We start from the raw sequence: 124,047 nt of genomic DNA on the forward strand, positions 1-124,047 counted from the left end.
ATGCCATAGAATGCGCACTAAATTTAGTGTGACTATTAATTTAATGCACATGATAATGTCCGAGACTACTTGTGACCACCTTCATATAAAAAGCCCCAGCAGTCCAGGCATATCTTTTGGTCAGTAGCTTAATGTGAAAGGTGGAGGTGGCTTCCAGTGACCAAACATGAGCGATCAACAGGCACAGCACAGGGGACAGGCAGAGGCAACGTAAAGTGAAACTGCACTGCTTACATTTTAATTTGAACATGTATTCCTTGTCTGATGTAAAAAAAAAATGTCTTTTTCCTTTCTCCTTGAATGCAAATACAGGAAGTCAGCTGTATTATACGCATGGGTAAATACGGTTTTTAATGGGGAGCCTGTGAATCCAACCAAACATAGGCTGGGAGAAATTCTACTGCACTGGACAAATGTGACAATGTTCTTATTTTACTTAGGGACACAAACCTAAAAAACATTACGATATGCAAACACACAGAGAAGATATGAAACAAGGTAGTATTGAAACAATGTATCAGAACCCTGGAAATCTTCCTTGCTCCTGCAACAGACACATAAAAAAGATCTTTACATACTTAATTGCAACTGGCAGAATAAATAACACATATTGCTATATGTGCGATCCTCTCTGTATAATCCTGTATAAAAAGGAAAGTAAGAAATCGACTATTCTTAATTTAATACACTATAACTGTTACTTTTTTAAATAGGTTGCAGTTAAAGTTGAATGACATAGTTTAAAATAAACAGTCAATACTCAAGGATATTTACTAAAATTTAGTGTTTTTAATTTTATTTTAACTATACCATTTCATATGTAAGCACAACTACCTTGACAATCAATGATCATTTCTGGACTTTTCCTGTTTGAACAAATTATCATAACCACGTAATTCAGCAAGATGAATTGATTCACTAAACTGAATGAATCAAACGAATCGAGTCAGTAAAAAGAATCAAACTAGAATCACTAGTTTTCAGGCTAGAAAAGTAGGTTTAAAGCCTGGTTTCCGTGCCCCTAATTAATGATCACTTTAATGTACGTACTAAAATGAACACCATTTAGTCAATACCATGTGAATACAGCTCATCTCATTATTCAAGCTGGATGCTCATTTAAATAAATCAGGATTCATTGCCATAAAAACTCAGATATTCATTCTGATTACCATAGTGTGAAGCATTACATTTAGTAAGCATTACATTAACACACATCATGAACGTGCACACAAATTTCAATTATCTCACTATAAAGGTCAGTGCTTTTTAGTAAATGAGACCCTATGAAGGTTAAACTAACATACTGGATCTTAAAACTAAAGAAAACAGAAAGTAGACATGAGCTCAGTAACAGATCACAGAGACTGGGTAATAAATCTGGTCATTTGTGTTGTACTTTATTTATTCCCTAGGGCTAACCTGCAGTTATTTTCCAGTTTATTGTACTGTAAATGTTCCCAACTGAATTATTATACTCCTCCTTTGTAAAACAAATATGTACGATACATTAATTTGCACTTCACTCTTAAAATGCAATATAATTACATATGAACTATTTAATAAATACAATTATTGAAGTAAAATATATTTTAGAACCCCAAACCAACTGACCATGAACAGGACATTACTTTACACGATGTTACATATTCTTGTTTTTAATTAATTAGAAAAGCATGTGATAGTTCATATGTAATTACATTGTCATTATTAAACTTAATTAAAACATTATATTTCCAATATCTCAACCTCAGCAAATAGCTTTCCTTGTACCTGCACTGTTCTTGGTGCACTGTACCTAATATATCCTTAAATATTTCAAGTATTAATGCTAATTGGGGAATGTGAAACCAGCCAAAAACTGGCTAAGACTCTTAGGCTAAGGAAAAACACTAATAAGAAACATAAAGGAAAAAATGTAGTCATTTTCTGTGAATACTGCTGTCTTACTACCTCTTTCCATTGGTCATCTTAAAAACTGGTATTTCTGATAGTCAAAAGTCAAAGCATGTGTATGACAAATAGGACAGGAGTGATGACATGAATCCCCCACTGAGTTTCTGCTTTGATCATGTTAATGTATAGGTCTGTTAGATTAGTGAAGAAGACTGACTTGGGGTTGTCTTTATGAGGGAAGGTTCTTACCAGACCATCAAGTAGACATATGTTGCAGCAAATATTGTTAGCACTCTCCAGGATCCATGGGTCACACATTAGCCTACTCAATGCACACACTTACTTCATGCACACATAACCATTCACAGTACACATTCCTGTAACCCTTTTCTTTGGCTCTGTGGCTCCTTCACCTAAGCCCTATTCCTCCCTTTCCCTGTCCTGCTCTTTCTACCACTCCAGCTCAACTTCTACAGCTACAGACGAATGCTTTGCATCAATTAAAACACAAAAAAGACAATTCCTGCTTTTACTACATAAGATGGTTAGAATTCGCCAGAGAATTTTGCATTATTTCACTAGTTTCATTCATCTTTTTAACCCTTTGTGAAATAAAAAATGTATTACTGTAATTTGAATTGCTGGGTATTCCTTTTTTTTTTTTTTAAATTTGTGATTTTCAAAACTGTTTGAATACTGTGAAAAGAAGTTTGTTAGTCTGACAATTAATGAGGGGCTGAACGTGGTCACACTAAAACAAAACCTCCTTGTGCTGTCCCCAGACAGTACACTTGACACCTCGCTGTACAAAGTGTATTAATTATGTTACAGTAAAGGATTACCAAATTATTAAAATAATGAAACTGTATCGCTATAGCCAAAGGGTTTGCATAAAGTCAAATGAAACCTGCTGAGTAGTGTTACGTTAACATATTGAATTACACACTGCTTTGTAGTTTTCCAGATACTTTACCATATAACAAACTTTTTTCTTTTTTTTTTAAATGTGACATTTCAAAATCTAACATGAAATACTGCACTACTATTATGGCTTCCGGTAGTATAATTTAGTTGTTCATTTGATTACATAATGTGTGTGTGTGTGTGTGTGTGTGTGTGTGTGTGTGTGTGTGTGTGTGTGTGTGTGTGTGTGTGTGTGTGTATTTGTTTTTATTAAGTCTAAATTTTAAAATTCTAGGTGATGCAAAACCTTTGACTACAGCTGTATGCAAAATGAAGTGCTAAATTCAAATGGTGGAAAGTGTTTATTGGCTTACACACGGAACAGAAATGTAAACATGAAGCCTTATTTCGACAAGGGGCAAACTTCCAGGCCTTTGGACATATGCTAGCAGCCCTTGATGTAGCTCCCTGTCTATTCCTCTTTTACTGCCAAAAACTCTACCTGAGTCTCGGAGTAAACGTGACACAGGGAAGCCCGTGTGAATGGCGGTTGGAATAATCCCTCGGGCATTGTCAGTGCTGCAATCATTTACATAATAAAAGTTGCTTCCTTTGTTCTTTCACACTAACTGCTGCCTATTAAAACCAGCTCATGTACTTCTTGCAGGCTGGCCCAGGCTTGCCTCCCTACACCCTTAGCCAGCATATTCTAGGATGTGTTCTGGCACGGATTTGCTATTGACCGCAAATCACTCAGAGATGAGTCATCTCTCCTTTCAAGTGAAATTCCTTGACCAGCATTCGTCGGTGTGCAGTTCAGTGCAGAAGCGCGGCTTGTTCTGGTATTCTGGTTATGACTCATTTGCAGATCAGTCAGTCTGGGGATTCACAGGGGTTTTGATGGTTTGTTTTTTAAGACTTTTAAGTCTTATTCACAAACTGGAACTCATTTCAAGTTTATTCCTGTTTGTTTTAATGAATTATCTAAAGCTGGATATAAATGAAATGGATCTAGACTTTTGGAGACTGTCAATTTCAGCATTACAGTTTTATGAACACAGCCCTCTTATATGTAAATAGAATCTGCACTCCACGTGGCAACAAAAAACTTTTCATAAAGGATAAGTATATCACAATTACATTATAGTATATATGTTTTTACAGAAGCTGTTTTGGTAAATGTTTATTTCAAGGCCATTAAATATCTTTTGTAGTATTGCACACTATAACCATTGTTTATGTTCATCTGTACTTCGCAGTCATTCACATTTCTGTTCAGTACAAGCGGATACAGTGGCACCTCCAATAAACAGCCCTATACGTTCTTTATGAACTGGCTAAAACTGTTTTAACTGTATTACAAATGTGAAGTTCATAAATGTTATCAAGTGTCAATATCATTGAGTTCAAAAAGAGTTTAACATTGTGCCAGGGCGAAGTTGCTGTGCTCAACTAAAGTTCACCAAATAATTTGAAGGTTTGAATTGTCAGTTATGCAGTTCTGACAATACAATTGATAAAAGTGTTATTAATGTTGTTTAATTATTTTTTGTTAGCATTTTAAAAATGAAGAAATGCCTCGACTTCTGACTGTGCTTTCAGATCCTCTTGTGATCCACTGTTATTGTTTGTTCAGTATGTTTGTACAGTCATATCTCTTTCACAGTCTGCAGATACAGATACAGATATACCAATCCCACAGTATACAGGCAATACATTGTTTCTTATACAAAACAGAACCCCAGAATCTTAGTTACAATACATGCAAGACCTTTTAAACAGTCTAAATAATTTAAGTTTGAGACCCACTTTATAACTGTTCCTATGTCTTGACATGTAAGAAAAAACCTTCTTTATTTAAATGATCAGATTTCATGTCTTGGGCACAGTGAGACTGGCACATTTTCAAAACGCCAGTTATACTTTGAGTCACTAAACAAAAATCCTGTCACTACCAACTGAGGAGCTCATTTAAGACGAGATAGATCATTTCCTCTTTAAACTCATAGCAACCAGTTTAGTTCTATATCTATCTGTCTCAGTACAAGTCTTTCATTTGAGTACATGTGAGTTAATCTGGCATGGTCTATCTGAATTACTCTTTCTGTTTCAGATATGTAGCTTGTTAATACTATGGAAAACATTATGCTTGTTGCTGACATCTAGTGGGATAAATTGTGTTACATGGTACGGTTCATTGATGATACAAAACAACCAATAAAAAAATCATGCTCACTACCGTAGCAACTCAATGGTCGTGTTTTTGTAAATGTACTACTACTGTCACTGCCACATATTCAACAGCTCATGAATGCAGTCTTCATATTTACAATGTTTCCAGAAGATAACGACCAAGCCGTTTAAGGTAATGGCTTCACATTCAGTTTACATGTGTTCTATGAATCCCTACAGTAGGTCAAGTTTGATTGTGGGTATTGTGCAAGAAAAATGGTACCTTCAATTCTTCCTATCCTAGATAATTATCCATACCCCACCATATTCTCTGGGTCTGTGAACAGGAACATGTTCTCAGTTCATCCTCCCTGGTTAAATAGGGAGTTTATATTAGTCCATGTCAGAAACCCACCACATTCAGCACAGCTGGCTGTCTCTGGTGAGGAGGCCCAGGACTGGCTGGATGAGAGGAGTCTTTCTTGGCTCTTGTTGGCATTGTGCCTTCCTGTAGCCAGAGCCATTATCCTTTTCAAACTAAGAGGAACCAGCTTCCAAAGATAAGAATGTGAAATTGAAACAAGCTCAAAGGTTGCAGCCATGTCAGTGGAAAGCCACTGCAGCAATGAAAGACTGCATCATCACGGTCACTGACCTCTCAAAGTTTAATTCTAAATATAATCTAACAAGGTGAAGCATCTGGGAAGGGCACAGTACAATAGCACCTGTTGCTGGGAATAGTGATACTGTAAAACTTCCTAGAAGTAAACTGCAATTAAATTCTGAAGCAAAACCTAAACCAAGAAAGATGACTCCCTTTGTCACTGGTATACTGGAGTACACGCTAGGGTAGGTTTGAGCTTCAAGCAGTACTTTATTGAAATATTCAAATTCAGAATGAAATATTAAAACGTCCTAGAGGTTTACACAGGGACAAATATGAGTGAACTAGCAGATTTGACAGATTCGCTTTGCATAGTAAGTGTGCATATTTTCAGAAAATGCTTCTTGCCTGATTTGCTCACTTCTATTATTCATTTTAAAGAGAACGTGACATGGGCCCTATTTTGAAGCAAGTGGAAGGGCAAATTTTCTGCAAATGATAGAAAACATTGTAAAACCAGCACGAAACAGTTCAGCTGTGGTTCTGAGTAGTTTCTTTCTAATGTGCCTTGCTTCACAATAAAGCCACAAGTGTATGTACATGTACATCCCACAGTAGTGTTTATCAGAAAGGAGACCTTTCTCTTGTATAAACGGTGGTGCTTGTGGGAGAAGCTGCAGGTTACTTCATAGTGTCATGAGTTTGCTGGCTTAATTTCCAGGTTCATGGAACTGTATGTGTATTGGAAATGTGAGCAGAGTCAGATCTCACTTGAGACACTCCCAGAGTGAGACCTGACGGCTCTATGGTGGCCTGGCAATTTATAATTCAATTCACACTCCCTGAGGTGGACATTCTGCAGCAGAAATTTAAAGGATGCTGGGGAGGCTCGTCTTTTGTATCCTTTGTGGATGGATAAGCTACTAAGAACAGCAGCCGAATATTTCCTGTAATAAGTTGTTTCTTGCTAGTTTTGCTCTGTTACAATTGTTTAATTTCTGGATGAACATTTCCCTCAACGGTAGCTTAAAACTAAGGGTCCTTTGAGTCTGATACGGTATTGAAAAACTAAAATAATACATGCTCCATCTGAATTACTCATGCATTTTACAAATAATTATCCGTTAAGATTAAAATATGTACAGTAGTTGCTGGAAGGGCATTATGTGAGTTATTTTGAGCTCATTTTAGATAATAAGCATGGGTATCTGGCCTTGACATTAACAACATTGCAAGGACCACCCCTCAACTTAATATAACCAACTTGATTGATTCATCTCTGGTCCACCTAGCCTAAGGGCTTTAAACGACAAGCCGAGGAGTTTAAAAACATTCAAAAATCTCAGAAAATGTAGCCAATCACAGCAGCCCCTCGGTTGAAACCACACCTTCGTCCCTCCCCTAGGTCCTTTTGCTCTTATGACACACATACGCGAATCACTTTCTTTGGTATCTAAATGTGGTACGATATTCTGACAAAAGGCCTGCTTTTTCGCCCATAATTACTGTTTGTAGATATACTTTTAGTACATCCACACTGTATTAATCCGATTCATAAGTCATGAATTAATTTAAAACAAATACGTAAGTAAATAAATAAGTATTCGTTAGGCATTCTATAGCACTTTGGAAAGAAAATGTTGGATGTTGTATATTACACGTAATCTGCAAGACACATTTACTGTACTTTAGAAGTGCCAAAAACCTTTGCAGTTTGTTGTTATTATTATTATTATTTTCTTAGTGCTCTGCACAGTTTTATAAGTCATGGCGCGAGCACTGACATAGAAACTATCCCGCCGCGTGCGCAGACGGGTTGCGCGCTGCGCGTGCTAGCTAGGGCAATTCACGAAAAGAGCTGCGGACGATTCTTTGAGTAGGCGCCCAAACCGCCTGCGGCACCAACGCAATCTGTAGCGCGTATTGTTGTGAATGAGGGGGTGATGACGTCAACGTTCGAATGTCAACAATGCAGCGATTGAGAGTAGGCGTTCCATTAGAAAGTAACAAACAGGAGAGAAGGATCTGCACGCTGCACACTGCTATTCACCCAACAAAAACAACGCGAATAACAACAACCAGGCGCCCCTTTACTCACCCCTGAACATTTCACCTTGTCCACAAAATACCTGCAGCTCGGGGGCTTTGAGAAACTCCACAAGGAAGTCACCATGTGAAAAAAATCTTACTTGGTGAACAGACAAAAAGGCTGGATTGCAAGAAAAAAAAAAATCGAAAGTTAAAAGGTGAGCAGCTGTATAAGCATTGTACTTCTTTGCTGTTGGCATTGCACAACGGGTATACGGTTACAAAACGTGTGTGTGTGGGGGGGGGTGTGGGTGGTAATGCTGGCGTATTAGGGGCGCTGAACGCGAAAAACAAATGCTGTAATGCGAAGAAAGAAAACGCATGTGTTCTGAATGCAGTCCAGAAGCGTGTATTGTTGTCAGCTCTGCATTTCATTTCAGCTAAAGTTAGATTAACCAGATAGCTAGATTATTTTTTATTTGTTTTTATTTTTTTCATTTTACGTCTTGCACATCCTGTCCGGTAGTCAGCTGGTCATTATTCTTTTAGTTTGTGTGTGTGTTGGATGCAGTCGGAGCCGGGTGGGGATGGCTCTGCAGTGTTAGAGACAGAGCTGTCAGTTTCGAAGGCTTTGACCGATCACACGGCCATGGCAAAGGGGCAGACACGATGTTACGATTTAAAAAAATACAAATAAAAAACATAGTGTGTTTTTTACTCCGTATCGTCGGATTAAAATAGAATCTACTGTACCGGTATCGCAAATTGTTCTTGACCTCATATATTAATACAGTGATCAATGAAGGAAAACAAAATTGCATAATAATAATAATAATAATAATAATAATAATAATGTATTTTAAAACAAACCGTTTTGTGTGAAAACGCGAGTAACGCTGTGGTATTCATTCATTGGTTAACAAAGTATGCGGCTAAAAGCAAGAATTACACTACCGTCTCATTTATCCGCATACAATCAGCGAAATATTTGCTGTGTAAGGCAGGCGCCGCTGTCCTTATTTGGTTCAACAGCAAATGAAAACTGCACTTGTGACCCCAGGCGTCTGCAGAGATATCGACGGTTTTATTTATTTATTGATTTTGCTATGGGATATTTACTTTGCCGGATTATAATAGCATTACACAAATAGTATATTTATGTAACGTTTGCTGAAAATATGGTTCCGAATATTGTAGTGTATTTCCCTTTAACTTCACCTCAAATACATTCTGGCTGTACCCGTGTAGCATTGTCCTGGCGGATATTCATAGACGCATGTTTGGGTATAAATGACCCCGTTTTAAAATAGAAGCAGCTCGTGTGACATGCTGTCTTATATATATATATAGTTGTGAGACTGAAGTAAACTAATTTCTTGTAGCACTGTACAATGTGAATGGCAGTATTTCCGCGCACAAAACGACAATGCAGCCCTTGTGAATCGCATTGGTTTCTTTGTCCCAAACTCTTGAACATGTCAACTTGATATGATGCGGTGCCACATCGAGAAAATGCGCTTTTAGCAATGCTTTAGAACGCACCACGTTTTACTGTGCCTGTTAAAAGTGTAAAATCAAAGCTCGGTGTTGGTGTTGAACTATTTGCGCTACTGTAATAATGAAAGTCACTCCTTTGTCTAGTAGTAATGTTAAAGAGGTCAAAGTAAAATGATTGAATTTGCAGGGATTTCAATTATTTATATTCAGAGCATCCAGCATTTCTTTGAGTAAAGCAGGAAAGTAGAAGCTCAGATTATTTTTTCCTCCCTCATTACAATGCATTGTAAGGAAATGAAATGTTATTCCTTTGGGTAAAGATCTGGCTGTCATGAACGAAGCTGAGTGTGAACTCGTGCCCTCCCTTTTTGCACACCCGCTATTTTTAAATTATAGTGACATGCTTCTAAAAATAATAGCCATTGAAAGCTCTGCTTGATTGCAATAACAGAACTGGCTGGCTCTAATGACATGCAGCGCGTATTTAGGGTGAATGCATTAGCTTTGTCTGGCTTCTTAAACAGATAATACTTATTTTTTTTGCAGTGCTTAATTTTGTGCTTTATATGCTATACAGCTATGTGTAGTGTTTTAATTCACTGTTTAAGTAGCAAATATACTGTGATTATGAATCCATATTAATTGTTAATTGTAAGGGGGGGGGGTATTAAACCATGCACAAATGCTTTACCTAATTGAAGAATTAACATGCACACCTTGTTTTATATTGATGTTATTAAGTAAGAAATGTGCGTTTTGAACTGGAAAAGGAATTGAATAATTTCACCAGAAGTGTTTATAACTACATACTATTGATGCACAGTACAGTTCAACTATTACATATTCCTATATTTAGCATGCTGCGTGTGTTGCAAAGAAATATGTATTGTAAAATTAGCAAAAAAATACAGAGTAATACAACAAATGGCAAACCAGTTTAGACATACACTTTTAAACATGCATTAGTTTTGTTAGCTGATTGCAGTAATAGTATAGGCTTCTAGATAATTCCACAATAAACACGTAAATAGTGACTCACCAAATACAAAGTATCCTTTTAAATATGTTCAGGGCCTCTTTGCCATCCACATGTACATCACTTGAGGTGATGTATTTCTTTACCTCTTTTTGCTATGTGCTGTCTTTTTTATTCCTTTCAACTTAAAAAACTTCCTTGCCATTCATTATATTTAAATCCATGCAGAAGTTTACAAACTGTGGCACAGTCTGCATCTTTGAGTTTTTTTAAGCAAAATAAGTTTAACTGTGACAGTTTCACTGGCCATGTCATTTTTGTCAACAACTGCTATCACCTGACGAGGCCCTAGCATGGTATAAATGTACTGGATTGGGGTAGGGGGTACTGCTCTGTCTAGAATGTTTAACAGGTCTCTTTAATGTCAGACTACAGTCAAATTTAGCAGTGCTTCCAGAGTCTGAATGCCCTAGTTTGGGAAGCACTACAGAATCAGCCAGCTGCTTACTCATGGTTCTCTGTCTTTGTAGGATGCACTAACAGAGCACAGATCAACAGACTGTGATTGAAGAACAGCATTTGCTGGCTTTAAAATACTAAAAATATGGATTAGGAACTTTCCAAGAACAAAGATTGCCTGTCTCTTAAGCTGAGAAAAGAGTCCACATGCTTCTGTACATAAGTGTATGGAAGCAATATCATACTCTGAGACTTCTGACAGTATATCAAGAATAAGATCCTGATTATCAACAACACATTTGGTCACTTCAAAATGGCTTGTCCAGCAAATTTCCAGCAATCTCTTTAGTGTAGGGCCTTTGTACTTTTGAGTAAGTTAGTGGTGATGAAAGAATGCATACAGAGAATTACAAAGATCAAAAAATCTCTTTGCACATGGTTCACTTTGAAATGCATGCACCTAAGTGCAGCTGATGGTTGTAACAATGTATCTACGGTATGTGCCTTCCTAGTGGTCTTTGCAGCAAAGCCTGCACACCTCCATTAACTCCACTCATTGATGCACCATCATAGCATTGGCTGATGATGTTGTCTGCTTTAATGCCTATTCAGAGAGGTGTTTTAGTATCTGAGCTGTATTGTATTCTGCATCCAACTGACGTAATTCAAGTAAGCCAATCAGATGTTCCTCAGGTATAGAATCACTAACAAATCTCACAGTGATGGGCATGTTTTCTACATTGAACCCACTAGATGCAGAATGCATATATTTGTTTTTAAGTACCATTTTTCTTAATGTCTCTATCACCTCGAAGGGGGAGTTTATTGAAAACAAGAAAACGCACTCTCCAATGCTGTTTTTCTCCCCTTGTTTTGGGCCTAACAGAGAACCAATGGTCTCTCCTGTTGCCTGTCTCTGTTTAAACTCACTCCGGGTATGGTATAGTTAACTCACACACTCAGAAACACAAAATTCTACCAATCTTCTATTCTGTCTCATCCTTGACCTTTATTATATTAATATAAAGAGAACAAATTCTAAACTTATTTATAAAAATACAGTAAAACAAAATACAGCTGTACCATTAAAAGACATACAACTACAGCTCTTCTTGCGTTTGCGCAGCTTATTTTTTTAATCGCCCCCCCCCCCAAAAAAAAACAACTAGAAAAAAAAAAAAAAAATTATCCTTAAAACGGGATGTCTTTGGCAAATCCTATTTTTAAAAGCTTCTTTTTCCCTCAATATTTATGATGCAAGATGCAGTCGTAGATTGGCTGAAAAAGTACCGCAGTATCCAGTACTGAAAACTGTAGCTTAGGCTATACTGATTAAGTCTTTTATGTTTCACCATCCCAAGCAAAATAAAAACCAAACAAACAAACGCTCACTCCAAAAGTCAGTATAGCTATCCAATTTAAGTTTTCCTGGTTTGCTGCTTTTAGCCAGAACACTCCAGCGAGCTTGTCTCCATGTTGTAACGACACAAGAAAAATGAAAAATATGTAGCCAAAGAAAATTATAGTATCTCTGAGCAGCGCACCAATATATCATAGCAAAAAAAACATACAAAATAATCATCAGTCAAACACGTTCGATAATTGCTCTAACTTGAAGAAGTTCAGCTGACCGTCCAGTTAAGTCAGTGAAGAAATAATCCATTCTATCTGTATTTATTTAGCAAAATTAAACATTTTACATTTTATCATTTACCTTAAACATTTTTTTCCACTGTATATATTTGACTAGGCTACTTTGTTACTTTGAGATATACCTTTACTTTTTTTTAAACGAAATAAACAACTCACTGTGCACTCTGCTCTTGCCACCATACAGTTTGTATTTTCTTTCCCCCTCTTTATAGTGTGGCAGGTAGAGGGACAGCACTTAAAGAAACACACCTCCACTGAGCCAGTACGGCACACTACCCCCCCCCCCCCCCCCCCCCCAGTAAAAGCTAACACTTCCAGGGGTTGCTTGATCTTGGTCTAGCTCATCCTGTGTACACCCTAGAAATTCGTCAGTGCTGTCTACTTCATTAAAAATTCTCACCTTACATCTATAATGAGGGATAAAACGGTTTCAGGTTAACAATATGAGCAATTCTCAAATATTCACCATTATTTTCCCTAACAACTTGGTAATTAACAGATCCAAGTGTTTTAACAGACATGTAAGGACCCCTCCACTGTGGAGATAGTTTGGCAAGATAAAATTCAAAAGTCTTGGACTGAGGATGAGTGCATGTCCACACTCTATCTTTGAGTTCATGACTTGTCTCGTCTATTCTTGTTATAATTTCTCTTCTGTCGAGACTGTGCTTTTAGAAGATTTTCTTGAACTCTTTTGTGCATCTCTGCTAATTTAGAAAAAAACGTCAAAAGGAAATTCATCAGGCCGAACATCACACTGAAAGATGTTCTCCAACGGGCCTTTGAGAGTTCATCCTAAATTAATTTTCACAGGAGAATATCTAGTTGATTTGTGAATGTCGGAATTCATAGCAAAACTCAACTCTGACAGGTATTGATCTGCTACGTAAGAAGCAAGCATTGGTTTCAGGGTTTTGTTGACTCTTTCTGTTAAGTTTGTTTGTGGGTGATATGAAGTTGTCAATTTTTTAACACCCAGCCATTGATCACAGACGTCCTTTAAAACTTGAGACACAAACTGTGATCCACAATCAGACAAGGAAAAGTGAGGCGTTCCCCACCTGGGGAATACTTCCTTGTAGTTTCCTGCCAACTACTATGCCTGTGGCATTCCATAAGGGAAATAATTCAACCCACTTTGAATAGTACTCTAACACAAGAAGTAACTGAGTATTTCCTTTAGTACTGTGTGGCAAAGGATCCATCAAGTCTAGGCCAAGGATAATGAACTTCTGTTTGTTGGATTTTCCCAGCTGATAGTCGGTTTTCCAGTTTATAAGCCTGACAGACTTGAGAATCTCATACATAATTTGCATCATCGTTCCACAGTTTAGGTCAGACATACCACATGCAATTTTTATTTTCAAGTCTCCACTCAAAGGATTGTTGTGGTAAGCATACAGAACTGGAGTGTGCAATGCTTGTAGGATATATACTTGATAAAGATATCCCTGTTTTGGCTGTTTCACTTTTCTATAGACTTTCTCTTCCACTAACTCATAGCAGTTATTGCGTTCTGAATTTGTGGAAGCTTCCTCAGCAAGCAGAAGTGTTTGATACTTCTTGGTCATTTCATCGTGCATTCCAGATATCCTCATCACTCAGTGGAAAAAGGTTCAAACCTCTCTTTCTGTATGCAGCGTGTCTGCACACTCAGAAATGTTTTCAAGAATGGAAGAAGAAATTCTTGAAAGAGCATCTGCAGCACAATTCAGTTTTCCCTTTTTATTTTCAATGGAGAAATAAATTCTTGCATGCGCAACACCCACCGAATTAGAGGAGAGTTGGGTTTACTAGTGTTAAAAACAGTGAAGCGTGATTAGTCACTACTGTAAAATGTTTCCCTTCTAAGTAGTGTCGCCACTTTTCTAGAGCCAAAATTACTGTCAAGCACTCACATTTGGTGGTTGAGTAATTTCTTTCTGGTGATGTTAAAGATCTATTGGCATAAGCAAGAACTTTTTCTGAGGATGGAGAGGTATGTTGTCCTAGACCACAGGCACTTGCATCAGTATACATAATGAGTGACAGTTGCAAATTTGGATGTTTCAGAATTGGAGGTGAAATCAGACAATTTTTTTAAAGACTGGAATGCAGTTTGGCACACAGTAGTCCATTTTAACTTGGCACCTTTCTTCTTCAGTGCATTCAATGGTTCAGCAATTTGTGAAAGGTTGGAAACAAACCTTTAATATCACCCTGCAATGCCCAAAAATCTTTGAATTTCCTTGATGGTTTTAGGCTCAGGAAAACAGTTGATGGCTTCAGTTTTCTCAGGATCAGCCTGAATCCCTTGGTTGGTTACCACATGTTCCAGAAAGTTAATTTGCTGTCTGCAAAATTGACACTTCTTTAAATTCAAAGTGAATCCAGCCCTTTCAAGTTTGCTTAAAGCTGCTTGAATATCCCGAAAATGTTGCTCCACACTAAAAGAATGATGATGTCATCCAGATATACAAACCAGATATTCCATAACTCTCTGGTTGGTTGCAGGAGCATGTGTTAATCCAAATGGCATTACACAAAATTCATATAAGCCAAAAGGTGAACCAAAGGCAGTTTTCGTTTTACTATCACTGGCCATTTCAACATGCCAGTATCCGCTATTTAAATCCAAGGTGGTAAAAATAGATGGCACAGGTGTCATTGTCCATCAAATCAACAGTACGAAGGTCACTCTTGAAATTAGGACTTAAAGGATGTGCTGAAGTAAGAATATCTCTGTTACTAAAGGGGAACAAGGCTAAAATATGCACAAGAACACAGAAATTGGACTATGGAACAATAGGATGGACAGTGTAAATGGATGGACAACGACACCTGTGCCTTCTGCCAGTTGTGCTGTCAATTCAACGCTTGTCTTCTTTCTATTCCTTAAGGATATTATCTTCAAGTAACATCCTTGTTAGACAGCTTTTTGGGTCTTCCAGTCCTGGGTTTGTAAATTATAGATGATGTTTCTCTGTACTTGTTGATTATACATAGGATACCACACCTTGATGCAAGCTATTTCACTCAATGTTTTAACTTCTTTATGCAAGTCAAGGTTGTTATAATAGTAGAATACACTAGTGGAGGCTTTGCGTACATTGTTGATGCACATGATCATCAGAGTAGAAAAATGCAACATGTCTAAGGCTTTTGCACAGCAGTGTACTTTAGATAGTTGATTGTTTCCTGCAGTATTTCCAGCTCTTCTCACTGTCTTCACAGATAGATAAGGATTTTTGCATGGAACGCAATTGGATAATAAAGTCAGGTGATGATTTCGATCTCTCGTTCCTGACTTCACATTACTAACACTGCCTTAGGGCATAATGACGAGAGAGAAGGAATCTGAGTTGCAAATCTCAGTACAAAGGGGACGCAGCCGGAGCACTGTGTTTTTGTTTGTTTATTTGTGTAACAGGACTAGCAAGTTGGAAAGCTGCAGCCACAAAACCAGCACAGACCCCACAGCACGACTAGCACTGCAGAGCACAGATAACCCAGCACAACAGAGCAGCACTGTACCACAACCGCAGCACTTTCCCGTGCACTTGTGGATTACTGTACTGTGTTATTATTTTGTGAAACCTTTTTGTTTAGGATTTAAAACCCGCCGTTTACTGGTATAGGGGTGAAACGGGGGGGGGGGGGGGGGGTTTCAATCCCAAATAAAAAGATTTCACAAAATAACAACACAGTACAGTGATTATTATTAATTAAAAACAGGCTGTTTGGACATTGTCTTTGTCACCCACACCACTCATCTCCTGACAGGCATGTATGCAAAGAGATCAGATTGAAAAAAAACATAGAATAGACGGCAAACCTTGACGTACGCAGCCACGGCACAGTACTGCAAGTGCTCTTTCATTTGACGTACATGCGAATGTACATGCGTCCTGGAGCTGAAGTGGTTATCAGTAAAATGTTTGGTATAGGGCGAATCATTACCTTCAGAAGAAGTCCAAGACATCACTTGCACATTTCCTGGTTGAAATAGACATTTTCTGTGTTTTGTCCTTTGGAAAACTGTATTCTTGATTCCAGACATCAATATGCAATCCACTTTGAGTGATGAAATCCAAACCAAGAACCAAGGCATATGCTAATTTATCACAAGGTATTAGATGGATCTGGACTATTAGATAGATATGACACTTATTGAACATTAGCCACTCTTCCAGTTACCGTGGAAACAGGATTCTCCTTTCACATTTTGAGTTTTATCACCCGATGTTAAGCTTCTTGATTCAGGTGGCCTGGCTTGCTTATACCAGAGACAATTTGCAGGTGAATGCAGTACATTACATCATCAGCATAGTGATGTGACTTAGAGATAAAAGAAGACTTTCTCATAGATCTATAGACCTTCTATAGATCTCCCAGCAGTTTTCCCTTTGTTGACTAAAGCTTTATGCTGTTCATATTCTTGCTGATGTTGCTAATCTCGCTCCAACTGACCTCACAGTATCGGTTCTCTTCTTCTTTCTGAATTCCTGTTCTTATTCGCTCTACCAGCTTGTCTTCTGATAAGAAAGCAGCCATGAAACATTCCTTAAACTGACCAGGTTCTCACATAGTTCCATGTGGTCTCCCACCAATCTCGTGCAGTACCGTGCAGCACGCTTCTTAATGTTGCCAGGAATTCCTCATTAGACATAGGTTGAAGAGCAAGAAAGCCTTGACATTTTTCTAAATACAGAATAGGATCTGCATCATCTTCAGTTCTGTCAAGTCTTGGAAACATCAATTTAATGGGTAGCTTTACATTCAAACATCTTGAACCTGCACCCTTTTCTGGTTGTATATGTTTCTTGAAGTAATTAATTCATTCACATTAGGTTCCAAAGTAACCGCTTGGTTTTTCAATTGCATAACCCAGTTAGACAATATCTCCATTTACTTACACATGCTGTCCTGTAAGTTTTTAACATCTAAACACATCTGAGATTGAAGCTATTTAACATCATTATATATCTGTTGTACTAAGCTCTGCACAGTTTGAGATCTGGAATGCAATTCTTGACGCAATTCTACTGCTAACTTTAATATTCCATTTGACTTCCTCTTTAATCTTAAAAGATTCTCCCACAATTTTTTCTACAATTAAATCTAGATTTTATTTTTTTTTTATCTGTAGTGGAAGGAGTGATCATAGTATCGCTCAAATGCTTCTCCATATACTTATCAAAACATGGGTCCAACACTTCACTTGACATTTTGCCCTAATATTTATACAACTCTTCCTGCCATGACATCCATTGTGCCTGGAACAACTCTTGTGTCTCTTACAGATTATTTGACTGATTCTATATTCTGAAGCAAAACATTGAATTCAGATCTGTGAATGCTTCCCGTAGGTCTAGGTGAAGGTTAAGGTAATAAAGATGGGTCAGCCGTTGCATTATCAACATGTAAATTTAACAACAAAACTTTGTGAGGCCACTGGAGAACTAAGAAACAGGTACAGCTTCTAATAATTTTTCTTTGCCTATCAAAACAAGCTCAACCAAATTAACCTTTCCATAATGCCCTTCTACCATTGCAAAATAAATAACAAAACACCTATCAGTATCTTTAACAAAGTTCGTCCCATCTGGGGTGCCACATTTTGTGACGGAATTTGTCCAGGATGCCAGGTAGTCATTCATTTCTGACCTACCATTTAATAATATCAACTAAATCGTCACTATTTAGCTGAGCAAAGGTTAGTGTGACAGCGGAGGTCCGTGCTGGCTATCGGACGCATGCGTGATTCTGTGGTTGGGGGGTGGGTTTGGGGGGTGGTCAGCCCTGCTGGACCCGCCTGCCAATCATGGCGCTGATACAAAGAGGTTGAGCGAGGGTGTGTTGCTGTGACCTCTTTAACTGGTTGGGGGCCGGTCTTGGGAGGACGGCCGATCCCATAAGAATTACGCTGACCTATTCCTTGTAGAGCAAACAGATAACATTTAATACACACAAGAAAATGATCGCCGGTCATCATTTGAAAATACTGTATCCCAGTTAAACAAGTCACGTCACATTTAAGCATAAATCCCAATTATCAGGATCCCGATTAAACGGTGCCGACTATTATTTCAACACCATTTGTTTTGCACCCTCTAGCGGCTACTACATCCAACGGTCACGGTCTGAACTAAAAGGTAATACACAGTAATATTTTGACCTATATTTCATAAATACATTCAGAATTTCTGTATTTTCCTCACCTTTATTTTTCTTAAAACGACCCATTAAAGCTTAACGATAAAAAAAAAATTGGCAGAATTGTCAATTGTAAATGAGCACGACTCATGGCCTGTGTGTGACAACCCGTTTTGCGTACAATTGCTGATTTCCAATTATTGTAAACACCGTATCCCTGTCATGTGTTACCCTGAAAATGCAACTAGGAGAACAAAAGCAGGCATCTCTTGTTACGGAATACTGAAGCCAGAGATGTGTTTTAATCTTAATTTACTAACCTATTCACTCTCTGCTAACTTTCCTTAACTACAGTACTTCTCTCTGACGGCTTCCTAATGCGAGCTTTTCAGTTGGTCAAATTGAAATTGATGTAGCTTAAAAAAAAGGGTGGTGAGTAAGTAGATTCAAGAAAATGCTCAAGTCTTTTTCTTCAATCAGTTGTTAGGTTTATTGAAATATACATGGAGTCTGGTCCCAGGTACAGGACAAACAGATTACTCGTTCTTACAATTTTTGCATGACATTAAGTACCCCTCTGTATAGATGGTCCACCTCCTCTTTCTCTGACATTTAACCAATAGCAAAGGTACAACACATTAATTCTGTTACCATATACTATTTAATTTAGTGTGCGTGTCTGTCTGTGTAGTCTAGTGTGATGACTTCTGAAATCAGTGCATTCCTCTTCAGATCCCTGGTGCCCCAAAAGGACCATACATCTGGTTTTTGTCATCTTCCTTGTTCCTATTTCTCCGTATTGCTTGAAACCCTTAGAGTCCAGTGGCATTATCTCTTATTCTCCCTGAGAACCTTTGGGTCCAATGGCAATCCCTGCTTGGCATTCCAAAAGTCTGGCCTGGCCTCTTCTGGTCCACAGCGCTGTTATAGGTTACAGTCAATGCTGGGCAAGAAGCTTGAACACGCAAGGGCTCTATCAATTGTTAGCAGTACATGCAATTTGAACCAAACAGTCTGCTATCTGCAATATTAGTCTCTTTTCAGAAAAGAACACCAGTATAGCTCTGCCAGTCCACATGCATAGCAAACTGCTCATCAATTGTTGATTAGCAGTTTTCCAACAGAAATAGAGTAGGCGGGTATTTTTGGAATAATTTATTGTGATTTGCAAGTATCTACATTCAGGCTTGTCAGTCAGAAGAGCTGTTTGATAATACTGGTGACAGATTGAACAATGTACAGGATAAAATTAAAAAAAGGATAATATACATTTTTGGCCAACCCAAGTTCACGCTCCTTAGCAGTGTGCAATGTTTTTTTTAAACTGCTAAGGAGAGTGAACTTTGATGGGCCAAGGGGACAGCGCATGCACTGATTTCTTAAATAATGTGTGCATTCACCAACTTGCTGGGTAATAGCATGCAGTGTTAACTCCATGAATGCAGATTACACTGGCTTTGTTCCAGTACCTTCAAATTGCACACCTCACAGTGCAGGCTATTGAGTACATTTACAGACCTTTAGCAATGCGTTTAAACTGTCATATACAGTACTGTATCTGATGAAATGATTAACTGGGATTCAGAAGCTGTTTCATCACTCTGTTTTATACACATTGGGGCTATTCACTCATACATGTTTCTTTAAATGAGTTTAGTGAATTGGGCCCATTGTTTTAGTTTTATGACCATTAAAGACTTAACGGTAATGTAAACAACAAATCATTAACACATTTTCTTCTAACAGATGTTTAATATAATTTTTCCTTTAAAGGTGCTGTATTTTTAGTGTGCATTTTGTTACAATTTTAAGCTTTCCCATCTGGTGCAAGGAATAATAAATTGAGGAAAATCCAGCAATCCTGAATCTTTGAATACTGCTCTAGTGTGTATATGATTGTGACCAATGTCTATTTGTATCTCGATTTAGACAAGTAGTGATGTTTCGAATACCTAGTAAACAAACTCAGAAACTATGTATATCATGACCGGTAAACATCATATTGCATATAGGGATTGCGTGGAGCCTTTGCTTTTCAGGTCAAGGTTACAGAATACTAAACCAATCTGCTTGCAGTATAAGAGTAACAATGATGATCCAACGTGGAGACTCTTTGGTACAAATTTGAGTCCTATTTATTTTCAACAAGACACAGTGCAGTTGGTACTACTGTACAGTAGGAGGAGTTCTGTGTGCAAGGCAATGATGGCAGACACCAGAATACACCTGATTCTAGCTTGAAATGTTTTTAAAAAGATTGTAAAAGGGTTTAAGGGCAGCATGTCCTTCCAAGTGGTTTTCACACCAGCTTGTTTAACATAAAGCTGCTGCCAATGAGAATGGTTTCAGGACCGAGCCTCTGCCATAGCTCTCCAGCAGCAGAACAGCAGACTAGCTTGTGGAATGTGAATGAGAGTAGATTGTAGTGTACCTAAAGCATCCATTATAGATGGAGCAGGACGTGCTTCATTAGAGGCTGCTGTTTGTTAGGTCATCTCATGTATATAAAGATGCTGATTGTTTTAAGAGTGTTCCTGGTCTTCACAGGGAACTGTTGTTTCTTTTGTTTTTTGTGTATGTCACGTCCACTTTTGTGTTTTCAGACTCTTTTCTACTTCTGCTTTTTGCAATTTGAATAACGGAAGGGAGCTGATACTAAATTAATAATATTCCCTTGTTCATTCCCTTTGACTTTAAAGATTTCAAAGCCTGAAAACATGTACATATAATCATATTATTTAATCCAATTGTTAATTCTGAAAGGTCATTGAGTGTGAATCGCACGGCTGTCTGCATATCTTGGGTGCTGGTTACAGTATAGCCCTTTGCTTCCCAGGCTGAGCAGCTGCTAGCAAGGGTCAAGAGGAAGACAATGCAGGACCTCTGCACAGAGAACAAGTGTCTCGTTAAAGGGTGTGGGGCTGTTATTATCCGAAAAAAACATGATTTAATACTGTCTCAATGCTGTGCAATTGTATTTTTATGTTGCTTTTTGTGAGAATCACCTTTCAGTGTTTTGCAATCCAATAAAGCATTTGCAAACAAATAGGCTTTAAAGACTGGGTTTAAAAACTGTCAATGATTGACTGTCCTTAACGGATCCCAACCCTGAAACTAAGAGTAGGGAATCATGTGTTAGATGAGCACAGGCATGTGTCAGCACATTCAGACGTCAAATCTGAGTCAACGCTATATTCTTAAAAATCAATTATATGGCGTTTTATAAAGATAGGTGCTATGTGTTCAAAGAGGTTGAGTCAGTGCTCCGTAATAACATCATTCAAAACATATTTATTTAATTCTTAAAATGGTAGCAGAAGAGAATAAGAAAGATGTATTAAGAAATAAAAACAATATATCTTTGTCTAGGCTGCTGAAAGATTTCTTAGCACATGTAATGTATTATTTTACTAGGCTATTTAAAGACGCCCGTCCTGTTTGTTTTGAAAGCGAGCCTCCGTAAACAGGAAGTATATGGAGGTGTTTCTCTTGCTGCTCTGTATACAGTGTACCCTGTTTGTGTTTAGCAGGTCGGTGTGAGTGCACTGCTGTTCAGATGAGAGCAATACTGCCTGTCAGCATTTTCCTACAGAGCTGCTGGTTTGCGTGTAGCCACTATTACCAGAACCTGCCCTTTAACTGCTGTCGGTTTGCTGTCTGCGTTTTGTCTTTAGGCACACTATTAAAGCCTCTATTCTACAGGCTAAAGATTGTGTGCCTGACATTTATATCCTGGTTTAGCACAAACCGTAATGTTTGTTTGCAGAAATATTTTGCTATTGGTAGTGTTTCCATACATATCCACAGCACACCTCTCCCTGTTCTGTAGGGATTCACTGCCGTTTGCCACAAACACTGAGGAAGCTGATAATCTTGCCTGTCTCAGTCTTCTTAACAGATCCCTGTGATTGAGGGATTCAGTGTAAACCTGACATGATTGACTTTGTCTGGAGACAGAGCTGGCAGCTGGGAACGAGCGAGTGGGATGGTTATTGCAAGGGATGGATGCTTTCTACTTTTGTCGTCATATAGAATGTAGCCCTTGAATATCTCATAGCAGTCTGAAAAACTAGAACTTGTGAGGGAGGACAGGTTAATGTTGTGCATGCTATTAATACAACATGCAGAGTTTGTGGTTACAGAAGCAGTTTACCTACCAAGCAATGGAAAAGATGAGATGTTCTTGTGCTGGGTTGTTTGATTAATTAATTTTCATGTTGCTGTTATTTTTGTTGTAATGTTTTATTATATTTGCATACTCTTAAACGCGCCTTTCTTTTCCTATAAACAATGTGAAATGGTGATCCAACACATTTTTGTTTTGTTACAGTATTGTAGTGTCTGAAATACAAAATGTATAAAAGTTAGAAAGAAAAAAAAAGTAAAAAAAATAAGCTTCAAGCTGTCTGTAGAGCAAATGACTGCTTAAAAACAAACAAACAAACAAACAAACAAACAAACAAACAGGTCAAATTTATGGCAGCGTGGTTTCCATTTCACACGCTTTGTATTTTGTCTGTTTGTGTTATACAGTGACATCAGCACTAATACGATTGACAGTAGCAACTTAAACATCTTAAAACAAACTTGAAAAAAAAAGATTAAATGCTTCAAAAACGTTTGTTCACTAGTACAGAGCAATGTGTATGCAAACTTTCACAACAAAATGGACAAAATAACTTCCCCATTTTTTTTTTGGCACCTTTTGTCCTTTAAACTAGAACAACAGTGTTGTACACATCCCTGAATCCTTTCTTACTAAGAATCCTTGAAAGGATATTTGTATCTTCTTTGAGTACTTGCTAAATGTTTTTAATGCGGGGTGAAACCCCCAAAACATTATTTCTAGTAATACAGAAAGACATTGGATCGTTTCCTGCTAATTTGAACCAATTCATACCCCTTGGTCACTTGCCATGACTGGTACTGTCTCAATACCAGCTGGAGGTTAATGTGATAAACGCCACCCTTCAACATGGTCCGCTCCAAGATCTGTTTTCACTTTTTAACAAAGACCCAGAAGAAAGGATTTGCTCAGGTCCTCAGTGTTCCAACACATTTTGACAACCAGATCCATCAACAGATTCCTTATCCTGCAGCTAACAGTAGCTCATAAGAAAAGAGTTTATTTCCAAGTGTCCTGGCTTATTGAATTACGATCACTTTATTGGGTATCCACAGTAAACACCATTGGTTAAAAGCACTATTGAATTCCTTTCTGGTTTCAGGCATGTCATTTCCTGCCATGGTCTTGTTTTTTTTAAGACAGGCCGGTCACTCAAGCACATGAAACTATACAGGATATATAAAACAATCAGCACATTCCTGGGAAGGAGAGTGAGGTCATTGTTGTGAAATGCAAGGGGAAAAAACGGGAGGACCTTGAAGTTGAGCTGTTGTCGGTCCTCCAGGGTAGTCATTTGAACACTGTGAATTCACTGACTTAGATGGGATTCCTGAGGCGTAGATGGGATTCCTGAGGTAGCATGGGTATTGGCAAAGGTCAAAATACTTTATGCCGTTTTTCTACAGTGTACTACAGCAGCTAATCTACAAAATACTGTACACTCTGTTTGCTGAGTTAAAAAAGCAGCTGCTTATATCTATGGTGAGGGTGGCATTTTTTTAAAGATCTAAAACAAAACCCTAATTTATTGTAAGTACAATTATTCTAATTTTATTTTAAGTATAATTATTCAGGCGAAGATGGATTTTAACAGTGCTGACCCTTCCATCATTACAACCAGCTTCTGAGTTCCACCAGCAGTAAAACAGCAAGTTGTATAGTGGAACTATATGCACTGCGATGATTGTAATGTGGAAGTGAGAATATTTAGGTGTCTGGGTAATGTTACTGTACATGATTGAGTAATTAAAGCAGCAAGGGTTTTGATTGTGGACTTTAAGCAATCTGAAAGAAAGTGTTTTTGTCACAAGGCCACAGATGAGTGATCGGTTTCACGGTATCCCACAAACAAACAACTGTGAGTCAGAGGTGAAGTGCTGCATGAGCGTGGAGCCCCCCCCTCCCCCCCGCTGTTAAAGGCACTTGACATCAGTGCATTTATTTCTAGCTGACACCTTTCCTTTTAAATAACATTTTAAAAAACAACACGTTTTTTTAAAGGGTAGGTTAGTCATCACAAACAAACGAAGCGTGAAAGTTCTTGTCTTTTTTCAGTGCGCGCATCTCTGTGGTTTCAGCAACGAAGCTGGAAATTGTGTATGTGAGCGGGTGGGAGGCGGGGGGAGGTTGGGGGGGGTGCATCCTGTGAGACATGTACAGGTGGTTGGGGGGGGGGGCATCCCACACGCAAAGTGGCGTTGTGCTCACTTCCTGTGCCGTATATTGCGATGTACTGTAACCTGATGCCCTGTTACCAGACGTTAAGATCAACAGGATTAACCTGTGGTGGGTTTCACTGCCTCTGATTTCACTGTCATAGAAGTGACTAAACTTGCGGTTGAAGATACCCTGTTTCATGAGTTGTTTCCTTTCTTTCTGTTTTATCTCTTTTATCTCAAGTGGCGTATTTGTTTTACTCCTGCGCTGTTATTCATCCTTCACAAGTTTCCTTCTTTTTTTTTTTTTCTGGCCCGTAGAACCCCAAATTATTTCTCTTAAAGTTATATTTAAGGTCACCTCACCACATTTCTATGTGCTATCTGCCACATATCAGTTCTCCAGCCCTCATGGCACAACAAAGCAAACTTTTTTTAACGGAAAGAAAAGGTGGTAAAGCTAATCTTGTTAGAATGGAAAATATGCTAAATATGTTCTGATTAGATTTTATTTTGTTTTATAGGGTGACATTCTCAGGAATTCTCAGAAGGCTTACATGTAGTATTTCCTTTGTTAAGATATCATTTTCATTGTGAACAAAGTTTTATGCTGCACTGATAATGTAAGATTATAATAGATATAGACAAGAGGCTATATGTAAGACAAGTTTCAGGTACTGTATAATCTCTGTACTATGTATTAGGTAATTGAAGCGATTTAATTAACTTTTAGCATGTATGCATGAATTCAATTCTCTGCTTTTAGGTGTAGAAGCAGTAATTGACAGTTTGGTGCAAAGTTTACACCACTTTTTATTTGAAAAAATTATAAATCACTTATAAGATATTAATCAATTGCAGTTACTGATTTGTCAAAACACTGGTTATGTGTTTGAATAAACTAAGTTTAGTCTAATTGAAGTCTGTAACAGTTTATAAATAGTGTATCAAAATGTATCAAGCCATTTAAGATATTAAATCAGAATGGAAGCCCTTGCTTAATACATTTGTTATTATTATGACCTCCTTTGGCATCTTAAACAGTGCCTAGATTATTTAGCAAGGAGTAGCCAAGCTCAGGAGTAGCTTCTTCCATTCTTTACCTTGTTTCACCTTGCCTGTTAACTAACTGATATACAGTCGCTGATATTGGGAGTTAACTTTATCTTTAAGGTAATTCCAAAGAAACTCAGTGACTGGGTAGCCTTTAAAGAACGAACTTTTTTTTTTTTTTTTTTTTTTTAAGCCCTTCACATACATTATATCAATGTTTTAAAAAATGTATAGGCTTACAAATGCCCTTGCTGGTGGAATCATGTCTTTGTAAACATCTCTACAGAATCCAATGCATTTTAGTCTATAATACACACACACACACACACACATATTCATTTTTATGTATCCCAGAAAGGCTCTGGCTTGTCTCTATTCCCTTTAGCAAAGTGAATCTTCTTCCTCCTGGTGTACATACTAATCGGTGGGTTTTTTTGTTGCAAGCCTGCCTTTCAGTCCAGATCCAGGGAGCCTGTTTCTGATTGTGTGGGGATGGATAACTCTCTGACCAGTCTATTCCAGCCTTGTTTCTCACCATCCTTTTCTGTCTGGTATTCCTAGACCTCACCTTGACTTCATTATTCTGTACCTGTCCTCTGTCTTTGTGCCTTTGAATAGAAGTCTGACTTGTGTACGTTTAAAAGCCTACCAAACTAATCACTCCAATTCCAAAGGCTTGGCTGTGCTCTTAGTCTTGTGTTCCTCAGCTATAAATAAATTACGGTAAATATTACCTTTTTTATTATTATTATTAATATATAATAATACATTTGACCACTGACACAGACGAGCAGAAGAAACAGTACCCCACTGAAAATAACAGAATCAAGCTCAAATGTTTTAAGGAAAGGAGATTAACAGGTGGCTCTGTTATAATTATAGTGAGCAAGTTGGTAAAAGGTGTAGCCATATGGAAGGAAATGCTTGGATCGTTGCTTATTAGTTTCATGGGCCAGTACTAAAATGAGAAATGACATAACATTTCTAAATAAGTCTAAAGTCAATGTTTATTTTTATAATGTTTTAAAATACCAACTGTGTGGGTGTTTTGTGTTTTTTTTTTTTTTTTTTTTTTTTTTTTTTTTTTTTATGTAGGGATAGAAAGCATTTTAAATAATAGTGGTTGGATATTGTTAAGCCTTAGAGACAATAAGCAAAAAATCTGCTTAATATTTTCAAGTAGAGAAATGTATTTGCATTAACATTAGGATAGCATTAACATTGTCATGCTTGTGTCAACCACCAATTGCAGTGTAAAGAGGAAACTTTAACAGGTTTTATCTCACATTATGTGCAAAGCAGATTTTCCATGAGGAAAGTAGGGGGTGGGAAGGGGGTTGTGGTGCAAAAGGAAACAGTCGTCTACAGTTACGTAATAAATTGTACCATAGCTGATCAACATTCCTTTGCTAAAGATACTGTTCCTTTTTATATGTTAATATGTACTTTTTAATGTGTTCCTTTTTAAAGTGCATGAATTCCAGAACTGCCATAACACAGTTCAGTAAATGAATAGGTTTTGTGTGGGGTGTCTCTTATTGTACTGTGCAGAATGATTTCTGGTCTAATAAAGACAGCATGCACACAATGTGCATTCATCTCAGAAACAAAGAGTGATTTACTTTCTTCAAAGCATAAGATGGCATTTATACACAAGTTCAGCTGTATTGCAATTTTTTTTTTTACAAATCCTCAACAGTGACTGGTTGATTTCTCATACTGTATGTGATTTATAATTTAATATAGCACACAAAATCAACTAATGCAGACCTAACTGATTCCACTTCACATGTTATCAAATGAATGCCTCACACATGAATACTGCTTTCATTGCATTTATGGGAATTTACTGTATTTAATTTAAGTATTTTACTGATTTCTATTTCAGGGTTATCTCAGCATTTAAACATTGCCTTAAAAAGTAAATCACTCCATCTCTTTAGATTTGATGAAGTCTTTTGCTGAATCTTTCTAAAATATAAACTTTCTTTCATCAAATTAAAACATTACCAGTAAAGTGCTATAAAATGTTTATTGCGTGATACAAATACCTTAACACTGTTTACAATGGTAAAGAATTACAACAGCACCATTGCTGGGAATATACTGTATGAACTACATGCCTTATCAAAAAGTAAATAGTTACATTGCACCAGTAACCCCTTGGAGGTTTTTTTTTTTTTTTTTAGTTAATTTAATCTTGCTCTTCTTATAGCACATCTAGCCAAAACACACACACACACACACACACACACAGAAGACTGTACTGTATTCATAAACAGTATGAAATTAGTAGTGGTTGGAGGCGAATCTACCACGGTTCATTTTTATAGCTTGCTTATATTTCACATTTAGTGGTGTACTCTATGGTGCTGTTTTAAAACAGTACATTGTAAGTGTATCTCGTGGTTTTAGTGCAAACACACTTAACATTGCAATAATAATGGAAGCATGTAGTAGATGCAGTCATTTTACTAGAGTTCTTTGCGTTTCCTCTTAACGGTTTAATACGAAACATCAAACCATAACAGTACTGTATATAAAAATGTATTGTACTTGATATTATAAACAGAGTCTAGATGCAAGACTTGTTTTATGAGTTAAATATTAACACATTGAGTTTACAACTGGTAACAGGAAGGTTCTTAAGCACACACTCTGCTAACTGATAATGTGATTTGCAGCTGTTGCCAATATTTGCATTTCAAATGATTTCACAAATGCACTCCATTGAATCACAGTAAATATAGTAAATTGGCAATTGTTTTTTGACTCTTTAGGTTTGTTTGCAATATCTGTAGCTATCTGACAACACTTTGTGTCAGTAATTAAAATGTAAAAAATATATAAACACAAAATGTCTTTTTGTGGGAACAAATTAATTTTGGATACCGACTGATTAAACTTAAATTTACAAGGGGGAAACATTTAAATATGGTTTAATTGTCAATAGGCTATCCATATGTTCCTTGACAGTTATGATTTACAACTACTGGTATAGAAGTAAAGTAGACAAGCACTTGGTAACATTGGTGAAGGCATCACCCTAAAAGTGTGTCTTAAACTAATGTACTTAATAGAGGATTCAATTAAAACGGTTTCAGCTGAGCTAGAATTGGGAAAGAAATGCAGGCTCCTGTATACGGTACTGAATACAATAATGTGCAATACAAAGTGGAAACCACAGAAAGTGTTAAAACAAAGGGTGGTGATACAGGGCTGGCTAAGACAGGGTTTCCCCTAAACTTGTCTGCAATCAATGCTAATTAGCAAAGTGATGGGTGTAAGTGGGCAGTGGGGGAAGTTGCATGTTCTCTTGTACAGTAAGCAAGGGGCCCACACTGCTCTGTTGCACGTGTTGGTGGGCATGCTGTTCTCTTGTGCCACTCCTTCCAGATCACATGAAAAAGGAGTATTATAATGTACCTATTCACATGGGCATTTACATTTAACATTCAAAGTGGCTGCATTTAATCTTTTTTTTTTTTAAATAGTCTTATTGTATGAAAAAAGAAGAGCTAATTTTTTTTACTGCAGTGGTTCAAAGCAGTAAGTACAATATTTATTCACTTGTTTAATGATAGATTGATTGATTGTTGTTGTTGTTACCTTTCCAATTGTGAAACTGGATATTAATGTATTTATTTATTTATTATAGTCTGCACAGTGCAGTTTTGTGTTCGATCAGATTCTGCAAACAAAACACAAAAAAATACATAAGGCTGAATAATAGACCAGAAAAGGCAGCTCTGAAATATGCTGAGCTTTATTATACAGTAGTTAGAGGTGTGTCTCTGTTCTTCCATCTGCATTGATTCTTTCTAGTCTCTAATGCATCAGCAGTCTAATTGGGTTGCTAATAATTGACTATTTGTGTAAATATGTAGTAAAATGTTAGGGATTATTATTATTATTATTATTATTATTATTATTATTATTATTATTATTATAATAATAATAATAATAATAATAATAATAATAATAATATTATAAAATAATATACTTTTGGTAAAAAGATTAGCAAAGTGTAGTAAAGCTTAATGAAAGCATAGGTATTGTAAGAATTGTAAAGCTCAACATGAGTATCTAAAAAATTACTGTACAAAATACAGTGGATTGTTCAAAATACAGTGGATTGTAATGGTATTCAATAATAATAATAATAATAATAATAATAATAATAATCATCATCATCAAGGTGGCTTGTCTGAGTACTCTCTCTTTTGTTTCATAAAAAATCATTGTTTTTGTTTGATGGATGTTCGTTATTATTTCTTTCTTCTCCAAATATGTTGATTTCCTTTTCTTAAATGGGTACAGTGTCTTCAATTATAGGGTCTGAATTGCTGAAGGAAATAATGCTTCCCTAGCTACTTCCTGTGCAGATGTCAGAATAAATAACTTTATTGTATTTTTTTTTTATCGTTTGATGTATCCTGATATTTAATTTAAAGAGGTTAAAGCATATACAATCTACAGTCAGTACAATTAAACAAATACTACTATTACAACTAATAATAATCTATTAACTCTGTCTTTTAGTAGATTATCTTAGTTGTTATTTGCACAGACGGACTGATAACAGCCTGTTCAACTGCAGTGAAAATGCCATATTGAAGAATTTTATTTCAGTTAATTAAACTTACCAGTCTAAATATGAGATGAATTCATCGCATATTTTATGACTAAGTGTGCTGCTGATGTAATTTGTGTGTGACATACAGTAACACCCATTCCTATGTTTATTTATTAATAAAATGGGACTCATTATCTAAGGCTACCCTTTAGCAGCCAGCTGTTTCTGTTAATGTGTAATTTGGAAAGAGCAAGCTTTGTGTGGTCTTCCCCTGCTGGACAGTATCCTAGTGCTGAGCTGCGCAGTACTTTATCTGAACACAATGAATTGCACTGTTCTGTGTCATTAGCATACAGCACTTAAATACAGCTCCTGTGTGATTGGGTCACTGAGATATCAGCACATGCGTGGCTTTCAAAGTGGCATCCCTTCAACTGATCTCCAGTTTTAGGCTAAGTGTGTCCCGTATAAACACACATTGTTTTATGCAGGTTGTTGGGTAACATGACAAGAGAAAGAGTGTTTTTTGTGATAAACCTTTTATTTCCAATATGCAGGCTTATCCAGACTCAAATGTTTTTGTTTTTTCTTCAAATGAACAAAGGCATGTGTCTTTGTGCAAACTATGTTATTAAACTATTATTAAAATCAGATTTAAATAATTAAGGCTGGTATTACCTTACATGAAAATATTGGTTACGATATTTATGTTTCTCTGTAAAATGTCAACAAAAAGACCAAAATACTGTTTGGGGGAAAGAAAGAAAAAAAGGCTCAATCCCTTTCTTTCTTCCTGAGCGTCTGATAATGTTTGTTACTGTGCAAACGGTTTCTGCAGACAATCTCTTTTAGAATCCCCTGTGGAGCACTGAGCCAGCACGGAGCAGTGCTGTTTTGTGTTTTTTGTTACTATGTTAGTCTTATTTCCCGTATAGGAAAGTTGAAATGTAAGAAGGTATATCAAAGTACAGTAAAGGGAAACAAAAGCATGGTGAAATAATGGTGCCGTACAGGCTAGTAAATCACATACAGTATATGTGTGTAATCATAAGAGCATGGTTCACCGTGGTAAATTGCAAAATTAAAATCCTTTTTTTTTAATTATTCAGTCAATTTCGTTATTGTGTATTATTATTACATTTTTAACCTTGATGAGAACCTATTGAGATTTACTGTATATCTCCTTTACAAGGGCACACAATAGAGTCGCCACCTTTTCCACAGACCAAACCCGGACGTATTTCTCAGTCAGCCTTAGTCTTTCAAAACTGCAGTATACTGTAATACAGTATAATACAGTACCACCAGATCTCTGTACAAATCAATAATCATGCAGCATATACAGTATTGTGCTCTTGCTGTTTCCAACAACTCAAACTTGCAATCAAACTTGATAACAATTTCTGTTCAGTTTTCAAATAGCCTAAAATTACATGTAGATGAGTGCAGTTTCATTACTGTGCATTTAAATATGCTATAAACTGATGGTTTCATGGCTTCATGAGTTCATATATATATAATATATATATATATATATATTATATATATATATATATATATATATATATATATATTTATTATATATATAAATATATTTTAACGTGTGTTTATACAATTAAGCATGTTAGTATAATAACAATAATAATGATATACGATTTTTCATTAATATATATATATATATATATCTGAAAAACGTGTATTATACAATTAAGCATGTTAGTAATAATAACAACAATAATGATAACCGATTTTTCAGAAATATTTACACACTTAAACAGAGATTACACTTAAGCGGGTTGGTGATTCCCAGTCCTTACATACAATGTTCATCTATCTGTAATTTTAGGCTACTTGAAAACTGAACAGAAATCATTCTGCACGTACCTTACATGTTGTTAATGTAGTGCTCCTTTTTGCACAGCATAGTCCTTTTAGTACAGTCTCATAGCTGAACCTTTTGGCTCTCACTGAAGTTGATTTTACAGGAAATCTACAGATTCCAGTTACTGACTCTTTGTAGAACAAAGATAAAAAGTTATGATACTCTTCTATACCAAATATGTCATATACATTGTTTTAACTGAGAGTCTATTTAACACAAGGTGTTAAATGTTTATATACAACATAGAAATACATAATTCCTATTAGTACTGTATTTTGAAAAAAACTATTGAAAATGTATATTTTCTTAATTGGTAATGTGAGTTTTCTTAAAAGGAAAAAAAATGTATTTGGTCAAATCACCTCAAAGTGGGCTTGCTCACCAGGGGTGCACAGTAGGGGTCACAAATTCCAAGGATCTGGCACTTAGCATTATATCTTTCTAATTCTTGTGACCTGGAGGTGAGAAGTGTGCTCTGTGGTTGCAAATACATTGCATTTTGCCTTGGAAGATACCGTTTCTGCATTAGCCTCCATTGTCCGCTAGTATGGATGCTTTTGGAGAGAAATGTCAGTTCATGATATAATGTTTTTGATGATCCCTTGGGACTTTTTTTAAAGAACTGTTCCACATCTGCCTTTACTGGAACTTCAACTGTGAGAACAAAATGCCAGCTGCAGCCGAGATAAAAGTGCAGTAGCTATTTTTAAAAGACAGCGGGAGCCCCCCCCCCCACGTTGCACAGTAAGGGAATTGGGACGTGGGAGACACCTTATAATTTAGCTTGGAGCACAAAGGTCTCACAACAAAGTCACACATGGTACAGGTTTTTTTTGTTTGTTTTGTTTTTAATCTGAAATCCTTAATGCAAAACACACCAGACTTGTAGATGAAGTTGTGCTGCCTGTCAATATGCAAGGTCATCACTGCTGTGACATTTAACAAGCTGCCAGCTGGCTTAATAATACGCTTTTTATTTGCTGATTTTTAGGCTCTATTCCAGTGCCAGGACAGGCATCTCACTTAGCCATATTTTCTTCCTCGTAAATTAAGAGTGTGTAATTACATATGATAAATAGCTAAAGTGCAATTTTTGAATTAACTGCAAATGAATAAAACAGGATTTCCACAAGTGCAAGTTCCACTGAGACTTTTGCAAGCCAGTATTTTAATCAGTGTCTATGGAATGCACATGGTGCTAAATGTGTATGTGATCACACATGCTGTGGTACGGTATTTAATTAATTCAGTAACCAAAATAATTAAAAGTTAGTAGAACAGTATTCAGTTGTTTCAGGCTAACTTCTCTATAGTTTAAATTGAGTCGAGGGAAGGCCATAATAAATCTGCTGTACCTGGCAGGAAGCTGGTTATTTTTGACATGCAATATCATGTAACAGCATTTGTCTCTTTTATCTGTTGTTGAGTGTAGAGGTAGTTGTGTTTGGATGTGTCTGGAAATGCAGCTTGTTGTGTTATCAGCCACACTTTGTCCTATTCACAACAGCGTTCTGCATTCCTGAATAATTATAGTAAATGCCTAGAGAGACATGCAAAGTAAGGTTTGCTTTGAAAGTGGTGAATGAAAGTGGGGACCCACTGCCGGTGGCTTAAAGAGTAGCCCACTGCAGCGGTGGCAAGCTTTGTCACTATTGCTACAACTACTGAACAGATAGGAACCAGATGGCAGACTGGAACACCCGCACAGACCTCTGAGGAGAGAAACATACGGTAACAGCTAAGAATTAAAGAAAAATAACCCTGCGAGCCTACCAGGGCATTGCTTAATGCATTTACATACTTTACAAAAATCTGTGCCAAGATTAGTGTTTACTACACACCAACTAGAGAGCTGAGCTGTCACTGATAGAAATTACTTGGCAGAAAACAGGAAGCTGGTGGATTTTTTCTGTTTCTTTCTATGTTTGTTTTTTTCTGCAATGTATTTTGCTTCGGGAAACACTGTGGAGGTTGTGTTGGAGAAAGGAGGTCCCGCAATCTCGGCTAGGCTTTGTGGAGATTGTTTTGGAAAAAGGAGGTCCCATGAACTCGGCTAGGCTGTGTGGAGGTTGTGTTGGAGAAAGGAGGTCTCACGAACTCGGCAAGGCTTTGTGGAGGTTGTGTTGGAGAAAGGAGGTTCTGCGATCTCTGCTAGGCTTTGTGGAGGTTGTGTTGGAGAAAGGAGGTCCCACGATCTTGGCTAGGCTTTGTGGAGGTTGTGTTGGAGAAAGGAGGTCCCACGCTGTTGGCTAGGCTTTGTGGAGATTGTTTTGGAAAAAGGAGGTCCCACGAACTCGGCTAGGCTTTGTGGAGGTTGTGTTGGAGAAAGGAGGTCCCACGAACTCGGCTAGGCTTTGTGGAGGTTGTGTTGGAGAAAGGAGGTCCCATGATCTCAGCTAGGCTTTGTGGAGGTTGTGTTGGAGAAAGGATGTCCCACGAACTCGGCTAGGCTTTGTGGAGGTTGTGTTGGAGAAAGGAGGTTCCACGAACTCGGCTAGGCTTTGTGGAGGTTGTGTTGGAGAAAGGAAGTCCCATGATCTCGGTTAGATTTTCTCTCTTTCGTCATGCATTCCTTCTTGGTTTTTCTTGTTTTTTCTGCAGTTGGGAAAGTTGGGGAGGGAGGCTTGTTTGTGACAGAGTGCTCAAACAGTGCCCAGCATTAAAACTACTTTGTTCAGGATCTCGAAGCAATACCAGCTTTTGTTATTGAGGGAACTGCTGAGCTCATTCATCTGCTTTTCATGGACCGCTTTCTTTTATTTTTAGCCAAATCCGTCAAGCCTGACAAGCGGGTAATTTGAGCCAGCGAAAGGGCAGCGCTCCAGGTCCCTTCCACAAAGTAATTCTTCTACTCCCTCCTGGGAAGGCTCCGAACTTAGCCTACTCCAGGCAGATGGATTTGTTGAGTCATGTGAGATCATGTACACAAAAACACAGCAAGACTGAAAAGGGGGCTGCGAAGGGGAGGGGGGAGGGGCTGTGTGTAGGAAATCTGGTCACAAGCAACTAGACATAGGAATGCACTAGACTCATTCTTGTATAAGGTAATGTCTAGTGAACACTGGAGGGTGGATCCTGTGCACAGATTTATTTTAACACATTGCTGGCAAAGTGGAAAGCAGGCCTCCATGCAGGACAGATATGGACACATTGCATCTTTGCATATATTAATTGAGCCAGTCTTTATTCATTTCTGTATTTTATTGCCACCTACAAAAATCCACATTACAGTACAGCCTCGTACAAAGATCTGCATTACAGTACACAGCCTCGTACAAAGATCTGCATTACAGTACACAGCCTTGTACAAAGATCTACATTACAGTACACAGCCTTGTACAAAGATCTGCATTACATTACAGCCTTGTACAAAGATCAGCATTACAGTACAGCCTCGTACAAAGATCTGCATTACAGTACAGCCTCGTACAAAGATCTGTATTACAGTACACAGCCTCGTACAAAGATCTGCATTACAGTACAGCCTCGTACAAAGATCTGCATTACGGTACAGCCTCGTACAAAGATCTGCATTACAGTACACAGCCTCGTACAAAGAACTGCATTACAGTACACAGCCTCGTACAAAGATCTGCATTACAGTACACAGCCTCGTACAAAGATCTGCATTACAGTACAGCCTCGTACAAAGATCTGCATTACAGTACACAGCCTCGTACAAAGAACTGCATTACAGTACAGCCTCGTATAAAGATCTGCATTACAGTACAGCCTCATACAATGATCTGCATTACAGTACGCAGCCTCGTACAAAGAACTGCATTACAGTACAGCCTCGTATAAAGATCTGCATTACAGTACAGCCTCATACAATGATCTGCATTACAGTACGCAGCCTCGTACAAAGATCTGCATTACAGTACACAGCCTCGTACAAAGAACTGCATTACAGTACAGCCTCGTACAAAGATCTGCATTACAGTACAGCCTCATACAATGATCTGCATTACAGTACGCAGCCTCGTACAAAGATCTGCATTACAGTACACAACCTCGTACAAAGATCTGAACTTTCAAAGATTAAACTATCAGGCCTTGTTTGTGACACTGCTAATCTATGCACACAGCTTTGAATGAGGTGATACCACTCTGTGTGTGGTCCAGCAGAGATCAGCTGTTTGGCTTCTTTAGCTGTGAGCTATTGTGGATAAACTGGAGGATATTGTTTCAGGTGGCCAGTTTTTTTTTTTTTTTTTTTTTTTTTTATAGTGAGCCATGACATGCAGTTTCTGTCAGTGCTCTGGTCAAAAATGAAGCAAGAGTTATGACAGAATGCTTTGAGTGCATTCTTGATGATCTGTTGAAAGGGTTTGTGACTCCAATAATGTCTGGACCATTGTGTAGCTGAGTAATAAATCAACTCAGCATTATGGGCTCAGTAACTACATAAGCAGTTCAATGTGTTGCAGAATAATTGCAGCAGGAGCGTTCTGGTTTGCTTTGATTCACATAGCATTACTATGCCTAAGTTACAGATTCAGTTTCCATAGAGAAAGAATACTGTATATGATGTAATACTTCACAGATAGTTACTGTGCACTGAAAGATGATTTATTACAGAAATAACTTCACATTATTATTATTATTATTATTGCGGTGGTGATTTTTCTGTAAAGTTTAACAGTCTTATTGTTAAATCCGTCTGTGCTTTTAAAAACTAGAACAAGTACAAACATAAGAAACGTGAACGACGGATAAACGTTAGTATTCATTACTTGGCCCTCCCAGTAACACCCTTTAACATGTTTTAGGTCATTACTGTAGTGAGACAACTGTTACAAACAAATCATTATTATTCATGATGTAATAACAATACAGTAAGTTAACAACTTTTGAATATTTTTTTTTTTTGTAAAAATTTCAAGTTCCTGTTTTTCATCCTGTTGTAATAGCTGACAACATACAGTATTACTTTCTAAGGCAGTTATTTGTAAGCTTCAATTAAGATAAACACTAGGACATGACTAGGTACTGATAGATGCTACAGTTGAAAGCAAAGTTAAGAAGCCTAGTCTGGGCTGGTTTTGGATTCAGTTCCTTAGATTGGGAACAGGGACCAGATTTATTCTGTGAAGTATGAAATAGCATTGCCACTTAATTTGCTAGCATACAGCAAAGGGAATTGCGCGTGTGCGTGTGCGTGTGCGTGTGTGTGTGTGTGTGTGTGTGTCTGTGTGCAAAAGATCAGTGTTCCATTGAGTACTTTTGTAGTTTGAAGTCTTACTGTGTGGCTGAAAGGTTATAAATAGGTCTTTTGAATTATAATGTATCTGCTCTAAATTTGATCTTGTGTGGTGAACAGAACAGAAGCCTTAGCAGTGTCAGGATGAAGTGTAAGGTAATTTATAGTTATCATTGCTTATTGACAGAATTAGTGAAAGAGAGCAGCAGCAGTTACATTGCTGTGAAGTCGTTTCCTAGTCGGCTTAGGAACATCAAGCTTAACTCAATAGGCAGTCTTACAGTAGCTACAATAGACTGCACTATACAGATAGACCTGCCCATACCTGACTTGATTTCATAAAAAAAAAAAAAAAAAGTGGAAGGCTTGATAATAAATTCTGCTTGTTAATTACTGTTGTCCGTGAATAATCAGCACACGGCAAAGCAAAATAAACAGCGAAAAAGCAATTACAGTGCAGTGTTTAGAACATGAACTGAGGTGGTCCTGACAGGTGCTCCCACAGAAGATAGCATTATTCAGGGTTAGATTTAACAGTTTTAAATTGCTGAGGATTTACAGCTATGATCTACAGACGCACACACTCTCACACACACACTCTCACACACACACTCCCACACTCACACTCCCACACACACACCTCTACAGTTTTCTAAGCCCCTGAACACTTCCAGACTCCGCGGTTTCATCAGGGGATGTGTTTGTGTTGCTTCCAGACTCCGCGGTTTCATCAGGGGGATGTGTTTGGGTTGCTTCCAGACTCCGCGGTTTCATCAGGGGATGTGTTTGAGTTGCTTCCAGACTCCGCGGTTTCATCAGGGGATGTGTTTGAGTTGCTTCCAAACTCCGTGGTTTCATCAGGGGGATGTGTTTGGGTTGCTTCCAGACTCCGCGGTTTCATCAGGGGGATGTGTTTGGGTTGCTTCCAGACTCCGCGGTTTCATCAGGGGGATGTGTTTGGGTTGCTTCCAGACTCCGCGGTTTCATCAGGGGATGTGTTTGGGTTGCTTCCAGACTCCGCGGTTTCATCAGGGGGATGTGTTTGGGTTGCTTCCAGACTCCGCGGTTTCATCAGGGGATGTGTTTGGGTTGCTTCCAGACTCCGCGGTTTCATCAGGGGGATGTGTTTGGGTTGCTTCCAGACTCCGCGGTTTCATCAGGGGATGTGTTTGAGTTGCTTCCAGACTCCGCGGTTTCATCAGGGGATGTGTTTGAGTTGCTTCCAGACTCCGTGGTTTCATGAGGGGATGTGTTTGGGTTGCTTCCAGACTCCGCGGTTTCATCAGGGGATGTGTTTGGGTTGCTTCCAGACTTCGCGGTTTCATCAGGGGATGTGTTTGAGTTGCTTCCAGACTCCGTGGTTTCATCAGGGGATGTGTTTGAGTTGCTTCCAGACTCCACAGTTTCATCAGGGGATGTGTTTGAGTTGCTTGCTCGTTGCTTTGCTACGCCCTTAAGGTGGGGTGACTGATTTGATTTTAACTGAGCATTTCCACACCTACAGTAAGACCTCTGGGCACACTGTTACCCTATAGAATTAACTCATTTTGCTTCATAAAGTCAAGTGAAACCTGCTGAATAATGTTTTGTAGTTTTTCATATACTAAATGAAAAACTGACAAATTTGAAAATGTGATATTTCGAAATACTGTACTACTACAGTAGTCTGCAGCTAAGAGAACGCTCCTCAGGAAGCAAACAAAGTGTTCTTGAACACGGAGTTAGCCACCAGACACAACATGAATCAATAAATAAATACATTTGTATTACTTATCATGATATTATTAAAAATAAAGATTATTGTTATTATTTTGAAGTGATGAGTTGCACTTGTGGAAATCAGAATACAGCAGCAGCTTGTACTTCACATGTACCGCTCACATCTCTGTAATGTGTAGCAGCAGCTTGTTTTTCACATGCACCTCTTATGTCTCTGTAATGTGTAGCATTAGCGTGTCCTTCACATGCACCTCTCATGTCTGTAATGTGTAGCCTCAGCTTGTTCTTCACGTGCACCACTCGTGTCTCTGTTATGTGTAGCAGTTGGCTGCACTTGTCCATGTGTTCATGCTCTAGTCAGTTTGTTAAACCAACCACTGGAAAATCATGTTCAGGGTCTGACATCAGTTTTCCACTGAGTGCTTGAAAATCTGTCACTTTCTTTTACATATGCAGTTCTTAAAAGTTGCATTTAAATGTCAGCCTGACTGTCTCCACACTGTAACTAAAAACATTAGTAAATGAGTAAGAGCATCTGCAATTGCTTTTCCAGGACGGGTAATTTGTTTACACCAAAACTGGAGCCGTATCAATACTGCAAGCCAAATGAACTCCTGGCTAAGAGCCTGACGTAATCCTCTGTTATTGACAGAATCAAGTGCACGATGATAGGGTGCTGATACAACTTCATGTGCTGTGACCAAAAACATATGAATTTATACAGAAGCATCACTTTTTTGGTTAAAATATGAACAATTTGTGTTTCACAGAAGATAAAAGTTGAAGGAATGTTTACATTTACAAGGTTACTATACCGAAAACTGTAACAGTACCTTAAATTACTGTAGTTGTAAAAGGTCAACATGGAACTGCATTTGTACTTTAATGGGAAGGAATGTGTTTGATAGTGTTATTTTCTTCATTGTTATGTCATAGATATTTACACTGGTAGTTCTTGAAGTATTTCCAAACTGGTTCTAAATAGTCTTAGGGGTAACACTTTAATCACTTTACCGCATGTATAAGGCATGCATTCATACCCTCTTACTTGCTCACTAGGGGATTATGAGAAGTGTTCATTCATGCTTGAATGCATGCCTTATACATGCGATCAACATCATGTGTTACAAAGGAACATGGAATAAATATGGGTAATGAAGTGAACACGGCTGCATTCAAAATGATTTACTTCAGAACTCACAGGAAGTGCATAAGATATCCATGTGTTATTCCTGAGGGTGACGGTATTAGGTTTGTCCATGTGTTTAAATATTCATGATGGATACTGAGGCATTGCTTTCTCAGGATAGTTCAACTGAATACAGCATTATTGTTCCAGGTGGGCAGGGCTACCCAATTCTGAAGCTGAGCGGAAACCAGCAGACAGGTCCAGTGAGTCACAGGTTCACACTATGCGACCATGACTAAGATGAGTTTCCAACCCGGCCCAGGTCCTTCGATGTAGCCACTAGAACTAAACTGTCTTGTAACACTAAAATATGAAAGGTTAGGAATTATTCGTGATATTAAATTTAGAAATCCAAAGCATGTCTAATAATGTAATATTTGAACCATACAATATTTACAGCTAGTCTTAAAAAGCCAACCTTTTTAGAGATCTGCTGGACTGGATACCCGTCTGACAGAGGTGATAAGCAGCAGTCACTTCAGACGGTGTAATGCTAGTCTTTTTTAGGTTGGGGATCATAGTTATTTGCTTACGGAAAAGCCAGTTGAGTTTAATTTGTACTACATTAAAAAAAAACTAATTTGATTTATACATTTATATCAAGACGAAAATACTGTTATGTGACTCCAAAGAGGACATTCAGACATCTGTATAACATGGAAAAGCAGCTTATTTTTTCCCCTGTTCAAAATGGTAGTATAAATTAATAAAGGAGTAATCATTTGCAGTACCTCAAGGTTTGAAAGCATATTGCAGTTCGGAGCCGCAGAGAAACTCAGGAATCCCCAGTGGAGTCCTGAGCTTGCTTAATTGGTGTGTGGATGGCGAGTCTCGGAATGCAGTGAGTCTGGCAATCAGTTATTAACAGGCTGAACCCATTGAACCTGCTCTCCAAACAGTACTGAGTCAGCGACTCTAGATCATCGGGAGGTGATGGAGTTCTCAGACAGCTCAATGAGGCTGTCTGTTCCACAGACTGTGCGCACTAGTAGCACTCATTTCCCAGTCCACTTACCCTCTAGCAGTGCTTCTGGGGTCAAGGTAAACATGTGTTAGAGATGAATGATAAAATATTGATACTGAATCTCAAATGGCTTGGAAGATATTACAGTAAAGAACCAGATTTTGTGTGTGTGTGTGTGTGTGTGTGTGTGTGTGTGTGTGTGTGTGTGTGTGTGTGTGTGTGTGTGTGTGTGTGTGTGTGTGTGTGTGTGTGTGTGTGTGTGTGTGTGTGTGTGTGTGTGTGTGTGTGTGTGTGTGTGTGTGTGTGTGTGTGTGTGTGATGGAGGGACGGACAGACGGATGGATGGACGGTTGCCGAAATTGGACATTTGCCGTAATGCCCAGGCAGTTGGCGAAGGGCCCAGCTGCAGCGGGCAGATGCTGAATCAGCTTTGAATTTTGTGTCATTTTGGCATCTGCCCAGGCAGTTCATCAGCTAGTTCATCATCTGCCCACAGCCACCCTGGCTAATGGCAAAGAAAGACTTAACTGTGATTATTAGTCTCTTGCTGATAATGAATGATCTCTGATTCAAACAACATTTGTATTGTATTACTGCAATAAGAATAAAATAAAACATTGTTGCATTTTATTCTGCACTCCCCCCATCCCCACTTACTCTTACCTCTATACCTAACCCATGATGAAAATATACTAGTTCTGTTGCTATAGCGTTTTTAGAAAGTGTTTAAGTTATTTAAATAAACATCGCAACGGGTGGCTTGGTGGCAGTGCGCTTTTGCTGTTAAAGGCAACAAAGGTAATTCACTCTCTATTTGTATTATACTGTATCTGTTAAAAATCCTTCTTCGCCCGTGTGGCTGTGGGCAGTTGACCAGCCAGGGCAGATGCCGAAATTACTTTGAAGCGAATTCGGCAACTGCCCACCGTAGCTGGGCACTTCGCCAACTGCCCGGGCATTACGGCAAGTTAAGAGTCTTTCTTCGCCATCAGCCCGGGTGGCTGTGGGCAGCTGACGAACTGCCCGGGAAAATGCCGAAATGACATAAAATATAATGCTAATTCGGCCCCCTGCAGCCCAGGAATTACAGCAACTGCCCGAATTCGGCAATGGTCCATTACAGACATATGTTTATTACACACACACACACACACACACACACACACAAACACAATTACTCCAGAGTGCATTTCATGAATCCCATTATCTTTGTACAGTGTTATTTCAGTTTGTGAGAGTCTTCAGTGTACGGGCAGCTATATTTGGGATTGCTTTCAACATACTGAGGAGCTAGAAGATTTTGCTTTGATAATTGGCCATTGGAACACCTACAGCTAAGGCCAAAAGTTTTGCATCACCCTATAGAATTAACATATTTTGCTTAATAAAATTGAATGAAACCTGCTGAATAATGTTTTGTTAACATGTTGAATTACGTACTGCTTTGAAGCTTTCCATATACGTAATGAAAAACTGACAAATCAAACATGAACTACTGTACAACTATTATGGCTTCTGTTAAACTTTTGTGATATTATTTTTTTAGTTCCTTTGATTATATGATGTTAAACGAAAGATCTGAATTATGTTCATATAGGTTTTTTTTTTTTATTTTATTTAGTCTCAATCCTAAAATTCTAGGTGTTGGAAAGCTTTTGGCCATAGTTGTAGAGTGAGAGCCAGCTTTAAGATCTTACTTTGGCTTATGCAGTTGTGGAGATTATCTGTAATGCACTTTATGTAGCTTGGTAGGTGTCCATTAGTTTCAAACCCTTTTCTTCAAGAAGACGATCTCATTTTGCTGCCCATCAGCACAGTATTCAAGCACCTATTTCATTGCCAAGCACCAAGTAGAAAGACGATTACAGCATTTGAATTTTATAAAATGGAACATAATCTTTAAAATGTCTTGAGTTTGCAGTTTTAAAGGAAGAGATGGATTTGCAGCTGCAGTGATAGTCTGATACTGTAGGCCTGCAAATGGTCAGAAGATGAACTGATAAACAAACTAACAGGTTTTCTTTAAGCACACAGTACACCTGCTGCAAAGTTCCTTCCTTTAAAGAACTGATGTATGATTGCCGGGGATACTGTTGGATGGTGCAGTCCGTCTGATCTGTGTTCATATTTCAGCACACTATCAGTGCAAGATTACAAGGTTGTTCTGGTGATTTTGCTGTACTTTTGTTGCTGTGGGTTTCCAAAATAGATTTAGTTATTTTTCTGTTTTTACATTTAAACACATCGTTCTTAAAACCATGCATATGTGCTGGCAACGCTCCATCATAAGATTGCAAGTGTGGAGACAATTAGATTTCACTTTTTTATAATGTAGGTTAAAACTAATGTAAAACTTATTTTAGTAATAGGTTTGTGCATTAAAAACAAGTCTATATTCAGTAGTTCCATGATTAGTAAAACAATTATATTACTACAAAAAATAATATTTAAACATTAAAAGGTATTGTCTAAATCCAGCAAAAATTCACCCAGGTGATTTTGTTTTCTCTGGGAGCAACTGAAATATAAAATAGGGCAATGACATTTATAGCAGCCAAGTGAACAAGTCTGTTAGTGTTTCCTCAAGGTCAGTCTAACACAACGGGAAAGGCATAATTCCTTTATTTTATTTTACAGCGTTATGGAGGGTTATGGCGTGCTGGCAAACTAAGAGCATTTAGCCTATTGTGCCATCATCATTTGGAAAGGAAGGAGAGGGATATTTAGGTGGTGTTCTTTAAAATCATTTTCATATTTATTAAAAAACTTAAAAACACTCAAAGATATAATGTAAAATGTTTCAGTTACTTTCACCTTATTTTCAGTCTAAAGTGTGTGTATTTAAACACACATATCTGAGCATGTAATCTAAAGTTATATGTTTGAGTGGACCTGACCTTCTCATTTACAATGAGGCAGCCAGGCCTGTTCCTTGTCCTGCTCTCCACATTGTTAAACATTGACAACACATGGTTAACCATATTGAGCCGTTTTCCTGTTTCTGTTCTTCCCCTCATACTGTGATTGTAGCCATTTCAAACACACTGCAAGTAATGAAAGCTCTGAACTAGAATAGAACCTCAACCCAAGTGGCATACAATAGCAGGGACCAGTATGCTTTTTTAGATGTGCTGCATTTTAATTTTTGGCTGAAAACAGCTCATTTTACTGTGTTTATAAGTGCTACCCTACCTGACCACTGCAGATTAACCACACAGCTTACAAATATATGCAGCCTTTTCCATCATAGCAAACGAACAATGTATTTCCATAGATGTGTAATAATGGAAAATACTTCAATTTATCTGATGGTTCTCTTTCAAGAACGAAATGTAACCGTTACCGTTTGGGTGTTTACCTCCTTAAGACGGGTATCCTCAGCATGATATCCCAGAGCTGCTGTCTGAGCCTGTGACGCAGTCATGGCCTGTCCCCGAGGGCCATTATTCAAGACTGACTTGATCGGATAGCCTTGTTCAGAGAAGTACATAGGTGTTTCTGTCTGTATATTGTGCTTTTACAAAAATTATAGTAATATTTTAACTAATCGTTGTAATAGTTTTTACTAATTACGTGTATTGTGTGCATTACAGCCTGTTGCTTGTTATTGTTGTTCCCATTGCGGCCTTGTGCCCCGTGTGAAGCCAGCGGCTTCCCAGGGATCGGTTGACTTTGTGCTCCCCCCAAGGCTGCATAACTCCGACTGGAGGTTATTTGAAATCTTGTTTTTTGCTTTTTAACACCATACGAGACGTTTCATATTATATATGTAGTTGTTGAATTACTATTTTTTGTCTGCTATAGAGCTGTCCCAAGGTCAAGCCCTGTATAAGCAGAGGCTGTCCAAATGGACAGGGTCAGGACTGCCTATGAGCTGGCCAACTTGCCCCCTCCACAAAAGCTCACTGCCCATTCCGCCATGGCAACTTTGTGGGCTTTATTCCAAGTTGCATCTGTCATAGACATTTGCAATGCAGGTTGTGGGCTACTCCTTATACCTTTTCAAGCATTGAACAGTAAGGCTCCAACTCCAGACCAGGTTTGCATACATTTCTTTCTTTTCTTTTTGTTAATTAATGCTCTCGCTTCTCCTGTACCTGTCTGTTTTCACCTCCCTCTCAACACCACCCTCTACCGTAGCCATTTCTACTCATTCTCCTCTACTCTTCCCTACCACGACTAACTTTAATACCCCTGTAAACCCCTCCTCTCATTCCTTTCCTCTCCCTGCTGCTACAAATCTAACTCCTCTAACCTGCTTTCCCTGCCTCTCCGCCCCCTCACTCTCTCTGATGCCCTCTGGAATTGTCGCTCGGCTTCCAACAAAGCTGACTTTATGTCTGCCTTTGCCTCTCCCCTCTCTCTTGGCTTCCTAGTCCTCACAGATACATGGATCTCCCCTGGTAACACTACCACTCTAGCCGCCCATGTACATTTCGTACTTGAAAGGGAACTTTAGGTTATTATCATAACCCTGGTTCCATGAAATAGAAATGTAACCTTAAATCCATACTGTAATAGTTACATTTCTATTTCAGGGAACCCGGGTTATGATAATTGCCTAGCATTTTCTTTAGCTCAAAAAGACAGCAACATGTTGTGTAGACCTATAGTTTATATTAATCTGTTAATGTATGTTATTAGAGCAAGCAGCACAAAATGACCTTGTATCTCCTTTTTATTTTTTTTTGTAAATGTTTTTTGTACAAATGTCTGGCTCTTTAAACAACTTTATGTTTAAGCATTCAAATGTTTCTCTGTTTGTTTTCGAATTTAAAATACTATCGACAAGCTACAGTATGTTTTATAGTTACTATCCAGAATCCCTATAAATACCAGCTGAATACTCCATGTGAACGTGGAAATTGATCTCCAAAAAAAAAAAGCACAATCTGTCGATACTAATGCTGTACTGAAGTGTCACATCTCAGTTTGTTTAGTGCACAGTCTTGTAAAATGGACACTTCTAATTTAAACAGTTGATAGAGTACAGTGCACCTACAGCACCGGTAGTGCAGTTTCAATGACAATCACACTTACAACCATCTGCAGACAACACAAGGGCTTTATCCCATTGGAATTAGTAAATAATAAATTACAGGTAGGTTGCATGAAAATATGGTCTCACTGAGTGAATTCAGAATATGGTGCTGCATTGTGCCTGCATTAATTGTGGTAAATAAAAAAAGGCAGACGGCTATTGAAAAACAGATTTTTTTTCTCCCAGTGCTGTATGAAGTCTGACATAGCAGTATGGAATGTATTTTTATTACTTGGAAAATTATTTCTTGACTGTAGTTGCATTGTTTACAGCAGATTAAGCTTGCATTCTCTGTCCATTATTGGCAGTAGTATTTCTTATTTTTGGCTACATTTCTGTAGCTTTGGCAGGAACAGAGGGCTGCGGACAAGTTAGTAGTTCAGAACTCAGGGTTTCCTTGTTAAACCTGCTTTGGGTTGATTTATTTTTAAGTTTCAGTGTCAAGGTGTTTGGTTTAATGATGAGCTATGACTGAAGGGTTGCTAGTCTGATCTTTAATCAATAAAAGACCCTGAAAGACCTCTAGAAAGGACATCACCTAAAGCATTTATTATTTATTATTGAGACAGTGCTATTGGATTGCATTACAGTAAGCGGCACACTGCATTCTTTAGTTGAACAGAAAGTGGCATTGTTTGCACAGCTAGATTATTTACTGTTTGTAATTGTGTTATAGATATACACTGAGTGTACAAAACATCAGGAACACCTTCCTAATATTGAGTTTCACCCCCTTTTGCCCTCATAACAGCCTCAATTCATCAGGGCATGGATTCTACAAGGTGTCGAAAGCGTTCCACAGGGATGCTGGCCCATGTTGACTCCAATGCTTCCCACAGTTGTGTCAAGTTGTCTGGTAGTGGATCTCTACTTCGAATAGCTTGTTCCATCTCATCCCACAGATGCTCAATTGGATTGAGATCTGGTGACTGGGCAGGCCACTGCAGTAAGCTGAATTCACTGTCATGTTCGTGAAACCATTCCTGGGCAATCCTAGCCTTGTGGCATGGGGCATTATCCTGCTGAAAAAAATCCATTAGCAGATTACATGAAGGGATGCACCTGATTGACAGTGATGTTCAGATATCCTGTGGCATTCAAACGTTGCTCCACGTTTATCAAGGGGCCCAATATGTGCCATGAAAACACACCCCACACCATCACACCACCACCACCAGCCTGCAATGTTGACACGCGGCATGAATGATGCATGTACTCATGTGGTTTTCTCCATACCCTAGTCCTCCCATTAGCGTGAAACAGCAGGAACCGGGATTCATCAGACCAGGGAATGTTTTTCCAATTCTCCAGTGTCCAGTGTTTTCGTTCCTTAGTCCACTGCAACCGCAGTTTCTTGTGTTTTGCTGAAAGAAGTGAAACTCTGTTAGGTCGTCGACTGCCATACCCCATTCGTGTCAAGGTAAGACGAGTTGTGCATTCTTTTATGGGTCTTTTGGCACCAATGTTGTACTGGACTGTCAGTTGACTAACTGTAGCCAGTCTGTTGCTTTGCACAATTCATGTCAGCCTCCTTTGGCCTCTTTCATCAATAAGCTGTTTTCGACCACTGGCCTGCCGTTGGCTGGATGTCCTTTGGGTGGTGGACCATCCTTGATACACACGGGAAACTGCTGAGCATGAAAAACCCAGCAGCGTTGCAGTTCTTGACACACTCAAACCGGTGCACCTGGCACCTACTACCATACCCCGTTCAAAGGCACTTAAATCTTTTGTCTTGCCCATTTACCCTCTGAATGGCACACATACACAATCCATGTCTCAGTTGTGTCAAGGCTTAAAAATCCTTCTTTAACCTGTCTTCCCTTCATCTACACTGATTGAAGTGGATTTAACAGGTTACATCAATAAGGGATCATAGCTTTCACCTGGATTCACCTCATCAGTCTATTTCATGGAAAGAGCAGGTGTTCCTAATGTTATGTACACTCAGTGTATATAATGCAGTATACTGTATACAGTAACATTTTACATTTGTTTGGCTGCCAAAGTAAACTACTTAACTCTAGACTTGTTCAATATAATGTAGACTAAAATTGAGTTTGTGTTAAAACTGTCTGTAACACTTTAAAATAATTGTGGCAAATTCATATGTGGGTCAAAGCGTCGTTGTGATGTTGTGTACATCACCAGTGGGATATAAGTAGAGCAAATACAGAATAATTGCTGATTGGGAATTGGCTGTTACTGTGCTTAGGCAGCAACCTGGCCTCATTTGGGTGAGTGAAGTTTAGTAGAAAAGAGACAGTGTGGCGAGGGTCAGATGTAAATCTGAGTCAGTAGAGAAGTCTTCAGATATCAGTGTTCTGTGATACTACTGTGCATACCTCATTTTCAGTTTGCAGCACCTAAAAGATACAAATTAAAAGCAGAACTATAGACAAACTGATTGAAACTTGCATTGTGGAAAATAATCTTCAGATTCTGCAAAATGATGTGACATGTGCTGTCTTCCTGACGTTCCTTGTATGACCTACTTGTGTCAGTACTTTTTTTTTTTTTTTTTTTTTTTTTTTTAAAGATGTACTCTCTGTAAAATGCTTTTCAGCACTTTGAAACAGCATTTAGAGTGTCTCCTTGAAAATATAATTGTATAGGTGACAGGAATAAGCCTGCCATGAAAAAAAGGTGTTGTCAAAGAAAGTAAATTTGATATATATTTTTCAGACAGCAGCTTTCTAAAATTCACCATGCCATAGAAATAGAGTCTGAGAGGCAGAGTGGTGAAGAGGTGTTCAGAAAAGCAGAAAAACACATGTTCTTTGATTTGTACTGCAAGTCACTTCTGGGAGGTTGAGATTTGCACAGCACAATGACACTGTGATTCTGAAGAGAGCTGTGTCTGTAAAGAGAGCTGGTGCTGTACATTTTCTCTGGTTTTTTTTTTGTTTGTTTGGAAAGTAGGTCATCTGCTGACCTCAGTGTAGTATGAGGCAGCAGTTTACAGCATAACCAACAACTCGGCAGCAAAGACTAACTGACTCCAGGAAACCTGTCGCACAAACAGTGTAAAAACAGAGTTCCTGTTTTACTTCTGTTTCTACAAAACAAAACCAGTCGGGTTTCACTGAAAAGAAGGGTGACCACCATATTCTCCTAGAAAGAATTGTCTACACTGAACAGGATTTGCTCAGATTCTTCACTTATACTGTAGGTCATCCTTTACATTTGCTACAAGAAAGCAACATTTAACCTCGGTGCACAGAACAGGCTCCTTTAGACATTTTAGCCTGCTAAAACCAGCCCTTAAGCAATGCACATCTTACTATGTGCCCGATAAGGATGTTAGGCAGCAGATACCTGTCAGTTGTTGATTCTAAAAGACCAGAAATAGATATAAATATGCATTGCACTGTTCCCTGCTTCGTGGAGTCTCAGAGTTGCAATGCAGGTGACTACACCACATGGTAGAGTAACAAGAATGATGGGCTTGCTAAGAATGAAAAGGTCAAAGCCTCCAGATTGATGTCAGCGGCAGCAGAGAAAGCATTCTGCAGAGTCTACATTAGATGACACAGTTTGGGATGCTGGCCAAAAACGAAAGGAGTAGGTGGTGCAGGATTAAGACTGGGGGAGCTCAAGGGTAGTTTACTTTACATTCTGTTACAACATGTCTGAAGGACCTCAAGTGCTGCAGAACTGATTGGATAGCATATCCTGGACCCGCTGAGAAGAGGTAGGTCAGTTGTGCTTTCTTGAAAAGGACGGCTGGTTTGTCTCTATGTGCTAAATGAGGAATGCTATTTAAATGTTTAGTTAGAGTAGAAACATATTGAAGGACTCAATTATTGTGGTCCAGAGAACCAGACAAGTGTGAGTACTTAAGTACTCGTCAGGCTGAGCTTGTCGTGTCGTGGAAAATGACCTGTGGCAGGATTTGGCTAATGCTGTCTCAGGGCTAGTGTTGCTCTGCTGTTATCCACAGGTCTGGCATTGCAGCATACTGTAGCTTACCGGTATTGGAAATGGACTAATTGTATCCCATGCAGTTCTCTATAGTTGGGAGGCATTTTGAGTCGACTGATAAGAGCAAAGTAAGATCTTGAGCAGCAGCAGAAATAAGGTATTGCCTAAGAAAGTAAGTTGCAGAGCTCTGCGCTAGAACAACAGAAAAACATCCGCTCTGCCTTTTAAAGACCTGGAGTGTATAAAAGAATGAGTACTTCCTGATATCTGTGGATTGAATGTATTGTGCTTTAAAACAACTTCATTATCAGTCTCCCTCAACCAGCTGGCAACAAAAATGGATCTAACAAATACAATACAAACTCAGATATCTTCAGGTTTCACCACAGTGGCTGAGTTAGTGCAACATTTGCAATAATAATTTGTCATTTAAAGATATGCATGAGTCCTGCTTCAGTTGCTTGACAGTCATGACCCTTGATGTCCCTACTAGTAAGACATTGCTGGAGTTTATGACATACAGTGCAGTGCTTGTACTCTAGAATGAGTAGGATGATAGGTTAAACAGAGTAGCCTTTTGGTCCTTATTACAATATAAATGCATGCAAACAATTCCCAATGGAAAAGATGAATAACTGGTACTAATGTCCCACATAATAAACTGATTTAGCAATGCCACTGTGCATATTGTCTGTGACTAATTTGTAAAAAAAAAAAAAAAAAAAAAAAGTATGATGACACCATCCTTTTCTAAGTGATTTTGATATTCTGATGATTGCAATGGGAAACCATGTTACTGCAGGAGACATTGTGTGCAATCTGGGGATTAGTTTATTATGCCATGCTGAGTTGAACCAGACGTTTATTTAAACAGAGAGCGCATGTACAGTATATACAGTGGAACAGGTACTTACTGTACATCCCTACTGGGATAGGGTAGGATAGGGTACCCTAAGGGATAGGGTAGCCATTGCCAAGTCCCACCACCTTTAGGATTGTTAATTCTATGCTAGTTGGCTGGGTAAACCAGCTTCTCTGGAATGTCTGAGCTGTGGCACAAATAAGTGACCTAATGCAATACGCCCCAGTGCTTTAAACCTGGGACTTGTTGCACACCCAACCCAGGAGCTTACTGGATATACCAGCACTGTGCTTTTTAAAGCTTTAATAAACCTCATGAGCTACAGAAATACATTAAAAACAAACTACGTACTAAAAAGTAGCAAAGAGGTTATGAATGGCTTGTGAGCCGGTAGGGTTACTGAATATTTTTTTCCCAGATCGAAAAGATGCATTTTGCATTGAAAATGGTCTCTAAAAATGCACTTCACCATCATTCTGTCAGTTCTGTAGTCTCCGAGGTGCACGATCTCAGCTGCTTACTGTTTTATCCTCTTCATTAGAAAATGCTAAATGTTTAGCTGCCAAGGACAGAGCAAGAAAGAGGCTGAAGTTGCTGTATAGTGTACTGGCCTTGAAGCGGAGGCTGTTGGCAGTACCAATAAAAGCATTGCTTGTTTTTTTTTTTTTTTTTTTTTTAACTCTTTCCATTCAATGATCTGTTTTAAGCTTTATTTCATACCTACTGTAATACTGGCCATATCTAATCAACCAAACTAAAATTGTTTTTGAAAAATAAATATAGCCGTTATTAGGAGGAATGTGTTACGAAACTGTAATACCCTCAGAAAGTAAAAATAATATGATTTTGTTTTTTCAGGTTGTAAACACAGTGATGAGTGTTTGTAGAATGTATTCAAAGGCAGCATTTGTTTCACAGCGCTAATAGCTGTCGATTTGTATTCTGCATTTGTAAAAATGAGTTGGATACTGTTGAGCAGTGTGATCTGGAGCAATTGCACTGCAGAGTAAGATCATTTCAATCAATAGGATAGATAATGTCTAGCAGGATTGTATGACATCAATACCTGGCGCGGAGTGCCAAACATTTCATTGTCTCGGAGTTAAAACTGGCACATGCTGGAAAAGAAAGGCTGTACTGGTTAGCTTGTATCTGCAGGGCACTGTTTATTGTACATGGTAATAATAATCTTTTCAGAAAAGTTTCCAATTAACACGTATTCCCTTATATAAAAAAATAAACTGGAGGTAAAAAAAAAAGTAGTGCTTTATTATAACACATGCAAAAGCATAGTCAGGTTTTAGGAGATGAAAATTGTAAAACTGTATAGAACTACCAAGAAACAACATAGTTGTTTGTATGACGTGCAGAATTAATTATACATGTAGAGCGTTTGATAGAATTCTAGGCACAGGGAACTTTCATTTTGGTGTATGAGAGCGGCTTAAGTTTTGATATCGATTCATATATAGTTAATGAACACGCATGCCTCTCAAACAACTCTAAAATGTATTTATATCTGAATTATAAAACCTTACTTACCTAAACCCTTTCTACTCTTGGGATAGGAATAACAGGTTTGCTGGAGAATCCAGAGATTCCAGTGGGAAAACAAGGGGCCAAAATAAAGTGACGGGAGGATGCCTGTGATGTTTAGGAAACTGAAAATCCCTTTATCATGAATAGTCTCATTTCACAGGAGTGATTACCAGCTGGGAATCCTAATTCAACCTCTCGTGATGCCTTAATCATTATCAGAAGGGTTAGCATGGACTGGAAACAGTGAAGTTGCAAGTGTAAATGTTTTTGTGTGGCTTGCATTCTATTCAGTAAAGCGACCCATAGGTAATATACAGTACATCTCTGTACAATATACTGTTGCTAATTCAGCACACTAAAATGCTATAGAATCAATTTGTGGTTCTAGTATGGTATTCTGAGAGTATTCTCATAAATCTTCTATGAGAAAAATGTAGGTGAAAGCACTAAGAGGTAATTCAGAGTTCGAATCTTATTATATATATATATAGACTGTGAAGAAAGAAGCGAATACAATTCAATTGCAAGGTGATTTTTTTTTTTTCTTTTTTTAACCGAGTACCCTTAATTACTTTGCCAGTCTCGCAATTTACATTTGAAAAAAGTGTACTTTTTATTAATCACCCTGGTCACATCAATAGAAAAACAACAGTGTGCTAAAACCTAACCTTTAGAACAAGGTTTCTCCATTTGAAAGCTGTCCTGTCAAGAGCTCTCGTTGTCCTGTGTATTAGTTTAGTTCTATTATGTCACGAGAACCAAGTATTTCACCTACTACAGTTGGTTATTCGTGTTATTCGTTCCCATGGTATAAAATTAAGCACATTTTTGTTCTGTACATTTCCACTAGCCCGATTCACAACAGATAAACCCCTAGTTAGTGCAAGAATGAGTCATCAGTGCGCAGGTGTAGAGGTGATGCAGTGCTCAAGTAATGACAAACCGTGATGTTCACAGTGCAATGGTGGTTTATTTACAATTCAAAGTCACTTGACAACTGTAAACAATAATAACTGGCAATACACAGCAATGTGTAATGCTCAGAAACCCCACTGAGGTTCAGTCCCAAAACAATATGTTTGTAAACACACACAGAGCACACAGTCACAGGCACATTTCCAAAGGGAGTGCTTTTCAAGCGTGAGTGGTGAAATACGTTTATTAGTGAACAGTAGTGCAGTGTGGTCGAGGTTGGTGCTAGCCTTTAGCGACAGCTCCTGGTATGTGTTAGCTGTCTAAAAAAAAGAAACGTTTACAATTTGCGTGACAGAACAAACAAACACTGAACACTAATCATACTTTTACAGTCCTGCAGCGTTTTGTCCGTAACCATTGGAGCAGTTCGCTCAGCCACTTCCCCTTTAGTCCCTTCAGCCACGCCCCCTTGGTTAGTGAGTGCAATCGTTTTTCCTCCAATCCGCAATTGCCACATTGCTTCCTGTCTGGCTAAGTGTACTGTTGCTCCGCCCCCTTCTTGGATGGTTGACTTCCGACTGACCCTGGAATAAACTGTCAAACCATCCAGTCCGGGGCACACTGTTCCCTTTACTCTGCGTCCTCACAGATCGGGAGGGAGATGTATAACCAAGATTCAGTCACTCTCTGTCACAATCACTTATAGAATGGTAAGCTCACAGATCAGCAATTTTCTCATACATACCGGTACTCCTGTGTTGTTACTTCCTTTAATTAGATAGATGTATTAAATTATTCTCATAATATAAGTTATATCTTATTATATAACTATATTATGAATAGGGCCTCTGATGTTTGGTTTTAACCAATAAAAAATTATAAAACACCCAGACACAAAAAAAAAAAAATGAAATCGGTGTATGGCCAGTAAACACTGGAATTAAAACTCTGAAAAAAAAAAAAAAAAAAAAAGCTACTACAAAAAAACAAAAACAAACTACCTTTCCCAGTGCAGTTGTGCAATGTTCCTCCTTCCTGACTTGTATCTGTAACTCATTCTGAATACTTTAAACCTGTCCCATCTACTGAGTGGCAGAAAATTCCTACATTTCTATTGGAGACTCCGCTTGCAAGATTAAAAACGAGATCACATTTTAAAGGAGAATTGCAAATTTAAAACAGAATTGCTAATTGTGGCAAAATGTAAAAATACCTAGACACCCAAAAACCCCAAAAGAATGTTCCCGTGACCATAAGGATTTCATTGTAGAAGACAGCAAAGGAAAGACGGTACTGTCTGTTACTGTAAATATTGTGACAGAAAAAATGTTAGGTTATTATCATAACCCTGGTTCCCTGAAATAGAAATGTAACCATTACCGTTTGGGACTCGAAACCTGAATATTATATACCAGAGCTGCTCCGTGAGCCTGTGACACAGTCTTGGCCCTGCTCCCGGGAACACAAAGGACTGTGCTCACTTCAAGCCTGCTGCAATCATGGTAGCAGTAACTTTGAAGGTTAATGGTTACATTTCTGTTTCAGGGAACCAGGGTTATGGTAATAACCTAACATTCCCTCTGAATTACAAAATGTAACCATTACCGTATGGGTGAGTCTACCAAAGCTGTCGCAAGGGTAAGATTGCAGAACGACTGGAATGCTACGAGGCTAAGCTGAGAGGCTGCCTTGTGCTTTACCATACAGAACACCAGTAACAGGCAGCTAGGGTGAAAAAATTGAGGGAGAAAGTCAACTCTCTGCCTGTGTTAAGGGTTAACTGGGAAGCCGCCCTTAATACTCTAGTTCCAAAATAAGGGTTTTGAGGATTCATGACATTCAGTCTGGAGAACCTAGTGAAGGTATGGGGAGTAGCCCACACCGCTGTATTGCATATGTTCTTGACAGATGCACCCTGCTTAAAGCCCACGAAGTTGCCATGTCCCTGGTGAAATGAGCAGTAAGCTTTTCTGGACGGGGCAAGTTGACCAGCTCATAGGCAGTCCTGACTGTGTTTTCAACAAAAAGGCAGGATTTGTACAGAGCGTGACCTTTGTCCTGGCCTCTGTAAAAATTAAGCAGGCTTTTGCAATAGAGAATGCCTGTATCTCATTCACCTGCTTTGCAGAGGTGATAGAAAGCAAGAAAGCCACTTTAAGCGATACAAATTTCAGTTCAGCTGAATACATGGGCTCAAATGGAGGCTTCATGATTGCATTAAGCACCACATTTAGCCTCCAGTGAGGAATAATGTCCATCACAGGCGGCCAAAGCCACTGAGCACCTTTCAAAAATTGTCTCACCAGGAAGTGGCTGCCAGATAGACCTTTAACGAGGAGGGGTATTTCCCTTCATCGAAAAGGTTCTGCAAAAATTGAAGTATAACTACCATGGGATAGGTCGTGGGGTTGAGCCCACGAGGCAGACACCAGGTGCCCTGGCATTCTGCAGGGTGTCAATTGCCCTATTAGGAAACCCCAGACAGCTGAAATGCAGCCGATCAGCGGCCAGACCCAGAGCTGCAGGCTCAATGTGTCGGGATGCCATTTACCCCATGCCTGACTGAGCAGGTCGCAGCGCTTTGGCAGTCTCCATGGCTGGCCGCACAGGAGCTGCGTCAGAGTTGAAAACTAGAGTCTCCTGGGCCAAAATGGGGCTACTAGGAGCACCTTGGACAGTCCTGTCTGATTTTCTCCAGACACAGCGGGAGCAAGGCAAGCAGTGGGAAGGCATATATCAGTTGTGCGAAGGCATCTATTGCCAGCGGGTCCCCGTCTCCTATTATGGAGAACCAGAGGGGACAGTGGGTTTATTCCTGGAATGCAAAGAGAACTATCTCTTCTCTCCCAAACCTCTCTCCAGTGAGGCTCACCACCTTGGGGTGAAGCCTCCACTCTGAGCTGCTGGAGATTCTCCTTCAGAGGAGGTCCACTTCCCAGTTGGTCACCCCAAGCAGATGTGCTGTCCGAAGTGAGAGGAGGTTTTCATGTGCCCAGAGCAAAAGCATGGTGGTTGATGTAAGCCACCACTGTTGTATTGTCTGTACGGACAAGCACATGTGTCCCTCGAACCTCCTGCAAAAAATTCTGTAAGACCAGATAAACTGCCTGCAGTTCTAAAACATTGATGTGGAGACCATGCCAACGGGGCTTCCACACACCTTGCACACCCTGGCCATTCCACACAGCACCCCAGCCCAGGCTGGACGCCTCCGTGGTGACAACCTCTCTTCTGGTGACACTGCCCAGCACTACGCAGAGGTGTAGATGGGCCGGCTGTTTCCACCAAGAGAGTGCCTTTAGACAGTGATGAGACACTGTCAATAGGCAGTCGTGGTTCAACTCAGGCTGAAAAACCCTGCTGTGAACCATACCATCAAACCTTGAAACGTCACTATTGTGAGCACTCTGTTGAGTTTAAAGAGCTCCAAACAGGCGGCTGTTCTTTGCACTCTGCCATCTGATAGAGTGGACAGCATGGTCTTGAAGTCCAAGCACACTCCTAAAGAAGGAGTGAGCTGGTTGTTCACATGATTCAGTGTAAGGCCCAACCGTTGAAGGTGGCCGGTGACAAGTACTGTGTGGGCCTCTGTCTGTGCTGGAGACTGAGCACAAATAAGCACAAATAAGACTGCAGCAGGTGCAGTTTTTGAGGCTGTGGCTTAGGGTGCCAGTTTGTCGCTGGTTTACACACTGGTGGTTGTTTGGGAAGCATGCGAATTGCCTCCTTCATGGATTCCCACACGCTGTGATAGTGCTGCAGCATCTCATCCACAGCAGGACCAAACGTGTGCCCTGGTGTAATCGGAGCGTCTAACAGTGGTGTCTGGGAAAGCCAAAGCTGTCTGCGTGCATCTACCAGCGCAGCCAGGTTCTTACCCACAGTCTTGGGTACTCGGTGCAGGTTCATGTTAACCAGGCCAGCTCATCCTACTGTTGTGGTGAGGGCCTGTGGCTCTTGAATGCTTGTTAGAATGGAACTTGTAGCCTTCGTAATGGTGATGCTAAAGCTGTCACCAAAAACTGTATTAAGATACTGTGGAAGAGATTACAAGCAACCACAACCGAATCAAGGGAAGGAGCAACTCAAGCCGCTGGCTTCTTGCGGGGCACAAGGCCACAGCGCGACGTAGCAAGCAACAGGCTGTAGAGCACACAATACACGTAATTAGTAAATACTATTACAGCAGTTAGTTAAATATCACATATATTTTGTGTAAAAAGACAATAAATGCGAAATACATATATACAGATAAAAGCAACAATGTACAGGTCAGTCTTCACCGGAAAAATGGCACAGAGATCTGTGAGCGCAGTGCCTTTGTGCCCTCGGGGGCGGGGCCACCACTGTGTCACAGACTCACGCTGCTGCTCGGGTACACAGTATTCAGGATTCGGGTCTTCAGGAGCTAAATACCCAAAGGGTAATGGGTACATTTCTTACTTCTAAGGGAACCACCCAGGCACTTTGAAAAGTAACCGAAAACAATCATTTCGAAAGCCCCGAAAAAATCAATTTACACGAAACTCGAAAATAGCTCAAAATTACCACCAAAAAATGTAACTAATAAAAACTGAAAAACAGAAGTCCTAATTATGGATTTTGATGTCATTGTATATACACCTGGAAAAACTTCCATGTTCTATAAAATTCTCTGCTGTATCTAGAGAAGTGCTTATCCAATTCTGATTAAACTTGCTTAGGACATTATTGAGTGTGTCAGAATAATGGTGTTTATGGTGGCTGTATTGTCTATATATCAAACCTACAGTAACTAGAGAACCGCTTCTGCAATGAAACTTGCAAAGGACATTCTTCAACTCAACCTATTGAGAATATCCAGTATCTGGGAGTATATGGTTTCAGCCTGCCTTGCCGGTATGCCTGTCCGTCTGTCGTTATTACTTCTAGAGAAGCACATGTAAGAAATTTAGTTAGGACAAACTTTCACATGATATTTAGAGTGTCAGAATCTGGAGGTATATGGAGGCATCCGTCTATCTGTCAACGTCAAATTTCTATGTAAACAGTGTACTGATTTATCAGAACATCAGCCTGTGGGGATTTCTAGAAAACTATGACCGGTTGTCTTGACTGCTATGCAATGGGAGTGTTATTTCCATCCCTGCATGTAAGGCTGGTAAAACACACTGTATTTAACACCGTTTCCTCTGATTGTCCATTGAAAACAATGTTTTGTGCAAAGTTTAAACAGTAAGCAGCTAATAGCAGTTACTTTGGAATACATTCAAAAGAATGAAATCAGTCTTGATTCGTGTACGTTGTACATCTTTACGGGGATGCTAATATTGGTATTGCGGAATGTTTTTTCTGAGTCATCTTTAGTACTACGTCTGTGAAATGGTGACTCAGAAAGAGACCTGTTAACTATAGGTACCGCGGCCAGGCAGGAAATGATAAGTTTCAGAAAGAAAAGCCACAATGCAATCACTGTGTATACCATCGCTCTCTTCTGCATTCAATAGTAAGCTCCCCTTTGAACGCAGGCTGTGGTCCTCGCATTGTGTCAGCGTAGTCCCCAGCCTCTAATTTTTGGAATCAAAAGGGAATTCCATGGCTGTGATTGCAGCGCCTCCAGTGATGTCTGCTGTTGTAATGATGTTTGACCTGACTTGTTTTATAATCATTCAGTCAGGCAGGGTGTTGACTGTTGAGCAAAAAAAAAAATAACGTTAGATTTCAGTACTGGAAATGCCTGTAGCTGTTTTCTTTGTTACTTGCGTAATGACTGGCCCCATAGTTGCGAAATATTGATTCAAGTGAGTTCAAATTAATTCATTAAAGTTAAGACAAATCATTTTGGTAGATATTCTTCCTCCGTTTCAGTGGATGGGGACAAGAATTACTACTGCACATACCTATTGATTATTTTTCAAACTATGGTACACCAGCAATTAATTTTTACAAGCAGACACAGTTGTGGAAAAGGGTCGTTTTGACCGGAATATGACGTAAGCAGAAACTACAGCCGAGAAATGACAGAGAACACACATCATAGGATAACAGGTAGGAAAATAAATAGTGTGGAAATGTAGGTTATATAAATGATCGCTTTCACGTGGCTAAATTGTCAAATAATTGATTCTAGGTTGTGAATTCTTTAGTGAAGTAATTCCCTTCACAAGGCTGTATAAAAATGTGTTAATGCAAATTCACATGTGCAAGCCGCACTCTGTAGAACAGTGCCAGTGTAAATGCAAACAAAGGTTTTGTGATCCAATGCTTCGATCCCTTCGTTACTGTCATTGTGACTCTGATGCTCAGGAATTGAAAAGAATCAGCAGCTTAGCATGTGACCCCAGGCCACTTTGTTTTGTTTATTTTGTTAACATAAAAGTTTTAAAGTCATTTTCTTGTCCTCGCTTGTGGCTAAAGGTAGGTTTTTGTGGTAAGCCATTAATTATCCATGACATTGCTGTAGACTGTGTAGACTCTGTAATTGTCAGTCATGGAAACTGCCCAGCTATCAGATAACTGTGTTTCTTTCTTTTCGTAATTATGTCTTTTAGGAATACTTACTTGATATCTAGCTACTTAATTGACTGAAATGTTAGTTCCTTTTACTAGTTTTTGTTATGGGAACACATTAACCTTTTACAGGGAGTGTTCATTTGAACAATGTCCACATAGGCTGGGTCTCTAGTCATCTATATGATCCAGTTTAAAAAATGTGGTTTATTCAAAATATTCGACATGCTAGAACTACTGTGCCTTTTATAAGGTGAGGGTAAGAAATTGCCTCTATAGAGCAAACATGATCAGATTTCAATGAAGAGTTTGGTACTCTGACCAAAGTGAAGAAAACAATGAGAAACTCCTTGCCGGAATAAAAACCAAAAATACAAGAGTTACCGTGGTGCATCATGCAGGGGTTGTTGCAGCAACCTTTTAAAACATGTGCACAACACTTTTAAAAGTTACTGCTTGAGGAGTTTGGGCTGTAGGCAAACTGGAGGTCTTAGGTCATTAAAAATCTCCCTTCAGGATAAAACACAGCTATGCTGTAGGGTGCATCATCTAATATTCAAGGGCTGCCCTGTCTAAGCTCAGAAACACGATCTTCCATTTTGCTCATAGCATACCACAGCTGGTGCCATTGAAACAACCTTTACTGTCAGCGAAGATGCTTTCCCAAGTGGACAACATAAAAATAATCTCCTTTTCCACTCCCCCTAGACCTCCCAGTAACGTAATTATACACCAGTGTGCATCCCACATACTGTAAGTCCTGTTTAAATTGGGGTTTATGGATATGGTATGGTCTAATAGCATTGTGACATGATGAGACACCTATAGCAAGGAAACTGCTTGCAGACCTAATTGACAAGCAGCAGGAAAAACATGAACATTTAATCTTTTTTTACATATAGTTCTGTTTTATATCACCAGTTTTTTCATGCACTAATGTATTCCTTATGGTGTTAGTGACAGGAAGCAAATATTCATTGGGAAAATCAATACAATAACACAGCATACAGCCCATTGAGTCCAGTATAATGTAGACCTACAGTGCATCTTTCATCACTAGTGAACAGCAGTAGAAAACTTTGAAAGTGTGGTCTCCAAAGAAGTCTAGGAGGGTGGTAGAAAAGTAGACCTTTTGGGTGGAGGGCATCATGTTATTGAGAGCCAATAAACTATCTCTGATTTGAATTCTTTCAGGCTCTTTGCACTTCTCTTAACAAGCGGAATGCATTCTGTAATAGTTTATTGCATTTTGGCCTTGGTCTGAAAATAAACAAAAATCACTGTCATTCAGAAACTGCTGTAAGGCTCATCCAGTTTCCAGTAGTCATATCAGGGGGATAGAGAGACCTAATCTGCAGAGGGGAATAACGTGCTTTTGGATTCAGGACCATACATCGCCAGCAGTGAGCATCAATCATGCCTTCCAAGAAGTGAGCCGTGCTGTAAAAGGAACTGGTCTGTGTGCAGATGTCCTACATGGAACTGCAGCCAGCTTTGTGCTGCAAATAGCACAGCCTGCCCTCCCCTTCATTTCTTTCCTTCTTCATTTCTTTTCAGAGAGGAATAAAATAATGTTAACAGTGTAAAACTGCTGCAACTGTTTAATTTGTGTAGGAGTATCTAAGTGAAAGTAAAAAAAAAATCTATACTGCACAGGTTTTGTTTGGTTGGGCATTACCGTTGTGGTCTTGGCAGAAGCTGTGAAAATATTTTTAGATTATAAATAAAAAGAGCTGCATTCATCTGGTTGGTTTGGTTTTTTTCTACTACAATGAAAGAAAAAGCATGTTTTACAATAAATTAAAGTTTTCTTTATATTATGACTGAAAAAAAAACCATGAGAAAGTATTGTCATTTAAAATAGTCTCTATTGACTTATTGCTGCCAGCATCGGCATGCTTGGGAGCGTCAGCAAAGACATGCTTGGGAGCGTCAGCATAGGTATGCTTGCGAGCCTGTTCATTTGTGGCATGTGATGTGTTTTATTACAAGATGCAAGCCTTGCACACGCAAGTAGCTGTGATCATGCTGGACCTGTGTTTCAATGAACTACAGCATAGCACCCTCAACCCCACACACACATTTACCTATACTGTAAATAGTATAGCAAATATAGATGGTCCACGTTTTCCCACGTGCAGTTAATAAAAGTGATCATTTGGCATAACGTCTTTATGTTGATAGATTGTTTCAGGTTATAAACACAGCCCCCCCCCGATGTCCTTCATGAGCTACCGTTCCTAGAATATATATAGGTCTAAATTATAAATCTTACTAGAAGTATTTCTAATGATAACAAACCGTTATTTTGAGGTGCTATGAAAAATGAAACAGGTGACATCAACTATATAGATAGTGAGTATGAAGTATGGTACAAATTCAATGGTTTAAATGGTTCGAGATTAATCTGAATGAACATCCCTGAGTTTATTGGTTTAAGTGGTTCGAGATTAATCTGAATGTAACATTCCAAGTTTATTGATAACATCCTGTACTCTAGATAAGTCAGTGGAGCAGAAGAAGTTTATGATACATACAATAAAGTTTATACAGACATGGTGGCGAAACATTTTAAATTGCTGGTTTATGACACTACAGTATATACAAATACATGTTCCTTTGTTGAAATATGAAAAAACTGAAATCATTTTAGCACCTGGATATTAAACCACAAAGTGTAGTGCATTATTTAAAGCAGAAATGAAAGCAGTTTCATGGAGTGTAATTATAGTAATGAATGGGAGGCTAACACTCTTTCAGTGTGCAGTTTGTTACTGACTCACAAAAAATTCCAGACTGTAATTTGTCTATTATTCATGCTTTGTAGGCTTGGTTTTTAGTTCCAGAATGAATTAGTAAATTAGTATCAGTTATATATATATATATATATATATATATATATATATATATATATATATATATATATGCTCAGCATTCCAATTCTCCAAACATACATTTTTTCTTGTAGAGGTGTACAGTTAACAGCTGTTAGACAAATGGGAAAACTTAGATATTATTACCCCATGGATTTTACCTGGAAGACAACACATGTCTATAACTTATTTTAGGATTTCTACCTCAGAACTGTCTGTGTCACAGTGTTCTTGAGGAAAATCACTATCATCTAAACTTCATTAGAAGTAAGAAAACATTCAAGAATTTCCTAGCAAACATGTATTTAAGGGTCTTTTTGGTGATGAAATAGACCCTTAAGGAAACACATTGAAAATATTACATTTGATTAAATATCATTATTGTTTGTTCCCCCAGTCAATTATTACAGTCCTTTTTCTGAGTTTTTCTTTTGCTTCATTCATGAACTCAGAAACGAAGCCAAGACTACAAACACCGCAACAGAATGTCTTTCTTTTTCTCTACATGTATTTTTTCCATTTAATGTTTACTACAATTTTTGGTGAATGTTGTGCTTTGCGAAGGAGCCAAGTTAACTGGACACCAAGGTTCTGTATTTAATCACGGAGTATGTATAGCACAGGCAGCCACAGTGCAAGCGTTCCCCTCTCCACATACCTCAACCCTATACTGCAAGCATTCCCCTCTCCTCACACCTCAACCCTATACTGCAAGCATTCCCCTCTCCTCACACCTCAACCCTATACTGCAAGCATTCCCCTCTCCTCACACCTCAACCCTATACTGCAAGCATTCACCTCTCCTCACACCTCAACCCTATACTACAAGCATTCCCCTCTCCTCACACCTCAACCCTATACTGCAAGCATTCCCCTCTCCACACACCTCAACCCTATACTGCAAGCATTCCCCTCTCCACACACCTCAACCCTATACTGCAAGTGTTCTCCTCTCCACATGCCTCAACCCTACACTGCAAGTGTTCCCCTCTCCACATGCCTCAACCCTATACTGCAAGCGTTCCCCTCTCCACATGCCTCAACCCTATTCTGCAAGTGTTCCCCTCTCCACATGCCTCAGCCCTATACTGCAAGCATTCCCCTTTCTACATGCCTCAACCCTATACTGCAAGTGTTCTCCTCTCCACATGCCTCAACCCTATACTGCAAGCATTCCCCTTTCTACATGCCTCAACCCTATACTGCAAGTGTTCTCCTCTCCACATGCCTCAACCCTATACTGCAAGTGTTCCCCTTTCTACATGCCTCAATCCTATACTGCAAGTGTTCCCCTCTCCACATGCCTCAACCCTATACTGCAAGTGTTCCCCTCTCCACATGCCTCAACCCTATACTGCAAGCGTTCCCCTCTCCACATGCCTCAACCCTATACTGCAAGTGTTCCCCTCTCCACATGCCTCAACCCTGTACTGCAAGTGTTCCCCTTTCTACATGCCTCAATCCTATACTGCAAGTGTTCTCCTCCACATGCCTCAACCCTATACTGCAAGTGTTCCCCTCTCCACATGCCTCAACCCTATACTGCAAGTGTTCTCCTCCACATGCCTCAACCCTATACTGCAAGTGTTCCCCTCTCCACATGCCTCAATCCTATACTCCAAGCATTTCCCTCTCCACATGCCTCAACCCTATGCTGTAAGCATTCCCCTTTCTACATGCCTCAACCCTATACTGCAAGTGTTCTCCTCTCCACATGCCTCAACCCTATACTGCAAGTGTTCCCCTCTCCACATGCCTCAACCCTATACTGCAAGTGTTCCCCTCTCCACACGCCTCAATCCTATATGGAAGAGACCTGTCTGGAGGAGAGGAGAAGACAGTTTGGTCTCCACAGCCATCTAATCCTAGTTCTCAACAAAAGTGCTTATTAGAGCCAACTGTGATTGGATATTTACAATGTGAGTGCTACCCAATAAGAACAGACCTAGACCACTGGGTTCTTTTCCCACAACAACCAGTAGAAAGCAATGACGTGCTGGCCTCACATCTCATCTAATCCCCTGAGGAATCCTGTGCAACAGATTTATGGATTTCAGCAGCAGCATCAGAACTAAGTTAGTGAGTCACCTTTTAACACACTCCAGAGCTGTCCCTCTGCGTTGAGAATTAAGTGACCAGCAGTACTCTAGATATCATAGAAATAGGGCATGTAAATTTGAAGGGGAGCTAAAAACAAACCTGATTGGTGGCACATGCCAGACTGTAGGCAGATGAAAGGTCAAACCGTCTGTGTTCAGGATGCTATTAGTAGTCATGGAAATGTCACAGCACCATTGTGTTAAACTTGTTTTTTTTTTGTTAATGCAAGATACAATATATTAGAATGAAGCTCAGTGCCTTAAGAAACAGCTGTGTTTTTATTTTATTTTTTAAATCTTAGCCCTATGCAAACTGATGTTGATACAGCAGTGTGACAAAACGGCTATTTCCATACTGTACAAAAAACAACCATTTAAATCAGTGATGAAGTTCAGATACTTGCTTAATAAAAATATATATTTTTTTCGTTTTGGAAAATAATCCACAGACTAGGCAGGTGTATAAATGTAGATGTCTGCATTCACGCGACAGGGTTAAGTATTGGTCTAAATCAATTGTAAGAAGTTTTCAATTTTCTCAGCTAAATTCTAACCTCTCATTTAACCCAAGTGAAGCCCGATGTGACTTCACCACATTAAAAAAAAAAAAAAAGGTTTTACTTTCACCACGCTCTCATTCCTGTCTCCAGCACAGGGCTCAGACTCGTCTTCACTCCATTTGGGGGCGCTTGCGGTTTTTTATTTTCTTGCTGCATGACACGCGATTTAGATGTCTTTCTTTTTTTTGTTTTACTGTTTCATTTAGATATTCTGATAATGTGAAATGTGAACAAATCGAGGATCCAGTGATCTGGATTTCTGAATACTTCAGAAGAGAGAAGCTGGTGAGGACTGTCACTCACAGAGGCAGACAACAGTTTTTGTTACACCCTTCTCTTATGTTATCTTGTTTACATGTAGCTGAAAGCTAAAAATGCTGGGGACTCCCACGAAATATTGCCATTAAGGTTAGCACTGGAATCCCTGTTCTCTGCAAAGGTGTGAATGGGACGTATGAATACTAGCTTTAAATAGACACAGAACCACACAAAACAAAACATTGATATTTGCATCAGATTTGATGCTGGAGCCACAGGGAGTTTAAAAGGTTTTTTTTTTTTTTGTTTTTTTTAAGATAACATTTGCCCTACCCTGCAGTTCTGTTCAGTGGTATGGACCCCATAGCACACAGCAATCATTTCAAAGTCAATTTTCATGATAAAGCATTTTGTTAAGTATTGTGTTTTGTTTTCTTCTTCTTTTTTCTCTATTTATTCTTCAGTAAGAAAGGCAGTATTATTAAGTAAAACTATCCCATTTAAAGTCCTGGATTTTATTTTATTTTTCATTTGATCTTAATTCTGCCTACTGAGCCATTTTTAACGACTCACTCAGAAGTGAAAAAGCTATGTGGCACACATTCATATAGTTTTGCTTTTATCATACCGTATATTTATTTATTTATACTTTTTAAGTTAATATAATTTGTCAGCTGTGATATTTACTATAAGAGATAGCATTTTAACGGCAGTTACCTCCCACATAGGTTTCCGTTGAGAGCTAAACTGAAGAGTCACAGACCAGTTTAAAACGTCTCATTGTCTCGGTAGAATGCGTGAGTGGCTTTTACAGTGGGCACATGCCTCGAATGTGGAAGGATCAGACTGAACACGAGCGTAAGAATACATTCATGTTACTGCTTGCAATATCTCCTCACTATCTAACCCTATATTTCTCATTTGCTTTAAATTTAAAATGTCATTTGTGTGGGATTGTTGTGTACAGTTACTTATTGTTTTAGTATACAGTATAATTGTAAATCTCGAAAAACTACTCACTTCTAAATCTTTTGTAGTCATTTTTGTATTACTTTAGTATAAATACATGTTAATTTGGATTCATATGTTGATTTTTTCTGACTTTATGTGAACGAAAAGACACACATTTGCCCGTTTTCCCATTGGAAATAGTGATATTTTGAAATATCACTGTCCTAGTCACAAAAGCAAAGTTTTGTGGGGAATAATAGCCATTTTCTATACTTTTGAGGCATAAGCAATTAGGAAATAACACTTACTACCCAGGAACAAAAATTGTGTTGCATAGTGTAATTTATAAACTGTCACAGAAACCCAAGCTGGAATTGTTTTCCTGTAACTCACTGAAGAGACCCGTCTATTATTTTTTTTTATAATACACGGATACCCTTGTGATGCTAGTATTAAAGAAGACGAGGTTCAGCAGTATAGTAGTTTTTTTTTTTTTTTTTGTTTAGTAGTGTGCAGTTATTTCTGTTTAGCTCAGCTCACCGCTGCCACCCCTGTGCTTGACTCAGAAGGTGGTAGCTGGTGCACGCTGGGCAGAGCCTCAGTTGTTTTTTTTAAACGTAGTATTTCAGTGCTGTACAGATATTCTATGCCGTTATCTGTTAGCGCTTCAGCTTTATTTGGATGATTGCCTTTACCTTGCTTTAAATCCCCGTTCCTCTCCAGTTTCTCTGAGATGTGAATGTACCAGCTTCACTTCGCTTTTTTTTTTTTTTTTTTTTTTTTTTTTTTTTTACTATTCTCATTTTGTTGATCATTAATTAACATTTCTGTACTGTACGGTCGAGCGATTGAAAACGAGACATATTGTGTTTGAATTGAAAGTGATGGTCTCAAGGAGTCGTATGGGTCAAAGTTCGGGTATATTTTTCTCTAGAGGAAATATCACTTTTTGATGTTACTGCTGTGCAATTATGCCTTTTTTTTAATGGCTCAGAATGCAAATATGACACATTATATATAATATCTCATTATATATATATATATATATATATATATATATATATATATATATATATATATATATATAATGACCAGCATTGCAGTAACTCGCTAATAATTACCATACAATACCACTTTGTACTGTAGTGACAAAATGATGTTTATGTTAGTTGAGTTGGGACTCAAGATTCAATATTCTATATTTACAGACTCTTGGTTCATATTCTCAGGGTTTTGCTTTTGTGTTGCTGCTGCACTCCATCTTACAGTACTGTGTTCTATATTTAGCAGCATAAGGTTTGCTGTTGTGTGTTAGTAAGAGTGTTTGTATAGGTGCTTTTCCATTTCTTGCCCTTTTGATAATTTTAAAAGGCAGAATTGTGTATGTATTTGTTAAGCAATACATTTTCAGCACTGTAGTCAGTTGGATGACAGAGCTGCATTCTAGCTTATATCCTCTGCAAGAGAAGAGCCATTGGAAAGGGCAAGTTTAACATCATTGTCAAGCAGTCTTTTATATTCTCCCTTCTTTGTTATTGAAATAAGTTTTTTACTAATACCACAGAGTCCTGTCAACAGGACCAGCAATAGCTTAGAGGCTTATCTATAAATGTGCAATGACTTGCTGGAGGCCCACAGACTTGCCTCAGATTTGCTTAGAGTTACATTAGACTGTGTTGTTATAGCTTAAGATGTTATCAGCAATTGCTTTGAAAAAGAGCAAAGATACTAAAGAAGGTTAATAATGCACACAATGTTATTTAGAGAGTTTTCATTATATATGCTACCTTTTAGGTGACATTATCCACAGACAGAGTGAACTTCCATTGCTATGCTGATGATACCCAGCTATATTTGTTCTAAAGCCAGGAATTTCTTCTGCCTGGGTGTTATTAGCTACTTGCCTTACAGGCATCAAGCATTGGATGTCACATAATTTTCTAATGTTGAATTCAGATAAAAGAGCTTATGCTAGTGGGCTCACAGAACCAACTAAAAGGAAATGTGAAATTAAAACCTAAATTATAAATTAAGAGTTTGGGGGTCATCTTTGATCCTGATCTATCATTTCAGACTCATATTAGGGACGTTGCTAAAGTATCTTTTTACCCTTTTAGAAGTCTAGCCAAACTTAGACCAATTATTTCCGTATCTGATGCCGAGAGACTAATGCATGCCTTTGTTTCATCTAGAATTGATTATTGTAATGGACTTTTTTTTCTGGTTTCCCAAAACATGTGGTATCCCGCTTGCAGCTTGTTCAGAATACAACCGCTAGAATTCTAACTAAAACCTGGAAAAGTGAACATATTACCCCTGTTTTGGCTTCTTTACACTGGCTCCCTGTGCAGTATAGAATTGATTTATAAGATTTTTCTGTTAACTTACAAGGCCCTGTAGATTAGCACCTAGTTTTTTGCAGAAGTTACTGACCCCGTATCTTCCAAACCGCACTGTAAGATCACAGGATGCGGGGCTGCTGGTAATTCCTAGTGTAATCTATACCCGACACAGTTCAGAGCCAGCTTGGGGAGAAGGCTGGTGTTAATAGCTTCTATCTGTAAGTTCAGATGAGGACCTGATTGTGTCTTGTATGTCATTGTTTTTGAATCAGTGTGCTAAAATGTACAGCATGATTGTATTATTTGTTCATGAAGGTACAATATTATTGTGGCAATAGTAGCTAAATAGCCAACCCATTTCTGCCAGTTTTATTAATGCTGTATATTGCCTCTGGTGCCTTGGGTTTCTGTTTCAGATCTCCGGAGAGATGATGTTCTCTTTCTGCCTACATGTTGGATCATTGTCACAATTCATTTTGTACTGTGCATTGCTAAAATTGTAAATAGCGGTTTGCTGTTTTGTACTGAATGTTATAGATTTACAAGCCTAGACTTTTTTTTTTTTTTTAATGGTTTAACATGTTTAGTATTCGAGCCATAAAGTACAAATTTTATTAAATAAAAACAAAAACAGCATGTGCCTCTGAAGTTTAGTCCCTGCAGCACAGAGCACGGCTTCCCAACCCTGGTTCTGCACACCCCCTCCTGCGTCTGCTGCTTTTCATTCCAGCTAAGCTCTCAATTACTTAATTAAACCTTTATTTAACAAATGATTGGCTTAATTAGACCTTTTTTTTTTAACTTATTTTCAGCTCTAAACAATTTCAGATTTCAAGTTAGCTATAACATTTTATAAGTAACTTGAACTCTGAAACATTTTAGGAGCTGAGAGCAATTTAAAAAATCTAATTAAGCAAATTATTAATTCAATGAAGGGTTTGGTTAAGTAATTAAGAGCTCAGTTGGGATGAAAACCAGCAGACACAGGGGGTCCCCAGGACCAGGTTTGGGAAGCCTTACTCTACGCTGCGTGGACTGAAAGAGGATCTTTGATGACTGGTTGTTGATAATCATTTAGAAGTCAAGTCTGCTGGAACACATTAATGCAATATAAGGGCACCGCTGTATGCTTTATCAGGAAACAGACAGGTTTTTGTTGTTGTTGTTGTTTTGTTTTTCAATTAAAAAGAACCTGCATTGCTTGATTATTTGTTGACAAATTATAAACCCCTGATAAGTGATACCAGTTTGTAAAGCACAGTTATTGTGGGTAGAAATTATTCATCCAAGGTGCATGTATTAATCCTAGGGTGTAAATGAGAGCCTGTTGTCTTTCTTTATGAGAGACAAGAATTCTTTAAGTTTCTAAGAGTTATTTTTTTCTGAATTCACCGTTTTAACAGAAACATAGTTCTGTGTGGATTTAAATTCTTAAGTGGAAGAAGCGTCGCAGGGTGGGAAACTTCAAGTCGCTACCGTACTGCTCAGGTAGTCTTTTGTTTTATAACACTAAACATAAACACAATAAGGTGTGTGCCAGTGGAAAGGAAGTGGTTGTAGAAGTACTCTTGTTGCTGTTTTCTTTTTTAATTTTAACCAAGGTGTTTGAATCAGCATGTGACGTTCCCTTGCATAGTGTTAAATAGCTGTTCCACTTGTGAAGCTTCCTGGGATCAGTGCAGTGGGGTTTACAGGCCCGCTCCACTTTGTGTTCACACCCTTTCCTGTAGCAGCACTGCTATAGAAGTATGACCTCTTTGGATAAACCAGCCTCCGTCACGCCTTTACTTTTGCAGGCTTTTCTACGTCATTCATTCTATAGCACGCTTTTTGGCTGTGGGAAAATTTAAGGAGTGTGCTTCTGAATTAGTATTTACCCTGTATTTATTCAGCCTCTCTTGTGACAATGCATGTTCAGAAAACAGGTTCATTAGAAATTGACAGATTTCCCAAGGGTGTTATATCCACAGAACTCTTGACTTTCTCAATACTCTACTATACATACTGTGTAGTCCTCTAAACTCAGCTTTAGTTCCTGGGGCAAGGATAGTGTCACAGCCCAGGCTGGTGAATGTCAGGAAGGAGACCCAGAGACAGAAGCTGTAAGTTTAAGCACTACTGCGCATGTTTAATACGAAGACAGTACAGTAATCCGTTGCATATCTAATCCTAATATACTCATATCGATTGATCCAATGTGATGGAAGCAGGGATGTTCTTTACATGTTAAAGGGATATATGCTCTTGTAGCTATCAGGAATTCACAAAGCAAGGATGCTAATCAATTACTAGCATGTGTGCATTACAGCATGTCAGTTGCCATGACATATTGTATACTGAACAAAAATATAAATGTAACATGCAACAATTTCAAAGATTTTACTGAGTTACAGTTCATATAAGGAAATCAGTCAATTGAAATAAATTCATTAGGCCCTAATCTATGGATTTCACATGACTGGGAATACAGATATGCATCTGTTGGTCACAGATACCTTAAAAAAAAAGATAGGGGCGTGGATCAGAAAACCAGTCAGTATCTGGTGTGACCACCATTTGCCTCATGCAGCGCGACACATCTCCTTCGCATAGAGTTGATCAGGCTGTTGATTGTAGTGTGGAATGTTGTCCCACTCCTCTTCAATGGCTGTGCGAAGTTGCTGGATATTGGCAGGAACTGGAACACGCTGTCGTACACGTCGATCCAGAGCATCCCAAACATGCTCAATGAGTGACACGTCTGGTGAGTATGCAGGCTATGGAAGAACTGGGACATTTTCAGCTTCCAGGAATTGTGTACAGATCCTTGCAACATGGGGCTGTGTATTATCATGCTGAAACATGAGGTGATGGCGACAGATGAATGGCACGACAATGGGCCTCAGGATCTCGTCACGGTATCTGTGTGCACTCAATTAGCTTCTTGATATGCCACACCTGTCAGGTGGATGGATTATCTTGGCAAAGGAGTAATGCTCACTAACAGTGATGTAAACAAATTTGTGATCTTTTATTTCAGCTCATGAAACATGGGACTAACACTTTACATGTTGCGTTTATATTTTTGTTCAGTGTAGAAAACAATGATAGCTAGCTATTAAGATTGCAAAGTGAACAGTGTTTAGATTTGGGAGAAAAAAAACTAATTAATTTTCTTGGTTCTTGTTGTTAAAAAAACAGGGTACTCAAAATGCAGAATTCTATAGAAAGTGTCATATCTGATCCTGCAAGATGTAATCCCCTCTGTTAACCGATGGACCTCCGGCATGTGTCATTTACACACGCTGCTGCCAACTGATGGAAAATGATCAATGCATATTTTTTGGGTCCAAAACAGCTCTTAGCAGGTCAGCTCTTTGCATGACAGAATGGATTCAGTTGCAGACAAAAAGAAAAGAGAAGGTGGTGTGTTTGGGAATTCAGTTTCACTTTTTTCCTGCTGTCACTTCATGTAACTGCCGCATATAACCATGTTCAATAAAATAAACCAGGAAGCAGGGGATTCATGTAATTACTGTACCATTAAACAGCTGAAAGAGGATTTATTCACAGGTAGGTTTGAATTCTTCGTATTGCTGAAAAGCTTCATTCTGCAGTTGCATTGGACATAGGGATTGTCAAATAGAGGCAAATGAGTTTATCAACTTGTGCAAGGAGTTGGCGTGCCCCCTCATCAGCTATAAGTATTTTCATGACAGTAGACAGCTTCATCACTTTGTTTATCCTGGGTGTCATCTTCTGACATTGATTGAATGTTTTCAGCAGATCTTTAAGCACGTGGACACAATCAAAATCAAAGTCATCAGCATATAAATTGCAGATTTTATTCAGAATTTCAACAGTATCTCCATTGGCTGCTGAAATCACAAGATTCTCGATTTGTTTTGTTTAAGATTTGTTTCCTGATTAAACCTCTGATCCAGTTCACAGGTAAGAATGTTGAAAAATATGTTGGTGAAAATATCCTTCAGGAGTTGTAGCATGCATGCGGTGCACTTCCATCACCAGTGCACCTTGGTAGCATGCATGCGGTGCACTTCCATCACCAGTGCACCTTGGTAGCATGCATGCAGTGCACTTCATGCATGCACTTCCATCACCAATGCACCTTGGTAGCATGCATGCGGTGCACTTCCATCACCAGTGCACCTTGGTAGCATGCATGCGGTGCACTTCCATCACCAGTGCACCTTGGTAGCATGCATGCGGTGCACTTCCATCACCAGTGCACCTTGGTAGCATGCATGCGGTGCACTTCCATCACCAGTGCACCTTGGTAGCATGCATGCAGTGTGCACTTCCATCACTTCAGTGCACCTTGGTAGCATGCATGCGGTGCACTTCCATCACCAGTGCACCTTGGTAGCATGCATGCGGTGCACTTCCATCACCAGTGCACCTTGGTAGCATGCATGCGGTGCACTTCCATCACCAGTGCACCTTGGTAGCATGCATGCAGTGCACTTCCATCACCAGTGCACCTTGGTAGCATGCATGCGGTGCACTTCCATCACCAGTGCACCTTGGTAGCATGCATGCGGTGCACTTCCATCACCAGTGCACCTGGGTAGCTGCCAGATCTGTTTTGCAGTATCGCCTTTCCATTGTCGTAATCATGAACATGGCAACAAACGTTATGCGGAAGTTAGAACTGATTAAAAACCAGACTCTCTCTGTAACTTGCAGCCAGTCGTAGTATCAGTGCCCTTTTATTTAAATTTGAACTTCTGCATAGCGTTTGTCAACTTTGTGTATATTGATTGTAAAGCTCATATTTTGTTCCACATCAGGCTGTTAAAGTGGGTTGGCATTAGACACCTGTCTCTGGCGTCTACGCCTCTGAGACAATATTTTTACATATGCGATGGACTCCTGAAACCAATTAAATTGGATATAGCAGGTTCTACTGTAATCTTGTCTTTTTCATAAGGTTATCAATATTTTAGGTACAATCAAATCATATTAGTGAACCTATATTTTCCTATAACCCCTCAAGAGTTTGTTGAGTTTCTTGTTTATGGCTTTATTTCTTGCCGGCTGCAGGAGGATTTGGCAGTTCCTATAACAGTAATGATTACACAGCCAGACATATAGAATACACACCCTGGATTAGATTGAGGCTCCAGTTGCTTTGTATTCTATACCGTTACAGCAATCCATTTTATTGTGCAGTGTACAAAAGATTTGCAATAGATTCTTTCAGACACTGGTCCTCCTTATTTTGCTTGCTGCCCTTTTTCTACATCGCTGTGCTTTTACAAACCAGTTTCCAAGGTCACGAAATCACAGTGTTTACCAGCACAGATGATTTGCATAGTGCTGCAAGCAGTAATGGGAATCGCAGAAGAGTAATCCTGTTGGTCTGCAGTCAAGGTTATTAATTGAGGAGAGGGGTAGATCTGAACAAGCGTAAAACAGAAGGGCAGATTGGAAGGTGAAATCCCATTCCAGTGCAAATGAAGGGAGAATACCTATGTATCAGTGTCATGGCATGTACAAGTGATCCTGCCGTTGAGTGCTGCAGCAGGTATCATGGGAATTCATCCTTCTGGTTCTTTATATTACTCTGCCAGACTGGAGGAATGATGTTTGAATGGAGTAAAGCTGTGCAAAGCCAGAGGTATTACTAGTCGCTGCAGGCTTTGAAATCTACACTTTCATGCACACTTCATGCAAAGCCATGTTTCATCCACGCATTTTCAATTATGAATGTGTCACATGTGCAACGTGAATGAAACCAAAGGATGAATATTTAAACCTTGCGAAGAAAACGTCAGGAATGGGTAATGTGCTGGTTGAATTCTACGCAGGCAATTTTGTCAGAACCGAAGAAGACACCCTTGTGTTAAATGTCTTTGTGTGCACCTTCCTGGTGTTCAGTGCTTCCTTGAGAAGCCTAGAAAAAATATAGATTTTTGTAGGCTGTAGTCATTATCATTAAGAAAGTCAGTTATGTGTGGATTGTTCCACCTTTTGTGTGACATGCATGAAGGGAATTTATGGTGCTGAATTTCATCAGTTTGTAGCAGTTGCTGTAAATATGATAAGATTTGTTTAGTTTGTTGGTTGTAAAATAATTCAAACTTAATAGACCTTTTAAGTACTGCAGGGAAGACTTTGTTCTTTCAATACAAATGATGTATTAATTCTAATGATGGGGATCAAATCAGTCTAATCAGAATAAACCATTCAATCTACTTCAATTCAAAAGTATTCCATATTAAATTAATGCAAGGTTGGAAATTAATTGAAACATTGAAAGCAACACAGTTTTCCGTTCTTTCTTGCAAGCTTATCATGTTTGGTAATGGTCTTGACATTGTTTTATATCTGCAGATTTATTTTCCACTCATGGATCTGCAGTTAAAATACTTCTTTCACACAACAAACACTGCTACTCTTTTGCATTAGGCCTAGTTTATGAAAAGGAAAGCTGAAGTGGTGTACAGTATAATAATGTGATTCATCATCCAGTTCTGTCACAGTATATTTTCTTTTAAGCCAATTGGTAGCATTTTTGTAACGTTAATGCATCTATTATTGTAGACTGATTGATAGTTTGTAAGTGCTGTGTAACAGTGATATCATGTTTACATTGGCTCTGTTGTTTTTTGTTTGCGCTGGTAATTTGGTGGTAACGCAAATGAGTTGGATGGAAAACATATCTGTCAACTTTCCAGATTTACCCTTGCCTATTCTTTTAATATCATTTTTCAGCTGTATGTTTAACTTTTATGACAAGTCTAAACTTCAGCAGTGTATTACAAATACAGTACTGCGTTATATTTCTGCACAGTTTTCCAATAAGCAGCTTGGAAGCTTTGTGTCTCTTTCTGATTTGCTGCAAGTCTGACAAGGCGGGTGTTAGACATTATCCACACAGTCTCCTCCCCTTTACACTCAAGTGAGGCCGCAGTCCAGCTGGTCAGAAGCAGTAAATGCATGGAATGTTACCACATGAAGCCTCAAAGCCATCGCTGCCTTTACAGCAAACCTGTTGCACAATTATTAGGTTTTAGTGAAGCTTCAATGAAGACTAATTCAAGTGTGGAAATGTCCTCAATAATAAACACCCAAAAAGTATAACTTATGGCAAAAGAATAAGTGGACTGTAATGAAGCAATTACTACCCTACACAGAGGGAATGAATAGAGTTTACAGTCAGGGAATGAATAGAGTTTACAGTTAGAGAATGAGTAGAGTTTATAGTCAGGGAATGAGTAGAGTTTATAGTCAGGGAATGAGTAGAGTTTACAGTCAGAATGAACAGAGTTTACAATAGGAATGAATAGAGTTTACAATCAAGGAATGAATAGAGTTTACAGTTAGAGAATGAGTAGAGTTTATAGTCAGGGAATGAGTAGAGTTTACAGTTAGAGAATGAGTAGAGTTTACAGTCAGGAAATGAATAGAGCTAACAGTCAGAGAATGAGTAGAGTTTACAGTCAGGAAATGAATAGAGCTAACAGTCAAAGAATGAGTAGAGTTTACAGTCAGGGAATGAGTAGAGTTTACAGTCAGAGAATGAGTAGATCTTACAGTCAGAGAATGAGTGTAGTTTACAGTCAAAGAATGAGTAGAGTTTATAAGTCAGATCTGGTTATTAGCCAGATCACTTGGAACTGTAGTTTACACTCTGGGAATGTATGTCCTCACTGAGGGATATAGTGAAGACAGGCATCATACTTTGGAGTTTTTCATATATATCCAGAGATCCACTTGTCCAGTTGTCACAAATCTTGTTAAGGACCTTCTTAAAAAGTAAGTAGTGGTGTTACAAAAATATAGCGTCACCCATCCCCACGTGTTGTTACAACTGTTTGATTAATGTACAGGTAATTTTTATTTTGATTGTTAACATCCTGACAACTTTTTACACTTATAACTTTAAACGTTTTTTTAAAAATGCCCGCTTTTGTTGCACTGATAGTGTAAGGATTATTGTTGTGTTTTTGTTTTTTTTTGTGGGTTTTTTTTTTGTTATCACTCTCTTCCTGCAGTGATTTAGAGGACAGATCTGAAACCCCAGTGCACTAGAGCGGACATTTTGAAAAGCGCTTTGAAACAGACTTTAAAGTTATAAGTGTACAAAGTTGTCAGGATGTTAACAATGAAAAGAAAAATTACAGGTATTTTGTTTAAACAGTTGTAGCGGCACGTGGGACGTGTAACGCAATTTTTTTTCAGAACCCTGCTACTTACTCTTTAAGCACAGGCTCTGATTGTGTCAGAATAGGGGAGTAAATAGTCAGATTGCCCATCTTTATGGCATTTTAAGGTTCATTTATAACCATAAGTGTATCATCTGGAAGTGTCTATTCCAAACTTATATTTTTCAGGCGTTACTCAACTTTTAATTCAATTGGTCTGTACATATATTTTGTGTTACTGTGAGCTGTTATTTTGAATTTGCTGCTTTGTGGGGGGGGGGGGGTGTCACTGACATTGTGTTTAATTTTTCTGGTTCCTCAGGGAAGACGGTTCATTATTCCATTTATTGTAACGATTGTAAGTGCCCCAGGATCATACTTCTTAATCCACAGTAAAAAGATTCACGTATCATTAGCATTTTATTTTTCCTTGAAGCACATTTATGTGTTTTGCTTAATCTCTAAATAATAAATGCTGTGCTCATTCTCACAGTATTTGAAGACGTCTGTTACAAATCTTTTTCTACAATGCAATAACATGTGTTTATTCAGTGTAATGATCGAATGAATGCTTAGTATTAGAACATTGTTCCTGCAGTTTTATAATGTACCTCAAGGTGATTTATACTGTTGTATACAGTACGTTACTGAGCATACTATACATTGTGTTTCAATGTTGAACACAACCATGTATTTCATTCCTTTGTACTGTATTATACAGTGTTATAAAAGATTGCTGGTTTCCTTTGTACACTAGACTGGATGGCACATGTCGCATATACATGTATATTTCAGTTAGTTTAATGCTCTGTGCTAATGACTTCCAGCACTGGCTTTTCATGAGCTAGTTGAAGTGAATTTACATACAGTGGCTAAAACTATTAGAAAACGATGACACTTCATCATTGCATACAATTATATACTTAAGCCATGGCCAGCTCTAATAGTTATAAGATGCTTTAGGTAATACATGGGATGGCAGGGTAATCTATTACTGTATGCCACTGAAACCTTTATAATCTGTAAGGCAGTTATAATTTGTAACAAAAGGAGCAGCTGTCAGTTTGAGTAGAATGTTTAATTGTTATTTCTTTCCTTGAGACTTCCGTGACGAATACATTGTTGAGTCCATGAATTGGATTGATGGTTGCCTAGAGAATTCACATCAGCCCTATTGCAAAGCAGTTTTTATGTGATACATTATGAAGTAGGTGTGGCTGTCAGCTCCCCTATTGAAGCTCCTCTGAACATCACCACACTTTGAGTTATAGATTGCTACGCCTGTCCCTCTTTTAACCCATGGAATGGTGCTGACTTCAAAGTCAGCAAGGACAGACCTTCCGAATTGATAGAAAGTGGATCGTATTTGGGGACCACAGCACTTGTGGGAGAGATTGTTCATTGAAATGTTTTGCATATTTTTAAAGATGAGACAATTATCTATTCAGAGATACCAGGGTATTTATTAAGGGGTCTGAGTGAGGAAAAATGGGCAATACAATCCCCAGCCCTAGTCTTCCTGTAAATCATCTGTTATTTCTGAACTTCTGAACATTACTGTTTGTGGATATGTTTCATGTGTAAAATCAGTAAATCTATAGATTAACCGGTAAATGTGTAGATTTACCAGCTCAGCGATCAATGTATAAAATAACTGAGGAGATAGTAGTAAACAATCTCTTTTACTTACATCCATGATCACCGTCTGGCAACAACAATTCGCAATACGAAATGTTTTGCCAGCAAACTGACATAGCACACTGTATGATTCTCACTGAAATGCAAAACATGTGTGCACTTAGTTCAACTTAATAATACCAAATCAGACTTGGTAGAGGCGTGAGTTTTGTTGAAGAGATGTCATTATTACCAGACCTAATATTTGTCCTGTGGACAATTTTAAATTAAAATTATTATTATTTTTTTTACATAAAGCGAAAGACAAGTACAAAACAGCAGTCTGCTAGATACATTATTAATAATAATAATAATAATAATAATAATAATAATAATAATAATATTAATAATCATTAATAATAATACAAGAAGGAATGCGGTGAAGTTAATTTACCCACATACAGTACCTAAAAAATCTTACAGAAATATTAATTATGTATTTTTCTAAAGGAATACATTGTTCTGTGTCATATAGATGTAGATATATATTGACTTGCATAAGAAGGAAAAACATTGAATGAAATAGCTTGCATCACTAGATTTTCAAGGTGTGATATCTGAAGCATAATCAACAAGTACAGAGAAACATCATCTGTAATTGACAAACCCAGGACTGGAAGACCCAAAAAGCTGTCTAACAAGGATGAGCAGTTCTTGAAGATAATATCGTTAAGGTATAGAAAGAAGACAAGCATTGAATTGACAACGGAACTGGCAAAAGACACAGGTGTCGCTGTCCATCAAATCAGCAATACAGTTTAAATCAGGACATAAAGGATGTGTTGCAGTAAGAATACCTTTGTTAAGAAAGGGGAACAAGACCAAAAGGCTAAAATATGCACAAGAACACAGAAATTGGACTATGGAACAATGGTCAAAGGTGCTTTGGGCTGTTGATGGATGGACAATGACACCTGTAAAATACAGTAAAACTTTTAAAGGCTAGTAAAGTGGTGGCATGCTCTTCCCAGCCACGAACCACACAACTGAATAACAGTTCCTGTTACTGGCTAGCTTCATGGTGAATAACTTTTACTGGACTGTAAATTGTTTTATGTCATTTTATGTTCTGTATTTGTAAACAGTAGGATTTGATTATTCAATTGTAATACATTGAACAGTTCTGATTGCCTTGTGTGTCAAGCCATGTAATTAACTTTCTTTACAGTACATTTTATTAGTGGCTTTGTGGGACAAGAGGATTAGTTGCAGGTTCTATTATTAATTCCCTGCGGTTTACATCTCAACATGCATTCATGTACACATTTCAAAATATACATTTAATAAGAACCCATGGAAGACTGCTTATTAAAGAGGCTTTCTCAGCTTGGTGCAGACGCTTGCCATCACTGACTAGTTTCTGTTTGTTTGTTTGTTTCTTGTTTTTTATGTGTGTTTTTTTATTTCAATCATCATACATCACATATAAACATAAAGAACCAAACCTTAGGTTCTTACTGTATATGCCCATATTCTAACATGGAGTGGCAATGAAATTGTATGTATTATGTAGTAAATCCTGAAGATGATGATGATGATCACAATAATAATACTTTTTACAGAATACTTTATGCAACTGTGCCCATGAAGACTGCCACACTAGTCTTATATTTCTGGTTTGAGTTGAATTGGTGGTTTAATGCAGTAATATTAGAAGAATGCATTCAGAACAGTAACACATCCCAGCTGTTCTATTAGGACACAGTCTTTTATTGACAGGCTTTATAATAACAGTCTGCACTTGACTATATATGTGTGTCTTTGATGTCTTATTAACTGTATGAATGCTTTAGGTCAAGTTTCCAGTTGCTTTGTCTGGTATGTTTATCTTTTGAGATTTCACTCAAGGTCTGTTTGGTGGTTTAGTTTATACACACATTTAGATGGATAGATTAAATTACATTGAACTAAATCCAAAGACAATCAGAAATGTAAAAGTTCAAGATACAGTCAGAGTGTCAGGTCTCCCTCGCAGGAATAAATACCAGATCTTGCTAAAGATGCTATGGTACTTATACTGCTTGATTGCTTAAGAACAGTTGGGGTGTACAAGAACGGCAGTGTGGAAAAGTCATTATTAGGCAAATATTTAAAATATGTTTTAGACTAATTCAGTTGACTTATGAAGCCGTTTTACAATATATCGGGCCACCATACTGTAAACTCACCTCCTCAGGTATTAGTAGCCCACCTGAGCTCAATCTGCGGTGTGCAAAGAAAGGGAATTTAAAGTATGGTGGAGCTGAGCACTAGGGTATTAAACAAAAAAAGGAATTGTAATGGAATTGCATTCTAGACAGACACTTAGAAAACTAAGGACCCTTTGAATTATATGCGGTAAATCACGCAGGGGATCTGCGATAACACATTTCAGATAATGGACAGTTGTTTTTTTAATGTGTAGCTTTTAAATTCCTGTTTATGTTGGGTTATCATAGAGACCAGGGACAGGGGAAGAGTTAAATATAATATTGTAGTTTTTAGTTTTTTGGGTTTTTTTATGTGCCACACTTTCTGATTAAAAGAAAGCTTTGACAATGGTTCCCCCTGTAGAACTTCATTATTCAGCTAAAAGGCATGCATATAATTACATTCTGCACAAGTCACAGCTCTGATCATTTTGACAAGCAGTGTGCAGCAGCCTCTTTTGTTGATGCAATTACAGTGCTTTGCTTTTTTGATGACAGCTACAAATCTTACTTTACCAATGGGATTCTGTAAGTGAATGTCTGGGACCAGCAATCCTGTGTGTGACAGGCAGTCATGTAGGCAGGCAGGCAGGCAGGCAGGCAGGCAAGCAGGTTGACAGGCAGACAGGCAGGTTGGCAAAGTGGGATTGGTTTAGCTAGCTGAGTACAATAAAGTGGATTTCTTTTCCCAATTACACTTCAAAATTTTTTTTTTTTTTTTTTGACAATTGGGTCATAATGTATTATGGCTGTTTTTAATACTGAAATAAACAGGGATTACAATACGTTACTTCCTGCTGTGAAAGAGAAAACTCTTAAAGGATTGATGTGACAAGATGTAAAATCCCATTAAAGTCAGCTTGGTAGCAAACCAGTAGACATCTGCATATTGGTAATTTAAATACAAACCACATTTCTGAACAGGAATGTAATTGTACACAGCAAACAAAGAGAGGCCTCTAAAAATGAAATACAACACAACTGCTACCAAAATAAATAAGAAACAGAGGACAGAATGTTCTTTTCCAAGCAATCTTATTGCACGTGTGTGGGTCGCCCAGACCCTTTCAGTACACATGCTTGTTTTAAACTGGTAGCCCCAGGTCCCTTTCTTACTTGCACATGATTTAGTGTATTTATGTAAAGGGATGCCCCATCCAGTTTTTTTGCATGAAATCCCCTGAGGGTGTAGGGAATCATGGTTCAGTTGTTAAATGAAAGTCCGTTCTGCTTGCTGGAAGTGCAGCAGTTGTGAAAGTGAGACACGGTGGTGACGTCAGCCCTGCGGAACACGATCCCTGTAACCTGATCCCTGCTGTTTTGTTTCTGTTCCGATGATGTCAGCCCTGCGGAATGCGATCCCTGTAACCCGATCCCTGCTTTTTTGTTTCTGTTCCGATGTCAGCCCTGCTGAAAGCGATCCCTGTAACCCGATCCCTGCTGTCTTGTTTCTGTTCCGATGATGTCAGCCCTGCGGAACACGATCCCTGTAACCCGATCCCTGCTGTCTTGTTTCTGTTCCGATGTCAGCCCTGCGGAACGCGATCCCTGTAACCCGATCCCTGCTGTCTTGTTTCTGTTCCGATGAGCCCTGCGGAACGCAGCCCTGCGGTTTCTGTTCCGATGATGTCAGCCCTGCGATCCCTGTAACCCGATCCCTGTTGTCTTGTTTCTGTTCCGATGATGTCAGCTCTGCGGTATGCGATCCCTGTAACCCGATCCCTGCTGTCTTGTTTCTGTTCCGATGATGTCAGCCCTGCGGAACGCGATCCCTGTAACCCGATCCCTGTTGTCTTGTTTCTGTTCCGATGATGTCAGCTCTGCGGTATGCGATCCCTGTAACCCGATCCCTGCTGTCTTGTTTCTGTTCCGATGATGTCAGCCCTGTGGAATGCGATCCCTGTAACCTGATCCCTGCTGTTTTGTTTCTGTTCCGATGATGTCAGCTCTGCGGTATGCGATCCCTGTAACCCGATCCCTGCTGTCTTGTTTCTGTTCCGATGATGTCAGCTCTGCGGTATGCGATCCCTGTAACCCGATCCCTGCTGTCTTGTTTCTGTTCCGATGATGTCAGCTCTGCGGTATGCGATCCCTGTAACCCGATCCCTGCTGTCTTGTTTCTGTTCCAGGGTGTGAGCGGAATGTCCATGGATGAGCAGACTGAAGCCCCCATGTATGTGTATGAGTCAACAGTGCACTGTACCAACATCCTCCTGTGCCTCAATGACCAGCGGAAGCAGGATATCCTCTGTGATGTCACGGTGTCAGTGGAGGGGAAGGAGTTCCGAGCTCACCGGGCTGTCCTGGCTGCCTGCAGCGAGTACTTTTTGCAGGTTCTGGCAGGGCAGGCCAAGTATGAGTCCGTCAGCTTGCCAGAGGAGGTATGTCAAGTCATGTTAAACTGTACTGCATAGATACTGGAGGTTGACGCCTTTTGGCTATGTCACAGCCTCGTCTGACAACAGCGCCCCCTGGCTGATGCAGCTTCCCGTGCTGTCAGGGTTAGACAGAGCCATGTGATTTCGAGATGTTTGTTTGTGTTGTGGTCGATCAAGCTGGGTCTGGTTACTAGAGATCCCAGATGTAAATATTATAAGGCACTATTACAGTCTGTGTCTATGTCCATTTGATTTGCAACTTAAATTCATCAGACCACTTCATCTCATACAAGACGTTTCTATTCAGGCTGATATTCCTGTAAGATCCTATGTAAGACCAAAGGAAAATCACAAATCTATGAATACATGTGTACTTCAAAAGGAACATGTGCCCCAATTGATATATATGTGTGTGTGTGTGTGTGTGTGTGTGTGTGTGTGTGTGTGTGTGTGTGTGTGTATGTGTGTGTGTGATTAGCTGTGCTGTGAAATAAAGTAATGTGCAGCATTATTTATTTGTACTGAATTAACATATCATTGATTATTTATGTATTACTCACATACAGTATATTGCTCCACATTGCATGAATTAATATCTTCCCAAAATGCTTTAAAGTTAATTGAACAGGGCCCTTTGTTTGCCTAAGGCACAAATCATATAGTGTTTTTCAGTGTACATCCTTAGTACAATGTCATTCATGTTAATATGGGACTTAGCATATGTAAAGCGTGGTTAGACAGAGGCACTTAATCTATTATCTTGTGAAGCATAAGCATATTTATTTCTTAAGTCATCTTTATATGTGTGTGTGTGTATATATATATATATATATATATATATATATATATATATATATATATATATATTATATATATATATATATATATAGTATATATATATATATATATATATATATATATATATATATTTTTTTTTTTTTTTTTTTTTTGTTTGTTTTTTTTGTATATATGAAAGCCGTGATTTAGAATATATCTAGAAATATTTTAGCACTCAAGCATGCTTTTTACATGAACCATTATATGCATCCTAAAAAGAATAATACAGTAAAAGCATACTGAAGCATACAAAACAAAATGTGCTTCTTAATACAGATAATGCTTTATAGCCAACCTCAACTTTTGGTATCAACAATACTTCGACTAGGAGTATCGACAATAGAAATAGCCTGTTTTATGGAAGTATTTATCCAGTACATGCACACACCAGATACCCAGTTGATGACATGTGATTTACTTCACATTTACACACAATACTATCCGAGGTGTCCTTCTCCCCTTTACCCCTAGGGGTGCCACATTCTGTTCACAAAGACAGGAAATGTCTTGTTTTTATTTTCCTACCCTGGACTTTCCAATCCCTATCCTGGATTCCCCATTTTCAATGAGCCAGTGATTTATCATTAGACACTATCTCAAAAAGGAGGGTTTAATTAAGCATTTTATTTATAGTAAATAGCACAGAGGAACCTGTGATAGGTGCAACTCACCACTAAGTTTGCTGCTGGCAGTATATTTTGCTCTGCTATAAGGGGGATGCTGCGTTAGATAGCAGCTGATTCTTCAAGTGTGGATTTCATCTATATGATATTCTGTATGTAGATGATGTGGCTTTTTCATTTTTACAGGAAGGCCTCCTATTGTTAGCAACTTTAAATGAACTGAGCCAAAGTTTTGTGCATCTCTTGGTTTAAATGCTGCTGAACAAGCTGTACGTGGCAGGTGGTATCTCCTGGCCACACAGCCTCCTAACATAAACATGCATGTCCTGGTTGACCTCAAGCATGAGTCTCAGGTGTAGCATTCTAACCAAGAAGTAGCAAATTCTATTGCCCATCAAGCTACCAGTTACACTTTGTAAATGTGTTCTTAGACCAAATAACGCTCTGGAACTGCTGATAAGAGCAGAAATATTATCTCAGAGAAAACCCCTTACTTAACATGTTACTATTTTAACCTGCTCTCAGGTGAATATGTAGTTCTGCCCTTTTGGCAATTATAATAACAATATTTGCTTTGAATGGAACAGGTGTAGTTTTAGGGTTTTACAGTAGTGCTTTCGCAGCTGTAATTCAAAGTCTCCAGCACGCTTTGAGTGCCTTACTGTAGGATCTCATTACATTGTACGATTTTCTTGCCACATGTTTCTAGCAAACAGTGAAAATCAATCGCATCTATAAAAATTCTATGTGCTAAGTGTCTTGGTATGCTTTGCTGTTAAAAGCAAATCATGTTTTGGGGAAAATAAAAAGGTAAATCATGATCTTCCACGTTAACTAGAGAGAGGGATGCTTTAGATTGAAAATATATACAAAAGTTTGCTTTTCAAAGTCTTTCAAAGAAAAGCCACATACTGTATTATATTTGTCTTGTTATGTCTGTGCCTGTGGTAATTGTGTGTTTTTAATTAACCATCTTCCTCAGTCTGAATACCATGTAGTGCGGATAAACACTGTTCATGATTCATAAGTATGACTGCACTAGTGGTTGTAACAGGAACCAAATGGACAGGACATTGGATACTGTAGTTGAAGACCCAAGTTAGCATGCTTCAAAATAGGGCCAGGAAGAACACAGCTTATTTACTAAGCACAGCACAGCATGGTTTCATTTGAAAGGGGAAGACTAGAATAAGGCAACATCAGTTCAAATCATCAAATACTTTTAAAAAGCTTATAACACATTTTTAATTTTTTTATATATATATATCTATACAGGCTGTGATTGTAATAGATTCAACAGTACTGTCTGCAGGGTTATGATACCTGCAAGGCTTTCGTTCTGTTTCAACCATTTAAGACACTTAAGTATAAAAGTTTAACCCTGAGGTACTAGCACTGATGATTTACTTTGAAACTAAACAGGGCATTTTGAATCCAGTCTGTACCTTGTGTGGCAGCAGTACTATTTTATACTGACACAACTGGCAGAAGATCTGTGTTCTCATGAAATGAATGAGTTGTATTGATATCGGTTACCATGGCTACAATTAGTTCTTCGTATTTGTTTCTTCTAACAGTAACATCTTTTTCACAATTGCTTAGCAATTTAGACCCCTACCCATTAACATACTAGAGGTTCACAGGACCTCTTCTCCACTTCAAGCTTCAGTCAGCTCTCAAAATAGGAAAGAAAGATTTTCATTAGCTTTTTAAAACATGCCTCTAAAACCCGTGAATGTGACATTTTGATGTGATTTATTTTCATTGTTCCTTTCATTTCAGCTCCTTTTCTAATTTCCTGTGAATTAACTCTGTCCACAGATTTGAACCATTCACACCCATTAAAACAGGCAAAGGCGTTCCTGTAAAGCGGGATGTGTCTTCACACTGTACATCCAATTCAGAGCCCATTGTTAGTCAGCAAAATGAAGCTTGCTGCGCCTGTTTCACATCATGTGAGGTTTGGTGTTTTACAGGAAGTTGGCCGACAGTCACTGCCTCCCTTCTTATTAGTATGCATGACATGGAGGAATATGCTTGAGCCCATTTACATAGACTAGCAGTTACTGAGGCTGATGTAAGGTCTCGGGAGAAGGTTCTATGCCTATTGATTGCGCATTTGGCTGCGCTCCTAAACACGATGTGTGAATTTTTATGATGTGTGATGTGTTATTCATACAGTTTCCTGCTCTGTAATGGTACAGTATCAGTTTGCCAGACGCAGAGCAGTGCAATCTAAAAGCCCAGGAGCTTAAATTAGCATAAAATGCCCCAGATCTGTCAGTTTGATTAATTTGTCTCTTTGTCTGCACTCTATACAATAAGTGCTATTAACGGCTGAAACACTTCATGTGTCAATGTCGCTCCTCTAATGACTTGGAATTGTGCTTTATTCTTCCCTTTTCAGTATTATTTCTCTCGCTTGGCATTCCTCTCCAGTATTGATTTCTTTTCCTCTCTCCCCGCTTCGCTCCTTCATTAATTTGTTGGTTGTAACACCAGAGTGATCACATACTGTGCCCGGTGCACATGAAGATGTGATCCGGGGGCAGCAGCTGCTGATGTAAGCTGAAAATAGATCCAGTGTAAGCTCAGCACTTTTCCCAGCGCTGTTCTATTTATTAGTAACATTCACAGCAGAGCAGGACTAGTTTCCTTTTTTAAACAAGATGACTTTCACCTTCAGACAGTGGATTGTTTTTTGTGGTGTTGCAATTGGTTGCTCATCAGTAGGTGTGTGTGTGTGTGTGTGTGTGTGTGTGTGTGTGTGTGTGTGTGTTTGTATTGCATTAGAAAGAAATACGTTATTGTTTTATGTTCAGGTTTTCTTTTCCTTTTTTTTCCCCAGTAAAGGGAGTAATTGCCTCTTCCAGTTTTTGGATATAATAAATCCACTCTTGCCACCCGCAATGAACTCATATTATTGTTGAGAGGGCTAGCAAGGATAGCAGTATTCTGTGTAACACTTAACGGCAGGGGTTCCTCTCGTAGAAATAAAAGTAAACAGCTATTCAATACATCTGCAGTATATGATGTATTGCACTAATGCACTATTGTAATCCAAATAATGTATTTTCAAGCTGCATTGCAAGGAAGAGGGGTATTATAAATGCAGCTTGTAAGATGAACCGAGCTGTTTTTTCTGCCCTCTTTTGCTGGATAAAGATCAGACACAGGTTTGTTTAACAGATACAGCAGACTTGGCCAGGTCCTGCTGATTACATTCCTGTATAGTAGCGCTCCCTGTTTATCCAGTCTGTCACTGCTGTTCTATAGTTTAGCATTTCTCATCAGAAGCTAGTTGTTTCTAGTATATTGGTAACCCACACTTTTTCTCTTTATCTGCTGGTTTTGAATGTAGGCCCTTGGGTAAAGTGACTGGTGATGTATTTATTTATTCATGTATTTCCCCCTCCTAATTGCCTTTTTTTAGGATAAAAAACAATAAAACAACCCGAGCATTACAATATATACATAATAATAGTGGATCTAAATAAGCATACTTTTACTGGCATCAATGTACAAAAGACACTCTTCCTCACTGTTGGAGAGTGCCAAGGGGCCCTGCTGTAATGATTAAAACATTGTTCAGATCATTAAACAGGGTCTGCTGTAGGGGCTTGTGCATTGCTAATGAGAGAATGGATACCATAGCCTATTTTTTTATTGTCACTCGCTGGGGATGCATATAGTGGATGCCCCCCCCCCCCCCCCCCCCCCCCCCCCCCCCTTACGTACATGCCATACGTATAACAAGCACAGATTAAAGGGAAAGGAGTTGCACATACAGTAGCTCTGCTGTTAAAGTTGATTATATGAGGGGGTGATCAGTTGGTATTTGTCTTAAGGAGACAGCAAACAAACGCATGGCATTGTCTTCTCAGTTTGACTAGCCAGCCCCCCTCCCCCCCCCCCCTCCTCCCCCCCCCCCCCCCCCCTGCCTCACTGAGGTGGTCCACCAGCTAGTGCTACTATGTGGTTTGAAAAGTAATTGCATTGTGTCACTGGAACTGAAGAGCATCCAGCAGTCTCTGTGCATTAAGTACCAACTTTCCATTCTTCACACACACACACATTTAATGGAAAATAGTACTTCTGCACCAATTAATTAAATAGATCATGTTTTATGATTAAACATAAAATATGATCTATTTAATTGATTGGTGCAGAAGTACTATTAAAAGTGCTGCATGTTTTGCCATTTTCTGCTCCACAAATAGACTATTCATATGTTGGTGCATAACCGTGTTTGAAGATGATGATAATATTAAACCAGATATTAAACATTTGGAAGCTTTGTTCATTTTACATGAAATGTGCTTTTATAGTACTTTGCAACATGCTCCTGCCTCACACAAATTCAAATTGCATGGGGTTCAATATTGCAGAAGGTAATGCCACATTTTCTAAATGAATGTGATAAACTGTTTCAAATAAAATTAAAAACACAAAGCTTACAGTGTGAATAGATTGCACCCAGCCTGGCAGCCCGGTGCTGTGCTAGTTTTTATTTACCCCTGTATATAATGTTCAGTGCTGACCTGATAAAAGATTAACTGGTACTTTACAGTGTTTGTTTTTGGACATTAGAACTGTCAGGTTATCTCACCACACTCGAAAAGTTCCAAACAATAGCACTGCTGATGGTAAAGCTGGCAATTTCCCTATTTTCTTTTTTGCAGGTCACTGCCAGGGGATTCGCCCCATTGTTGCAGTTTGCCTACACTGCTAAGCTGCTACTCAGCAGAGAAAACATCCAAGAGGTCATCCACTGTGCAGAATTCCTGCGCATGCACAACCTGGAGGACTCCTGCTTTCGCTTCCTGGAAGCCCAGCTCCTGAGCGAGGAAGATGGCGTGCTCCTTTGCCGCAAGGTAGCTTCTTACCCCCGATCCCAGGAAGATGAGAACTCAGAGGAGGAGCAGGATGAGAGCATGCAGTCCGAGACCACCAAGACCGGCAGACTGCTGGAACAGGAAGCCATTGCTGTGCAGATTCCTGAAATGTTCCAGGACGGCAGGGCAGACTTTGAGAAACACGGAGCATCAGACCTGCCGCGCTGCCCCAAGTATAGGAAGTATCAGCTGGCTTGCACCAAGCACAATAACGATGTATCACACACCAGTACCTCAGGTTTTCCAAGCACATTCAAGGAAACGAGCTCCGGCAGCAGCAGTGCCCCCCACAGCCAGGGACTGTCTTTGGGACAGATCAAAAACGAACCTCGCGCCGAGGAGGAGAGCATCTCACTGTGTCTGTCAGGGAACGAGCCAGAGAAAGAGAACGACGGCATGGCAGATATGGAACTGGATGGCAAGCAGCGCAGCCCCCTGTACGTGGACAGGCCTAAAAGCAAGTCTCCAACGTGTTTGAGGTCTTTTTTAAAAAAAGGGACCGATCTGTTGGGTTTGCCCAGCACACCACAGCAGCTTTTTACCAACAGAACAGCCTGTCCCCAGGAAAAAGTAGAAACTCAGGGTGACCACAAAACTGACTATGAGACGTACTCTGTGGGTATGGGGCTATCAGTGGCGTCTCAGAAAGATTTTGCCGGTTTCCAAGTGGGATTACCATTAAGGACTCTCTCGTGTGACGGAGTATGCAAGCAGGAATCGGAGCTGGACCGCAGGAGCGTCATTTTTTCCTCAGTTACAGACGACCTACGGGGAACTCCAGCGCATTCATACCCTGGAGGGAACACCCTGGATACAGAACTATCAGAACACATGCCAAAGGGTCTGTGGGCCGGTGCTAGCCAGTCCCTTCCGTGCTCACAGACCTACTCCCCCAGTGGACTGCCCTCCGAGCCCATGGTGCAATGCAGGCCTCGGCCCAACACCAGCTGCCCAGTGCCAATCAAGGTGTGTCCCCGTTCCCCTCCCTCGGAAACGAGGACCAGGACTTCTAGTTCCTGCTCTTCATACTCCTATGCAGAAGATGGAAGTGGAGGTTCCCCTTGTAGTTTGCCACAGTTTGAATTTTCCACCTCTCCCCGGTGTCTCGCTACCGATCAACAGGAGCAAGGTATGGCGGGCGAGGCCATGTATAACCAGGTCAGGCCCAAGATTAAATGTGAGCAGTCATACGGCACCAATTCCAGTGACGAGTCTGGCTCATTCTCAGAAGGAGACAGCGAATCATGCCCTGCTCAAGAACGAGGGCAAGAGGTAAGTGCAGAATGTGTGTTTATTGCAGAGAGACAGACAGACATGCCTTTATCTTTTACTTTATTAAAAAACAAAACAAAAAAAAAACAGCCACTCTTTGAATCAGTAGACCCCATCTTCTGAAGCATTATAATTTCCAAATTTAGAAAAACATGCAATGAAACAGTTTCAAGCATAGTATGAGGGACTAGCACCTGGTATCGGGGCAACTTTATTGAGTTGCATTAAGCAGCAAAATAATTCACCTGAAATGTAGAGCTATATGGGAGAGTTGTTGTACAGATTTAACCATTTTAATTGCAGAACTGCCTAAATTGTATTGTTTATTGAATACGTCCAGTCTATTAACAATTTTTAAGAGGTACAAACATCAGGCACGATTGCATGATGGAAGGTCATACATTACAGTAACTGAGACCATTCACCCTTTCTGTTAACTGTGCCGTTTGTGGTGATACACATTATTCCACCCTCTGTGTACAGAATGTTTTGTTTTTAAATTAAGCTTGAAAAGGAACGCTTACATAATTACTGTGCTTTAATAGTAAAGGGCTTTGATTAAATCCCAATCAATGACCTGCCGCTTCATCCTTTCTGAATGGCTTCAAGAGCAGACTGTAAAAAGAAACATTGTTGAGAAGAGTGCAGGTGTTGACAGCCTCTCCCAGACAGAGCGAACACCAAGCCTGCCTCACAGTGCTGGTTTAACAGTGAATCCAGGAGAGGAAGGAAGCTGTTCAACTGCAGACTAATATCAGAAGGCAACAGTCATTTAAGGCAGTACCAATGGCTGCTCGGCTGTATTGTAACAAAGTCACGGGTTACAGTGCCAGTTTGTGAGCCAGCTCCTTTAGAATTAAATACAAAATATTACCTTTCAAACCCTTATTCAAACACTACTATTTTTCATTTTTTATTTTGACTAATAGTAATAAAAGTTAAAAGTGTATGTATTTTAAAGTTAATTGAAGGTTTAATTTACTAATAACAATACATGCATACATCTTTGATCTTTGGTTGAGTATGTGAAAAGCACAATACTGTGACACTGCAGTATACTTTTAGTTTTGATCTTCAGGCAGATTCAGTTAACAGTGATGTTTGTGTATTAGCGGCCCAGGCGCACATGTCATTTACGGTTCTGGAACTCTTATCCTGGAAAGATGTAATTTCTAGAGGGTGAAATGAAAATAAAAAACTCAATATCAAGCCTAGTAACAACATGTGTTCACCTCTACATTGAGTACTGCAGTGTGAAGAGCATTGAATCCAGTGGCTGAATTATGAAAATAAATAATTTGTTGCTAAATTAAGTACAGTATAGTGCCGGTAGCATTTTTCCTTTCAGTAATTCTCAATGAAACTACAGCATGCGTGTCAGGCAGCTAGGAGGTAATATTGAGTAATACGGTGAATATTAACAAACATATGAATCTGTTACTTGCACAGAAAGTGAGCTGTCAAGAAAGCCGTCTCCATCGCAAGCTGAACTAGTGTTTTCTATTCTCGGTATGATACATTGCGGTCTCAGTATTAATAAGCAGAACACGTATGGTAGAGCTGAAAACCGCATGAAATCGAGTTTCTGGAAGCCCTTAGGATCAGCATTTCTGTGATGCTGCTGGAATGCACTGAATGTATCTAATTTGGCCGAGCCCAGTGTATTCTCTGACAGTATAAACTGAGTCCCTGTTTGTGCCAGAGATTAAATCCACTAATCTTGGGCTCATCTGTATAATTAACTGTGGTTACCATTTAGAATTGATCATGCTTTCATTACTACTTGATTTTACCTTCTGTTTTTGTAAAAAAAAAAAAAAAAAAAAACCCGTAAGTACTATTTCATTGCAACAGAAATATTTATTTTAAAATGTAAGGGACATACTTTGTAGCACAATTTCCTCTTTGAATAGAATTTTTGTTTTAGTGGTTGTGTTACAGTCACTACATTTCACATCCCATACATTTACAGCAGAGAGAATACAGCGGAGAGAATATGCCACCTCCATAACCCATAGACCATTTACTTTTACATGCAGGCTTATTTTCAATGTGGGTGTGGGTTCCTAGTCTCTCTTGGCAGCTCTGCATCTACAAAACAAATAATAAAATGTAGGTATATGTATTTTAGTTACACATACGGTATACTTGCCTACTTTATTTCTTAACATGCAGCAGTGTCCTGCAATTCCTTTCATTAGTTTAATTCCAAAGCAAATATCCCTGTTCTTCTTAAATGGTCATAGTATATCTGTCACATTCACTTTATTCAGAAGAACAACAAATATGACCAAGCTTTGCTTTACAATTACCACTTGTCAAAACAAATAAGAAGAGGCAAAGCATGTCTGAGAAGCTCGCTGTGAGCTCCAGAGGTTATCGTTTGGCTCCAGTGCTGTTCTAACCAACAGCAGGATGCAACACTGTCTTATCTTATCTTATCTATTGAAAATGTGTTAGCTGGTGTTGGGCTTGTGTTTACTGTCCAATGGGTATGAGAACTAAATGCTTTGTAACATTAATTAGCAGTGATGAAACAAACCCACATCACCAGGGTCCTTATGTCAGGCTCTGTGAGCAAGTGTATCCAATCGGTGGATTGTTTTTACAAGAATAAAAAACTAAAACTGAAATCAGATATCCACTTCTGCAATAATGCTATTTATGAATAATAATAATAATAATAATAATAATAATAATAATAATAATAATAATAATAAACGTGAACATGTTATTATAGTGATACTGGTTAAATTGATATTATCCTACTTCTTCAATAACTGCCCTTCACTGCATGAAAGCAGTTACTTATCTTACTAGTACCTTAAGGTAGTTGACAGTATTAAAGCAGATCCTGTCAGTACTCTCTACCTATGGGGAATCGTTCCTCTGCTCCAAGCTGAGCACTTTGCTGGCAGACCCTTTCCTTTGCTCTGCTATTTCACTGAGGCAATTAGCCTCAGCGTCACTGTAGACTGCAGTGTCAGTGGCTGTGCTTCAGCGAGTGACAGCAGAATGCTTCTTCAGGTCTTCTAAATGTGGGAGCCAGCTGATACTAAATCACTTGTATAGTCATGCCTTCTAGTAATCCTGAGAGGGCGGTAAATAACACTCTCCTGATTTAATTAAAGCTGGCATGCTATCTGCTGGTGTTGCTGCTCTATCATTTTACTCCTCCCTGTGCTGCAGTAATATAGATGGTTAAAAGATGACTTGTATTTTACTGATAGATAGGTAATATGCCCAGGGCCTGATTGCTCAATATATAGTACTATGGCATTCTCAGGTGCACTATTTTCATTTTGAGTCTCTTCTCGTCATATTGGTAATGCAGTGATGGTGCCATCTTCTGGCAGCAGGCAGTATTACACAGAGACTCGTTCATTATTCTGTACTCACATTCTTGCATGTGAATTAGGTATAAAAATAGATCCCTGGCATGTCTTCCATATTGCACGCAGGAAATAAAAATGTACATTATAACTATCATATGGAAGATACTGAAATTGGAGAAGGAATCTATGAAAAAGACCTAGGAGTTTTTGTTGACTCAGAAATGTCTTCATCTAGACAATGTGGGGAAGCTATAAAAAAGGCTTACAAGATGCTCGGATACATTGTGAAAAGTGTTGAATTTAAATCAAGGGAAGTAATGTTAAAACTGTACAATGCACTAGTAAGACCTCATCTTGAATATTGTGTTCAGTTCTGGTCACCTCGCTATAAAAAAGATACTACTGCTCTAGAAAGAGTGCAAAGAAGAGCGACCAGAATTATTAAAAGGCATGTCATATGCAGACAGGCTAAAAGAATTGAATCTGTTCAGTCTTGAACAAAGAAGACTACGCAGCGACCTGATTCAAGCATTCAGAATTCTAAAAGGTATTGACAGTGTCGACCCAAGGGACTTTTTCAGCCTGAAAAAAGAAACAAGGACCAGGGGTCACAAATGGAGATTAGACAAAGGGGCATTCAGAACAGAAAATAGGAGGCACTTTTTTACACAGAGAATCGTGAGGGTCTGGAATCAACTCCCCAGTAATGTTGTTGAAGCTGACACCCTGGGATCCTTCAAAAAGCTGCTTGATGAGATTCAGGGATCAATAAGCTACTAACAACCAAACGAGCAAGATGGGCCGAATGGCCTCCTCTCGTTTGTAAACTTTCTTATGTTCTTATATAGTAAGCTGCCTTAGTTTCAGTCACAATAGGAAAGACAGCATCTGACAGTTTCTGATACATTGTTGATTAGCATGTTCAGTACTTCTGTATCCAAGTCTGCACAAACTACTAAAGGAATTAGAAATGGTAATCATTGAAAAATTTTTGTGTGTGTCTCTCCAGAACTATTAAAGCACCTTGAAACTAGTAGCTTCCAATTAGTTCTGGATACCTGTGGTGACACTGTACCATTTATTAAACAAGACGTGCTTTCGTTTTTCACCCTAAACACCAGTAGACCACAGACATCCCTGTTTAGTAAAATGTTTGTGTCAAAGCTTCAGTCAGTTTGTTCATTCTTATATTTGTACACCATAATTCAAATACAGTGCAAACAAAAGTATGTTTAGGATCTTAACAGACTTTTTCATATTTTACAGGTCAAGCTTCCTTTCCCAGTGGATCAAATCACAGAACTTCCAAGGAATGACTTCCAAATGATGATAAAAATGCACAAACTAACCTCGGAGCAACTGGAGTTCATTCACGATATCCGACGGAGGAGTAAGAACCGCATCGCAGCTCAGCGCTGCCGGAAAAGGAAACTGGACTGCATTCAGAATCTCGAATGTGAGATCCACAAATTGGTATGTCCACGCCAAACAGGTCATGTGCCTTGGGAATCTGAGAGATGGGCTGTCATTGAGCCAGTACAGAATCTGCAGTGAACAGGGTGGGAGGGGAAATCAGATCAGCGGCTAATAACACCCATATGTGATTGGCAACAGCATAGTATTAACAAGTAATGTTAAAAACAAATGCTTGTCCATTGTTAGCACACTCACAGTCCCCTGAGGATAGCCTTAATCACACACAATACAGCTTCATATGTCATGAGTTAGGTCCAGTGGCACCTAGGAAAAAAACAAACACTTTTGACTTTATCTTCAAGGGAATTATCTTGAAATATTAATAACACAATGTAAGTGCTAGGGTTAGGAATACTATGCCACATTAACATATTAGATTCCAAGCTAATGTATTGCATAAACATTTAAAACAAAAGCTGGTTGACTGCTCCAAAAGGAGATTTAGATTTAGGTGAATTGTATTGATATTTGTACCAAAGCCAGTGGTGAGTACCTTATCTAAATCTGCAGATCCTCAGTTCATGTCGTATGTTATATTGAATGCCAAACTCTAAAGCAGGTCCACCGCATTCCTCCCCTATTCACCCACCCACCCACAGTCCTCTTTAAATTGTAATTCCTCCTGCTGTGCTGGAGCTACGTGGGTGCATATTGTTTCCAGGATTTCACAGATTCCATTTACCAGCGCATGTGTTTAAGAAGGCAGTAACGCAGGACTGGGTGTGTGGTAAGACCCCCAAATGTGCAAAATATGGAAATATATATCTTACCGCACACCTTGGGAACAGGTTTTTGCATTTAGATACTCAATGTTATATTTTTATACTGTATTGTTTTTCTGTAGCTAATGACTCAGACACGCTTTGACCTTCACAGGTGATGAGCCACTAGCCGAGCAGTAAGACAATTCTTACTGCACGGTCCTGTGATTTTGTTTAGCCAATCACAGCATTTAAATTATCCAGGGCATTTTGTAATGTGTACAGGAACACAGTATAAGTATAGAAGCTAACTGCAATTACAATGAGTTGTATCAGTGTCTTTAAAAATGTAATCACACTGGTTCTGAAAGCTGCTCAGCCTAACAGATCCCTTTGTCCATATACAGTCTAAAACTCTAGGAAACTATAGTAAGTCAAGTAGACAAAAGGTTATGCATTCATCAGTGTTATAACCTGTATAAACAGGTACCACAAATCAATTATTGTTTTGAGAGAACTGTGAAATGCATTAAACTAAATAATCCTATTGTGTGTTGTCAGGTCTGTGAGAAAGACAAGCTGCTGACAGAGAGGAACCAGCTGAAAGCCTGCATGGGAGAGCTGTGGGAGAACTTTTCATGTCTTTCCCAGGAGGTGTGCCGGGACGTGCAGCTCAGCCCAGAGCAGATCCAGTCCCTGCAGAGGTACTGCCCAGTCCTCAGGGCAGCGGATCAAACAGGCGCCACCGCCACTGCCAGCATCAAGCCATCTTCTTCCAAGACCCCCTCACTGGGCTCAGAACAAAGCTTCATGAATTCTCAGTGCACGGGGGAAAGCATGCAGTGCTGCACAGAACCAAGCCCCGCTCAGCTTGGGGCCCAGTGGTTGCCTGGCAACGGATCAGAAAGCTGCATAGGAGGAGTCTCACTCGGTGAACACGAGCCGGATACTTACCTAGAAAGGGGCCCTTCCCTTGAACAGTGCAGTCAGACAGTCACTGTGGACTTCTGCCAGGAAATGACTGATAAATGTACAACTGATGAACAGCCTCGGAAAGACTGTTGCGAATAACTTGGGCTCTTTATTCTCCCCCATGCCTGGTAGGTCAGTCCAGTTGGGTCGGTCAGCTTCTGCCAGTGTTCTTTGGGACTTTCTTTTAAGAGAAAAGGTTGACACTACAGTTGTCTTAAAAGCAGCAATACTGTTCTCCAGGTATTCTCTCCTTTGCATAAAAATGGGACTTTAATCCTCACTATGGTGCTACACCTTGCTCATACAAGGAACTCAGCAGTGGCAACACTGTTTTTACATAATAGGGCAGAGAACATCTCAGATTTAAAAACCTCTACGGACCTAGCAGCAGCTCTACTTGTGTTTCTCTCTCTCTCTCTCTCTCTCTCTCTCTCTCTCTCTCTCTCTCTCTCTCTCTCTCTCTCTCTCTCTCTCTCTCTCTCTCTCTCTCTGTGGCCCATGTCACACCGATGCAAACTCAGGAAATTGTTCTGAATGTTCAGTATTGTTCATAAGATAAATGACAGTTTCTGGAGGCAGATCAAGAGTTTCATACAGCAGCTAGACTGCACGTATTCATATGCAAGAATCTCTTCTGCATCCCTCGTTTGTAGCATTTCTGCAACTGGAACCCTTCATGTGTCCTGCTACAGAACTTCAAATTCAAACATTCCTCTTTTGCCTTTTACAATATTAAAGTAAAAAAAAAGCAGTTACTTGGTTAGGTTTCCATGCATCAACAATATCATTTTTTTGTACTTATTTATAAAATGTTAGAACGCTTGTTTGGCAGATGGTTTAATGTATATAGGTGTGGCACTGCCATAGGGTGCCATTTGAGCATAGTGACTTTGGTCATGTAAAGACTACATAAAAAGGTTAACATTATATTCACACTAGGCTTCAGCTGAGCGTCGTTACCAGGGTCGCACAGATGCTGTCATTTCTTAGTTTTGCTTTCCTGTCTTCAGAAATGTCCTAGTATTCTTACACTCAGGATACCAGCCTTGTTAAAAATGAGCTGAAATGTAATGTAATGGGTTGAGTGTTGAAATGAGAAACAGAGAGCAGGAAACAGGTCATGCGTGGTGAATATGAACTGATTACCTGACACTGAGTAACACGTTAATGAGACCTGTTATCTGTTTGAATTCATAGCGGGCAGTTATATAGGGGTGTCCTGATGGAGAACAGGGCGGGTCATGTAAAAGATTTGAAAGGAGAAATAACATGCTATTTAAAAAACAAGCCAGGGGGTGAGTTTTTGGCCATGTTTCTCATCGGTGTAACATTATTCAGTGTTCATTTTATTTCAGTTATTGCAAACAGTTGGCGCTTTGGTATAAACGTATTATAAGCTATGCTGCAGTATTATCAGTAGTATACGTCTCTTCTTACTTTGTCTTTTATTCTGTACTATTAGACTTTGGTAAGTCTTATCAGCTCCTTTAGAAATCTTAGCACTTTTTTATGAAATGCTCTGAGCACTCAAAGCGCAAATCCGGCTCTACAGAATGGGGTATTTTGTAATCTGGAGTTTTGAAGCCCTGCAAAACTAGGGAAGAATGCACTTCATTTGGCACTTATAGAAATTGCCCCCCAGTGGTAACAAAATATGTTGTTTTCCTTGTAAATTTATAAACTTGTGCTAATTTGGAAAGAATTTGGGGTTAACAAGGAAATGATCATACTTAGTATTGTGATGCCTGAGATGATCTGGTTAAGAATGAGACAGTCAGTATTTCAAATGACCAATCATTAAACTTTTATAAAGATATTCTTGTTTGGATATATATATATATATATATATATATATATATATATATATATATATATATATTATATATATATATTGCATCTCCTTTATTGCATCTGATTCTTAAATGCATGTAGTATCATAGTGATTGTTTAACTTTCATCTAGAATGGAAGCTCCTCGTTGTAATGTTGAATGATGTAGTTCTGCGTAGTTACAGGAATGTCTAATACTCATTTACCCATTCATTTGAGTCCGCAACAAGAGTTCTCCAGCTGGATTTATTCAGGAAACAAAAACACAAAACAAAAATGCAAACTAAGCACATTCGGTATTTTTATTGTCTTCAGTATTATGTGAAATAAAAAAGGATTTCCACAAGTTAAACCTGACACAGTTGTAGAATTAAGAGCCATAAAATCCAGCATGTCATGACTTAATAATCATTAAACTGGAAATACAAAGCTTTATACATTAGATAGAGTGTCACTAAGGGGAATGTAGATATATATATATATATATATATATATATATATATATATATATATATATATATATTTTGATATTTGTTAAATGATTGTTTTCATTCAGTGAACCCCTGATGCTTGTAAAGACCTAGCTGAAAGACTGGCTTATGTCTTGGCAAGCCTATGTGCGATTGCATTCCAACAGCTATTCAACCACAGCTACTCATCCTTTTTACAGCAGCTATAACGCATGTGAACCTGGCATTCATGTACAACAGGCAACACTTTCCAAGGACTCTGAACCACTGCTCACACAACTCGGCTTTTGTTAAGCTTCAGGATTGCTAGCTAACTATAGTTATCAGTGACGAGTTTGTAGAATTGTTTCATTCTTTGTTTTTGATTGACGTAAATGCGTATGTTAGTGCTTTACTGAACTGTATTGCAAACCACCAAAACAGATTGTTATCAGATAATAAAAAAGGAGACTAGAATGAGGTGAAGGATCAGCTACAAGTCTGAAAGGGATCATTATTGATCCTTTGTTGATCATCAGTTCAGTAATATTAGAAAAGCACATTCAAGTCAAGAAGTCCCTTATTTTGCTCCAGATTGGGCTTCATTTTTACAACTCAAGTAATGTTTTGAGCCTGCATTGCAAACCATAAGCTATAGATGTATTATTTGCATAGCAACAAGTGTATAGAACGGTTCTTGCTTGTATATGATTCTCTAAATTGCTTTCCTCTGCTTTATTTGTATAAAACAGCACCCAGAGAAACAGGAGAGGCTGCATAAACCCAGTGTTAGCTTTAATAATCAGAAAGCTTTGGAACCAGGCTTTCATGCCACCAGGTAGACTTCTGACAAATCTGTAATGTATATATCAACCCAAAAGCAGGGTGGAGTCCCCAGTGTGAAGTGATATTACTTCCAAGTGAGCCCCTGGTTGCTGAAACAGGAAAGGGGTTTATCCAGTGAATTTAAACCTTGCCTGGGATATATGTATTGCCCTTCATGGCAGGTTTGTGCTGCGGCCCTGCTTTTAGCCTTGTCTCATATGAAGCGGTTTCTTTTTTCAAGTAGTAATCTATATGGTATCGATGAGCCTGTGTTGTCTCACAGTGCCATGAGTATAAGGTTTCAATCCAGTATGATTGTGGAACAGACATTGTTTTGCTGCACACAGTTTTATTTGCTGTTTTTACTGTAAGACTTGTCAGTGTTTGACGCTTTTATATTTCACGTTGCTCATTTAATTTGATCCTTTCTCAATTAAGCAGTATTATTAAAGTCTGAGTATGGAGATTAGCACACACGCAGAACCCACACAAAGGGCTATGTGATGCATTCTTTGCATAACTAGTGTGAAAAAATGAATTGAGTTTCATTTTCTTAAGCCTGTTTGCCAAATTATGCAGACAGGCTATTTCTATCTGCTCTATATCATATATATATATATATATATATATATATATATATATATATATATATATATATATTATGTGGACAATACACTCTTTATTTAATTAACGTTGGAACTTCATGAAGTGATTTGAGTTGCGACGAATACTTCAACCAACTATAATTCTCTGATATAAGAATATTTATATATATATATATATAATATTATATATATACTATATATTATATATATCTATATATATATATATATATATATATGCGATGCAAAAGACAGAATTGAGAAGCAAGGTGGCAAATTGCAAATGCAGGGTGAGTAGAAATGGAGTTACATTTGTTAGCTCGCATGTTTATAAGGCTGCTTATCAAGTCACCATTTCCACTGGCTTTATTAAGAGCATTCTGACTGCTTGAATCTGGTTGCTAAACTTTATACCAGTGTCCTCTCTTTTGGAAGACAAAACACCAGAGGTGATGTGAAAGGGAAATGTGTGTCTTGTGTCTAACTTGTGACATTTGTGTGGGAATTCGGTTTTCTCTGTATAAGTAATGCTTTGTATCGACTGTAAGAGGCCACTTCGTAGTTATTTCCATGTGTTCCACAGCCTGGCTTGACACGTCTTTGTTTTAGAAGCATGTGGATACAAGTGCACCTCCAAACTTTGCCTTACCTTTTCAGAGGCCATATTCACAACAGGGTGAAGTCGGTGTGCAAGGGCCTCCAAGTCCTGCCCCAGCTCAACAGTATGGACTTTTTCACACTTATCTACCTGTAAAATCCTTCATACCTCTCATAACTGCTCAATGACTGTATCAAATTGCATCAGGTGTTTTTTCTACATGCTTTTTACACAGATTATATGGGATTAATGTATTAGTAAAATTTGGTGCATCATTTTTTTATGTATTAGTTCTAGGCTTGTAATCCCCAAGATTGTTTTTCTTGCTTTCTAGAAGATTGTGTTTTTGTGTTTATAGATGGTCAGTAGATAACTGTAATGCTTATTCTGTTACTAAGAATTTTTACTTCTTTTTTTTTTTTTTCCAAAATGCTATGACCCTAATGGATTTAAAGACTTCTTAAACCCCATGTAAATACAGTATTGTGCAAAAAAAATCCCCTTTTCATTCATTTGAATTGCTAGTGTTTTTTTTTTTTTTGTTTGTTTGTTTTTTTTTTTTGTCTAGACACCATTTCTGTTAATGAAATAAAGAACATATCATTATGTATCATAAGCTTTTGTGTTTTTATTTTTGTCAGGGTGTTTCACCCAGTGGTAACAGGTGATGTTTATGCAGTTCACTGTTTCTAACAAAACTAGTTTCTGTACATTTAAGAATTATAAATCACGTGCTAATGGCCATTATGATTATAGTTTGGGTAAAAACATTTTAATACTAACACAGTAGAGTTCCGTTACAATAATAATAATAATAATAATAATAATAATAATAATAATAATAATAATTTTAAGGAGATAAATGAAAGAAATGCATTATGATGCTAAGAGAGACACTGACACAGAGTTTGAAATAAAATGTTTAACATTTCTGAAAGCTTTGTGTAAAAGAGAGAAATGTTGTAAATGTTATGTATTACAAGTAAACAAGTAATGCAAACACACTATAGTATTGTGTCTGTTATATTTGATCATTGTTATCTGTCTAAAAACATGATGCTATTATCTTTACTTTAATGCCGACGCATCGTTTATATACATAGTAAAGTGTCTGATTGTAGAGACGACGTTGGGGTACGGTCTTTACTATGACAAAAGTATTACAACGATACCATTAGCCAAAGAACACCCGAAAGTATCCTTTCAAATGTTGGATCTTTTTGGTGAGCTAGTTTAGTAGAGATACACCGCAGGAACACCAACGCATGTTTAATAAATTAATTTAATAAATTAACTTCTACAATTTCTTACATAAATTCTAGTTATTTGGTTGATTTGAAAAAAAAAAAAATTCAATCATTGATGAACATATATGTACATACTATGTCATACTTAATTTATATCAATAATATGTACACAAATATACATTAATTAGTAAATGAAAATTGTAAATCTTTTAAGTCACCAAACCCCCGATCCATGAGTATTGTGTCTGTTATATTTGATCATTGTTATCTGTCTAAAAACATGATGCTATTATCTTTACTTTAATGCCAAATAGTTGATGGCAACAAGACTCTCCAGAGAAACTATTTTCCGGTCTGTTAATGCACCACCAGAAGATGCTGATACTGTCACACCATATCACTGCTTCAAGAAATTTGTCACTGATGACATGCTTTCTGAAGTGATGATGCAAACTAGTCTTTACAGTGTTCGGACCACATGTCAGTCTATTAACACCACAGCTGCAGGGCTTGAGCAGCTTCTTGCAATACACCTCTACATGAAGATTGTGCAGAAGCCAAGTGTGAGGGCCTACTGGGAGAATGAAGCACGCTACTATCCTGTCCAGGAATCACTTTGAGAAACTGACATGCTACACTTCACAGACAACAGTGAGGTATCTGAAGAAAAAGAAAAACAAGATGTGGAAATGTTTGGAGTAATTAAACAGTTTTCTGCAGGTTACACTTGAAGACTGTAACCCTGCAAAGGCAAACGTGCACATCAGTGCCTTTGGATCAAAAATGGAGAGAGGTATTTACCATGTTGGTATTGTGCGCACAATTAGGATGAAGAACTGTGACTTGAAAAGGAACAACAACGACAGGGAAGAGGATCATGTGACTACAAGATTGAAACAGAGCAGAACATAGTTGCTGTTAAGACCTATGTTGATGTTGGTAGGCCAGCAATAGTGAGTAAATGCAACACATTTGTGGGAGGTATTGACCTGCTAGACAAGTTCTGCTCACTATAAATTCTCTCTCAAGCCCTGCAGGAGTATTTGTACATTTGGTGGCACAGCGTTACCATGGCAGTGGTTAACATACGGCTTCTGTATTAGAGGCAGAAGCAGGGGTGTGATTAGATATGGGGTTGGTAATTTAGCACCAGTAGTCTCTCTGGTGTTAAACTTTCAAAACAATTTACTGTTTAATTTTCTAAATGCTTTGCAGTCCTGACACTGTAGCTGCAGCTCATCATGTTGGCACCTCGCAGGTATGAGTCCTATGAAAATGCTGCAGTTCATGCAAGAAAACAAATGAGCCCACAGATCATCCCAGAGACGGCTGGCTCTGGTGAGCGCAGGTTTTGCAGGCTGAAATTGGTCAAGGCATATTTGAGCTCAACGATGACTCAAAACTGTCAAATGGGAGCGAAGTTGTCAAGAATGTAGAATACTCAGATTTAATAAAGGACTTTGCTGCCGCTAAAGCTAGGAAAATATCTTTGTAATTTATGTTCTTACTTAAAATGAAAAAAACAGGATTTGCTAATGCCCAGGGGATAATTTGTTAGAATTGTTGTTGTTGTTATGGGTTTATTTCTGCCTGGTTATTTCCGCCACTGCCCTTTCAAAACCCACTTATAGTCGGGTATTACAGTATTTTTCAATAGGTCTATTGGGGCATGATCATTTTATTAAAAAATATGTTTGGAGTAGACTGGAATTTTGAGTGCTTTGACGTTGTGACTTATATAAACTGATAAAGTCCAACAAATGAACAGAAACACATACTTGTTAACATTTTAATTAAATGAACATTATTTAGTGTATCTGAGCATTAGTATATTGCATTATGCACCTATATACTAACTTTAAGATACAGTTGATACTGTAGCATTCGTTTGATGTTCTGGACACCGTATTTAATCATCACCGCCTAAAGCCAGCCCTGGCTACAAGTATGCCAATCCAATTATACATTAACAATGTAAAACAAGTTTTCATAATTACAACTTGTGGCAAAGCTTCTTTATTTACAGTAACAGGATGGTTTCATTAAAGAGGACGGTGCCTGTGTGTTTATTTGTTCTGCGTGTCCCTTTTCTAGTGGGAACATGGCTTTTTTTAACAAACAATACAAAACAAAACTCAATTCGAGCTCTCGTTTTGTAGGGCTAATTAAACTTAGCAAGATGTGTAACTTTCAGACACTAGCCCGGCTTACTGACTTTAAATACGTTATTCACAAATGTAATAAACTTTGCTTTAACATACACAGTGTAATTCACATCTATAGGGCAGACCGGGTTTTGTTGTCACACGGGTTGGTTGTCACAGCACCTATAGCTTTAACACTAGATGGCTCTCGCTCATGATACTAACACTGAGTTCTGTATTTAGTTGTATGAAAGTCCACAAGTTAGCACTATTTTTTAAAATTGTTTTCATACTGTAAGTAAAAAGTTAAGATCTTCATATTCATGTTATAGCGCTTAATAGTATGGCTGTGGTGGAGGCAGTCTCCTCCTCACTGGCTGTGGGGACAGTTGCATCTCCTAATCTGGGATGCAGTTCCTCCTCTGGCTCTCGGGATGGGCACTAATCCTCTGGCCGAGGACAGCAGCTCCTGTTTCTCTATACGCCTCACCCTCGCCTCCAGCTGCTCCCTCAGCAGTGCCTCTGGTGGCTGATGATCGCTAGTTGGTTCTGCCTGTGCATCCTGGCAGCCAACTGCTGTGTGTCCTTCCTTGACTCAGCAGGACCAGTCAGTTTAGCACCAGAATGTGGAATGGAGTGCTTCATATGTATCAATAAGGGTTTTAGTGATACATTTACAAATGTATTAATTTTAAGATACAATTAACATTTCACTCATTTACTTTTTATAGACAAGTATGTTTATTACATTTAATTGAATTACCGCTAGTTGTGAACTTAGTCTGACGAACTGTGGGACTTTGCTAACTTTGTACCAATTTTACACACTTCAATGGTGCAGACTGCTGTTACATTGTGCACATTGCTGCTGCTGAGAGCAGAGAAAACATGGAGGCTGAATTGTGTGAGATCCTTATTGCAGAAGTGGATTTTACGGCACTTGATCAGTGATTGCTGGAAATTATTTGATTGAAAACATGTTGTATATATTGATATATTCTTTAACTATCTCAATTATATCGAACTGCACTACTCTGAATCGTGGTTAAACTGAGCAATTTTACCAATTACATCCTAAACCAATGATGGCCTGCAGAGAAGTGATCCAGTCAGCTGTTAAAAAGGGATTGCTGAATTGAAATGACGACACAAGACTGTAATGTGTCAGCTATAAACTTTATATGAAAGTTGGACAATGATGACTTCTGTGCCTTTAAGAAGACTACATCAACATTACAATTGGATATGTTAATACATAGAATACTCTGCACAATGGAAGGAAAAATAAATTAAGAAATTATTTACAACTTAAACTGTACATGTTTTACTTGTAGCCAGATTTAGTAGAAACAAGGTCATCATAAAAATTTAAAAAGTAAGAAAAAACAAAAAAACCTACATTTACAGCTTTTTACATTAGCAAATAATCATCCAGTACGAAGCAGAAAATCTTGACACCTTGAATGAAATCTTTGCTTTATACTGACCGCAGTACATCAATGCATATGTCTAGAAAACACTGTACAAGAAAGGCGGGGGGGGGGCGTGTAACAAAAAAATAAATCAATAAAATCCAGTTTAATTCTGTTGAATTCCCCCAATATTGGTGGATGGGTTCTTTCATCTATGCTTCACAGCCATTTTCTAAAACTGTACAGTGTTTTAAAAAGACACATGTTTAACTGAAAATGGGGATCACCAATTAATTTATCTCCTCTAATCAATTATACAATTATTGCATACATTTACCAAGTGCCCTGTTACATTAGCATAACTTCTCAAAACGTTTTACACCGTCTTACTGTAGGGATCCCAGTGACTACCGAGGTAGAACTTGCTTCTGGACAGATAATTGTATTACATTTGAGTTCTTTAATTTCCAGTTACTGGTGCACTGCTCCGCTGTGCATGAAGTCAATACTGGAAGAGGATACAACTGAGGTCTGCAAGAAATCTTCTTACACACAGAATACAGTACCCAATAATGTCTAATCCAATGCAACCATTCATTTTTAAATTTCAAGTCTTTATGCCCAAGCCCCTCCCCCCATAAAATCATGCAATTTTTCAACATAATTAAGATTCTTTTGCTATTTTTATTTATGCATCCTGATGTATAAATCAGCTGGGTAAACACACAAATACTGGCCAAATGTGTAGATAATTCTTTTCTGCTATGCACATTAGTTAATTTTAGGAAAATCACTTTTTATTTATTTATTTTTTTTCAGTGTATTAGCAAAAACTCAAATTCCCAGAAAACTCAAATTTCTGAGCACCAATGAATTGTCTGCAAAAGCCAACAACAGAAGTTAGGTGCATTTTCGCTGGCATACAGCAGTCAAATGTCGACACCATTATTGCAGCTCAGGAACCAGAGAATTAGCTTCCAGTCCTACTTGCTGGCAATCAGGATTGGCGTGGATAGAAACAATGGACATGCAGAAAGTGGCTGAGGAATAATGTATGTATGTATGGTTTTAATTCCTCATCTGATTTATGACCCAGGATTTTTAAAATAAAAATACACAGTAGAACCTCAGTTATGAACACCAAACATGAACTGACCAGTTAACTGAACCCCCTTTTAACTGGAAGCATGAAATCACTCAACCATGCTTACAGCAACCACAATCCAGTTTTAAAAAGTGCAGCGTTATCCTACTGAAATGGAAAGAAGTTAGAAACGCAAATGTGTTATACTTTCAATTCAAAGAAAACTAATTTTTATTTATGGTAGCGATATTAAAAAAAAAAAGGCCAAGAAAAAAAAATCCAACAACTTGCAAAGGAGGCTAAAAACAGATGCATCGTACGCAAAGCTGCTGCTGCTGCTGATTTGATAAAGCGTGCTGGCAAAATTACAGTACCAATAATGTATCCAGTACATGGTGTTCGTAAAATTCAGGTTCTACTGAATCTTATCTGAGGACAGAGAAAATGTTAGGTTATCATTTTCAGTAAATACTAGTAACTAGTTAAGTAACCCTTAAACTGAAAACTCTTTCATAATTAGGCTTCAAAGACCAACCACAAGCAGGAGAAAATAAAATGGGACTGCTTGAGCTCCCACTGGCTATCACCCCTTGTGTGTCCCTAAGCAGCTTTGGGTCTGTAGCCTATCCTCATCACTAATGCAGACAGGCCCCTGGCAGTGTGATTAACACCTGGATCCAGTGCCTCTCTGGATCTCAGTTGCATACTCGCCAGGTGTTTATGTTCTTCTCTACACACACCACTGGAATGCAGAGGGTTGGAGCACAGAGGCACACTGCCTAGTTCTTTACCTGCAGGTATGAGCCAACACATTCTTTTTATTTTATGTGAATGTATTGTACATATACCTTCAAACTGTGCTTTTCACATAGTTCATCGACTAAATAAAGCACTGTCCAATGCAGATTTTCAGCTGTTCATTTTTTCAGTCTTCTTGAACAGTTTCATCAGCTGGCCAAACCTCTCATAAACCTGCAAATAAAAATAAATAAAAAAAATCACAACAAAAATGTCTATGACCCCAAAAAAAAAAAAAAACATCCCACACACAAAAAAGACCCTCCTCTTAATATCCCAAGAAAGAAAAAAATGTATAGAAGCAAAGCGCAGTGGAGGCAACAAATGGAAAGATTTCAAGCACAGTCCAAAAAGATCTTAGATAAATTATGAAATTATTCCAGCTCATGAAGTGAGTTAAAGTAAACCCAGGCTGCTTCTTACCTGAGATGGAGACTTGTTTAACCTGGAGGCCAGTGAGCAAAAGGTTTCTTCAGAGGCTCCTTGCTTCTTGATGTCAACCAGAATAGCCCGGTCATCATCCCTGTAGGGCAGCAGGAAACACATTAAAGCACAGAAATCAATGAGCTCGACAGATACAACATGACACCATCTCATGAGCATGCTGACTGAACTGAAAAACATCAATGTAGAACTAGAAATAAAAAAAAACAGTAGAAGGGTCATTAAAAACCAATGAGATGGACATTACAAGTGATGATGATGAAGGATGAAGTGTAGCAGAGTCATTAATCGTACAGCAGTTATGAAACTGTATAATAAGACTTTTTAAATGTATTACTTATTAATGCACTTGCGCATTCTTGGCCTCAGTAGTTAATGGGAAAGTATGTATATTCAGAATCTTGCAAGAATAAAAATAAATGCAAGGACTGGTTGGTTCCATTAATATTTTTAGAAACTTAAAATGTGTCTTGTTTTTGTTTTGGTGGTTTTGTAAGAAATGCAAAAGAAAAAATGGAATACATGAAAAAATAGAAAACAAAATACAGCTTATGGCTTACCTTTTCTGTGTTCCTATGTACTAACAATCAATAATTCTCTTATGTCTTTAATTTAGAAATTGCTTCACATTTTTCTCTTGTTTCACTTGCTTAAAAATGTGGACTTTACTTTGAAATTTACTGTGTGCTACTACTATTCTAACAAATTATTTTGCAATTACTTTTTATACACGTAAGTAACTTTTACTTGCTCTTTAAATCTTGACGCCTAAAATCATTAAAAAAATTAACAAAGTTACACTTCTGAATTTTGGGTCCCTATTACGACACATATTTGGGCCCAGGATAGGCAGTTTTAGACCCCTGCAATAAATTTTCAGTGGGGGGAGTTGCCACCTGCACCCGTGCCAGGGGAGGACCCCCATACCCCCCCATGTACCTGCACTGTGGCAGGACCCCCATACCCCCTTGCGCCTGCACTGGGGGAGGACCCCCATACCCCCCTGCGCTGGGGGAGGATCCCCATAACCCCCATGTCCCCCTGCACCTGCACTGGGGAAGGACCCCCATACCCCCCTGCACCTGCGCTGGGGGAGGACCCCCATACCCGCCTGCACCTGGGCTGGGGGAGGAGCCCCCAAAACCCCCTGCACCCATGATGGGGGAGGACCCCCCAAAACCCCCTGCACCCGCGCTCGGGGACACCCAAAAACACCCTGCCTTCTACTTGGGATTTCTAGCATCCTACTTTAAATGAAAGTGAAAAGACTGATGATGTTAGGGTGATGAAAGTAGACCGCTTTATAAATGTATTTACCTTGTCCATGCTACCAAAACCGCTCCTTTCTTTTTGATGACATTCTTGGCTGACAGGCTGTTGGGTGATGGTGCAGGAAAGGATTTTCTACACTTCTTTATGCTGGGGGGGTTTCGTCCTTTTTTAGAATAACTGCTTTCTTCAAAATTCCTTTTCTTTTTCTTCTTGCCTTTGCAGACGGGGGTGGTGTCTCTCTTTGGTTTCTTGGCAGCGGGCTCAGAATGGCTCCTCTTCCGCTTGTTGCTGCCCGAGAGCTCGCCACCGCATTGCTCAGCCTCACTGTGGTCTTGGGATCGCCCAATCAGTAGCGAGCAGTTCTGAGAAGCCCCCTGATCAGAAGAATCGTCCTCCTCAGTTCCTGATAATGTCCTAGTATATTGATTAGAAGCTGGACTATTCATTGAATCTAAAACCTTTGACGAACTCTCTTTACCTAAATGCAAATCTGTGTCATCACATAAAGCGTTTATGACCGTTTTGACAGTAGTCCCATTGCAAATTGCCACAGCTGCAGCCGCGACTGTTGTGTACGGTTGCATTTCTTGATCTTCAGAGGGTTCAAGTAACTTACTCTCACTGCTCAGAGACTTCTGCTCCGTTTCTGAGGGGGCACTGGTAGAAGTGTGTCTGATTTTAACAATAAAGTGGTCATTGGATCGTTCCATAACTACGGCCTGCATTGGCAAATGGGGTTTGAACTGGAAGCCAGGTGGAATGGCCTGGCTGGGCCAGGTGGTGCTACTATCGGAGCTGCTGCTGGAGTTGTCTGAATCCAACACCAAGTGGATGTCCTGCTCAGTGGCTTCCTCCCCATCACAAAAGGCATCTTCAGTATAAGGGGCACTAAGGACGCTATCCGGAACAGCCATGACCTCCCTGTGTTGTTGCTGCAAAAAGCTCAGGTGACTGTCTGATTTTAGTGGGGAAGGGATAGTGAGGGAAACCGCCAGATCTTCTGTCAACATAGAATGAGAGATTGACCACTGTGGAAGGGAGGCACATGAGGCTTCTGTATCCATCGAATTAGCACAAGGGACTTCCAACATACAGCTCTCATCTAATGCAGCTGGGTTCAGTGGTAGTCCGATTCTACCACCAAAAGCAGGGAATTTCTCAGGACTGATAACAGACCAAGGGGTAGAGGCTGGGACTTTCATCGGTGTTAAAGCCTTGCTCGGGGTGGGCAGCATGAACAGCTTCTCTTCACCAGGAGCTGCCTTCCGAGGAGTCCCAACCAGCCAGCTGTGGCTGTCCCCGCCAGAAGCACTCTGCTCCAGCAGGTCAGACCCCTGCAGCAAACACTTAAAGATCTCCCCCATCTGAGAGTCTGTGACCAAGTTGAAAGTCAGGCTGGATGCCTGCTGCTCTGTTAAAATTTCAAAACTGAAATCTGATTTGTCAGGGACATTTAAAGGTTTTCTTGGGGTACAGGTGGCTAGGTCTATTGTGGGAGCAACATCTTTTTTAGGCAATTCCACTGTGTTTAATGTATTAACAGTAGACAAGCCAGGGTTTTGTTTGGAAATTTTAGTCGATGACTCTATATTATTTTTTGCTTTATTGGCCTTGTAGTTATTTAGGTTTTTGCCCCTGCTTCCTAAGCCAGTCTTTGGAGATTTCAAGTTTGGGGACTTAAATAACTTTTTCAAATCAGACTTTGTTTCAGTTTCTAAGGCTTTCCTCTTTGCTTTGTTGACTGGTGTCTTTGGCGATTTGATCGGCGTCTTCGTGTCCTCCTTATTTTCTTTCCTCGTATGGTCTTTATCCTTCTTGCCCTTCTGATCTGAAGGTTGTCCTAGATCAGCATATTCGCACAGACTAATCAGAGCAGCCTGGAGTTCTCTGAACAAGAAGTCAAATTGCTGCTCCACAAAGATCCAGAGCTTGCTTTTGAGATTGGGAGCCTTCTGCTCAAAGATGCGATTGACAATGCCGTTGTTGGAAATCTGCTTCAGCATCGCTGTAATGATCTTGCAGAGTTTGGACTTCAAGTTCTGTTCCGAGTTGGACAGTTTGGAGCAGTTTAGATTCTTAACAAACTCTGTGAACTCCAAAAGGGACATTTCAATGACGTTGTAGAATGTTTTTGCCGGAAAGCTTTTGTGCAGCTTCATGTACTTTTTCCTTATTTGCATGCGTATAAACTTTAGCATGTCCATAACCTCGTGTATAGAGGAAGGATCTGAGTTTGACAAAGATGTCATAACAGTTTGAGAGCGTCTCTTATTTGAAGGGGATTTGTTTGAGGGGGACTGAGGGTTTTTTACTGCTGTTGAGTTGGCTTTGCTTTTCTTCGCAGTGTTGCCTTGAGAAGCTGCTGGTTTGACCTGCTTAGCTGCGGTTCTAGCCTTAGGACTGCTTGGTTTCTTCCCAAGCCCGGGACTCTCTTTTATCTGGCGAGTACAGGGGATCACAACCTGCTTCTCTTCTTCCTCGCTGTCACTCACAATTTCTCCTTCTTCTAATTCATCCTTCACAGATGACGACGAGGAGCTTCCACTTTCCTTTGTCTCCTCCAGAGGGCTACATTCCGGCTCCTGATTCTCCTTGTTCACATCCATAATTTTTGTTTCTGGAGGAGTGACGCTTTTAAGAATTCCAGATAATTCTTAAAAAAAAAAAAAAAAAAAAAATACAAAAATTTAAATTAGTGCTTATACAAAAAATTATAATAAAATGAAAAAGATTTTAAATCAACATGTTGACTCTGGTTAATATGTGGAACCTGTAAATAAATTATAAAATTAACAACACACAAAAAAGTTGATCACCACGCCCTTATATACACTGCATATACTAAAACTATATTACTAAAATATATCAAGACCAAGTTTAAAAGAGCAAAGTCCTTTGTGACAACTGCATCAGCACTTACACAAAGTGTGGAACATACATGTACAGACCCAAACCTGCCTCCACTATATCCCCCCTGTCTTATAAAGGAAGCTTTTGTTTATTAAATCAATAACAAAGAAACAGAATAAAAAAAAATAAAAAGTTTGCATACATACCCTTGTCTAAGCTCCTTACATATGGTGGCTTGCCTGGGCACCCGTGCCTTGGACTTTTCTTCAGGGGTCGAGCGGGGCTTGTTAGGGGGCTGATAACCTCAGGAATGTGACGGATGGTTTTCAGGGTAACCAGCATAGAATCCTCATCAAGAAGCAGCATTTCTGCAGGGCCCTCAGGCACAGCCTCTGAACATTCACTGGAATCTGGCTGCAAATGACAGCTGGTCGTATCAGCAAAGGCTGCATTTCCACTCGATTCATGCAACGTTGATGAAATGCTACTTTCTTCCTGCTGTGCCGACAACAATATAATCCTAGCTTTGCTGCTTCTTTTTATCAAATTGTTTTTCGTCCGATTGCACCGTGAACTTGTATCCATGTCTGAATTTTCAGATTTTCCTTCAGCTGTGAAGTCTTCCTCGTAACTGGAATTTTGAGTTATTTTTAAATTGTTTTCATGTATCACAGAGTAGTCAGAACTTTGCGGTTCTGTTTCTATGGTGTCAGTACTGGATACTAAATCTGTAGAACTATTATTTGACTCTGTGTCTATGGTAACATCTTGGGATGCTGTGTTTATAACAGTATTGGCCACATCACCGATGGTAACAGCCTGGGCCTCTGCTTCTGCTGTACAGCTCTTGTGTTTTGACTGAACATTAATGTCATAGACCCCAGTGTCAGTAGTAATGTCACTGTGTGTATCTACAGTAATGCTATGAGCAATGCTGCCCACAGTAATGTCTAAAACTATGTGATTTTCATTATCTGTAGTCATTTTACAGGCTTCAGCCTCTAAGGTCACAATGGGAGATTCAGTATTTGACTTATCAAGGGTCTTGTCATTTCCAATCAATTTCTGGGCCTCACTAACTATGGTAACATGGCGGACATCAGTATCATTGTGGGCCTCAGCACCTACAACAGCACCAAGAGCTTGCACAATACCATCACAGGTCGCTGTGTTGACAGTTGTCGCACACACTTCTGGTTCTTTGGTTAGTTCAGCTTTTATAGGACCACAGTCTGCTGCCAAAGCTTGGATAGCTACATCCACAACAGCAGCATCTACTTCTGTATCTACTTGTACAATTTCTTTTAAAGATACATCTTGCTCCATCATATTAAGAGGGAATGGGATCTTTTCACTATCTGCATCATTAGCGGCTGGGAGACTCTCCAAATCATTTCCTGTGACACAGTTTGAATGTGTCTTTTGAGAAGGAACATTGAGAACCTCTGAAACCTCTTTATCCTGTTCTGATGATTCGCTGCTTGTTTCAGCCTCATCTAGCACAACATATCCATCACCAAAAATATCTGACTGTCGAGCTTCCCCACCATCACCTGCCAACTCTCCCTCTCCAGAAAGCCTCTTTTCGAGCTCCCCTTCTCCGGTGGACATCTTTGGTTTTTTCACAGGTGAAAGTGTGAGATTAAGCGTTTCCATGAAACACAGTTTCCTATTCCTGCCATTTTCCACTATGTTGTTTTCCTGGCCTAGTTGACCATCATTGACTGCAAGTTCTGGCACTGTGCTACCCTGGATCTGAACTCTATCTTCAGACTCTGCATGTGTGTCTTGATTTGCAGACTTCTTTCTGGGTTCAGAGTCTCTTCTGCAGACACTGGAATTAAACTTTGTTTCCTCATGCCTCCTTTTCTCTTCTCTTTTGCTGTCCCCTTTCTTTTTTTCTTCTTTCCTTTTACCCTCATCTTTCCTTCTCTCCTCTTTACTTTTGTCTCCCTTGCTTCTTTTCTTCTCCTCTTCTCTCCTCCGCTCTTCTTTTCTGTGTCTGTCTCTGGTGGGGCTCATCTCTTCCCTTCTGCTTGAAGAAGTCACAGACTTGTCCCCGTGTCGGCTTCTGAAGGAACTGCTGGCGTGCTTTCCTTCTTTTATGCTGGACTCTGGGGCTCTCTTTTCTGACCTTTCCTGGTCTTGACTGTGTTTCGGATCCCGCCGACTGCTCCTGCTTACCAGCTCACTATCTTTCTGACGATTTTTTGAACTATCCAATTCGCTAGATAGATGTCTTGAACTCTCCAGCTGAGGACTTCGGTTCTTTGAGTGTGGAGGACTCTTCCCTTTCCCAGATCTCCTCTGCTGCTCTCTCTCCGTATGCGCACTTCTCCATCGGCTTTGCTTTTCCCTATCTTTTTCAGACTCTTTAAACTCTCTTCCTGCCGTCTCCCTCTCTCTTGACCTTTCCTCTTTTTTACCACAGATGCCATTCCTAATGTTGTGATTTCGTTCCTCCTGGTATCTGAGCTTCCTTTCTCTGCTCTCCTGGAACTCTGATGTCCGTTTTTCAGTAACAGTCAGTTGCTTTGCAGTAGTTTCCATATAGGACTTGATAGCCCGTTTGTGGACTTTCCCAGCTGCCTCTCTGCACAAGTGTTCCATGTCTCTAGAATCATTGACATAATTGTCACTAGAACACAGGACTGGTTTATCAGATCCCAATACATCATGACTGGATGGTATTCTGTTCTGACGGACTGGCACGTGAGCTGAAGAGTCTTCTTGTGCAGTTCCAGTAGCTGCATTCCCTGGCAGCTGGCTCGTGTTATTTGCTCCAGCACTCTGAATACATGTATTCCTGGTTCCCTGCGATGCGTCATTAGAGGAACCTCCCCCTCCACTTGGGCTGTCTGTGTTCCCTTGCCTGGTGTTCGCATACCTCTGAAAGTTAGCTGAAGACCGAGGACAATACTGATTAAATCCACCCCTCCCACTTCTGTAACAAAAAAAATGAGAGAAAGAGGTACAGATTACAGTATGTGAAATATTGCAATTTGGAAATCAGGTCATTTGTAGGTCAATGACTAAGGAGGATTTTAATGTCTGAAAGCATACATAAATTAGAATGCTCCCATAGACTAACACTCTTTAATAGTACGGTATACCATACTGTACACCCAGAGCCTCCTTGTGACTTGTACAATGTCAGTTTGACTTTGCTGGTTAATACATTATCTTCTGCTTTAAAATGCACAGAGCAGAATAGCCTTTTTGAACAGCTTTTGCTATTGTAGGAAGTGATGCTGGCAACACAGGACCACTAGCAATATTAATCAGCTCCTCTTGATACAAGACCACTGCATATTATGGTATTATTTTTACCTCTGTTGAAGTCTGCCGATTTCTTCATCCTTGCGTACAATTTCCATCCGGGCTGTTTTGATAAGTGCAGATATGTTCTTTTTTAGAAGCATATTTTCATTATTCAGACCAATGTTCTGTGAAGAGAGAGGAAAAAAAATATATCAATACAGATCATACAGGCATCCAAACAATTTAATGATGCTGTTCTTATGTTCTAAAAAATATTTACCATTTATATATACTGTTCTCTCATTAGCTACTGCACTTTTACATAGCATTTATGTTATAGATGGACAAACCTGATTCTGCATTTCCTGTAGTTTGCAAAGTAATTCTTTAACATGGATCTGAGTTTTCTCCAGCTTCACCAGCAACTGTAGCAAATGAAAAACAGAAAAAAAACAAACATAAATCTTCTGTATGTCAGTATTTTCAATGTAATAAATGAGCCACTGTCCAAATAATTAAGACAAGGTTCAATGTGTTGGTTGGCTAGTTATTCTGTATCCTGCTGTAGGGCTAATTCTACCACTATGTCTAATGTGTCATCGGGGGTCCCGCAGGGATCTGTTGTAAATCGAAAGCACGGAATACATTTCCATTCTTATGCTGATGACACACAAGTGTATACTGAATTGACTACTGATACTACAAATGCCAATTCTAGGTTATCTGCTTGCTTGGATGATATTGTCGTTTGGATGATTAAACTTTCTACAGTGGAATTCTAATGAGACTGAAATTATTTTGATAGGCACTAAACAATATCACTATTCCTGACCTCATGTGGTCATATCATTGTTGTATCCACATCAGCCAGGAATCTGGGAGTAATCTTACATTCTGCTCTTGGTTTTGAGGCTGATGTTTCGTCGGTGGTTAAGTCTTCTTCCTACCACTTGCAAAACATTGCTAGAGTTCGCTGTTACCTTATACAAAAGGATGCTGAGATTCTAATCCATGCTTTAGTAACATTGCGTATTGATTACTGTAATGCATTGCTGATTGGGCTGCCTTCTCACCTGGTGAACCGGTTACAACTGGTCCAATATGCAGCTGCACGAATATTGACTGGTATAAAAAGGACTGAGCCTATTACACCTGTTGGAAAATTTACACTGGCTGCCCGTCAAGTTTCATATTACATTTAAAATCCTACTCTTGACTTGTAAGGCTGTTCGGGGAATAGGGCCTACATATTTATCTGATTTGGGGGCTGTGTGGTCCAGTGATTAAAGAAAAGGGCTTGCAACCAGGAGGTCCCCGGTTCAAGTCCCGGCTCACTCACTGATTCACTGTGTGACTGAGCAAGTCACTTAACCTCCTTGTTCTCCGTCTTTTTGTTGAGACGTTGTTGTAACTGGCTCTGTAGCTGATGCATAGTTCACATACCCTAGTCTCTGTAAGTCACCTTGGATAAAGCCGTCTGCTAAATAAACTAATAATAATTGCTGCATCCCTATATCCCTAGACGCACTTCAAGTTTTAAGTTGCTGACCTTTCCCTTACATCAGGTGAGTCACTCTGGGAGGTCAGAGTTCTCCTACTTGTGCTCCCTCCCACTGGAATTTCCTGCTGTCAGTTGTCAGAAACTCCAATGCTCTGGAGGAATTTAAGTCCCTATTATTCCTATTTTTTCCCCAAGCTTACAGAAAATAGACATTTTATATTTGAATTGTTAGTATTTAAACCGTTGTAATTAATGTTTTAATTTTTACTTGTTTTGTAAAGCACTTGCATGGCTTGCCATGAGACGCTATATAAAAATGAATTGATTGATTGAATGATTGATGGACCTATTACATACCTCACTGTATGAGGTTTCCCTCTCCTTCCTTTCTTCGGCAAGTACTTCTTCATATAAATCAAAAGAATCTTTAGTCTTCAGAGGTGAAAAGAGGTTGGCACATTTTTCTACAAGAAAAGCACAGATATTCCTCATTACAGATTACAAATTAAAAAAAAAAAAAAAAAAACACAAGATGCCCTGTTATAATTTTTTGCTAGTGACTTCTTTTTGGCTTTTAAAGCTAATTTGAATGCAAACAATTAAACCAATCCAAGTAAAGTGTTGAATTCACACCTAACAGGCAGTTCTAGTATCAGACTGGATTGCAGACCACAGACGGAACTGGACCCAGTTTGATATTGAAATTAGATGACATTACGTTTTACAGAATTTACATACAGAATATATTTCAGAATTTACCTGCATTTGAGCTGCATCTGGGACTGTTTTCATGGTCCAGCCCAGAGTAAATATCCAAGGAGCTGTCGTCACAGGCCACAGGCGAATCTGCCAGGAACATGGGGAGATGATGCATCGCTTGTGTGTTTTGTCACTTTTTCTTCTCGAAAGGACCTCAAAAAAAGGGTCCTCAGTACCAACCTACCTAATTTTGTAGCAAAGTATGTCTTCCTGATCGATACAATTCCTTCATTTTCTATCTACTTTTTCTAGCGATCATTTAAAATGAACCATTATTAACAAACACTAGATTTCGAAACCTCAAAACATTGACTAACACAGAAAAAAAAGTATTATTTCACTGATTCAATAAACACTTGTGGCTGCATCATCAAATCAACCTTTTTGTGAAGTGTGTCAGTCTAGCTCTGGGGAGTGATGCTTAGGCTATTTTGTGCTACTACAGTTCTGTTTTACCTGCGAATACAGATGCAGAAACATTGGTTATACAGCAAGAGACAAAATACACAGCACCTCTTGAACATCAGTTCTCTCTGTCAACGTTAGGCTTGTTTCCATTAATCACACTCTACTGTTCTCTTTACAGTTTGTAAATGTGGAATTTCTTACCAGAACTGCCTTGGCCAAAGTCACCATACAGGTCATCAAGATAACGGGATTCCATGTTGTTAACTGCTTACAAATTCTCCATGCAAGTCCACCTGGGGTCCTGAAATAAACAAGAGCAACGACAGGGACAATGTCTTATTGTAAATGGCTCTGCACATAAAGTACAGTTCACAGCCTACCTCTGTAAAACACTTTCTGATGGTGGTCCACTATGAAAGGCGCTATATAAACTGATATAATAATAATAATAATAATAATAATATTAAACCTTCTGCTTCATAGAGCAAATTATTGGAGCACAATCTTCTTCCACAACCCTTTGCTCCACGAAGGAGGATGATAATGGTCAATTTCAGAGAAACAGAGGTGTCAGATACAACTGTTCTCAGATGCACTGTAGTTTAATCACAAGCTTGCAATGGAGAGGTATGAAAAGCAGACATTACAGGATGCTAACTGGGGGTCTCAGGGTATACAGCGATGGCTAAAAGTTTCGCATCATCTACAATTTTAGGATTAAGACTCAATTACAAAAATAAAATAAAAACCTATATGAACACAATTTAGATATTTTATTTAACAGCCTACAATCAAAGAAATTACAAAATGATATTGCAAGAGTCTACCCGAAGCCATAATAGCAGTACAGTATTTCATGTTACATTGCGAAATGTCACATTTTTCAATTTTTCATGGAAAACTACAAAGTGGTATGTAATTCAATATGTTAAGGAAACATTATTCAGCAGGTTTTATTTGACTTTATGAAGCAAAATGAGTTGATAGGCTGATTATGCAACACTTTTGGCCATATATGTACATGCAGAGAGGCAAATGTTACAGTGCAAGATACTGAAGGTATCTTTATATACTTTAAAATGGGTGTAAGAAAGAGAGGAGTGGCAGGAAATTCAGATATCCACATGTTTGATTGATTTCAGGTTGGTTTTGGTTTCAAATGAAAAATGTCTGAAGACCATTGGGACAGTCTTGTGTGAAAAAAAAACAACATGTACTGCGTTCTGGTGGGTGTATACTGTAGTTTTTAGTGCATTTGTTCAAATCCATGACGATTAACACTGTCGCCTTGTTTCCAGTCACAAGTCTAACACCTTCCACGATGATCTGAATTAATACTGAAAACAGTATAATCATCAATATCCAGTATAAAACGCATTTACAAAAACATACTAATGTTACTAAAATCCCAGCGATTTAAACGTTTGACACACATTTCTATGCCAGCCCTTGCAGCTTGTTGCTTGTAACACGTGCCTGTGTGATTGTCTAATTGTCAGATAGCAAAAGTTTACAGCAAACTATACCATTGAAAATATAACAGTATACAGCGTGTGAAATGGTTGTGTTTTTTGTTTTTTAATACAAAAGCCTACAGCAATAGATTATATTGTTGCTGACAAACAGAAATACTGTGTTCTGGGCCCCTTGACGCTCAGAAGAGTTATTTAGTGACCCCACATCAATTTTTTTCTTTTCTTTTCTGACCAAATCTTGTCATGAACGACAGACAGACATTCATATATATATTTTTAAACTCACACCGTAAAAAAACAAAACCACACAATTGCATATGTCATATATTAACAAACAAAGCGACCTGTGCAGAAGAAACACTTATGTGATGCAAGGTGTATGTTTAATCAGCTCGAGCCGCTTCTAAAAGACTACTACAGTAATCAATAGTAGCGAAAAACATTTAAAACCTAGAGGACTGCGCTAAAATACTTATGAATAGACGGGTATGCTTTAAAACGCTTTACTATTATACCAATACACAACTAAATGGCACTTCTTTAAAGCGGCCTCACTGACCAACGCCAATCTACTAGCAGTATTGCAGACTTTTACAACCGTCTCCTGTCTATCACAAATGAGGTAAACGTATGCTCTAAAACCTTTGGAAAGAGTATGATTAAATTAAAAAATTACCGAAGGAAAGTGTTGAATTCTGTTCCCAGTGCTGTTTCGCTGTATCCTGTGTTGTTCTCCTGCCGCGCCAACCCTAGTACAACCCCTCCCTAACCGGAGATGACGACATTATCCCGCGGTCCGCCAAAGAAAGACACAACATAAACTGTGGTACTGAGATAAGAACCAGAAAATGGAGCAGTAAAGTCAATGCAAATACAAGTACACACAGTTTTTTCGCCGGCAAGACTGCAGTCAAAAATCTGCGGCTGGCGGAGCTTGGACTGCTTTGGAAAGGCGACTGCAGAGCCGACTGCACAAACATGGAGGTCAACCTGTGTGAGCTTCGGATTGCCTCCCGGGCTTCAACAGTTGGAGCAGCGCCAGAAAAGATTTATTACAAAAATAACTGCAATATATACATAATATTTACTGCTCAGAGTGTTGTGTTGGTGTGAAAGAAATGGCATAAATTCATAAACTATTTGCAGCCAGATTATCAATATTTTATTATTGTTTCTATAGGTATAAACAGAGCACCAGAAGACATCCCACAGATGTCAAGATTTTTCCATGGAAATTATGTATATGAAGTCTGCCATCATGTTTTGTCAATTAACAGGATGCTTACATTTAAGTTATGTACAGTCTGAGGTTTGAAATACAGTGCATGAGACATCTGTATTATTACTCTACGAATGTAGCAAAACTTGGTGAATATGTGGCACCAGTGGTCCCACTATACACTGTAAGTGATTTCAGGAGTCACTTTCGACTTAATCCAGGACAAGCTGAGGTAAGCAGTACATCACTGTGAGCATATTGTACACTTACAGCAAATGCATCATTCACATGCTGCTGCTTTTCTGCATGGAATTAAAAAACATGGTAACAAGCAAGTTGAGATATAGATGTTGTATTAAAGGATTTGGTAGGAGAGCTACATCCATACTACATGAATCTTCACGGTACAATATGGCCGTTTAGAAATACCATGCTTGCCTGTCTGTGGACATTGATAAATCAAGAGTCGTACAGATGAGTAGCAGAGAGGTTCAATACCAGCAAGTCTTTGATGTGCACACATCTTCATGAGGTGTGTTCCCTCATATCTACACACCTTGCATACAAGATTTCCTGGCCCATTGAGTGTGATGTCAATGAAATTGAACAGGGTTTTCCTGCAGCTGGTTTCCCTAGTATACTATGTGCAGTTGATGGATGCCATATACCTATTGCAAAGCCACAGAATGGCAACAATCCAGATTCCTACTTTAATGGAAAGCATTTCTGTTCAGTACATCTTACCCTATTTTGTGACAATACTGCAAGATTTATTCATGTCAGTGTCAGGTATCCTGGAAGTTGGCATGATGCTCGGGTGTTCTGCATGACAGAGGTAGCAAGAGTCCTTCAGCAACACCCACAATCAGCTCTGCTTGATGGCATGCACATCATAGGTGATGGTGCATATCCTCTGTCTCATTATCTGATGACCGCTTTCCATAACAATGGACATTTAACTGTGCAACAGAAGAGATACAGCAGGAAACTATCAGCAGCCAGGACTAAAAAACAGATTCCGGAGACTGAAAAAGCTACACATGTATGACATCCGAAACACTAGCACTTCACAACATCTGCTTGGAGACAGGACTTGGAGCATGAATAATCTCTGGATGACAATGTACCGGAGGATGTAAATGATCAAGCTATTATTCCAGATAATAATTACTCTGGAATAAGAGAAATGAAATTGCTGCATCATTATAACATATAATATAATTTCCCATTTCGGGGTACACAATATTTTTTGCCCATATTTTTAAAAAGTCTGTTGAGTTAATGTAATGTTTTCTGTACAAACTAAAATAAATATGTACTTACAAAACCTTAAGCTCGTATCTTGTGTCTGTTTTGCTTTATATGCGCTAAAACCCATTCATGTAGATGTTACCATTCAGCCAACTGGCAACATTTAAACTCATAGTTTAATGCTGGTAATGTAGTCAGATATTTCTGGAACAATTAACCATTAACATTAAAAAACTTTATGCCCAGAGTTGCGTAGATCGACAAAACAAAAGAGAAAAGCTTACTACGCAAATAATTTATTTACACAAACCATCATTTGCTTTCGAGATGATCAAGGACTCGATCCTGCTTCACATATATCTCATGCAGTGTGGTGCACATGTCCTTTAAACACCCTTTTCCCTTTTGTCTCTTGAGACTTTTTCGCCTCTTGCTTGTCATCTCGATCCAGAAGGAACTCGATCGCAGAAGTTTGTCTCATGGTGTGTTGTTCATATTGTTCTAAAACGGTGCTAGTGACAGTGGATGGAGGCCTTTTTGTGGTTTTTGGAGGCGTCTGAGAAGTTGAAGACGTGAGGCTTGGTGTTGAGCCAGGGAGGCGTGGGGTAGGAAGTGTATCAGTGTAGAAGGACAGGGAGAGGAGTCTGTGCAGGGTGCTGGAGGTCATAACAATCGCACAAGGACTCTTTCCATGAAAACCATTTCTGTCCAGTATGCAATACATTCCAAACAGATTGCTTTTTAGATAGCCATGAACTCAGTATTGCCAATTATTTAGCACTTACTGATGGTGGTTAGAAATAAAAGACAATGAAACGGCTACATGTCTAACATGCCTCAGAGTACTCCCAGGTCATTCTTCCTCGCCCACTCTCTCTGCTCCGATCTTTCGCTCTTTTCTATGTTACCATGAGGTTGTTACATTTTTTACAAATTCTACGCTGGAAAATTGTACCCTTGTTCCTTAAAGATCCTCTGAACCACAACGAAGGACTGCTCTTACTATGAAACTAAACAATAAAGAGATAAAACAATGGTAAGCCTTCAACAGTTTTGATAAATATGTTCAT

General features: G+C 39.0%; 2 protein-coding genes across 3 annotated transcripts; one reads left to right on the forward strand and one right to left on the reverse strand.

Annotated features, from left to right (window-relative positions):
* The first annotated feature begins 7,512 nt into the window (after positions 1 to 7,512).
* bach2b (BTB and CNC homology 1, basic leucine zipper transcription factor 2b) lies at positions 7,513 to 99,356 on the forward strand. 2 transcript variants are annotated; one of them, XM_041253686.1, is made up of 5 exons: positions 7,513 to 7,821; positions 83,190 to 83,441; positions 89,581 to 91,065; positions 95,667 to 95,873; positions 97,139 to 99,356. In XM_041253686.1, exons 2-5 carry the CDS (start codon positions 83,202 to 83,204, stop codon positions 97,646 to 97,648), a joined length of 2,442 nt encoding a protein of 813 aa, XP_041109620.1. In that variant the 5' UTR covers positions 7,513 to 7,821; positions 83,190 to 83,201; the 3' UTR covers positions 97,649 to 99,356. The 2 variants fall into 2 exon arrangements, with proteins under 2 accessions (XP_041109620.1, XP_041109621.1); XM_041253687.1 differs by lacking the exon at positions 7,513 to 7,821 and adding an exon at positions 58,135 to 59,499.
* Positions 99,357 to 106,417: 7,061 nt separating this feature from the next.
* On the reverse strand, positions 106,418 to 121,290 carry casp8ap2 (caspase 8 associated protein 2). The gene is made up of 10 exons (XM_041253689.1): positions 121,184 to 121,290; positions 119,234 to 119,333; positions 118,625 to 118,711; positions 118,223 to 118,329; positions 116,715 to 116,789; positions 116,434 to 116,549; positions 113,310 to 116,047; positions 110,299 to 112,906; positions 108,961 to 109,060; positions 106,418 to 108,711 (listed from the first exon to the last, which is right to left on the reverse strand). The coding sequence occupies exons 2-10, from the start codon at positions 119,286 to 119,288 to the stop codon at positions 108,649 to 108,651; spliced, it is 5,949 nt and encodes a 1,982-aa protein (XP_041109623.1). The 5' UTR covers positions 119,289 to 119,333; positions 121,184 to 121,290; the 3' UTR covers positions 106,418 to 108,648.
* Positions 121,291 to 124,047: the final 2,757 nt, after the last annotated feature.

The sequence above is a fragment of the Polyodon spathula genome, chromosome 6 (genome assembly GCF_017654505.1).
Source record: "Polyodon spathula isolate WHYD16114869_AA chromosome 6, ASM1765450v1, whole genome shotgun sequence".
NCBI classification, from domain to species: domain Eukaryota; kingdom Metazoa; phylum Chordata; class Actinopteri; order Acipenseriformes; family Polyodontidae; genus Polyodon; species Polyodon spathula.

Bases quoted from the DNA above. Each gene is read 5' to 3' on its own strand.
- bach2b (XM_041253686.1), top strand. From the start codon at position 83,202: ATGTCCATGGATGAGCAGACTGAAGCCCCCATGTATGTGTATGAGTCA. The intron at 83,442-89,580 runs GTATGTCAAGTC...TCTTTTTTGCAG, and splicing joins CCGTCAGCTTGCCAGAGGAG to GTCACTGCCAGGGGATTCGC. The intron at 91,066-95,666 runs GTAAGTGCAGAA...CATATTTTACAG, and splicing joins CTCAAGAACGAGGGCAAGAG to GTCAAGCTTCCTTTCCCAGT.
- casp8ap2 (XM_041253689.1), bottom strand. From the start codon at position 119,288: ATGGAATCCCGTTATCTTGATGACCTGTATGGTGACTTTGGCCAAGGC. The intron at 118,712-119,233 runs GTAAGAAATTCC...TGTTCCTGGCAG, and splicing joins CTTTGGCCAAGGCAGTTCTG to ATTCGCCTGTGGCCTGTGAC. The intron at 116,550-116,714 runs GTTTGTCCATCT...CTCTCTTCACAG, and splicing joins TACAGGAAATGCAGAATCAG to AACATTGGTCTGAATAATGA.